The 130,147-nt window shown below is 30.8% G+C and overlaps 16 protein-coding genes across 18 annotated transcripts; 7 read left to right on the top strand and 9 right to left on the bottom strand.

Annotated features, from left to right (window-relative positions):
* Positions 1 to 15,578: 15,578 nt before the first annotated feature.
* LOC137809817 (subtilisin-like protease SBT2.5) lies at positions 15,579 to 16,477 on the top strand. Its single transcript, XM_068610888.1, has 3 exons — positions 15,579 to 15,735; positions 15,835 to 15,982; positions 16,121 to 16,477. The coding sequence occupies exons 1-3, from the start codon at positions 15,659 to 15,661 to the stop codon at positions 16,181 to 16,183; spliced, it is 288 nt and encodes a 95-aa protein (XP_068466989.1). The 5' UTR covers positions 15,579 to 15,658; the 3' UTR covers positions 16,184 to 16,477.
* A 7,106-nt stretch (positions 16,478 to 23,583) lies between these two features.
* LOC137812725 (uncharacterized) lies at positions 23,584 to 26,319 on the top strand. Its single transcript, XM_068614900.1, has 6 exons — positions 23,584 to 23,782; positions 23,867 to 23,928; positions 24,152 to 24,284; positions 24,673 to 24,745; positions 25,348 to 25,413; positions 25,868 to 26,319. The coding sequence occupies exons 1-6, from the start codon at positions 23,652 to 23,654 to the stop codon at positions 26,078 to 26,080; spliced, it is 678 nt and encodes a 225-aa protein (XP_068471001.1). The 5' UTR covers positions 23,584 to 23,651; the 3' UTR covers positions 26,081 to 26,319.
* Positions 26,320 to 27,050: 731 nt separating this feature from the next.
* LOC137812724 (uncharacterized) lies at positions 27,051 to 28,559 on the bottom strand. Its single transcript, XM_068614899.1, has 2 exons — positions 27,541 to 28,559; positions 27,051 to 27,374 (listed from the first exon to the last, which is right to left on the bottom strand). The coding sequence occupies exons 1-2, from the start codon at positions 28,396 to 28,398 to the stop codon at positions 27,369 to 27,371; spliced, it is 864 nt and encodes a 287-aa protein (XP_068471000.1). The 5' UTR covers positions 28,399 to 28,559; the 3' UTR covers positions 27,051 to 27,368.
* Positions 28,560 to 37,160: 8,601 nt separating this feature from the next.
* On the top strand, positions 37,161 to 38,941 carry LOC137812716 (probable WRKY transcription factor 41). Its single transcript, XM_068614888.1, has 3 exons — positions 37,161 to 37,753; positions 37,866 to 37,994; positions 38,108 to 38,941. The coding sequence occupies exons 1-3, from the start codon at positions 37,425 to 37,427 to the stop codon at positions 38,733 to 38,735; spliced, it is 1,086 nt and encodes a 361-aa protein (XP_068470989.1). The 5' UTR covers positions 37,161 to 37,424; the 3' UTR covers positions 38,736 to 38,941.
* LOC137812717 (uncharacterized) lies at positions 38,882 to 39,861 on the bottom strand. The gene is made up of 3 exons (XM_068614889.1): positions 39,434 to 39,861; positions 39,312 to 39,329; positions 38,882 to 39,232 (listed from the first exon to the last, which is right to left on the bottom strand). Exons 1-3 carry the CDS (start codon positions 39,777 to 39,779, stop codon positions 39,054 to 39,056), a joined length of 543 nt encoding a protein of 180 aa, XP_068470990.1. The 5' UTR covers positions 39,780 to 39,861; the 3' UTR covers positions 38,882 to 39,053.
* Positions 39,862 to 44,106: 4,245 nt separating this feature from the next.
* LOC137812715 (uncharacterized) lies at positions 44,107 to 45,023 on the bottom strand. Its single transcript, XM_068614887.1, has one exon. The coding sequence runs from the start codon at positions 44,762 to 44,764 to the stop codon at positions 44,216 to 44,218; it is 549 nt and encodes a 182-aa protein (XP_068470988.1). The 5' UTR covers positions 44,765 to 45,023; the 3' UTR covers positions 44,107 to 44,215.
* A 3,698-nt stretch (positions 45,024 to 48,721) lies between these two features.
* LOC137812719 (probable GABA transporter 2) lies at positions 48,722 to 53,725 on the bottom strand. Its single transcript, XM_068614891.1, has 7 exons — positions 53,551 to 53,725; positions 53,181 to 53,411; positions 51,605 to 51,702; positions 50,585 to 50,771; positions 50,018 to 50,148; positions 49,707 to 49,943; positions 48,722 to 49,300 (listed from the first exon to the last, which is right to left on the bottom strand). Exons 1-7 carry the CDS (start codon positions 53,633 to 53,635, stop codon positions 48,911 to 48,913), a joined length of 1,359 nt encoding a protein of 452 aa, XP_068470992.1. The 5' UTR covers positions 53,636 to 53,725; the 3' UTR covers positions 48,722 to 48,910.
* Positions 53,726 to 56,383: 2,658 nt separating this feature from the next.
* Positions 56,384 to 59,096, bottom strand: LOC137812718 (high mobility group B protein 6). Its single transcript, XM_068614890.1, has 9 exons — positions 58,631 to 59,096; positions 58,292 to 58,408; positions 57,905 to 58,176; positions 57,693 to 57,798; positions 57,549 to 57,614; positions 57,263 to 57,433; positions 57,050 to 57,150; positions 56,881 to 56,965; positions 56,384 to 56,785 (listed from the first exon to the last, which is right to left on the bottom strand). Exons 1-9 carry the CDS (start codon positions 59,000 to 59,002, stop codon positions 56,660 to 56,662), a joined length of 1,416 nt encoding a protein of 471 aa, XP_068470991.1. The 5' UTR covers positions 59,003 to 59,096; the 3' UTR covers positions 56,384 to 56,659.
* Positions 59,097 to 59,664: 568 nt separating this feature from the next.
* On the bottom strand, positions 59,665 to 64,188 carry LOC137812714 (argininosuccinate lyase, chloroplastic-like). Its single transcript, XM_068614885.1, has 6 exons — positions 63,852 to 64,188; positions 63,404 to 63,784; positions 62,642 to 62,790; positions 62,217 to 62,508; positions 61,925 to 62,089; positions 59,665 to 60,231 (listed from the first exon to the last, which is right to left on the bottom strand). The coding sequence occupies exons 1-6, from the start codon at positions 64,155 to 64,157 to the stop codon at positions 59,983 to 59,985; spliced, it is 1,542 nt and encodes a 513-aa protein (XP_068470986.1). The 5' UTR covers positions 64,158 to 64,188; the 3' UTR covers positions 59,665 to 59,982.
* Positions 64,189 to 68,172: 3,984 nt separating this feature from the next.
* On the top strand, positions 68,173 to 81,787 carry LOC137812713 (kinesin-like protein KIN-4C). Its single transcript, XM_068614884.1, has 27 exons — positions 68,173 to 68,591; positions 68,718 to 68,864; positions 68,998 to 69,150; positions 69,243 to 69,490; positions 69,612 to 69,751; positions 69,929 to 70,053; positions 70,428 to 70,464; positions 70,551 to 70,642; positions 70,739 to 70,855; positions 70,938 to 71,051; positions 71,178 to 71,261; positions 71,347 to 71,506; positions 72,194 to 72,294; positions 73,392 to 73,490; positions 73,589 to 73,702; positions 73,775 to 73,891; positions 73,989 to 74,069; positions 74,302 to 74,373; positions 74,453 to 74,546; positions 74,629 to 74,660; positions 74,836 to 74,921; positions 75,606 to 75,677; positions 75,780 to 76,007; positions 76,101 to 76,245; positions 76,372 to 76,458; positions 76,549 to 77,070; positions 81,202 to 81,787. Exons 1-27 carry the CDS (start codon positions 68,481 to 68,483, stop codon positions 81,646 to 81,648), a joined length of 3,825 nt encoding a protein of 1,274 aa, XP_068470985.1. The 5' UTR covers positions 68,173 to 68,480; the 3' UTR covers positions 81,649 to 81,787.
* A 748-nt stretch (positions 81,788 to 82,535) lies between these two features.
* On the bottom strand, positions 82,536 to 85,852 carry LOC137812712 (protein trichome birefringence-like 23). The gene is made up of 3 exons (XM_068614883.1): positions 85,225 to 85,852; positions 84,568 to 84,845; positions 82,536 to 83,508 (listed from the first exon to the last, which is right to left on the bottom strand). The coding sequence occupies exons 1-3, from the start codon at positions 85,571 to 85,573 to the stop codon at positions 82,732 to 82,734; spliced, it is 1,404 nt and encodes a 467-aa protein (XP_068470984.1). The 5' UTR covers positions 85,574 to 85,852; the 3' UTR covers positions 82,536 to 82,731.
* Positions 85,853 to 88,897: 3,045 nt separating this feature from the next.
* On the bottom strand, positions 88,898 to 96,090 carry LOC137812711 (COP1-interactive protein 1-like). Of its 2 annotated transcripts, XM_068614882.1 has the most exons (5): positions 95,854 to 96,070; positions 95,670 to 95,766; positions 95,311 to 95,386; positions 93,383 to 93,579; positions 88,898 to 93,220 (listed from the first exon to the last, which is right to left on the bottom strand). In XM_068614882.1, exons 4-5 carry the CDS (start codon positions 93,474 to 93,476, stop codon positions 89,118 to 89,120), a joined length of 4,197 nt encoding a protein of 1,398 aa, XP_068470983.1. In that variant the 5' UTR covers positions 93,477 to 93,579; positions 95,311 to 95,386; positions 95,670 to 95,766; positions 95,854 to 96,070; the 3' UTR covers positions 88,898 to 89,117. The 2 variants fall into 2 exon arrangements, with proteins under 2 accessions (XP_068470983.1, XP_068470982.1); XM_068614881.1 differs by having other exon boundaries at positions 95,670 to 96,090.
* A 7,318-nt stretch (positions 96,091 to 103,408) lies between these two features.
* Positions 103,409 to 108,921, bottom strand: LOC137809816 (COP1-interactive protein 1-like). Its single transcript, XM_068610887.1, has 3 exons — positions 108,776 to 108,921; positions 108,118 to 108,298; positions 103,409 to 105,576 (listed from the first exon to the last, which is right to left on the bottom strand). The coding sequence occupies exons 2-3, from the start codon at positions 108,206 to 108,208 to the stop codon at positions 103,499 to 103,501; spliced, it is 2,169 nt and encodes a 722-aa protein (XP_068466988.1). The 5' UTR covers positions 108,209 to 108,298; positions 108,776 to 108,921; the 3' UTR covers positions 103,409 to 103,498.
* A 2,255-nt stretch (positions 108,922 to 111,176) lies between these two features.
* On the top strand, positions 111,177 to 118,525 carry LOC137812710 (protein SPA1-RELATED 2-like). 2 transcript variants are annotated; one of them, XM_068614880.1, is made up of 8 exons: positions 111,177 to 111,503; positions 111,595 to 113,061; positions 114,291 to 114,448; positions 115,014 to 115,845; positions 116,458 to 116,604; positions 116,843 to 117,160; positions 117,446 to 117,505; positions 117,729 to 118,525. In XM_068614880.1, the coding sequence occupies exons 2-8, from the start codon at positions 111,733 to 111,735 to the stop codon at positions 117,918 to 117,920; spliced, it is 3,036 nt and encodes a 1,011-aa protein (XP_068470981.1). In that variant the 5' UTR covers positions 111,177 to 111,503; positions 111,595 to 111,732; the 3' UTR covers positions 117,921 to 118,525. The 2 variants fall into 2 exon arrangements, with proteins under 2 accessions (XP_068470981.1, XP_068470980.1); XM_068614879.1 differs by having other exon boundaries at positions 111,198 to 111,499; positions 111,661 to 113,061.
* A 1,338-nt stretch (positions 118,526 to 119,863) lies between these two features.
* On the top strand, positions 119,864 to 121,022 carry LOC137812709 (arabinogalactan protein 41-like). Its single transcript, XM_068614878.1, has 2 exons — positions 119,864 to 120,222; positions 120,695 to 121,022. The coding sequence occupies exons 1-2, from the start codon at positions 120,096 to 120,098 to the stop codon at positions 120,790 to 120,792; spliced, it is 225 nt and encodes a 74-aa protein (XP_068470979.1). The 5' UTR covers positions 119,864 to 120,095; the 3' UTR covers positions 120,793 to 121,022.
* Positions 121,023 to 126,345: 5,323 nt separating this feature from the next.
* On the top strand, positions 126,346 to 126,826 carry LOC137809540 (stellacyanin-like). The gene is made up of 2 exons (XM_068610648.1): positions 126,346 to 126,517; positions 126,603 to 126,826. Exons 1-2 carry the CDS (start codon positions 126,346 to 126,348, stop codon positions 126,824 to 126,826), a joined length of 396 nt encoding a protein of 131 aa, XP_068466749.1.
* The last annotated feature ends 3,321 nt before the right edge of the window (positions 126,827 to 130,147 follow it).

Below are 130,147 nucleotides of genomic sequence, written 5' to 3'. Positions count from 1 at the left end.
TTTTGAATCCAACCAAACAAATTATGTGTTGGCAGAAAATACAACCACTGTTTTAAAAGGGGAGATGGAAAAATAACTGTATCATCAATAAAATCTTCAGTAGCTACATTCTTTCATTCATAAATTTTATAGCAAGTTAAACCAGAATGAACTTTTAAAAACAGGTCCTTCTTGGTTATAAAATTTAGGGTTAGACCACACCTATTTTCCAGATCATTAGAGCATTTCAATTTCCAAATCCTTTAACATTTGGGAATAGGGTTGAAGTTATGGTGAATAACACAAAGCTTTGTTTGACATGGTCCACAGGAAGAGCACATGACCTAGACCTTACGTGGGGGTTGGACATTGGTTTAGTTACTGCAAAAGTTTCAACAACGTTTGACTGGTAATGATTTCCATTTCCCAGCGTTATTAACTTCTGGTTTGGTTTCAATGGAACTCCCATGTTATTTCCATTTCATTGTTCCTTCTTCCATGCGTGGAAAAACAACACTTCCGTAATTTACGTGTCGTACCCCACACCCTTTAATTATTCATTAATTATACTCCCTTTCTTAATTGTTTCTTCCCTCACTAATCTATTACTAAACCAACAAAAAAAAACTCTTCTTCCTAATTCTTAATTTAAATCCCTTATCTTGTGCATATGGGTTGAGAGGGAGGAGCATCATAGCTAAGTCCTGACACATGCATATCATAATTAATTTCCATAATCCCTCATATTGCATTTGAAAAAAAAAAACGTGGTTGCATTGAGAGTCAAAATACATGACAATGTGTGTGGAGAAACGAGGGTAAGATGTAGAATTAATGAGAGAGTTGAGGCACATGTAAAGTACTTGCAGAGCATACCAACTAACAACGAAATTGAAGTAGTTGTTGTGGTGTAGTACAACCGAACCAACTGTGAAGAAAATTATTGAGACGCAACTCAATGGTGAAGAAGCTTCATCATGTTCATATGGTTTTTCATTGCAAAGTGTACCCAGGATTCAGATGCCCGACAACCCGACAATCCACACTTATGGCTATTTATTTTTCGTATCTCAACTTTCCACCGACAGTATCCCAAGTTAACATACGCTAACAAAATCAACCATAATTATGTTCCACACGAGTAACATCGTCTCATTTTTCTTGTTACTATATATATTCAGTAAAACTCATACTATATTTTATAAAACTGCGAATAATTTACAACCATGCTATGTCAGATGTTCCAAACGGGGTATTGCAATGTTTTATAAACTTAGAAGTTAAATAATAACTTAATAGACAGAGAGGATGGCTTCACGATCACGGTCAATTCAAAATTTTACGGTTCAACTTTTTCTCTTTGGAAATACTTGATTTGATCATAAATTAAGAAAAAAAATGCTTTGTCCCAGTGGTTTGAAGGAGAAATGCACTACTTCAAACTTTGGCAAACATACAAAATGGATTTTCTATCAAATCAATATCAGTTTAAAAGATTAATTTACTTTAAACTCACTTTATCGTCTTGAGATGAGCTGAATGAATCAGTAGGCACTGAGGTTGCTTTTCTTGATAAATGCATATTATGATATTTGAAATGTGGTTAGTAGTAATTTGATTCGTAAATAAAAAAAACATGGAGAGGAAAAGTGTTAGTGGTCAAAACAAAACAAAACAAAAACAAAAGTGTTGTCCCAATGTCAGAGCGCTTTATTCCCAACCGCAATCAACGGCCTCCGCCGAAAATGATATAAAATCTCTCTTTCACACTCTCTCTAACCTTTTTCCTCGCTCTTTTTTATTTTATTTTATTTTCTTACCACTTTTAAAAAAGTTTGAATTAATATAATAGAAAAAAATTCGACACGTCACAGGTAAGTCAAAGAGGCAAGTTTCCGGAATGACTGAGCATGGACACTTCCCACCACCTAGTGGCCGTTGTTCAAGGCAACAAGTAAGACCATGCTGTTTCGTCTGGATTTCATTTTATATTTTTTATTACTTTTTATAATTATTAAAAAAAAACTATAATAATTGATAAAGACAGATTATGTAAAAAATAATTTCATACATGGTGTTACTGTTAGTTGAGAGTGAAAGATCGTGCAATTACTTTTCATTCCGTACAACTAACTAGCTTTTCCAATCATGTTATCATTCAACTGGTTTAGAGAATCATCATAATCACTTACTTTTGTTACCTTGTTATCCATCTAAAGTAACCTTACCAAACAAGGATTTACATTTGATCTTTATGTGGCTGCACGTTGCTCCCATTCTTATGGTGAGTAAAATAAAAAACAAAAAACCAAGAAAAATTACTTGAAACAGCTTTAAACTTTAAAGGGTTCATACATAGTACTCCATGAGTTCGTGAACCGAAGGAAGATATTCTTCCTTCTTTTGATTGTAGAAAAATCATTTTGTGTCCCCCAAATTAAAGCTCAGAGTATTTCATTCTTTTCCTTTTGTTTAGTGCGTTAGGTTACCTTTTGGAATTTTTGGCACTTGACTTTGTACAAGACGAGACCAAACATTATTTTTTCCTTTTAATTATAGCTGCATTCCACAAACCCAAGGTGTTTTACATTGACTTCTTCTATATTGGGATCTTACAGAAATTATAGAGATCATCAAAATTCAAAATAGCTTGGTGAAAAGCCTGGGTTAGCTACTGGCCAAACAAATGCGTTAACATTGCACTTCTTGGACCAATTTGCTTTGGAATTCCTTTCAAAGTAAAATTGGATTTTGCACACGGATCAATTTCAAAGTTTAAATGACCATTGTCTTGTATTCGTAAGAGATCATAGTTTTTAGGAGAACACCTAGATATTAGAAAATTAACAAAATTTATTGTTTCCGTGATGTGTATGAACTTATAATGGAGACTAGCCATAATTTTCTATGTTGTTGACATATTAGTAACATGAGCTAGAATTTTATGCAACATATAACTAAATTGTTTGAATCAAGATCCGCTGAATCATGTCATTGTAATGTTGTAGCTTTTAACTTGAAAATAACATTAACAGACATGACGAGGGTTGGCAAGTGCAAAGGAAAATATGGTGCAAAACAGAGTATATTTCTTGTTTTCTTCATTGTTTCAGATAATAGATAAGCATACAAAGCTCGAACTCGGAGTTCATAAAAAGTACTTGCATCTACATTTATAGGTGAAAAGGGAAAGCTCCATCTATAGAAAACTATTTTTACCTACCCAAAATCACTTGAAAAAAAGACAATTAATAATCCTTTTTTTTAAAAAAAAAAGGTTAAATTATTTTGAAGGTTCACGAATTATTGTCAATTGCTTTTTTTTTTTTTACTTATTCAATGATGTCAAAAAAAAAATTAAGATAGATAAATAAAAAGAGAAAGAGTGACAAGATGTTGTGCTAACACCATTGAGGATGTATCGACGAATGGGCATTAAATTGGCGAGTATGTATACATGTATTTAAATAAATATAATATTTTTATCCTTGGTATAAAAAAAAATACTCGAACCAAATTGTGTAGTCATTGCTAATCTGTCTTAGCTGTTTTTTGGAAGGAAAAGTATTATGATTAATGTTTTAAAACTTATTTGTAATAGGCTCGTGAAAGATGTTACTCATTGATTCATTGGTCGGTGCAATAGATCAAATTACATAAATTCATACAATAAAAACAACAATAATATATACGTATATATTAAATTTGTTCCTCAAATTATGTATTAGTAATACAACTTTTACTTTATAGAGAATAGTAAGACTAGATGAATTAACTTTAATGGTGGTTGTACATTGGGTTGGAACATGAAAATCGGAAGCAATAGACATTACAGTAATGTGGACTAGCTTTTAGATGTTAGTCGACCATACATCACACCTATTTTTAGTATGGATTAAACACATTTTACAATGAACCTAGAGTTTTATGAAATTAAAAATAATGAAAGATTATTTGCATTGACTTGAAAGACACTAAAATAGATTATAAGATTATATTTTAAATTAAATAATTATATTGTAGTCTAGATTAACCGATGCAAAGTTAAAAGTAAAAAAAGATGTGAATAGTTGTATGGACTTAGTCGATGCTAACAAAATATTTTTTATTATCATTAACAATGACATAATTAATACTTAATCAAACATGATGTTATTAGTTTTTTTGAAGGTGCATTATCAAATAACTGGTAAGGAATCTCAAACTATTTGCGAGTTTGCTTGGTGATTAATATCCATTGAGAAGGCCTGGTATTTGTTGTACTTCTTTTAAATCAGGTTCTCATTACGCTTACTAAGAATCTTCAAGTGGAATCTTATTGGAATGGAAGCTAATCACATAATATTATTGAGTGGAGCTGAAACCCTTGAGGTATCATCATTTTCCTTAAAACTATAATGAGTTTTATATTTTGATGCGTCTTTTGTTTAAACTCAATTGATGTGGTGATCAGGTAAAGGCTTCTGGTGTGGAGGTGAAACCATTGTTCGCATTGGTTTAAAGGTGAATTTTATGTAGAATTTTTTTGTTTCTAGGTTGTCATCGAATGTCAAGAAGGTCTTGTATGCTACAACTTTTTTTTTACATTATCATCAAATCTGACAACGTTAAGTTATGGCTAATTTTCCAAGGTAGAGCTTAAACTTGTGGTAATTATGATTGAAAGATAATTATTAGTTACTATATTATGTAAATTATTCTTAATCGTGGTTCTTATTTGCTAATTTGAACTATGAAAAGAAAATTAAGATTTAATTATAAATTTGAACTTATTGTTATTGAACATGGAAAACATTATTTTTAATGGTATAATTATTATCACTAAATATGGTTGAGCTATCAAACTCGGTTTATAAGAAAATAGTAAGGAAAAGAATTTTTTTTTTTATTTACATATAAGAAATATATAAAGTGTAGGGAGACAACTTGTATTGTAGTGTTGCCCAGTATTTTTATAAAAATATATGCGAATTGATATTGTGTCGGTACCTCATTTAATTTGGTGTTTTATAATGGATTTCATTAGATGTTTTTGTTATAATATATGAATTTTTGTAGACTTATTTTATAATTTTATAATTCCCGTGACTTGTAACAGTTTTTTTTTTTTTAATTATCACATCCGTCAAACAAACACAAGAAATGATGTTCTTACAACAAATAAATATTAAACTTAGTTCTTTCTATATTAGTTAAATGGACGCTAAATGCAAATAATATTTTAATTATTCCGTTATCGACTAAGTTCATACTAGCACACACAAAAATCATATTTTCTTAATATCTAATCTGTAATTAATATTATATAATTTTTTTATCACGTGTAACGTCTCTTTATTTTAACTTTAACTGATTAGCATTAATGCTTTTAAAATTGCCATACGTTAAATTGCAAAATCGACGTTAATTTGATGTTACTGTCGGTATGTGTGAGCTTTTAACGGATATTAATATACTCTCTTGATATAGTGAAAACATGCGAAAGAGACCTTCAGCATAAAGGTTAAAGTGCATGGACAAACAACTTTTTCAAATATAAAAACTACCATTATAATTATTATCTTATTTTCAGCAACTAATTGATTACATCAATTTCCATCATAAATTAATATAATTTCATTAAAATATTTTTATTTCATAAATTACACCGGATGATAATGCTGGTTAGTTCGTCCCTGTCTCGCACTTAATTCGTCTCGCATAAAATATGTGAGTTGATTTTTTTAGTCTAATTCACATAAGGATTGACCTATGGTCTATATGGGTCTATGGATGAAACTGCATAACAAATATTTAAAAAAAAATCAAATTTTAAAAAAATTTATTTTTTATTTAAATATATTAGATAAATTGTCTCGTAATATTATTTTTATCAAAACATACGTAGTAAAATGTTATTAAAAATTTCGGAATATGAAATATGAAGTTGTATGAAGAAAATATGTGAGTGAAAAAAAAAATCTACATTTTTAAGTTATGCAACAGGCTTTAACGAATTTGTGGATAGAAATACAACAGGCCACAAACCAGCCTACACGGCCTATCCCACTTTGTTATCCTTAACACCACACTCTTATAACTATATATTTATCAATAATACCTTTATTTGTTGTACTAATAATCAAGACATTAACAAATAAATCAATTAAAAAAAATCAAATAGTAAGAAAAAAAACCTATAACAAAATATAATAAAAAAAATTATATAAAAAAATGTAAAGAAGAAGGGTCCAAGAAGATATAAAATCGATATGGAGACAATGACGATAGAAGTTGGGACCCAATTATCCTCTCACAACCTTACTTATGGATCTCCCCACACATTTAAAAAACTTCTATCATTGAATCCAAACTCTTCTTATTTTTCCTACAATTCTAATTATTTTCTTTAATTTTTTATCGTATAAAATCCCTCTTTTTTTCTACATTAATACAATCTATTTAAAGCTTATTATTTTTTGTTAGAAATTGTTAAAAGAGTTTTTAGACTGAGTCTTGTTTGTAGTGAAGTTGACACTAATTTAATAAAAAATTTAATTACATAAATAATCCCTATAATTTTAAAGTTAATTCGACAGTTTCTATAATATTTAAGGTTTACGTAAAATACTAAAATGACGTTTTAAAAAAATAAAATATAAATTCTATACAATACTAATATTGTAAGGTGTATTTGGTCCATAATAATGCCCCTTGAGTAAGTGTTTAATATATGGTTTATTCTTTAAAAGTTCGAGTACATGAAAGAGCGTTTATTAAAAACCGTTTCGATGAATTTTAGTATCTTATAAAATTAATTTCTAATAAAATTCAAATGAGAAAGAGTATTATTATTAGATAGATAATATTTCTTAATGTGTTATTTTAAGAACTTCGGATTCATATATTTTAAAATATATGAATTCATATGTAATATCAAAATTTATATTTTGAAAAAATATTGTAAATGATTTGTATATTAAAAATTGCGAGTAGCATACTCTATAATATATATTTTTAAATAGTTAATTGTGTTCTTCGATATGAGACGTTGCTAGTTAAATTCTTAAAAAATTATAAAAGAAATATTTGATTTAGTCTCCAAGTATATAAAAAATAAGATTATTTAATCATTAAATATTATAAGTAAATAATAAAATGTTCACTGATTTAGTATCAAATTGATCTTCAAAATTGAAGTTTTAGATAAAATTTGCTCACTATTTTCTTTCACACTATCGGTTATAATTTATCTAAAATTATAAGTGGAACGAGTTAAATAAGGAGCGAAATCAATAGGATTTTGAAAATTTAAATATATTTCAACTAAAAAAACGTTTAAAAGAGAAGATTAAGAATACGTGCTAAAAACTAAATGCACTCTGAAATAGTAAGTTTAAAGTTTTTTTTACACTTACATCAAGTTCAATTAATTCAAGTTTTGTTTTTATTTTAAAGTTTTCAATAAATTTCAACTGATCATAAAATGCCTGTTAAGTATCGTTAACATTTTTTCCTACTAAATTCATAAATAATTATGTAGATGGGTAGTTTCCTATTCTGTTAACTAAATCATAGATTGTTTGTAAAATTAAGTAGGTAGAATCTTTTTAATACTTGTTTATGAGGAACATTGTGTCTTCAATACATAAAAATAAAAAAAAATAAAAAACAGATTTTATAGTTTGATTGTATTGCTAACACTATTATCATGTTAATTGAAAAATACTACGGTTAATATATTATGATTGATGTGATAACGGATAATCACGTAAGTTTTTTTTGAACTTATATCATATTAAAAAGTAAACATAAGTTTAACTCAATTTTACACAACTAACTTATAAAAAGAGTTTTCAAAAAACAATTAAATTATAAAATAGTTTTCACTCAATTATATATGCTATAAACTATCTATTATTATCTCTATGGATCTCTAAAATGTACGTATAAAAAAACAATTTTGTATACTTCTGTCCTTTGAAAGAAACTAAAATGATAGGGGACATATAGTTGAGTTGACTATTTTCTCCCAATGGAATAATCAAACATGCCCATTTATGGAGTTACAGATTTTCTCTTGTACAAATTTCTATTTTGATTGTGAATACAATAACATAGAAAGTATATATATAGTCGATGTATAAATGTTATACTTCCAGAAAAAAAAAAGTAGAACAGTGCGTATATAAAATTAATAAAGTTATTAAATATATATAATAAATTATTTTTTAATTTCTATTTAAGTAAAAAGTTGTATCTAGGGTAACGCTTTCCGAGTGAAATAAATTTAAATTTTTGTCTTTTTGGATCATAGGGTAATCACATAAAATAAAATTGAATGCGTCTATGGTTCCACCTCTTAGATTAAATGGAATTTAGTTTTATTGTATATATTATTATTTTTTGGGTCTGAATACTGGACCAGTTACGTGCATAATGTTCCCTCCATTATTGTAAGTGATGATAAGTGCTCTGTCGTTTCTTAATTTGTTTATTACTATGATTATGATTTATGATTATTAACTTAATGATAGTACTTTTGTTGAAACATGCACGCCAAATTATCAACTAATATACATATTTTTTAAGACAAAATTGATCATAATTTTTTTAATATATATTTAAAAATGCGTGAAAAAAGTAAGAGATAAAAATTAATTATATATAGTAAAAAATGTAATGTTGTAATGAAACTGATTCAGAACCAATATCACACGTTATTTTGAAATTCAAAATTGTGAAAAAAATAAAAAAATTATCATGAGTGTGATTTAAAAGGAAATGCAATCTTATAATTAATGGAAGTGAATCAAAGAGACGTGAAAGCAAAATCCACTTTGGAAAAGATGATGAAACAAATTAGCTGAGTGAATTCTAAATTTTGTAGTTTTGTTAGCAATAAATTGAGTGCATGCTTAGTAGATTTCTTAATTTAAATACGACTTTTCGCCTTCAGTAAATTATTCATTATCATTACTCGTGTTTAATAACTTTTTAAAATATATGATATATAATAAATTGAACATAATAATAAGAGTAAAATACCCAAATATGCTTTTAATTTTGTTTAAATTATACAATTTATCTTACATTATTTGAAATAATACTGAAACTCTTCCTGTGGATATAGTTTAGTTGTTGTTAAGTAAATAAAATGTTTAAAATGTAAATAGAAATTAGACAATATTTAAAGACTTCTATATTATATATCAAATAACAAAATAGAAGATCATATAACTCCTTTAAATCTCAGGCGAAGTTTATATAATTTACTCTAATAATAATAATACAAATGAAAATTATAAGTATTTTGTTATTCTATTCCTTCTTGCATTCCTTCAAGTGAAATCTCATTCTCTTTTCATAACCTTGTTATTTAAACTGTTGAATGATATTTTATTCCAATTTTAAATTTTTCACTACAAGAAATACTCACAATATATACACTCAAAAGACTCAATGATGTTAGTCATTACTTATAATAATGAATAACTCAATTCACTACACAAAATTAAGTTGTTTCTTCATTTTCTATCATTGTTTGTGTTTCCTTTTGTATTTTAATAATTGGCACGTAAATCTAAACTCTTATTCTAATATAAAGTTAACCCTTGATTGGAGGCGTTTCATTACTTTTCCTTCATTTTCTAAATTTGGATATTTATGTTTTTAGTGTTATGTTGAATTAGCCAAAAATCATCTATTTAATTTATGGGATTCTATAAGATTAATTGGATTTATGTAAGATCACTTAATTGTTTATTAGTTTTAGAGTACATGGTTTGACTTCATTTAGGATTGTGTACAGGTGAAGAAATTAAACAACACTAGGATTCTCTTGGATATTGGCTATTGAGAAAGAAACAAAGAGGTTAAGTATGAACAATTAATAAAATTTTCAAATGTTCTTAGAATAACGAATATCGATAATAATTTTAAGCGATGTAATGTAAGACTAATGGAACAACAAAGTAGAAAGAATTGATTTATAAAGTATTATAAAAGTATATGAATTTTGGTATAAGGAAAAGTAATTTGTAGGGAAATAAAGAAATGGATAAAAAGAATGGAATGAGGGAAAAAGTGTTTGTAGTAGGAAAAGTGAATCTGCAAAAGCCGACACGAAAATCCTAACGTCTAAAGGTCCCCCACCAACCCTAATCAAAATTTGGCTCCATCTTCTTCTCTTTTCTCACCTATGCCCTCATCAATTTCTACTACCATTTCTCTTCTGCAACTATGCCCATTGCCCAATCAGGCCTAATTTATATTTTATATTCTTGCCAATTAAATACTCTTACAAAATCAAATTAATAATAACACTTATTTTAGATATTAATACAATCTCAATCGAATCAAAGTTAACACTAAAAAAAATCATTATTTATAAATTAATTTTAGAAACTAAAAATAATTAGTTAATATAGTGATCAAATAAAAGACAATTTTAGAGACTAAAAAAAACTTTTGGTTTCTAAATCAGTTTCTATAATTGTTAAATGGTTTCTAAATTGATATCTAATTAGCTACCAAAGTTTTTGCTACCAAATTTAGAATCTAAATAGTTGGTAGTTAAATCTTTGGTAGCTAATTAGGTTGCCAATTTAGAAACCATTTAACAATAATATAAACTAATTTAAAAACCAAAAAAAAATTTATAATTAATTTCTATTTAATGATTTTCTGGTAGTGTAATGACAGTTGTTTATATATTTTGTTCTTTTTTTTAATCTATTAAGACATCTTTTAAAGATAAAATATTATAGAACATTAACTTCCAAAACAACAATACTTTAAATGTGTTTATTGACTTTAACAATAATAAATATATATTAGTTTTTTTTTAAGTTATAGATGATTTGTTAATTAATATAATTAAAAATATATTAATGTTCAGAAAATATATATGTAACTTTTATATTTATTTCTATTTTTGATTAAAATATAATTATTGATGTTCATTGATTCTTACTTCTCATAATACATCTCCCTCCTTACTAAATAAAGATATTGCATCAATAAATTCAAGACATATATCAAACAGTATATGTAGTTTTAGAGAAAACATATACTAAATAAAAAGATCAATAATTTTGACCATTCCATTAAGAGACCGCAATTTTTTTTACTAAATTCTTAGATACGTTGATGACATTATCCTTATAGCCAATTCCATTTTCCCTTTTCCCTTTCTAATATGAATTGGGTTACCAAGAACATGTTCAAAGAAGGAATTCCTTTCTCCCTCTCTTCATTTACCTTCTTTTTCTTTGATATTTTGATTGTGTTCATGATCAAAATCCAATATAATTGATGAAAAACAGAGTTAGCTAACAATAAAACTCAACAAACTAATTATATGACCATGTGCAAACTCTAGATAAACACTGCAGAAGCTATGAATCCATAAAGAAGGTGAATGAAACATGTAATTCATCATAATAAAAGCAGAATCAAAACTAAAATAAGAATGCCTAGAAAACCAAAACTTCTCAAACCTAACGTTATTCCCTTCCATCATGTGCCAAATCATACCCAAACACCTAAAACAAAGTAAGTATATATGCCTTAAATAGAGAATCATACAACCCACGTTTTAAAGGAAGGTATTTCACCTACAATCATTTTACTCAATTTATTAGCATCACAATTTGGGCGTTGTCCTACTTAAATATAGGAATTTTAATTACACATTTTTTAATGCTTTTGTATTTATATATTTTTTTCTATCAATAATTCCGTTGATTAATGAACTAAACAACTACCACTTAGTTTTTCTGAGTGAAATATAAATAAATAATGAAACAATTTATTCTGACCTTAAATCCGAAAAATAATATCATTAGATAATAATTACAATTTAAAATATTGTTTGTTTTAGAAATGAATATTGGTTAAGGTTAAAATGGTGATTAGATTGTAAGACAAAATAAACTAGAGGAGGAAACTAGAATACGATAAGAATGTCTCATATGTACATTTTGTTGGGAAATCGTGGCCGTCCGCTGATCCGCAATTAACGTCAAAAGGGTGGGGCTGATGGAGACGAGTGTGATCGCGATCAACGGTGATTTGGTGGCCGCGATTTGAGGGGACATGATAATCGTGGCCCAATCATGTGAGTGCTCGTGCGTTCCTTCCAATGTGGGGTGGGACCCACCATGTGATGGTTGGGTTCCATGCGACCTCACTTCCTTGCCGTGCACGTGCTCCGTGTTTCTGTTTAAATATCATTAATGTTATATCTTCTACATCAGAATAATTATTTCAATTTTTAATATATTTTAAAATATCTAAATATAGGATATTTTTTAATCAAAATCAGATATATCGGGAATGTAGCCTAAGTGAGGAAATGACGTTCTTATAAAATGGGCCTGAAACGAGTGTAAAATGTAAAGACCCAAGTTGGTTATTTCTTCCTGCACCCCTACAATTTTTGCAATACCAGAATTATCCTTAATAATTTTGGATGATTCCAGAATAACGGTCTCATAAACAAAAGATGTTTCTGAAATAGGGATTCTGTAAACAAAGTGTGTTTCCAGAATAGAAAATTCAAAAGAAAAAAAATATTCTGGAATATCTTTTTCATAACATATTTTTTAATTTGCAGAATGGTAAATCTGGATTTCATAAAATTTGTTAAGAAAAATATGTTACAGAAATATTATGAAAAGAGTATTTCAGAAGTCATTTTTCAAAAGGGGTAAAATGGTCTTTTACAATAATGATGGGGGTGCAGGGAGAAACACACTATAAAGATTATGGACTTGGACTGGCCCAGGGAAGATAGAAGACCAACACTTGGGCTTCAAATTCTGATTCTTGTAGTTCCAACTTTACAAACCTTACTTCATGGATTGAATTAACATAAATATATACTAAAATTGTTTTTGATTTTTTTTTATATAATATGGCATATCAAGGTAATATATATCATTATACTAAAAGTAAAATTGATAAATAGGCTACTGAAAACATAATAATTGTGTAAATTATATCGATATTACATTATATTATGTCATATACTTATTCTTCAAATTATAATTACCGAAACTTTTATAAATGAATTAATTTTTCAGTACTTTAAGCTTGACCACCATCAATTACTTTTATTGATGATTTTAATAAACATGTAATCAATAAATTAAGGTCCTGATAATAACAAAGTTAATTTTTGAAAAATTGTTAAATTTAGAATTTGAATAAAATAATTTTATAATCACATAAGCAAACTTAAATTTTTGATACCAACTTTAAAAAGAAAACTAATTCATATTGATCGAATACAGAAGTGAAATTATTTTATTATATAATTTTAAAAATTAAATTGACCGATAATATTAATTTTAAAAACAAGTTTCTATTTAACCAATTAACTTCAATTTCTTATACATTCATTTTAGTATATTATAATTAGAAATAATGTTAATATATGTAACTCCATCACATTTACGGATTTAACATTATATGAAATAATAACATTTCACCTAATCATATCATACTTGAATTTGATACTCTTTGTTAAATTAAAATGTCTTTACGTTAAGAGAGGGAATACAGATAAATATTGAGCATCTAACATACAAAAAAATTGTGAGTTACAAACTTTATTTAATATAACATTTAAAAAAGTAACGATATTTAATATGAAGTATATTTATATCAAACCCATATATTCAGGTATCATTCATTAAAATAAATATTTAAAAATATACGCTTTATATATTTTTTAAATAATTAAATTTAATAATTATTATTATCTTCAAGATAAAAAATACGCTATATATAATTTAAGTATTGTATTCACTTTCCACATAATATCACAGTGTTGCATGCTTTTAGTTTTGATTATAATTTTTATATTTTATTTTTCCAACTCTTAATAAGTGTATACCACTTTTAAAAGAAAAAAAATTAAATCTATAGATTAATTAGTTCAGCTCAACTAAAAATATTTTAATATTTATAACAAATACATATATTATTTTTATATTCATTTATACTAAAATATTTAATTAATGTGTTTTGGCTCTTTCTTTTTGAAGTTAAACTCTTAAATAATATATCATTTACTTTACTCTAATTAGAAAGTGACATGCATTTATCTTCAAGACTCTTACTAAGCTGGTAGCCTACACTGAATCAAACTCTACAAAAAAATACCAAATATTTAAAATTGATTAGTTTTTTAAATTATTAATTAATTTCACATTTGAATAAATATGGAAGATTTCAACATATTTTTATTCTAATTTTATTAAAAATAATTCTAAACTATTTTGAATTTTAAATTGATTTTAAAATAGCTATGAAACGGACTTTCAAACTATTTTTTTTAAATGTACATTTAAATTTTAAATATAATGCAATAATTTATTTTTTATCTGTAAAATTTCAAACCGTTTTTGAAAAATAAATATAAATTTATATTTATTTTCAATCTTTTTTTAGGAAGATTTTTTTTTTCAATCTAATAATTTTAATTTCGATTGTCTTTTTCCTGTCCATATGTCCACACTAATTTTAGGTCAGGAGTTCTATGCATATTTTTAGTTCTAATTACGGTAATCATTCATTTTATTTTTTTTATTGACAAGTAGTAGAGTTAACATAATTAAAAATGAATATAATGAAAAGAACTATTTTGCATTAGGAAAAATTATAGAAAAAAAAGTACATTTTGTATCGAAAAACTATTCTGTAAGTAATATCACCTATATGGATTGATTATAGTAAAGTGGCATCATCTAAAGGAACTAAATTATTAATTATATAATTATTGGCACAAACATGCTGATATACAAGAAGAAAGAAGTAATCTCAAGTTATGTTAGTTCATCAGAAACTATTTTAATTTCCCCAGTTTGATTAATGCACCAAAATCTATTTCTTTTTAATTCTCTCACGATTTTACTTTAGAGGTAGTCTCTATCAGATCCAACTTTATATTGTAAAAAGAGAAATTAACCTTTGAAACTCTTATTTTTCTCTCACTTCTACTTTATAACTCTATTTAATAATAAAATATTATATTTAACTAATAAAATAAAATAATTTATTTTGAAATAAAATAACAATATATGTAGTTATCTTGGAAAAAAGACATCATTACGGTTATAAAAATGGAATAAGAGCACCATCGTACTTAGTAATAACGTGTCTGGTTGAAAGAAGAATGTGAATGAAAATTTTATGATAAGAAAAATAAAGATTATTACCCTTTTTATTCTCACTATAATAAATTAGAAGAGATATTGTCTCCACCAAATGAAAAGAATGGTAAATAATGGTTAGACGTAGCTGCTCTCAATAAAATAAAGACTAAAGTTCTGAGTTTTCATGCAGAAACCCGTGAGAGTTTTTTTTGTTTGACTTTTAGTAATACCCTGAACATGTAGAAGATTATTAGGACCCAAGTGTGAACGATGGTGCTTCGTAGCAATTAAGAAGTAACTTGATTGCTATTGGGCACAGCACCCAAATCAGAATCTTCGGTTTTTCTATTACAAATCAAACTATAAATTTCAAATTACATAGGAAAATGTTTCTTTACAATGTCTTTTTTTTTTTTTCTCTTTGTGGTTGGAAAGTGAACTCACCCTTTTGTTGTATAAATAGGTAGCTATAGTGCAGCATGAAAGTGGCACTGCTATAATAATCTTCCAAGGAAGGAAAAAAAGAGATATTCTTAATGGGGAGCACAAAAATGGAATCCTACTTTGTCTTCATGAGCTATGATCCTGAATACGAGAGACTTCGAGCTGATCGGTCTCTTCTCTTCTCACTACTTCACTACTTCTCCTTTCTTTCATTATAGCAGTAACAATACTTATCTCACTTTATGCTTTTTTTTCTTGCTGCTGCTAGAACCAAGAGAGGGACACATGAGCTTGATTTGTATCTTAGTACAAAACATGATGAGCTCTTAGCAACTACTCTAGAGCCAGGAAGCTACAACAAGACATCTTCTTTGGTCATTGTTGATGGTTTTGCTGTGGAGATTACCCAGGATCAGGTAATATATACATACATGTATATAAATATATACTTGTTTGAAAAATTCCCTTCAAATGTATTGTTCTCTTCTTTTGATAATGTTTCTGGCATCTAATGTTGGTCCTTGGTGTGTTAATTTGCAATCATTTCCAATCAGGCCAATGAGCTCAGATCTGCAAAAGGAGTGAGGGTTGTGGAGAAAAATGAAGAATTAGTCTAGTGTATACATATATATATCAGTGTTTTGAGGATAGACAAAACTCCATGATTTTGATTTTGTGATATAGAGTTGTTCACTACAAGAAATATTATGTTAGTCTTTCTGCAGGTTTTTTTGGAGAGTCACTAATCACGATCAGTCATTTTGACTCTCACTGCTATCAATATTTCTTATAGTGCTTGAAAGTTTCTCATTTGTGTAATTTGCAAAGAAGATGTGAACTCTGTACGCATGTTAGATGTAATGTGTTATGGAAAATTAACCAAGATATAGTAGTGTTGATTATTGTGTGCATGTTTTCTGTTTTTGAAATAGATTTTGGATTTTACTTGTAGCATTTACTTAATGATTAAAGAAACATGCCATGTGTTTGTTTAATTATGAACAAAAAATGAGGCCTTTTTTTCCTTCCATGTAAGGTGTTGATGTGAGTTAAAGGATAATTTTTTTCATTCCATTCATTTTTGTCCGAAGAAATCACAGACTTTTCTTTTTGCATAAGAATGTGTGCCACGACCATTACAAACAAGGAAGGAAAATTATCATTTTACATCCATCTTTTTCTTTTATATTTACTTTATAACCCCATTTAATAATAAAATGTTATATTTAACTAATAAAAGTAAATATAAAAAAATTTGAAATAAAATAATAATATTTAAGGTTATCAAACTATATCCTACATACAACTAGCTTCATGTTATTTTATTTTTATTGTTAAGAATGAATGCAAATAACAGAGATTTTAAACTCGTGGTACTTCAACCGAGTTTGATTTTTTTTATTACTTTATGTTTATTACAAAAACTTATTTAATTATAAACATTGTTTAATATATATATATATATATATGATCAATTTAGTAATTTTTATCGAAAATATTTTAAATATAGCAAATGATTTTCTTAACCATAATTTAGCGCAAAACTATTAATTAAACTCTACATCTTATTACCATTGTGTTTTAAAAAAAACACTAAACATCTATTATTTTGAAAAATTATATATATGACACTAAGAAGTTTAGTTAAATTTAAAATTCACTTTATAATATCAAAGTTATTTACAATACATAACGATAATGTATTAACTACATGTTAGTTTAAACTACATGTTAAACAATTTAATTAATTTCTTAATAGATATGTCTGGAGATAACTTGCTATCTTTAGTTATTTTAAATGACTTTCATAAGATTAAAATATATATTTAGAGTGCCTGGCTACCACGATTTGAGAAATTTGAATTCAATTTTCTTTAGCAAATCATATATTTAGATAAATTTTCCATGAGTTTGCTGCAAAATATTTTTATATAATTTGTTCCCCACCTTCCTTGTTCATCTTTTATAATTTCATCACATCACTTATTTTAGTTATATCAAACAAATTGTTAATTCGAGTGGTACTCACCTTGAAATCATTAAATAAAATTTTGACTTTTTAATGTTGGGAATAAAATAGTATAAAATAAAAAATTTAGAAATTGATGGATAATTTCATTAAAATGAAAAGTTAAAGTTGATTGTAAAGAATTGATGAATTTAATCGAGAGGAAGTGATTCCTCGAAATTAGAAATGTGAGAGAGCTTCCACTTTATAGGAGTTGTTTGACCATTTAGCATATTTGAAATAAAGAAGGATGAGAACTGTACGAACTGGAAAAACAAAAGTACAAATGCAAATTTCCAAGTCTCGACTAATATTGCTAATGGTAACCACTTTTGGCAAGAAAATAAAAGTACCACCTATTGTCATAATTTGCTTCGTATTTTCAGCAAACTTCGTAACAAAAGCTGCTCACATGCACGCATCACAACCTACACAATTTTTATTTTCTTTCTTCTAAAAAATTTCCTCTTTAATAATAATTCATTATTTTTAAATAAAATAAAACACTTTAAAAATGTCTCTACTCTTATATAGAAAAATTTTAACTCAATTTTAATAGATACTACTGTGTTAAGTGAAAGTTATGACCAATTGGACTGGACTGACTAGACACCATGTGTTTTAGTGGGTGAACTTAATTATTGTGTCTTCTGTATAATCTCTATTTAAGAGATATTTGTGTTGGTAATAAAATTATAACAAACAAAATGAAAACCTAATTAGTTGTCCGTAAATATAAGAAAATGATAAAAAATTGTAAGAAGAATAAATGATACCAACATCTCTTCTTCTTACCATTTTTTATCATTTTCTTGTATAGTATCAGAGTCATTTTGAACCTATCCTAACAAATATTTGTTGGGTTTAGCAGGTCACCCGCTATCGGGCTGTTATCAGACCACCCATAACATATATCTCCACGCACGAGTTGGTAGCTTCGGCGTGAGGGGTGTGTTCGAGATCCCACATCGACTATAGATTAGGACATTTCATTGTATATAAGTGGCGTGCAAACCTCACCTCATGAGCCGGTTTTATAATATTGAATTAGACTTAAAGTCACTTCGTAACAATAAATATAAATTGGCAACCGAACTATGATGGATTTGATTATTTTCTTAATTAATTCGTAATTATGTGTTGATTCTACGTAATTTTTTTCAGTACTTAGAGTACCTCCTCCAATAACCGAATACGATATTTACTAATAATAGAAATAACTCAAACACTAAAAAATCATAAATATGAAACCAAATCTGCCAGAAACCTGCAGTGAAAGACACCGAAACTTACTAAGAATTAATTCTTAAAAAAGGTGATTGCAGTTCTTTATAGAAAGATGCAGAAATGAGTGTTGGTAGGGGTCACTTACATGAATAATGAGAGAATGACCCATGTAACACATTTCTACCAAAAAGGAACCTATTTTCTCCATCAATCTTGTATTTGCACAGCATTAGGAAGTACAACCCACAGGGGGACAAGGCCTGCACCTACCACCACCCTCTCACTTTATTGTGTTTCAACATTAAAATATTCTTCAAGAAAAAATCATCAATAAAATAGTGACATGTTACTGTTTTAAATTTTTAGAAAAATATACTATAAAGCCCTAAATCTTTAATGCTATGGGATAATTTTAGAAGTTTTCTTTTTATTGAAATGGAATAATTTTAAAAAAAATTATTAAAATAGGTAAGTTGTACAAATGTCACACAACTTAATTTAAAGAAGTTATATGACTTTAATAAAAAAAATTCAGATTGCATCAAAATATATTTAAAGAGAATCATTAAATAACAATTAAATTAAAAATAAAAAATAATTAATCACTGTATTAATTAAATTAGATATTATTTTTAAAAAAAATAATAATTATATCTAATTATAAAGTGGTTTTTAAATTAATATCTAACCATTAATTATTAAGATTTTATTTACTAATTACTTATATTTTAAATTAGTCTTTATTAATATTTTAGAGACAAATTAACAAGTTAAAACCTTGATTTAAGATTTAGGATTTAAATACCAATTGTAATCGTGCTGCTTTTTTAGAAGCAGTAGACCCCACCCCCACCATTCCTTTCTTTCTTCTTCTTTATTCCAAATCACTTTCTCTCTCTACCAACTTCTCTCCTCTCCCTTCTCTCTTAATTTCTCACTTCATACCTCATCTATTTTAGAATCTGATCATACCACGCTGTAGCAGAGGAGTTAAGGAACATTTCTACCCGGTCAGATTTTCAAACAGTAAGTTCATTTTTACTCTAAATATCCTTTGTTCTATGTTTTTCCTTAAGATTTAGTCATCAATCTTTGTGGGTCAGTTGAGAAGTTTAATCCTCTCAACTTATTCTATTATATATTGAATTTTTATTCTGTTTGGATAACTTGCATTAGGCCCGTAAATCTTGAGTCTTATCCATACTATGAATAAAATTTTAGAAGTTGCTTGGAAAGCAAGCAATTGAGGTAAGGGAAGCTAATTTTTTTTTATAGCACCCTAGGAGATCTGAATGCGAATGGGTCGTGGTCCCAATATTAAATTTCTCTTGTAGGGGTGTTATTTGTTTATATATTGTGTGTTTGTTTATATATTATTTAAAATTTATAAATATTATATTTTGATAGTTTGAGAGTTAAATATTGTTTTTGACGTTGGAAAAGTTATGGAATGATATGCATTTTTAAATGTTATGTGATTGAATGATATATATTATATACGAATGATGTAAATTGTATGAAATTGATGTCATACATTTGGGATAATGTATGAGTTGTTGTTTGATGGTACGTTAAGTATGAAAAGCCTATGTTTAACGGATATCCTATGGCTTCACTAATGATCTAAGTCATGTAGACTAAGATATTAGGTGGTGAGAAGCTAAGAGAGAGTTCGTACACACCGGGTCCCACTGTTGACACTCAGTATTGGATGTTTAAACTTACCCTGATTCTTTCTATTGGATTTGCTGGTAATCTTTGGGTTATGTGTTAGTATTTGGTAGGGGCATACTTAATGAGTCTTCTGAAAGACGAAGTGGGATTGAAATGAAATCCAATGATTGTGATTGAAAATAGATCCATGTGTGGTCTATATGAATGATGAAATTAGTATTGAAATTTTACATGAAATTACTAAAGAAATGTTTATAAATTATTAGTCTAAATTGGTTCTATTTCCATGAATTGTTATGGATTTTCTTTGCATTAGCTTACCCTTGCTTTTCATGCTGTGTTTGAACTGCGATGACGAGCAGATGATCTTACAGGTGTTGGAGGGTCTGAAGAGCTTTAGGGTGTTGATTTTGAAACCTGTATTGTAAATATTTATATTTCTATAAATCCTAATCATGTATTAGAAATGTTTTGAAAAACTCCAAGTTTGTATAGAAACTGGGAGAACTTTTATTGTAATAGTTATATGTAAATTATGGGGTGTTACACCAATTTAAAAGCTATATTATAAATTTTTATTACTAATAAAAACTAGTTTAAATTTCAATAATTTTCTTTTAATTTATAAGATGATTTTTTAATTTACTCAATATAATAACTAATTTTTTAATATTTAAAATTAATTTTTATTTCACAATTTGTTTACAATAATAATATAACTTTAATGTTAAAGATAAATATAAATAATACAAGAATAACACAAGTATAATGGTTTGAACGGAATTCATAATACGTTAGTTACATGTTAGCGTTTTGAATGATCAAAATATTTTTCATCACTTAAACGAAGAAAAATTGATAAAGAAAATTACATGCTAATGTTTAAATTTTTTAGAAAAATATAGTATGAAGGCCTGAAATCTTGAACTGATAAATCCAGAAAATAATTAACTCTGCCTTTATTTTATGTTGCCCCATGAATTAAAAAAAAAATCGTATTTGGAAAAGGATGAAAAAAGAAGATTGTTTTTCCCTAAAAGGGAGGGTCATGGTCAGCAAAATCCCTCCCACGATTACAATTTCTGTGCCAAAGAACATTGACCGATAAAAAGTAATTTATGATGGGTAAAAGTTAAAAATACTTTACATGCATTAGGTGGACTTAGAAAAAATTTGATAGGACCATAAAATAAGAAACAGATATAAAAAATAAATCTATTATTTTAAAATTAAAATTAAATAATTACAATCTCTAAAAATTCAAAAATTATTTAGCTCTTGTTCAGAAATTATAGAAAAAAAGCTGAAAAGTGATGGAGGCATTGTATAAACATGTCTTAGGCATGGTGAGAGAAAAGACGAACAAGAACACGTGAAGAAATTAAAAACCATAACTGCGAAAAGAGAGAGGAAATATCTTAGCACAGCAAAAGGTTTTGAAAACACTTTATGGTGTGTCTAAGTATTTTTACTAGAATTACGAAGAGAACTTTTTTTTTTCAAAGCAAGTTGAGATTTATTGATGATATTATTTCTAAGTTAAGTAAGAATATTCCTACTTTTAAAATTTGGAAAATATTTTAGGATTTAATTTAAGGTATATTAATTGTTAAGAATGTTGTGTATATTAATGTTGTTAAAATTTTCCGGGAAGATTTATTTTTTTTTCAAAAAATCTTTGAATCTTAGATTCACTTCAAGAAGTTACAGAAGAAAGTAATATTACACAATTTTTAAAAAATTTCTTTTAGCAAGAACTCGAGTTTTTAAGACCTATATCTATAATATTCCTTGCAGTTGTCTTCTGTTAATATTTTTTTAATTAATTTACTCAAAAGTATTAATTAATCAGTTAAAAATATTAATATTATAGATTAAAAAAATTAGCGGGCAACCCATTCTTTGATTAGATGGGTTAGAATTTTCAGCCCATTAAAGTGTGACAAACTAAGGTATATTTTTCTGCACCCCAACACTTTTCTTCTTGCACCCCTATATTTTGTGTAATACAGAATTATCCTTTATAATTTTGGATGTTTCCAGAATAAAGATTCTGTAAGCAAAAGGTATTTCCGAAATAGGGGTTCCGTAAATAAAATATGTTTTTGAAAATAATTTCAGAAGACAAAAAATAATTTCAAAATATTTTTTCCGAAATATATTTTTTTAATTTCTGAAATGATAAATTCACAATTCATAAAATATGTTGTAAAAAGTATGTTCCAAAAATATTTTGGAAAAAATAATCCAGAAGTCATTGTTAAAAGGGATAAAATGGTCGTTTTGGAGAATGATGGGGGTACAGGAAGTCATTTGTTGGGGTGCAGGAGAAATAGCCCAAACTAATTCATCTGGCCTCCTTTTTTATAGATTGGGTCAAATCAAAGTGAACTCCACCTCTTTCTTGTCTCTGAATAAATCTTAATTTAATTCCTTTAATCATTCAATGCTGGTTAGGTTTAAAAAGCTTTATTTTTATTAAAGAAATAAATATTATAAGGACAATTTAATTTAGAGTGTGTGACTTTTGTAACACATAAAATTAATCTTTAAAATTAGAAACACTTCATTAATTAATTTAGTACATAAAATAAGCATTAACTAATCAACCTTATTTCTAACATCATAAAATTATTTAATTTCAGACTCTGAATATCACATCCATGATTTATTTTCCAAAACAAGATAATCCGATGACAAAACAATTCCGAAATTAATTCTGAAAAATGAAGTGTCATAAAGAGTAATTTCTCTATCTACAAAATTTTTCTATACTTGAATACTGATATATTAAACCCCAACATATACTTAAAAGTGTAAATTATTATTCACTTGTAATTAACTTAGTTCTTGAATTTGGTAACTTCAAATCCTTTTGGTTATAATGGTTGGCCCAAACTGATTTACAAATAATAAAATTAATGGCATTGAAGTTGGAAATTAAACTGATAAACACTCTATGAATCAAATAGTTAAATAAAACTATTAAGCATGGTTTATTTTTTATATTTTTTGAAAAACATTTTAAATAAAACTTTCTAAAACACCGAAGGTTTACAGTGCAATCTACGCGCGAAAATTAGTATTTAATTAGGCAGTGAAATTTCGCGGGTTTTGGTTACGCTTACAGAACACAACTGGTTTTGATTCATTGGGGATTTCTCTGTTCCCAAGGCATGGATTTGTCACGTCCTGCAAAACGCCGTTGTCAGAGTAAAGACGTTGAGAGTGAAGCATCAACGTTGTCACCGGTGGTGATCTTCGCTCACGGTGCTGGTGCTCCTTCCTCTTCTGATTGGATGCAAAGGTTACTCTTTTAATAAAATCGAAAAAGGGGTTCATTCTTATTATTGGTTTCATTGTTAAAGATGTATCTCTATTTTTGTGATAGATGGAAGAACATGTTAAAAGAGGCACTGCATGCTGTTGATGTTGTCACCTTTGACTATCCTTGTGAGTTTTTTCTTCTGTATTCCATTTTTTTTTTGTTGGCATTAAAAGGCGCTTAAACCTAAATCATAAAATTTACTAGTAAATATTATCACTGCTCACAACGTTATTGACAATTTTTTTTATGTATAAGTTGTGACCTGTGAGTGATCTCTTGTGGAATGAACCCCCTGATTATTGTGTTGTGTGAACTCTGAAGTTAATTTAATGGGTTTGCCATTGCTAGACATGTCTGGAAAAAAGAGAGCTCCTCCTAAGGCTGAAAAATTGGTGGAGTTTCACTCAAATATTGTGAAGGAAACTGCAACTACGTACCCTGGTCATCCCGTGGTACTTGCAGGCAAATCAATGGGTTCAAGGTTGGTTCTACTATATAGATGTGTGTGTTGTGTATTTAAAGTGGACAGGTTGGAATTGTCGGTTTTAGGAATTAAGGAAGACGAAAAAGATAATGGAGACTTTGATAACATTTTCTTTAGTGTTATAATGTGCTAAAATGTGACAATGTTGTTCATAAGATGTATCTCTAAGCCTAACAAAATAATAACTAAATAGTGATCTATATCATGATATATTAGGAAATATGGGAACTAGAAAAACGAAGAAATCACAAGAGATCATCAAAAGATACATTAAAAATATTCGTTATCTTTTAGATATTGGACATATGGCTTAGGATGTCCCAATTAGGGGGCTTGGTGTCAAGTTATTTACGATGTCATGGATCTTGTGTTTTCTTGGTTGTAGAGTTGGTTGCATGGTGGCAAGCATGGAAGACATTAATGTTTCTGCTGTAGTATGCTTGGGCTACCCATTAAAGGTTTGTTGTTCCTTTTTATGACTTCATGTCAATGTTATCACTACAGTATAAACTGATTGCATATGTTTTTTTGCTCCTTTTGCCTTGGGGTTAGTAATAGTACCGAAGAAGGTTCCCAGCTATTTGTCTATCTTAGGGTATTCTCCTTGCCTCATTTTTTATTTTCTAGATAATTCAAAATCCACTTATCTATTTATTGTTGTTTACTCATGAATCTCTTATTTTTTTTAATATGCCCCAGCATTTTGCTTCTCGTGTCATTTTGGTCTTTCGCTAGCCATCAAATTAATTTGACCAATTTAGTTGATGAAATTGTCCTCCATGGAGCATGTGAGATGATAATCTGAATCCAATAATCTCTACTCTGCTTTTTTTTTTTGAATATTTTCCTTTTTCTTTTGTTGCTGCCATGCTGTATCATTTGCACTTTTGATACTCAGTTTTCTTTTTGAGCAATTGTTGGCATGCCACATCTGCAACATTATAGCTGGTGCATTGGTTTTCTGTGGGTGTTTTGGTAAAACAGTGATTCCATTAGAACTAAAGTACGGATTTAAAATAACATAACTAAGAATGACATTGTTTAGTTGCTAATAATGCAGGGAATCAATGGTGCAGTTAGAGATGAAACATTGTTACAGCTATCAATTCCTACAATGTTTGTACAGGTAGTTTTTTCTTTTCTAGTTTGTCATTAACCATTGTTGTATGGTATAGTCTTATAGTCAACATTCTCGAATTCCATTCTTTTAGGTATGTTTGGATAGGTTTCTCTATAAGTATTTATAGGACGGAAAAATAAGAAGAAAAATGAAACGAGGTTCTCATAAGTTAAAATTAACTTTGTGTATAGGTTAAAAATAAAAATTTAGATATGAGAGAGTTTCTATAAATTAAGTCATGCATAAATTAATGTTAATTTATGAAGAACTTGATTTCATGTTCTTTTCTTATTTTTCTTTCTGTAGGTATTTATTGAGAAACTTGTCCTGATATAGACCCTTAATATATTGTCAAAATTTTCATATTCTATCAGTATGGGTAATCTGTACGGTGCGCAGAAATTGTTGATGTTATCCTAATTAACCTTGTGTGTGTTTATGGTTTATGTGTCTTGTGCAGGGCAGCAAGGATGGTCTCTGTCCACTTGAGAAGTTAGAAGCCACTCGGAAGAAAATGAAAGCACCCAATGACCTGCATGTCATCGATGGTGGTGACCACTCTTTCAAAATTGGTAAGAAGCACCTGCAAGCAAGCAATTCCTCCCAAGATGAAGCTGAAAATGCTGCTGTGCAGGCCATTGCTGCTTTCATTTCCAGGTCTCTTGAAGGATGAAGAATGTCCCTACAATTTGTTACTTTTTAGGATATCAAGGTTTGTATGTTCGGATTGTTGTATCTTGTATGGTAGTAATATAGGTCTTGTTCTTGTAGGTGGGCGGTAGTTATACTTTGTGGAATTCGGTTTTTTTTTTTTTTCCATGTTAGCAGAATACACATCAATTATTGGTCGCTGGAATTGATTAACCTATTATGACTGTTAGTTTTATATGTATCTATGTTTTTGCGTGTTTATATGGGCGTTATCATCTTGGAAAATCACGTTTCTTGCCATGACTTTTCTTTGGATTTTTGTACCAATATAAGCGTGTTTGGTATCCCATCGTGATGTGCATTAAATGTAATATTCGCGTCAAAATTAGTTTAAAGAAGCAGAAGCTGTATATATTTTCTTTTACAGACTGCATCAATTTTGACCCAATGAAATATCAAACATGCACTTGGAGTAATTCCCTGGTGGGAATCATAAGAATTGATTGACTCCAATGAAACATGATTTTATTAAAACATAGATGTTTAAGTATTGTTGGGTATTTATTTTTGCCTCAACCTTGGTTCGACAGTTGGACTTTTAAGTGATTAAAAGTAGCTTTTGCATTAGGATGAAAACTGCAAACTAAATTTATAACCAGCTTGTTCTCAGGATGAAAATATTCGAACGTAAATTACTAAATAAATTTCATTCAAAATTGATTTTGAAAATTCTCATCCAAACCATTTGGAGCAATATTGATTTTGCTTGAAAAAATTTAAACCATTATTCTGTTGTCTAACTGATGCTTTTGCAATGAAGAAAAAATCCAGCTGATCTATGCGCCACTGATAAAAATATCAAAGATATTTATGTACCCATATTCAAGACCACGTATAGAAGTGATTTTTATCTGCATTATAAGCATTCATGGTATAAAAGTCAATTGTAACGTAAATGTTTTTGAAACATAAACTAGTTCACTTAAATACGCTTTTATCTAAAGGAAAATTTGCAAAATTAAATTAAGTTTGCTTACAATTTTCCAAACATTAATCCAAATACAAACTAGGTAACGAAGGGACTGCTAGGTTCTGTGCTGAACAGACCAGTAGTAACTTCAGCTTATATTATTTATCATTTATCACAAGACACACACAACCAAGTGACCTTGGAATTTATTTCTCCCAACTATTTGGGCACGAAAACAGTATCATCAAACCATAAACACACTTATTATTTGTAAAGATGTTATTTCCTTTCGTTGAACAAGCTTTGTTTAGTTGCTTCCTGTTTGCAGCTTCTCGTTTCATCATTTCTGCATGCGCAATAAAAGAACAGAGAAGTCAAGAGTCATCAATGAAATCAACAAAATCTTGTTCTAACCAACATGTACGCATTCAATGTAAAATATTTTCATTTCCATGTGATGATTTTTTAGGATAGACTAGAGTACTCTTCTGCATTTAAGTGCATATAATCACCTTCGTCTGTGGGCACTTTTTACACTTCTCATCATCACTTTCACTATCACTGCTGCTGCTGCTGTTGCTGCTGTTTTTGCCTCCTTCATTGTTGTTATGGCGGGACATGCCATTCTTAATCCTCCGGAACAAGTTCATATCCTTGTTATTGTTGTTGCTGCTGAGCTCTCCATTCTTCTTGCCAAGAGGCCCAAAGCATGAGGTAGTGGTACCATAAGGATAAGAGTCCTCGTCCGTATGGGTGATTTGTGTTTGAACCATGGTAACTGTGATATGGGTTTTGGAGACCCCATGTTTTTTGCCTTGTTGGATCTGAGTTTGGCCATAGTGGTGAGTGTCTGTTTTGGTGCCATTGTGGAGAGTGTCTATTTTGGTGCCATAGTGGTGAGTGTCTGTTTTGGTGCCATTGTGAGTGTCTGTTTTGGTGCCATAGTGGAGAGTGTCTGCTTTGGTGCCATTGTGGTGAGTGTCTGTTTTGGTGCCATTGTGGCATTGCGACTCAACCTGAGTTTGGCTGTAGCATTGAAGTTGAGTTTGGTTGCTTCCATGACGGGCATGCTGCCCTTTGAAAGCCTTGCTTGTTATCTCAGATAACTTTTGGCCAAACGAACTGTGTTGGCTTTTGGGTTGGTAAACTTCAATTGCAGTATTATTGGGTTTGGGTTGGCAAGCTTCACATGCAATATTATTGGTTTTGAGTGGGTATTTTGGTTGGTTAACTTCAGTTGCAGCATTATTGGATTTGTGTGGGCATTTTGGTTGGCTAACTCCAGCTGCAGTATTATTTGGTTTGTGTGGGCATTTTGGTTGGCTAGCTTCAACTGTGGCACTGGGTTTCACACACTGAGCAGAGGCCATTGCAATGGTTTGTGTTGCTCAAATGTGATTTGTTTGTTTTCTTGCAGTTGCATGGTGGCGTCTTAAGGGCCTTTTATTGGCATGGGGAGGGAGGGTGAGGCTCTTCCCTTCCCTCTGGTGGAGAAATAAAATAACAATTCATTTCTGCTTTCTTCAAATATGCTCTCAGGTAAAGCAGGGTTATCATTTTATCATCCAACAAAAATGGAACATATTCTCCACAACATACAAAAAAAATAAACTAAGTGAAAGAACCTAATTTCATGGCATTGGCAGCACCACAGATCTCACAGGCATTTTGATTAAGTTCCCACTCAATTTGTGGACCAAGAATTCAAGAAAATAAAAGCTAGCATGGCATAGCATAGCAAAAGTAGTTTATGAATTCATTGAGAATCGTAAACTTCGCAATCGGAGCTTTAAGCAAGTTTCCTTCAAATTTTTGAGTTAAAAACGATTCGATAAGTTTTATATTTGTATTGTCAGAATCAGAATCTCAATTATTGATTCAAAGCACACAAATTGTTTTAAGCAGCACCTCAACACACTTTGATTTAAGTCTTAAGAGCTAAAAAGTTAAACTACACTAAATTTAAGAGAGAAAAATAAAAATAGAAACCGAAATTAAATTCTTTATAAATTAAAACCAGTTTATACATGAAGAAACTAATTAAAAATAGATTAAAAATAAATTAAAATCAGTTTATAAATTAAAAATAGATTTTGAAAAAACTAATAGAAAATAAGTTCTACAAATTAGTTTATAAATTAATTTTAGTTTATGAAGAATCTGATTTCCTTTTTTGTTTTTTAATTTAATTTTTTTTTCTAATAGAAGTTTTTATAAAATAGTCGTTTAAACATATCCAAAAAAGCTAAAGAACATTTTACCTTTTCGTATGTTTTTAATATATGTCGAATAGAAGTTTTTCCTATTAATAGAAACATTTTAAGATTTCTAATTGTTGCTTATTTATACTTTTGTGTAAGTCCTATTCTTCGTAACTTGATCATTGATAAAATTTATTGGAACAAGGTGTTCATGTGTTGTTTGTTAATATTGAAATCTAGAGTTTGATAGTATTGAATATGCTTGTTTTTCTACAACTTTTAGGTTTCATAAAATCCAGCTTAAAAATTTCTTATCTCGTTAAACTTAGTTTAACTTAGTGTTTATGGATCATAGTGTTATTGAAACTGTGAGCAATGCAAGTAATAAAATAATAATAATAATAATAATATGTCAGATAATTATTTTTTAAATTAAAAACTAAGTATACACATTTTTTCTTGGTTTTTAAAATGAATGTAAACCGTATTAAAATTGAGTGAACAATAATTTTATATCCATCTTATTCCAACACGTTTTATTTAAAATATCGTAAACAAAAATATAAAACTTAATGCATACAAATCATTGCCTTAGTTTTCTATTTTTTTTTTAAATAATAAGAGTTCCTTTATATTTTTTTTAAGTAATAAATTATTATTAATATTTTTTTTTCGTCTTTTTCTCATTTATGAGATGATTCATTATTTACACAGAAAAACCTCAATAATTATTACGTAACTATCACCACTTTACACTAGTGCACATGTAATAGTAATTTTCCTTTCTGACCAATAGGCACACACATTTCAAGTTCATACTTTCTTTTTTATATTTTAAAATAAATTAATTTACTTTAATTTGGTGACATGTTGTTTCAATTAATTAATATCAAAACATATACAAATAAATAAAATAAAATATGAACATATGATTATGATTGAGTAATTGTTTGAATTTTTTTTATCATGTTCTTCATATTTTAATTAAAAACACATAAAAATGATATTATTCTATTATATCAAAATATATTTGAAAATAACATAAAATCAATTATCCAATTATCAAGATCATTTTCTCCTGTACTAATTTAAATATACATATATGATTTTATTTAACTAAAAATACATATAAATATATAAAATACTATAATAAAGAACATATGGATGATCAAACATGATAGAGGCTGGTATACCTGAACCAAACTTAAATTTAAGCCTTAATGAAAAAAAGTTATCATCCAAATAATATTGAATTTATCAGGTAAATCATCAAAACTAAAAATAAAAACATTTCTGAATTCATAATAATTTCTCTATCTCTTATTAGTAATAAAATATGAGAAGAGTATAATTCATAATAATCACCACACATTTAGGCACCTAAATGATTTATTGAGGGATTAGATTCTTCTTTGTTATTTTTATTTATCTATTACAAAGTATAAGTACTTTTTAATCACCACACATTAAAGATCTATAACCTTTCAGATGCATAATTATTAAGATACTTGAATACCATTTTATGACTTTTAAATTCGTATAAAATGATTCTAATAGTATCTGTAATATATAATTATTTATATACAAGAAAACATCTAGAACATGAACCTGGATGCTGCTTTGCACACTAAGGACCACTACCAATAAAAAGGGAGAACGTTAACATAAACAATTTTTCTCCTGTTAAATATATTATTTAATTATAAATTTATATTTTATTATATTTCTTTTTGTTAAAGCGGAAAGAGTTATATACTTGATGTGACTATTTTAATAAAATATTTATATACGGGTGGTGTACGTTGAGACCAAACAGAGTAACCAACATTTACTTGATAATCTAATAAATTAATATTTTAAATTATTCAATTTATTTTTTAATTTAAATATTATTACATTATTAATATTGTAGGCGTTGTTGTTGAATTAAAATTAAATTTTAGTTTCGGTAATATGTTATACTAACATATTAAGAGAAATTTCTAGAGTTTTGTTGTTGTTGAGAATAACACAATAAGATTTGTACTGGTTTAAGTTTTGTCTTTTCTGTGTTGTGTTGGCTTATTCAATCAGACACTATAAAGAATTTAACAACAAAGAGTTTTATTCATAATGGGAAGGTCGATCATATCACACTTACATGCATTTATTTTTAACATATCTCAATCTCAGACTTGCACCATAACCAAGGTACAAGCTTTATTTTCATCAAATACATTATTGATGTTTATTTTTAAGTACTTTTATCTATAAAGTTTTTTGGTTTTCTTCAATGATCACACACATTGACCCTCCGAGACTGAGTTCTGATCCTCATCATCCAACTCCACTTATTATTATTACTAGAACATGCTCAATTTCAGTCCTGCATAAAGTATCAGAAATCAAGTTAACTCACTGCATCACACTACAACACAACCAATATAATATTTGATATAAAAGTTACTTGCCTTCCTCTTGCGGCAGTTTTCATTGTCACTCTCACTGTCACTCTCACTCTCACTGCTACTGCTGCTGCTACCGTCGCGTTCTGAAAAGCGATTCTTGATATTCTGCACCAGACCTTTCTTCTGTCCCTTCTTATTTGTGGTGTCTTGGATTTTTGTGTTGGTCAGTGTTTTGTTGCAACTGCATTGTGTTGCAGTTTTGGTGGTTGGGTGCCCTGAATGGGAATGCAGTTTGGCTTGGGAAGAGCATTGGGTGGTGTGTTTGACCTCATTGGGGTGGTTATGGTGCCCTTTGAAGAGCTCAGAAACCTTCTGACCAAAGGAGGGGTGCTGGTTTTTCTGTTGGTAGTTCTGTTGGTAGGTTTGTTGGGTGGTTCTGTTGCACTGTGCGGAGGCCATTGGTGGTAAAGTGTGGTGTTTCTTAGTAAGTTGTTTTGTTTGGTAGTTGGTGATGATTTGCAAGGTTTGAGAGTAAGTAGTTCTTATATAGAAGAAGACATGCATTGATTTTCGTTGAGTTCCATCACTGAACAAACATGGAATCTCCTTTTTCTTGGTGGGATTAAGAATACTGCAATGTTTTCGTATCATATTATATTCTATCATGTCACTACCTTTTTTTTCGCATTTTTTTCTCCACCGAATATGTACCAAATTAATTTCGTGCAGAGGATCAACAAAATAGAGCAGAGGCATAGCATCTAATATATATATTATTTAAATTAGAAAATTTATACTCACACTTTTTTTTTTCTTTTTATTATCTTTCATTTCATCCTAAAATAAAATAATAAAATAAAAACCAATTTTAAAAACAAAAATAATTAATTGTTAATTTAAAAAAAAAACTTTTAATTTTAAAATTAGTTTCTATTATTATTTTAAAAGTGGTATCTAATTAGCTATCAAACAATTTTGCTACTAAATTTAGAATATAAATAATTGGTAGTTAAAACCTTATTAGCTAATTAAATATCAATTTAAAAATTACTTAACAATAATAAAAATTAATTTAAATTTTCTTTTTTAATTTTTAAAATTGTGTCTAATTTAGTCATAGCAACTAATTATTCTTAGTATTTTTCTATTTTATGATTTTCTTGTAGTGTTTGTATAATAAATTTAATATTGTATTTTTTAATTTTAGTATTACAAGTAAAATATAATTAGATATCGTATTATGAATTTCATTTGAGTTTCTCAATGATTTATTTTTGTCAAAAAAGATATTAATTATTTTACTACATTTTTTTTTTCATTTACGAAATTCAGGATCAAATTTATTTAAAATATTCGAAATCCATTTCACTCGTACAAAGAATGCATTACTATGAATTTCTCTCAGTTGTTATATTATATGAATTGAGAATAATAGAACGTAAAGCAAAAACTTAAAAGACACGGGCAATTAATATGATCGGTCAATATAATTTGTCATATTTTATGCATTTTTATTACTTAAATACACAAATTCTAGAATATACTATGCCTAACATATATAATCGCTTTTAGAAAATTTCTATTTAATTTTTTTTATCTTTTTTGTATTTATATGCATCTCAGAAATACTTTTAAAAAATCACCACAAGTTTGTGTTAAAAAGAAAGTTTCCTTTTAGTATCATCTTTGCACTATTTTACGTTTTGTGGGTGAAAAAATCACAAAAATAGATAAATAGTATGTAAAACATGATTTTGTTTTTATTTTTTAATTAAAATAATCGAAGTTGTGTTTTAAAATTTAATTTTAGATTTTCTTTTATTTAAAAAAAATATCGAAATAGTGTTTTGAAAAATATTTTAATATTTAAACATAAGTTTCAAAATACGATTTTTATTTTCTTAAAATTATATTTTTATGAATTTGTTAACAAATTTACCATGAAACCTGAAAAAAAAAAACACCACCGTATATTTGGTAGTGATCACTTTTGAGTCACCCTTCATACGCAATCCTAAATTAGCCTTCAAATTTTTTTAAAAAAAAAACTACATCTGCTCCTTAATACAAGACACTTCTAAGTTTTTTTTTTCCAAAAAGTTTATATATGTTGTAACAATAAAAATAAGTAATTTAGTTGAATTTAATTTTTTTTACTAATGTATTAAATTAACTTTTATTATTTATGAGTTTTAAAATTCTTTTCTCATTATTCATTAATACAAAGTACAAAAACTCATATTATTTAGTAAAAATAAAGATAAAATTATAAAATATTTTAGCAAAAGGATCACTAATTTTTTTCTAAATTTGTAAAATTAACAAATATTTCTTTTGCGTGATTGGAGGCGAATGGAAGCATCTTGATTCATACCAATTATTGGAGCTGCTGAAAGGCATATTAATATGGGTGAGATGATGCATAAAACAACAGTTTATTCATACTAAAATTTATGACAAATTTTCATAGAAAACCTATGATAAATAAATATTTCATTTTATGGTGTAATCAAAACCATTTTTCAGATTAATGATAAATGATCTACCTTTTGACTTCTATTTGTGAAAAGTTTTGAACACTTAAAAGAGTTTAACTTTCAATTATGAACATTCTAATTATAATAAAGCCAAAGTGGAAAACTGTGAATAATTTGGCAGCTAGAATGTGTAGACCCTTTTATTCAAAGTCTATAATAATGAAACATTCAAATGTTGACTTTAAGAAACACAATGCAAACAAATTCTATGGAAAGCATGCATCATTTCCATTTAAACCTTAAAAAATAATAGAAAGCAAATGCTAACAAATAGATAATGATGTTTGGGTTTGAATTCAGAAGTTACTCATGTAAGTATGTGAGAAAGAAAGCTTTTAGTTTCGAACAAATTTATCAAGCTTTTGGTTTTGGACATATTTATAATTACAGTTTTTTTCTAGTTTAGTCTATTTAATTCAAAAGCTAATGAAACAAAATTATTATTAATAAAATAAAATATAAAAAATTCTAAATATATAAATTCAATGATATTATTTATTATAAATCATAAATAAAACCTAAAAAGTTCGAGAAGTGCAACTCGATGAAAACTCCGTAATGTGCACTTACAAAAGACTTTCTGATATGTTTAAGTCAATAGGATTACAAAATATAAATTTTTAACTTTAAATCTAAGCTATATGAGACTCTATTTACAACACCACCGGAACAATATATTAATATATGACACAATAAAATAGATTTAGAAGATTCTATTAAATTTTAAACTTGAATATTGACATTTTTTATATTTAAAATATCATAATATCGATGAATTTTATTGTTTTATATAAGAAAGCAGAACCATCTCAAACTTCCATAAGCACGTATTTTTCTCCTAAAACCCCATATGCAACCAAGAAAGTTGCATATCAACCCCTTAAACCTTATATACAACCCAAAAGAAGCTTTCACCAATTGATCTAAGTAACCAATTAATAATTTAAAAAATTAATAAACTAAAATTTAGTTTTCTATTTCATAATATTTAAAATATAACTTTAAATACAATTGCCACCATTTATGAACTTCAAAACCTTTTGTCTAAAATTCATAGAAACACGTCTTATATTTTAAACTTATAAAAAACAGGAACTAGCCGCAATCTATTAGTTTTTAAAGTTATTTTCTTAATTTCTAAAAAAAAAATCAAATATTTTCTTATCATACTTATGATGCGTTTTAGTAGAAAAATTGAGGAACCATCGTCATTAAGAATGATGATCTGGCGTTATGTTATTTAATATTAATATTTTCTATTTTTGTTGTGTTAAGTGTATTTCAAAAAAATTGTACTTAATTATTTAGACTTATACGTAAGTTAAGATGTTTGAAATCTAAGTATTAATTAGTAATTTAAAATATATAATATACTAATTTGAATTAATAATTAAAATGTAACATTAAATCAAATGTAACTTCAAGAATATATAACCTTAAGTGCGTAAAAATATTTTTAAAATAATTTACTAATACAATCATTTTATAATTTAAATTATAAAAATAATTATTTGCATAGATAAATTATTATATTTTGTATAATAAATTTAATATGTATTGATATAGTAAAAAAAATATTTACTCGACAGTTACTGATATTTATTTTAGATGTATGTAGAATTCGAGTATATTTTGTCATCTCTACTCACTTTTTTCTTTCTTTCTACAAACACACCCTAAAATATCTCTCAGTAAATTAAGATAAAAAAGGGGTTTTTCAGCTTCATTCATAAGTAATATAAACTTGTTTTACCAGAATAGTATTAAACTTCATTAATATACTCTAAAGGTATCATAGTTGCTGTTAAATATGTGTGTAGAAAACTTAATAATTTTAAAACTATTTTTTAAATCCAATTTAATTTATTCTAACGTGTAATATAGTTTTTAAAATATAAGTATGGTTACAATATTACATAATCTAAAGTATCAATTTATCAATAATTTAGCATGCCTTATTATCATAACGTTTCAATGGATACACTTACAAAATTTATGTTCTAAACAAATTATTCAGAAAAATAAGTGTTCAGTACTTTGCTATATTACTATTTTAACAAACTAAAATGATGAGTTAAATTTATTAGAATTCATATTTTTTTACGTAATGAGCCTGTCATACCCCTATGCTTATAATTATATTAAAATTTATTAATCTAACCATTCATTTAAGAATTTTCATTGATAAATCAAATATAAAAAATTTCTAATAATTTAAACAGTATTTAACCCTTCATTGTCTGATTTTAATAATACATCTTTAAAAATTGCATTATTATTATTAGATTCAACAAATTCCCTTTTTAAAAAAAGTTATTAGGAAAGTTTGCAAAATATATAATTCTCATGTGAATCCTTTTCTTTTTCTTTATATGTACATACAGAAGTTTTTTGCTATCATGTGTGAAGTGTGAAATATCTATCCATGTCGGAAACCTGATTATTTATGATTGGCAAAGAATCACATTTTTCTCCTTCACAAAATTAGCCCTGGTTACTCAAGATATCGAAACTTGTTTACACTTAAAGAAACCTAATAGATGGAGAAAAATGTTTTGAAGTAATTAACATAAAAAAAAAATAAAAAAATTGAATAATAAGATATTTGATGATTGAGAGCATTTGGCATGAAGGCAAGAAGCAAAGAGTATGAAAGTGTGTATGTATTTTATGTTGACTTAGGCGAATGGTGAGAGAAAATGAAGCAAGAAATTGAGTTGATGAGGTTTGAAAATTCTGTGTTCTGGTCCCTCTCTTCACTAAAATTCTTCAATAATTAAATCATACCTCGCAGGAACATCAAAATATCATTAACCAATAATAACTTAACCAGATGAGGTGGACTCGGTCAGATTTCCTATTCTCCACACTTTCCACTGACCAAATATCGGTCTCAGCTGAAAAACTCGCTTTTCTCAGTCAAACTTGGACTTTCAACTCTCCAACCTTTTGCTCCTTTTTTCCAACTCAAACCACCCTTTATATACAAGGACTTCATTCACCCCAAAAAAACCATACCTTAACCTCATTTGGATTTCCTCCTCCACGTCAAACCACAAATCCTAATTCTGGCTACGTCCATGGTCATTGTTTACTATAATACTTCACCACTTCACAAATTTCTTCAGCTTCAAACTCTACTGCAGAAAAAGAAACTATTGGTTCTAGATCCAAGTGCCTTTCCAGAGTAGAAGTGAGACTGTTGGGCATGAGATAAACATCAAGCACTGTCATCTCCTATCATTGTCACTATTATTATAAACAACACAAAATGGAGAGTGAATGGAGCTGGGAGCAGAACACACTCATCAATGAGTTAATTCAGGGGATGGAGCTAGCAAGGAAGTTGAAGGAAGACTTGAGGATGCCGTATTCAGTTGACTCGAGAGATATGCTGGTGCAGAGGATAGTATCTTCTTATGAAAAGGCTCTACTCATTCTAAGGTGCAATGCACCAATTTCTGAGTTGCAGGCCACGAGTCAAGCGACTGCAACTTTGTTACCAGAGTCCCCAATATCTGTCCATGGAAGTCCTCTGAGTGAGGATGTTGATGGGGCCATCAAGGATCACAAAGAAATTCAACATGATGCAAAGAAAAGGTGAATATTACTAGACAGCCTTGGTAGCAGTTTTCTGCCACATAAAACATAAACTATGTCTGATTATTATACTTAAAATCCTAACAAATTATTTATTTTTTATTGACTTCAGAAAGATAACGCCCAAATGGATGGATCATGTAAGAGTGAGCTGTGATAGTGGCCTTGAAGGGCCACAAGAAGATGGCTACAACTGGAGAAAATATGGTCAAAAAGACATCCTCGGAGCCAAATATCCCAGGTGAGGGGATTTCCAGTAATCATGCTTTAGAAGATAATGATAAATATAATTAAGGATAAAATTGACTTGACCAAGGGCACCTTCTAATTCACAACCCATTGTATCACTTGCAGAAGTTACTATAGGTGCACCTTCCGCAACACACAGGGCTGTTGGGCCACGAAGCAAGTGCAGAGATCAGATGAAGATCCCACAATATTCGACATAACCTACAGAGGAAAGCATACCTGTTCTCAAGGAAACAACACTGTTTTGCCACCTAAGTCACCAGACAAACAAGAGAAGACACACATTCATAACATTGACATTCACCATGCACAGGCATCACAAGAAAGCCTTCCGAAGTTCAGAAACATCATGTCTGTCAACACAGAAAAACTAGACAATGGAGATACGGCATATCCTTTCACTTTCCCTTCGACTTCATCTGGATGCATGAAACAATACAACCACAGCTTTATTCCTTTGACCCTTGAGAATGAGTACTTCTTGAGCGATCAATACCAAACGTACCTGTTATCTCCAACAACACCAGAATCGAACTATTTACCATCTCCAACTTTCCAGATTAATGAGTTTGATGGAATCTACAACAAGCGTTATTCAGAATCAGATATTAACGAGATCATTTCCACCAACACATCAGCAACCAATTCTCCAATTCCCGATTTCAATTTCTCACTTGATCCAGCGGAAATTGACCCGAATTTCCCTTTCAACACCCCAGGATTTTTCTCCTGAATGGAACACTATAAGCATATAGTCTTCCTAAAATAGGACAATTCCAGACAGATGTAGAATTTTATAATAAATCAGCAACTGCAGCACTTATAAATGTCATTGCTTTTAGTCAATATTAGAATTACAATTTTGGCACAGTTTAGCAATTAGTAGAATGTACTTTCAAGTTAATAGGAGCTCCAAATTTGCATTGCTATTTGGTACAACCCAAAGCCCCGTCTTTAATGTTCCATTCCATTCCAATTAACGATTTAATTACAGACTGATCTAACAATATTAACAACAAATTACTTCAAATATAAACCGGTGTTCCTTCTTTTACTCCTCCAAGCTTGAATTAGGAGTAGATGAAGTTTCATCGTCTCGTGAATTTCCAATTTTTCTGAGACCCTCTCTGAGGCCCAACACAATGAACAAGTTAGTGAGAGTTAGAAGCGACTCAGCCCCGCCATGTAACCAGTCGACATTGGACAAAGAAGTTCCATAATGCACCTTGGCTGTAGTAAGGAACACAAATCACACACCCATCTTCTTTAAATTTAGCATCATTTTTGAAGAAATTAACTTAAAACTCACCGTAAATTCCAGCTGGTACTGTTCAATTTCGCGGAGCCATGACAAAAAAGATTGAAAACATATGAAATCAGATAGGGTAGTAGAATTGAAGCAACGAAAGAGACACGGAGAGAGAAACTGACTTGTAGCGCCGACAAAGGCGAGCAGGAAGTAGAAGCCAAAAAGGGTGAGGTTTGGAGCGGTCTTGGACTTGGTAATGAAGTATAAGAATCCGATGTAGGGAAACAAAGAGAACGCGAAAAGCTGAGAAGCTATGCTCTGTGAATCAATGGTGGGTGCCCATGGATCAACCGGCAACGGCAACCCGCACACGATCCCTGCTCTTCTTCCGTTACAAGGGTTCCATTTGGTGCTTCCTCTGAGGCTGTTTAGGTGGCCCTTTTGCAGAAAGCTGGTTGGAGGGTTCAAAAAGCTGGGGGCTTTACAGAGGGACGCCAGGGGCAGGGACAACGACAACGACAACTTCATGGTACCTGCAATTTCACTACTCTCTCTCTGCTCTATCTCATCTCTTCCTTCATGCAACACCACCGCCACAGTTCAATTCCGCAAGCTGTTTCCCAAATGGGCTGGGCTCCTTCTCAGTACCATCAAACGCCTCTATTGGGCTCGTCTTTCTTTAACACAATTATCCTTTTCTTCCTGTCACCTCTATAAATCACACCAAACGATTTTGTTCTTAAAGAATACATTATTTATTCTACGATAAAAAAAATTGTATTTTTTCTATTTATATCTTTCGAATTAAATTTTACATAGATGAAGTTATTCAATTGTTGAAAGTCAATGGAGATTCATATGACTTTGTTTATGGTTTGAAATATAATATGGTATTTCGGGTCATATGAATTTACCCTGTCATACTAGATGATGAGATATTGAGATGTTTATGCGCATGGTTGTGTGGATTCACAACTAGTAGTATGACAGGTGCATGTCTCAGAATTCTAATTTCAATATACAAGTCTTAAAAATAGCTAGCTTACCCTGTGTTTTGATTTGTGTTTGTTTTTCATTAATCTGTGATGATAGTGTTAATTTACATGGGAGCACATAAAATTGGATGAAGTTGCAGGTAAGAGAGGTCCTCAATGAGCAGCTAGAGAAACATATGTTTTTATGTTAAATGTTTGTAAACTTTTGTTTATATATTAAATCCTTATGAAGATGAATATCTTTTTAGATAAAATATGATAAATATGATAAAGTAGTATATGTTTATTTATTAGTTAGATATTTTTTATTTTACTGTTGTCTATTATATATGGATAAATATAAGATGTTACATTTTCAAAATCTTTAGATTAAAAAATCTGGAAAACACTTTCATATTCAAAATTATTTTTCAAAATTCATAATTGGGAATGTATTTTTCTTTTAAAAAAATATTCTGAATTATAGTGAAGATATTTCTAATATGGAAATCACCTAAACCCAAAATTATATAAATTACAGTTTTTTCAGATGAACCATTCTAAAATAAGAAAACATTAATAAAATAAAAATTATTTTTATTTTTAAAAAAGTATAGGGTGCAAGAAAAAACTATAAAGGTGCAAGAAGAAAAAACCCAAGTCACATATCATTTCTTTTTTCACCTCATTGTTTCCTTTACATATTCAAGGGGTGTCTAAAAGATAAAAGGAAAATAAAAATAAAAGGAAAATAATAGTTTGACATTGTATATAATTTTTTATGTAATAGATTTAAAAATAAATATATATATAATAAAGTATAAGTTTATAATTAAATAATATAAAAAAAATATTTAAATAATAATATTGAGAGTTATAATGTGATTGTATAAAAATGTGGGTTTTAATATATCATTATCCAACCTAAAATATTCTCATGTTTCCCCTTCTTAAATCGGTCTCTCTTTACCCTCTTTATAAGATCCTTCTTTATGAGTTATGTAGTTATGGAAAAGAAATTAAGGAGGTAAAAAAAATGACATGAGGCACAGCCTTGTCCAACAGATTTTTGTGAAAATAAAGAAATTGAGTTGTGAATGGGAATTAACATAGCAACAAACAGGAACCGAATTTTAGTTTGATTTGGGAGGTTGTATATTAATTCACATTAGAATCAACCTAAAATATGATTGAAGATGATTAGCACACCTAATCTTTGTTCATAAATTCGGCATGTGCTATTGCTTTTTCTTTCTAAGTCCACTTTTTATTAATTCATAGGTCCCATCAACAATGTTTTTTTTTTTTTTTTTATGTTATGATTGTTTAAAATGTATGAATGTATTATTAATATATAAACACTTCTACGATTTTGCGTTATTTTAAAAATTAAAAGTAACTAAATAATCAATATATTAAAATTATATTGCAAAAATATTAAAAATAACAAATCATTAATCTATATTTAGTTTATAAAAATAAGTTAAAAATACTTTATAGAATAGTTAGCCTCGTAGTTTTTTTTAACATAAATCAGTTTAACGAAATCATTTATTAACTCATCCAAACAAGAGGTTTAATTAAAGTTATGAGCTGATTGAAACAAATTAAATTAAGGATAAACACGCTTTCTAAAGAATGTATTTAATGTGATATTTAGTTTAAATGGTTATTAATTACCTCCACCATAATATTTTGCCATGATTTAACATCATTTCATACGTATGAGACAAACTGGTATTGATCAGTAATTTTAAGGAGTTAAAATAATATATTTAAAAATTATATATTATCATTTATACAAGTACATAATTCAATATAAATATAATTATATAAAAAAACCATTCAATTTTTTGAATTAATTAATAATCGAATCATAACGAAAATTGTGAAAGAAGTAATTACTAGAAGATAAATTTAAAATAAATAAATTATAGTTAAAAATTATTTATTAAAAACATGTTACATAAGATTCTATTTTATGTTATTAAAAAAAATATAGCTATTTAAATACTCATATTCAAAGCATTATCTGGATATAAAAAAATTGTATGAGAAAGAATAAAAACTCCAGTATGTCTTGAATTATGTCTTGTTTTGGATTGCGTTTACAGCTATGATTCATGTTTCAGGTTTAAGATTATTCATATTTTTCGTGAAGGAAATGCATATGCGGATAAGTTGGTTAATTTATAATTTATTCATAGAGAATTATTTCATTGGTATAATAGGCTTTCATATCTAGTCTGCTCTTAGAATTCATTATGAATAAGTTATTAGAATTCATTATGAATAAGTTATTAGAATTCATTATGAATAAGTGTGGTATACTTATGTATTGTTACCACGTATGTTTTAGTTTAGTTCCATATATTTTGTATTTTTTTTAATAATTTTATGTTAATTCCTAATTTTATGTTGAGATATATATTGGAAAAATTGATAAAGATCCATAATTAATAAGAAAGAGAAAATTGAGAGTTTCACACATAACTTTATCATTCATTATAAAAGCTTTTAACGTATTAGTCTATTACAAGTTTTTGCTTTCATCTTTACTTTTCAAAAGAAATTCATTCATAACTTTATCTACCACTTGTTTGCCATTACTCCATCCAACTTTACTTATCTTTTTACATGTTTTCTCAAAATTTATTTTAAATAGCTTTTGAAATCATTTAACTTGATGGATTATTCATATAACGAAAACTTCATATTTGATATCATTGTGTGCAAATATTCGTCGGACCAAACCATCAAAGAAACTTAAAAAAACTTAAAAAAAACTATCAAAGAATAATATAATTGTATATGTGCATTTGTTTCTTATATCACAATTTTTTTTTTTCATTCTCATTTTTATTTTTCTTACTTTTTCTATATATATAAATTTTTGAATGAATCACTAAAGTAATAACACAATGAATGTTAAAGATCTCATATCAACTAAAATTAAAATCAATTTACCGTATACAAGTGAAGAGAATCCTCACCTTATAAGTTAGTTTTGTAAAAATAAATTATATTTTGATTCACTTTTTAATATAATATTAAAGTTTATCATAACGAAATTGTATGAATTTATCATGTCACATGCTACCAATGATGTTTTATAATCTAAAAATTCATTTAATCTTTCTTGAAACTCTACTCAATTCATATAATAGAAAACTAATAAGTTGTTAAAGATAAAAAAAAAGCCATAGAATTTTTCAAAGAATGCAAAAGAAAAACAAAATTCTATTAGCCAAGATTGTCAAAACTACAAATTATATCTTCGTTTATCATCTAATCACCGATATAAACTATTATGAAAGAAAATCAATGGCCTAAATTGAATCGAATTGTTTTTTTTTCAAAGTCAAATCATATATACATTTCTAATAGATTTATAATACATTTGCCCATGCTTAGTTTATTTGTTTTATTTTTTTGACGAAATAACGTATTTGTTACACATCTACCTCTTCTCTAATTCCATCACGATGAAATTGTCGTTTTGTACAAATAGTTCAAACTTGCAGTTGAATAATTGATTAACCATTCAGTAGTGCCCACCACCCATTCATCTAAAATCCAAATCAAAACCAAACGTATAAAATCATCTACACATAAAATCAACCATATTTTTTATACAACCACATTATAACATCAATATTGTTATTTTAATATTTTTTATATAATTTAATTATAAATTTATCTTTTATTATATACGTTTATATAGATTAAGAAATATACAACTTCTAAATTTTTTGGCCGGTTGGAGCATTATTTTATTAACAATAATGACAAGTAGCTTAAACAACCAAGTTAAACATTCCTACGCGATCCCATAATTCAACGTTGCCTCGTAAAATAAAATTAAACAATTGCATAGCGAATTATCAAAACTTATAATATAATTAGCAGAAACCCAATATACACACGTTAATCGCTACGTTATTATGATGACATGAAATAACAATAACAATAATAACTACGATCATCATCTTAAGCACACGAAATACCGATGGCGGTGGTGGCCATGAACCTCTCCGAAGCTGTCTTTCTCACAAACGAAGCGATCTCCGGCGAAAGCACACCCACCTCAAATTCCGGCAGTTCGGGAATCGTGGAGAGAACGGGTTCGGATTTGTCGTAAACAACGTAGAAACGGTCTTTATTGGAATATCTTTCCGCCACTTGGAAAGTAGTATTGTTAGGGGTGGTGGCCCTGGAACAAGAACTAGAAGTCCTTAATTTGTTGCTGGACTTGAAAACAAACCGAAGGAGTCTGTGGAAGGTTCGAGAGATCTTGAAAGGCTTGTTGTTGGACATGATGGGAGGTTGAGGATGAAGTTGAAGCGAGAGACAACGTTCGGGTAAATGAGACATCGAAAGGGTTCTTCTGTTTTTCGGGGAATTCGCTATTGCCGTGTTCAGTTGCCGTTTCAAGGAGTTGAGCTCGAAGGAATCGTAGAGGCTGCTGCCACAATCCCAAACGTTTCCCTTCGAAACTTGGTTAGGGTTAAGCTTTTCTTCTCTCGATTTCTTCTCCATATGCTACAATTTTCTTAATTTTGGTGAGTGTTGGAACTATGTATATAGAAGGTTGTTATGTACGAGATATGGATGAGAAAATGGAGAGAGAGAGTGACGTTTGACCACTTTTATGTGATGTTTGGTGAAGGATGAAACCTTTAGTTATGACTTTGTGACCTACAAAGTAAGGGTTTTTGTTTTTGTAATAATCAAGGTTTCACTTCCCAAGGATGTTGACCACCGTTACCATTAAATCCGTGATGATACTATTCTTTTTTTCAATTTCTGTGCCAGAGTTGCTACATGCTTCATCTGCATTGGCCAAATAACTAAATCAATTAATTAAAAACAATTAAAAAACAAATAAATGTGTACACACGATGATAAGTGGGCAAATATGGACACTGGGACGTGGAATAAAAGTGGCCCCTTGAAATCTTGAATCATGTGTGTGTCATGTCACATTCACACGCACATTATGGGATTGTGCACAACCATGGATTGATTAATTAATGGAACGAGTTTAGTTTCTTAATAGAAAATTTCATTGAATTAATTAATGATCATGTGGGTGCATGTGGTGGCATTGCTCAACCATATGAAAAATCAACAATAAAGTATTTGGTTTTTTCATTGTTGGAGTGCTTCTCCATGAAGACAGGGATTATGATGATCCCTAGAAGCATCATTTTTTTAATCAACAAATTCATATCGTGAGTTTTAATGTTTAATAGTGTTGTTCGTTGTTTTGAAACACAAACTGTCCTACACCTGTTTGTGTGATAATGCATTTTCATCATAATTGGTTTCAAGTTTTCTGGAATTAGTTTGTCCCTAAAGGCATTAAATTAATAGTTTAGTTTCTTTATTATCGTTTTTGGTTTTCTTAGAATATGCATATATATGTATATTATCTTTAGTGGAATAATTTAGTTTTGATACACTATAAATGCATAAAGTTAATATGGAAGCTTGACCTAACAATGCTCTCACTTACTTTTAATTTGACGTATGAAAAAAAACTAATAGCTTTCTACCTATTTTGTTAATTAAGAGAGTACCAAGTTCAGGTATTTTTGTGGAGTTGAACTCTGAAATGCACAAGTTATTGAGTTAAGAAGGTTGAATACGCAATAACCAAAAACCATACGTGGAAAGATGCAAAACGCAGTTATGAGTTTCCAGGTGTATACAATAGATTCAGATTTTTGAGATAGAGAGTTGAAAGGAGATGATGAATTCGTAATAAATGTGGCATGGAAAGTAATAGTTATAATCTCAACAACTGTGTATGTGAATCAAGAACTTTATTAATTGGAAGTTTGACTATTATCGGATAAATTCTGACAGGAAGTGCACTTGGCTAATTCTGAGTAAAAAAACTAAATACGTTGTGTACAGGTAGTAACAGGACGAAACCCATAGATTTTTTGGTATACGCAAGTATATTAAGTAATATATTTTTAATTATTATCCAAACTTTAATTTAATTTAATAATAATAAATTTTCAAACTTTAATTTAATTTAATAATAATAAATTTACACTACAATAAAATCATAAAATAAAAATCAATTTTTAGATATTAAAAGTAATTAATTATTATAAAGACTAAATTGAAGATTTAGAAATTAAAATTTTTAATTTCTAAATTAGTTATTTTTATTATTATTAAATGATTTTTAAATTTGTATCTAATTAGCAACTAAGATTTTTACTATCAAATTTAAAAACTAAATACTTAGTAGTTAAAACATTGGTAACTAATTAAATACCAATTTAAAAATTATTTAATAATAATAGAAACTAATTTAAAAATATATTTTTTTAATTTCTAAAATATTTATAATTTAGTTACTAATTTTTTTCTAAAACTGAATTCTATTTCATGTTTTTATGATAAATATATAAATAATTATAATTTAAAAAAAATATTATTATGGTGTATTAATTATATTAAATATTTATTTGAACATTGAAATACTTTTTCCAGATGTCATAGCTTGACTGAGATAAAAAAAAAAAACTTGACTGAGATAAATAAAAATAAAAATCTAACCAATAGTAGATAAAAGTTCTTTCATTATCTTTTTATACGAGAACAATCATATTTATGGAAATTTATTATAGTAGAAGTTTTTTTTTTTAAAAAATATTCAGTGTTCCTTCTCATCATTTCCGTTTACCTTTGTGACCCTCTTTTTAAATTGACTGTTATTTTGTGGAGGATAAAGTGGGATTTAAGCTTGGAGAGGAAATTCTAAAACTTAATGATAGTGATCTTAGTTAGTGGCGTTGATCTTGGTTAGTATATTGACTTTCTTAAGTCTCCCTTACTATCTTCAACATATGTAATTCCATTCATTTGACTCTCAATACCTTCCTGCCATACCTATATACTTATATTTCAATTACTTAAATAATTTAAAATACACAAAGAATAAAAAATTACCAGGGATATTTTTTTATGTATGATGATGATTATTATTGAAAACCGTAACTAACATTGGCCGTAACATTAAATATTCAACTACTTAATTAAATAGCATAAATAGTTATTACTTCTGTCAACCAACAATGGTATTTAATTTGTGAGGAACTAATTTTTTTACTAAACTTTTAACTCATGTTTAAACAATCTAACTTCAAAATTAAGGTTTGACCTAATTCAAATATGAAACTTAAAGTTACTAATTAATATTAGGTTATATATATATAAATAAATATGTACCCTTTTTTTTACCAGAGTGTTTTACATTAATCTCCTTGTCTTGCTCTTCTCAAATCTTGGTTTGAATAAGAGATATTTGTAAAAAGTTATAAACTTTTAAGCGGTTAAAATATTTAATATTATCGAAAAACTATCTTTTATTGAATAACTTTAACCTATTTATAAAAAACAAGTTGTAAGGTCATCGGTCTGGTTAAATAGTTGATAATTTATGGATCTTTTTTAGATATATGCATCTAAATATCTAACGTAATATTATAACATAAATCAAAAGATCTCAATCAATTAGTTTTAATCGTTCAATTAAAATAAAATTGTGATTGAAGACAAAAAGGTTAGAATTCGGTCCATATATAATATACTATATTACATTATATAGAAGTGATCATCTAATACACACGGATGAAGTATATACTTATCTTTGACCACCTTGAATGTTTTAGATCGAAAATCGTCTATACTCTTATCTAATCTAAAACACAAGTGATGATATTATTCAAAACTTATTTGTATTATTATTACGACTTTTTATATTAATCTCGTTTGATCTATTTTACTTATTTATCGTTTTAGTTTCCAAGACTATATCGCTCCATACATAACCTTGGTCGGTTTTCTGGGCCAGCTACATATGCAATACACGCAAAGATATATACATGAATTATTTGCAAGTTATTAAAGTAGACACACTAACATGGGTTATTTAGAAGCTATTAAAGTACGCACATGTACACGAATTATTTATCGTCTATTAATGTTTAACTCATTCGCAAATACTTGAGTTTTTATTAAGCTTACACCCATACATTTTGATAAATAAATAAAAAATCAAATCTAGCGTTTCACGAGTCAATTTTACATAATTTATGAATATAACTCAATCAATACTTACACCTCTATATCTCAAATTAAGATTCTGAGTATTTTTTTTCTAAAACATGTTTGAATTAGATATTTTATAAAAAAAAAGTAGTACTTATTTATTTTTCATAAATCCTTAGGAAATTTAAAAAAGTTAAAACAAAAAATGTAATGCAATAACTCTAATACTGATCAAAGTTTGAAATTAGCTATACCTTCTCAAAGATTTATTAGATTACATAATTGACAGTGTAAAGGCTTTTTACTTAAGATGATTTACAAGTTATTAACTTATAATGTGTCAATATTAAGCATTTTTCATTCAAGTTTTAAACATCATTTTTTTAGTTTTTATGTGATAGATGAACTTGGAGACTGTATAAATAGATGCAACCTAACTCTGATTTCACTGGACTTGATACTATTTAAAACTGAGGTTTGGGCTTTAAACCACTACCCGGAATGGATTCTCTACAATCTATCTTCTTAAATTTCTGTTTGTTACTTTGAAATTTACAAGCTCTAATGAGATTAGTCTATATTACCTGTTTCACAAAAGGAAATAACATTTGGTCAATCCACAACATCACTGCTGAACAGCTTAAATTGATTTGCATCAAGAACCAATTTCCTTATGGAAGAGAATGCACCCATGATTCCAGCACCCGTGAACACCACTATAATTGAGACGTTGACCCAGTAAGTTAAGGATGATTTTGGAGGCTTGAATGTCATGTTGTACATAACCATTGGCAGAATGAAATCCAAAGGGATGAAACCAATGGCACCAACCACCCCGTTGATATCTCCAAAAAACGGCAACATGGCTGCCAAAACCCCACAGCATATCATGTAAATTGTTCGGAGAATAATGCGAGGAATCAGGTTTCTTTTGGAAAACATCCCCTGCCTCACATCAGCTGATTTCTTCTCCATTATCTCATAAGCAACTTGAGAATAAACCTGACATGTTGGGACAGACATTAAACCTTTGCTCGAGACAGTTTTGTTCATAGAATTTGATTAGAACACCCTAGAAGGATAAGTTCTCTGACTTTTGTAATAACTACTTCAAATGCTTAACATGCTCCTTGACCACTATGTTTCCACCATGTAGTCAACCTCCACATGACAGCCAATTTTTACAATATACAAAGAAAAGTTGACCGTGATATTAGTGATTTGACACTATGTAATAATTTCTCTATATTTAAAGTGGATTTTAACTAGTTGACGGTGGATAATATATCAAGATTAAACTCTTTGTAGCCCCTAAAATAATCCTTCAGAAGAAGGAAAAAAATCAAATAGAATTTTTCTCGTGATTACTTAATCCTTTCCATTTAGAGAGAAGTGTGTGTGAGCTTACCAGGCAAATGGCAAAGAGCTGAAGAAGAACAAAGACGATTGCAAGTCCAAGAACCCAAGTTGGGGCCAAAGAAGGTCCACTATCTGGTAGCAGACTCTTTAAAATGTTTGAGTTGGATTTGTTTCCAAATACCCAATATCCAGAAACTGCAGCAGAGTAGAAAGTCACAAAAATTGCTGTATAACACATAAGAAGGCCTTTTACCATCTTCCCAGTTGCAGGGGGCGCCAGAGTTGCCTGTATTCATAATGACATGGTCAATAAAACATCCAAACAAATTATTTAAACTTAGGAAGAAGAATATTAGGTACTTGTATCTCGGGTAATATGCCATTCCCAAATATTGCTGCAAGTATGGAGAGGGACGTGAAGGCACTGAAAACCCTTGCAGACTTCTTAGGTTCTAAAGAATAGTCCCTTGGAGGGGCATGTTCAGACGTACCTGCAACATGGTTGGAGTTTGTTAAATCATTGCAACATTTCATATATTCAGTAGAACTCCAGGTACCAAATTATGTCATTCATTCTATTTCAACATAGAATTGTCGACTTCATTACCCTTGAGCTTGTGAGAAATTATACATTCAGCAATGTTTTAGTTAAAATCTCTATTAGTAATTCCAATGCAGAGGGTCTGTATGTACAATTACATTGTAATTTATACCAAAAAGACATTGAGTTCATATTTGTAAACAACATAATTACATACACCGGATGAGAATTTATTGTATGCTTAACTGAGATCACAGTTGGAAAAAAACAAGAGGGCTCCAAGTGAATTGAGTGAGAAGTATTTAGCACTAGTATTAATCCAACTGCAGAATTATGATTTGAAATGTTTGCACTTTGTAGTAAAAATGTAATCAAGGGAAAAATACCTGCATGAATACAGGCAACAACCACGAGAATGGTATAGCCAAGGGCGAAAAGTAGTGAACAAAAGTTGATGTGTCGCAGGGAATGGAAAGAAGGAAGTTGAGATAAAACTATCATCACCACTGTCACCATTGCTATAAAGTGGTACAATTTGAGGGATCCATGAACTGAAATATTGGAGTACATGATCTTCCATGACAAAAGACAAAGCAGTCAATTACTTTTTCAAAGTTAAAAATTAGAAAATAAAATAGTTTAATAGTTGACACAGATATTTAAGACTCCAAATCATTATATTCTCTTAAAGCAATACGCAGCAAAAGTAAAACATAATGCACAAAATAATTATCCTAGAGTTACCAGTCCAGGCCAAAATGCATATCATCATGACGTGTGAACAAAATTGCCTCCATGAACCAAAATTTCAATGTTTGAATGAGCAGAATGCGTGACTCAACAAATCACAATTATCTTCCTGTAGCATTTGCGCCACACCAACCTCCTTGTGTGAAAAAAGCAGTTCAATTATTTGCTATTATTGAGTTTGTATCTTTCATTTTCTCTCTCTCTTCCTTCAATGAAACTTTGTTATTTTCACACTGACTACCCTCTTGGCCATTTTCAGTTTGTCCCTATTCACTATAACTCAATACTTCGGCTAGAACAAACCATAGTTACGTTACGTTACGTAGAGTTTAAGTTCTGAGTGGAAATTTCCATGAGTACTCATCCTCTTAACACTCTCTATGGTACATTTTTTATATTGGAAGTGTGGATTAGTTCAACAACTTACGTATAAGTTAAGAACGCTCCCAAAAAACTCCAAAATAGTTCACGGCTTAAACGTTGTAACATCTAATCAATAAGTGAAAACTTCTTGAAAGGTTAGGCGTGAAAAAAGAGAGAATAAAAGAGCAATGAGATGGGAGGAAACTAAATTCACATGTACTATATAATTATAACCAGTTGCTTTCACTGGTGTAGTCTTTATAGTTTCTTTTATATAATAATAAATAAATAACCTGAAGGCATTCACCCGCAAGCAAGATTGCCCCAACGCCAACGCCAGTGTTGATTGCCGTTTGAATAAAGATTACAAAATAAAACATCCATCCTGACCCTGTAACAAGTTAATGCATGCTTTATAATCTTACCAAAAACAATAACAAAATACATAAATATAAACCTTCAATACACCTATCATGTAACCTAAGAAAAGATAACAAAAACTCGTCATACATTATTTTATTTTGATAAAAAAGAAAGCAATTAAGTCGAGTAATAAAAAGATACATGTGTGTAACTTACATATACATATATATGAATTTAAAAAGTCTTCCTACTTAAAGTACAAAAAATAATATACACGAGAAATAGAATCAGAGTAGAATTTCATGTAAAAAAGTTGTACGACACTATTATCTTTAATTTTCTGCTTTAATTTTATAGAGAAAATTCATTTTGATCAAAACGATAAATATCTCACTAAACTAAATCTAGGATTGGGAACAAATTTGGGCCACATGTATCTTGTGAGCACAACAAATTTGTGTAAATTAGCCAGATAAAGCCCGAAATTTGGCAGCCGAATAAAAAATAAATAAACGAAAGGCATTGGAAAATACTAAAATAAGAAGAAAAAAAAACATTTGATTGAAAACTCTCAAACTAAATGTGTGTTTAATAATAAATATTTCAACTTATGCATCGCCGCGGTCAAATAACGTGTAAAAGTTATAATTATAATTGCTTATCATGTAAAATAACAATTATCTATATCATACCGTTAAATTAAATATATATTAATTATTTCAAAAAATAATTAATTAATTCTGTTAGAAAATATTAAATACATTGAAGGTAATAATTGGCAACATAATAAATTAAAATCAATGATAATTCTCTTTTTTAATGTCTTAAAATTCAATAAGAAATAAAAAAAAAATTAAATGAATGTAAGTGAAAAGAGATGGACAAATTGATTCAAATTAAGGAAAGAGCAGAAAGAATCAAGAAAATAAATAAATATATATTCATATATATATAGAGAGAGATAAAGCATAATTTAGAGAAATGAATAAACAAATTAATTAAAATAGTATATAGTTATTTTGAAAAGAAAAATGATAATTTGACAACTTTTTTAAAAATAAATATATATAATAAAAATAAATTTATAATTAAATGATATAAAAAGTATTAGAATAATAATATTAAAAAAATGGAGTTGTATCATTACTCTTTTAAAATTGTTTTACCTACAAAACTTCATCCTCATAATGTCTCCTAAAATCCTTCAAACTTTTATCTTTTAACATCATTTTAAATTCGAAAACGTTTCTTTGACACTGATTTTTGAAAAGCAAATTTGTGACAAACCTCTCTGTCTATGAAGAAGAGTTTAGAAAAGAGAGTTACACTAGAAAAGCGTTTCTTTAAAAATTGATTGTGAAAAAGTCAACAAAGAGAATTATTAAGAAAGGAGAAAAAGCTCTGCAAGCAAGGAAAATGACTGAAGAACAATGAAGAGTTGGCCTCGACAAGATTGAACAAAACGAAGTAGACAAAAAAAAAAAAAAGAGTAGATAAACTAATCACCTAAAACATCAGCAGCTAGTTCTCGGAAACGAATGTGTCGGCGACCAGATTTTTCGCAGTAATCGAGAACTTTGGACATGAGGAAGTAGGAGTAGAAGGTAACCAGCCCCACCGTCGTAAGGCACAGGAATCCAAGTCCCCACCCTAATCCTCGGAACGCATAAGGCAGAGTCAGAATCGTTGGTCCAACGATAGCCGTCGTTAGGTGGAACCCCGCGTGCCACCACTCACCTGTCAATTGTTAAGTTCTCGGAGACTTTATAAGTCATGCATGAATATGAATGTGGCGGCTACTTTCGTTTAACAGAAACCAAAACCATTTAAATTCATGAATTCTGATGTGAATGGTAGGTGAATCGGAGTTATTTACCTTTGGATTGGAGAACGAAAGCAGCTCCGCCGTCTTCATCCTTGTCGTGGCGGCTATGGATATCGGCTTTCGGTGGTTCCGCCATGGATGAACTGGCGCTGAGCTGTTAACTAAGGAAGAAGGAGAATGAGAGTGAGTCGACCGGGCGTATATATATATATATATATATATATATATATATATATATATATATATATTAGTTTAATTTTGTTTTGGGTACGCATTAAATAGTTTTCATTGTTAACAAAATTAGAAGAAGAACGATTATTTAAATATGTACTAATGTGCTGTTCACGATTTCTTAGTTTTTTTTTTATGATTTTTAATACTCCTAATTAGGGAAAAAAATATTGGCTAAGAAAATAAAAGGAGAAAGTTTTATAAAAAAAATTAGAACAATGACTATACTTTATAGCTATGAAGTTTGGACACTCTTCTTAAATAGCGTGTCGGTGTCCGATGATACTCGTATGACATCTGACTTCTATAGTATATGTATCCGTGAAGTGTCTAATTCAAAAAATATTTGTTAGATTTCTGACAATTCTAGTATGGTTCTAACATAATTTTAAAAAAAAAAAATACATTAATTTTCTCAAAATTCTGTCATTATGATTATAAAAATAAAAAATAAATCCTGTTATGACAAACATGTGTTCCATAAAATAATCTGAAACATACTTGTGCACATAAATTTTTATTGTTAATTTATATAATTCATAATTATATAATATATAATCCTACATTTTAGAGATTTTACGTATTTTTTTCGTGTTTGTGTTGTATAATGCCTGTGTTTGTGTTTGTGCTCCATGCCAAACAAAGTCTTTGATGTCTAATTGCATAAAGTATTTAGAGTTTTTATTTTCTTTTGAAAGCTAAAAATAGTTTTGTTCCGTAATTAAAAATGTAATTATCATTTCAAATTTTATATTAATTAGATTCTATCCAATGTTTCTTTAATTTAATAACTCTACAACTAATAAGTAAAGTATTTAATGCTTAATTAATTGATATTAATTGATACTATAATGAAAACAAAAGAAAACCTTTGCTTTTTGCGAGTACATGGAAGTACGAAAGGGGTGAAATGAAGAGTTTATTTTTGTTAATAAAAGAATATATTTTTAGAATTATGGGTCCGGTCCCTCTTTAGCATGAATAATATGTCTTTTAAAATATTTATTATAAAATTTATCATTCTATCGTGTATAAAATTATATCAACATGTTAACAATTTTTACATTACTAATGTATTTAAATATAATTCTAGCAAAGAATCTTAAATATTTAAAAAAAGAAGGAATAAAGTTTAATATAAGTGGTATTTTCAATGATTGAGGCGTATGAAAACTAGGTTCCACGCCTTCTTTCGTTTGCACTCTCATAAAGCATATTTGGACTTGTATTCTTGTGTACACACGGCATTCCACTTTTTAAGTGTTCAAGTGTGTCTTTTCATATAAAAAAAATGTTAAATAAACAAAATATATTTTTATTTTGTACAAATTTTATATATTTTGAAAATTTATAATAAAAAATTTATTAGAATAATTTATTGTTAATTTTTATGCAATAAATAAATTTTTAATATAAATTAAGATATTAAAATATTTTGATGACTTTATAAATTTTAAGTAATAACAAAATACTGATTTCACATTAATACAATGAAACGGAAAAACATATTTTATCCAAAATAAACTATTTTCATTCCAACATCAAGCATCAAGCCACCATCTCAGTCTATCCAAATTTGAACATTTTTTTTCTTATTTCCTCATTTCAACTACTAATCAAACAATTACATGGAGAAAATTTGTGAGATTAAAAATGATGTTTAGGTTATTTGTATTAAAAGACGATATTAAAAGATGATATACTGAATTTGTGAGGATGATTTATTAAAATTGGTGAGTGATGAGATAGTTGTGAGAAAATTTATAAATTATTTTAGAGATGTGAAATGTAAATTTACAAATTTATTGAAAAATATTTAAATAATAAATTATGATATTTTTTAAGATTTGAATTAATTAATTTTTTTAATATATAATATTCATAATTTTTCTAATATATTTATTATTTATTATAACTATATATATATGTTCTTATATTATAACTTATTTTATTATTTATAATTATTATATATATATAATATATATATATATATATATATATATATATATATATATATATATATACCACGTCAAAATATAAATATTACTGGTGGTCGTACTCATACCTAACTAATATGATTTTTTTTGAAAATCGAAACAAATAAATTTGTACAATACTTAGAAAAGCCGGTTCATTTATGAACCCGCGCACCCCAATAAAAAAAGCAATTAATTACATTTAAGAGGTACTACACTACCATAAAGTCAAAGGTGTTATTAGCATTTATTGCTAATGTTTGTTGTAAGGCTTCTTTACTCTTATAATAACTCTCCCAGTATATTCAATGTTAAAAGATAATCTCAAATAAAATGAGTTACTTTGCAAAAAATTATTCCACATGAGCAAATATAGAGTAGCTCGTTAATATATTATTTATGTTAAAAACTGCAAATACATTTTCATTTGCATTAAAAAATCCTCTAACTTTTGATACATTTCTCAAAAAACTTCAAGACTACCCTTACTTGTAGTATCATAGCACGTATTTTTTTATATTAATTAAAAAATATTAAATTAACTTTGGGTGATTGTTCTAAGTAGGCATCACATATAACATCAGAATGCATTAGTGACACTCAATTATACAATTTTATAATACACTACGTGGTTTATGCATCAAAACATGGTTTTGTTAACAAATATAAAACAAGCATGACAACAACAAGAAGTATTAAATGGATAAATTCAAGACATCTTAAAATGACAGTAATACTTATAAAATCATGTAAACTTTCATGAAGAAAAACTGGCAGTAATACTTATAAAATCATCTTAAAGTGAACCAGACAGCTAAAAATCATTAGATTTTCTACACAACTTAATGTAAAGAAAATTACAGCTAAAAACAAAATGGACGACTAAACTTTCAAGATAAGCATATTCAATACAATTTTTTTGAACATGCACAAGTTTTTTGTTTCTCCATTTACTATTCGGTTTCCTGGTTTGCAATTGCAGAAAGAGACTTGTTGTATTCCTCCATTTCCTTCTTGTACGCCTCCATTGCATCAGCTGCTTGGCCATTCCAGACTTGCCTCTCTTCCTCACTCAGTTCCTAATCAATGATAATAAAAACAAATTGAATGATTGTTCTGTTCTATGCAGAAGAAAAATTAATTGTGGAAGAAGCTATGGTTCAATAATACATACCTTCCACTTCAACGAGACAAGTGCATTGAGGGTTGAGGTGTTGAGTCCTGGTCTTTCATCCTGTAAAGTTTTCCTTGCTTCTTTGCTGAACAGAATCAAATTTTAACTTTTCACAATACCATAAAAATAATACTTTCTCAGTTTAGTTTAGCTTGCAAGTTGAAGTTACCAGAATACGATGAACGATGATGGAGGCCTCTTTGGCCTGTTTGGATCAGAATTCTTGTCTTCCTTGTTTTGTTTCTTCTTCTGACGATTCTGTTTTGTTTTCTGCACCATGATAGGGTGGCTAAGCATCAGTAAAACTACAAGGTGTATAATAAAAATAAAATAAAGGAAGGACTACGGTTTAAAACTGAAAGAGAACAGAAGAAAAAAAAACCTTGATTATATTATCAGTTTTCTCCTTCTTCTTCAGCATTTGCAAGGCTTCTTGTTTCTGAAGTTTCAAATGCTCCTCCTCCTCCTTCATGATGTGGGCAGCTTCCTCATCTTTCTTCTGCTTGTAAGCCTCCATTTCTAAAGCATATTTCTCCTTGTTCTTCTTTGCCATCTGAGGTTACAAGACAGATTATTTGTAAGAAATCGATGCCTCTGAAATGACTAAGAGAAGGGTATATAATAATAATAAGTAATCATATGAGAGTTGAGAGACTAAATGAACAAACCTCTTCATAGGGTCTCCTTTGTTTCTCTGTCATGCTTTTCCACTCTTCGGCTGTGATCTTTGGAACCTGATAAAAGAAGCAACAATTTATATTTGATTTCTTAAAAGTCATGGTTAAAGAACAAAAAATGGAACAAGAAATTACCTCCAAGAAATTCTTGTTCTCGGCAACAAGAGCTGCTCGCCTATCGTTAGTGAACAAGAAATAAGCAGACATGGGGTGCTTTGGTTTCAATGGATCCTTCTCTTTCCTGTGAAGATGCAATACGAACATCACTAAGCAGAAAAATTATGAAGAGAAGTAAATGATTTACACACAATATTGTAAAAGGTCCAAGGAGAGTATTTATAATTTACTTGTTCTTCTTGGTCTCTTTTTCTGCCTCTTGTTTGAATTGCATGTACTGTTCAAGCAATTCCATGGCAGTCCTGTGTTTCTGCTCCTCGTCAAACAATCTCATTGCCTCACTCTCACGTTTTTCCTTTGCAATCACTTGCAAATAAGCTTCTTTCTCAGTATGATATTTCTCTTCATAAGGCTTCTTCTCCTCTGCACTGACAGTCTTCCATTTAGCCCCCAACATGTTAGAAGTTTCCTTAAATTCTGCCTCTGGGTTCGTTTTCTTGATCTGCACCAGACGCCAAGCCAACAATATATTAAACCATTGAAATTTTAAACATAAACAACAAAAGAAAGGAGAAAATAAAAAAATAAAATTATTCCAAATGATCCCTTGATTTCACCTCATTCCATTGGTCTTTCATCCACAAAATGTAAGGTGGAGAAGGCCTTTTCTTCTCAGAGACCCCCTTCTTCTTCTTGTCCTTTTTTGTCTCATTATCTTTCATCACAGGCAAATTCTACACAAATAGGAAAAGACACACCCACATAAATAAATAAAAACACAAGGAATTGATAAAAATCAAACCTTTAAAAAACGATCAGCAATCACCCAAATAGAATACAATGGACCCCAATTGTCTACAATTTTCCACAATATCAGCGATCTTGGCGAAACACTGAACATATTTGAAGACCATGATAAAATAAAAACATCCATATGAAATATCAACTGAACTTACCATGGTAGGTTTAAACTCCTTCAACTTCTGCAGTTTTTTCAGCTCAACTTGAAGCTTCTCTTGTTCACGGCCACGGTTTTCGAGCTCTTCGTCCTTCTGCTTGAGGGCATCGTCTCTGGCCTTCAAGAGCTCTTCGGTCTTCTCCTTCTCGAGGCGCATCTGCTGCAGCATTTCCTGCATCTCGAGCAATTCTTTCTCGAAAGATTGCTGCTTCTTGGAATCTTGTTTCGACGACGGTGAAATTGGTGTCGTTGAGGACTCAGAAACCTTCCCAGCGATGATGTTGGCCTCGTTCGTTGATGGGATTTTCTCCTTCAGGGCCTTTCTGCCCCTTCCCCTCTTTTTGGGTACCTCAACAACTGTGTCACCCATCGATGAAACAAAGGAGAGAGTGAAAGAGTTGTTTCTGAAAAAATGTTCTACACAGAAAGTTTGTTTGTTTGGAACAAAGAACGAGGTCTTATGTAGGATAATTGGAGCAACGGTCGGAATTTTCAAATTTGAAAGAGGGGGTGCCAATCTTGGTTTCTCTTTTATTATTTGACCGTTTTTACCATGTTCGGGAAATTTTGAATTTTTGACGATCCACTGAATTAAGAACCATTATCAGGTGATTTTGAAACCCTAGGATAAAACAACAATAATAATAATAATAATAATAATAACCCATAAATAGAAAGTTTGAAATATATATAATTAATGTATTAGATAAATTTTTTTAAAAATAATTTGATATAATTTTTTTTAAATATAAATTAGAGTTGAAATAAATTCTTAAGAAATAAACTTAAAATCTCTACCCTACGTTTCTAACATATCCAAATGTCATGCAATTGACTATATATTTATAAGTTATTGAATATATTTATAAGTTATTGAATAGTGGGGTAACGAGTAATACAAGCCTAAAAATTTTGGGTAAGATAAACCTATCAATGAATTTTAAAACTAATTCAACCTTACAATAAAAATAATAAAAACAAATAATTTTAATATGATAATAATAATTTTTTTATAATAAAAATAATAATTGCTAAATTCTAAAAATTCATGTGTATTGATAATAATGCGATTCATGTGAATACCTAGCCCGTCTAGTGGCTAAAGATGGCTTTATTTCATTAAAAGTCACAACATTTCATATGTCATGCTTAAATTACAATCGAACAGGTAATGTATGTTACCTATTCAGAAACCCCGACTAATTTGCATATAACACAAATGCTCTTACACAATTCAAATACTCAAAGGTATCATCTTGGTGTATTCCAGAATTACGCGTTGCAGGATCTTTGGCATGCGTAATTACTCCCAAGTTTTCGGGATTTGCTTTCCATGGCAAGATGAGAAATTCACTTCATTTCAAGTTTTTTCATCCAATAGTCAATTTGGCTGGCAACACATGCTGACCCGGTGGAGCCGTAAGAGACAAATTTCTGGATCGCATTTTCTACTCCAAGAAAATCATACACGTCCTCTTCAAAGACTGGATTTATACTTCTCAGCTCATCAAGACTTAGATCCAGCAGTTGGCAGTTCTTTGATGTACATAAAGCAACAGATTTTCCAGCGATATCATGAGACGTTCTAAATGGCACACCCTGAAACGTGAATGAAAAAGAAAGAATGAGGCTTGCACAAGTAATAGAGGAGAAAAGATAAGTCTTAATTTAAAAATTTGAAGTTCTTAGTAGAAGAGAAAAAATGATACAGGTTGAACATTAAAGCAAGCAGCCATGGCACAGATGCACGATTACTTACAACAGAACCCTGCATATATATATATATATATATATATATATATATATATATATATATATATATATATATATCCACACATACACACAACACAAAAATAGCCCTCGGTTTTTAAACATCTAATCCTGAAAACTGCATAGACTGGGAACAGGGGAGCATGTAACAAAGACAAGAAAAGCATTTCACAAAATAGTTTATTGAATTAGTATATGAAACATGATAAGATGTAAAATTTGTGAACATTTATTTCCTTCGTTGAATTGGATTTTGGGATGGGGGAGTGTGCTTGATTCTGTTTTCTGTTGAAGCACAGGACCCTGGGATGGGAATAGAGATGACTTCAAACCCAAACTTTGACAGTGACATGCACATTGCTTTTAATATATATGGACCAGATGTATTATCTTGTTTTCGGTCACAAACTTTTTTACAGCAGACAGATAGTTAATTCAGAAGGCAAACCAATAAGTGGGACTGATGAGTATATATTTATACACACAAAAGCCTTAATCATAGATTATTGGACTATAATAATAAATAAATCTATTGTTTTAATTAATATTCATATAATTGGGTTTATTCGGACCTTAACTATTATCTTTGGTAATTTTGTGTTTTTAGGGTAAATTATTTGAAGCATCTACCTTTGTGAATGAGCCAAACATGCAAAAGTCCAAGTTGAATCAAAAGTCCAAGTTGAATCAAAACAGAAACAAATTATGAGGAGAAGAAAGAGGAAATAAAAGGTACAAGATTCCAGAAATAGAATTGGAAGCAAATTTTCTGCAAAATAAAAAGAATTATGGAAAGTGGAAAATGTTTACAAAATCTAAACTACAATATTTTCCCAATATAGCAAAAAAGCCTATAAAAGGACACAAGCATCAAGGAAAAAAGGGAGAGCTTCATAGGGTTTTCTTAGTTTATTTTCTTCTTAGTAATTTTTTGTTTTGCCTCCGCATGGAAGGCTAAACCTTTTTGGTTGATTCTTTTGTAATTCTCCATTGAGTTCTGAGGATTTGTTCAATAAAAGTTTCGATTTTTAATTCTCTATAGCAATTGTTTTTATTGTCTAATATCCTGGAAAACTGGTTTTTGTGAGAGGTTGTACTTGACCGCATGATTGAGAGTCTTCTTTATCTTAAACTTTGGTTTCTTAGTTAGTTCGCATGGTTCTAATTAATTTCTTGGGCGCATGATTCGAGGGAGAGGAGGTAAGCATTCCCATGGAGTATACGCATGGAAAGAATTCAATTGTGGAAGAACTTGGGATCAACTGCTTTTTATTTACTATTTTAATCTCTTTTATATTATTTTGCACAACTATCTCAAACCCCCTTTTCATCTTTATTGTTATTGCTAACTTTTATTGCTTGCAGATAGATTTTAAACCCTGATCAACTGATTTTACTATTGGATTCATTTGGAGACGACTTGGGGACATTTGTCCACAATTATACTATCATCTCTCTAGTGTTAGACAAGTATACGCTAGAATCATATTAATTTGACAGCAAACCAATAAGTGGGACTGACCTTATTAACAAGATAATCGGCAAGTGTGGTTGCATCAAGATGACCAGCAGGTAATGCTTTTTGTATTCTTTCTCGATTGAAGGTAATATTCAGAGCAAATTCTGCTGATACCTCAAGCATCCCCAAAATAGTTTTAACGCTGTCAAATACAGGTTCTTTGTCTTCCTACTTCCACAAAGGAACTTTGTTTAGTGTATCTCAGACAAAACAATGCAGAAATAAAATAAATGAACTCAGGAACACACTACGAAAGAAAACATGCAATTCAAGAAAAGTTACACTTTGTTTTTACCTGCAAATCACGGTTGTAAGCATGAGGAAGACCTTTGCACAATGTGAGAAGAGTAACCAGGTCCCCAATGACTCTGGCAGACTTCCCGCGAACAAGTTCCATTGGACCAGGATTCTTTTTCTGAGGCATAATACTACTTCCAGTTGAAACAGAGTCGCTTGGTGTGATAAATCCAAATTCCTCCGAAGCCCACAGTACCCACTCCTCACCAAGCCGAGAAAGATGCACAGCTGTGATGGCATTAGCAGAAAGAAACTCCAGTACAAAATCTCGGTCCGAAACTGCATCGATACTATTTAACATAACAATATAAAATCAGTTAGCATAGCACGTAAAGAGATGTATATAAAACTTGACACCAATCATATACTAAGCATAATTAAATAGATTGAATTCACAAAAAAAATAAAATGAAGTGAAAATACCTATTCTTCAAGGGAGCCGTAAATCCTAAAGCTTCTGAAGTCGTGAATCGATCTATGGGAAGCCCTGTACCAGCCAAGGCACAGGCCCCCAAGGGACAGAAATTCATCCTAGCTCTACAATCTACCAGACGACCAGCATCACGCTCAATCTGCATAATAAATAGTAGTTCTAAAACTATATCCAAATCCACATCGCCTCCTTAATTAAGTGAATGAGTAAATTGGATAGAACATACATTTACAAAACAATTACAATGTTAAACGCATTTTCCATTGGAGTTTAACCAGAAAATAAAAGCCTGATGGCTGGTAATCCAAGTTTTAAAAATTCAAAGAACGGCACACTTCATATAAGACAGTGCTGACATAAATATAAGAACAATACCATTCAGTTGTTAAACCCCTCTCCTCTCCTATTATTAAAATGAGATATTTTAAAGTTGGCGAGACACATCCATTTGATCAACAACACTGTTTTCTAAAGCAACTTCACACTACTCAACATCAATTTCTCATCTAAAATCTATCAAGTCATGAAAATCATTTCTGAAACAAACAAGTACTAAAATATAAAAATAAAAGAACAGAAAAAGCCAGGAGATTTTTCCCATCCTCTTCTTCCTCTATTTCATCTAATCCTAAGTGCTCAGGATACAAACACCTTCAGATGTTCAAATATGCTCAGTGGATAAACAAATATTAAAGAATAGAAACCCGCTTTTCCAAAGCAGTAAACAAACAAGGCCTAAACTATGATCAAACCTCCTCAACATAAGCCAAGAGAAGATGCTGCAGCAAAACGGGCTGCGCGCGCTGCAAGTGAGTGTAACCAGGAACAATGAGACCCTCGTTCCTCAAAGCCAGGGTCAGCAGCGACACCTGAAGCTGCTTCATGCTCACGAGGATCCCGTCGATGGCGTCGCGGCACCAGAGGCGAAAGTCAGTCAAAACCTGATCGTTTCTACTCCGAGCGGTGTGGAGCTTCTTCGCAGGCTCACCGATCATGTCGGTGAGCGCAGCCTCGATGTTCATGTGCACGTCCTCTCTGTCAGCTCTCCAATTGAACTCTCCATTCTCAATGCGCCTCTCTATTTCCTCCAAACCTTCAATAATGGAGTCTCTGTCGCTCTCGCTTATCAAACCCTGAACAAATAACAGTGAGTGTTTTGTTGAGTGTTGAATTGGAACAGTGAAAGATTTTGTAACTGACCTGGTGAGCGAGCATTGATGCATGCGCTCTGCTCCCCTTTATGTCTTGCTTGTAGAGCTGCTTGTCGAAAGAGATCGACTCCGTGAACCTCTCCACGGCGTCTGTTACGCCCTCCTTGAACCTCCCGCCCCAGAGCTTGGCCTCCTTAGCCTGGGCCTGGGCTTGGAACTGAGACGTTCCCATTCTTGGCGTGGCGATTCTGCGTGGTGGAAATGTGCAGTAGGATGGAGTTGCTGAGAGCGCGTATCGAGAGGAGGAAGAAGATGTTGCAGTGAAGCTTGAATACAATGCAGCTGTGAAAACCATGGCCGAACGTGTGAGCTTCTTCGAATCTATTTCTTTACCTGTTTTTTATTTTATTTTATTAGTCACAACAAAAACCACTTCACACTTCTAAAAATTATATTTTTATTTTTTAAAATTCTATTTTAAATCTTTAGTTCTTCAAAATTATTTCAAGTTTTTTTTTCTCTCCAACATTTTCAACCAGATTATTAAATGCTTAATAAAACATTACTATTTGAAAATGTTGGGTTGATTATTTATGTGCAGCTACCTAACTTCTTTACGGTCTTTTAAACTAAAATACTTTTTTAATATAAAATAGTATTATAATTAATCAATCAAATTATGTAAAAAAATTCATTTTTTTCTAATTTAAAACCATTAAAGTCCTTTTATATTGAACCAATGATGTATATTCACAAAAATATGTTTAGTCAGCAATTTTGAGTTTCAAAATGTTCTTTTAAAATTGAATTAATTGTAATGATACTTTATATTTAATATTTTGAGAAAAAAGTATAATTTTTTTTCAACAATATAAAAAGGTATAAAAATAGTTTATAGACCATGGAAAATAAATAAATAAAAAGTTTAGAACACATAATAGTAATGCTTTATAAGCTGATTGGTGTCTTGCTTCTTTATCGTGTTTGAAATCGATTTAATTGGCATGACCCAGTTTGGGATAAGTATCTCTATTTCGATGGTTGTTGGTTTTTGTGGGCTGTTGAATTGGTGTCTAAGTTGGTGGATAAGGATTGTTGTTCATTTTGCCTCTTGTTTTGGTTGCAGTGAGTTTGTATTGGATTTGTTTTGAGTTTGTAGGAGTTTGTTTTGAGTATTGTATGGGATTATACGGATTTGTACGGATTTTTTAGTGGTAGAATTTTTTGTCTCTCATTTTGTTGGTTTGGCAGAAACTTGACACCAATCAATAATTAAATAGATTGAATTCACAAAAAAAAAAATGAAGTGAAAATACCTAAGGAAGCCGTAAATCCTAAAGCATCTGAACTCATGAATTGATCTATGGGAAGCCTGTTTTTCTTTATCTGTTTTTCATTTTATTTTATTATTCACAACAAAAATCACTTCACACCTCTAAAAATATATATTAAATTATATTTTTATTTTCTAAAATTGTATTTTAAATCTTTAGTTCTTCAAAATTATTTCAAGGTTTTTTTTTTCTCCAACATTTTCAACCAGATTATTAAATGCTTAATAAACATTACTATTGAAAATGTTGGGTTGATTATCTATGTGCAGGACTTCTTTACCGTCTTTTAAACTAAAATATTTTTTTAATATAAAATAGTATTATAATTAATCAATCAAATTATGTAAAAATTCATTTTTTTCTAATTTAAAACCATTAAAGTCCTTCTATGTTGAATCAAATTTCAATCATACTAAATTGGAGAAGGAAGTAAATGGATGTACAATCTTTTAAATGATGTATATTCACAAAAATATGTTTAGTCAGCAATTTTGAGTTTCAAAATGTTCTTTTAAAATTGAATTAATTGTAATGATACTCTATATTTAATATTTTGAGAAAAAAAGTATAATTTTTTTTCAACAATATAAAAAGGTATAAAAATAGTTTATAGAACATGGAAAATAAAATAAAAAAAAGTTTAGAACACATAATAGTAATGCTTTATAAGCTGACTGGTGTCTTGCTCCTTTATCGTGTTTGAAATCGATTTAATTGGCATGACCCAGTTTAGGAATAAGTATCTCTATTTCGATAGTTGTTGGTTTTTGTGGGTTGTTGGATTGGTGTCTGGGTGTGTGGGTAAGGGTTGTTGTTCATTTTGCCCCTTGTTTTGGTTGCAGTGGGTTTGTATTGGGTTTGTTTTGAGTATTGTACGGGATTGTACGAGTTTGTATGGGATTTTTAGTGGTACAATTTTTTGTCTCTCCCTTTTATTGGTTTGGTTTGATTTATTCAATCCTTATTGTTGATAAAAAAATGTTTTATAAGCTGTGAAAAATTATATAAATATTTTAAAACAGTTGAAAAAAAATAAGTAAATAGTTTATCAAGTATTAAAATATATATATAATTTTAAAAAATATGAAAAGATGTATAAATAGATTTTAATAATAAAGTAGTTTATTCAATGGGTTTTGAGATGTTAACATAATTAGCTTTTAGCTACTACTTTACAGGTTATTTTATTATTATCTCTCAGTGTTTCTCACAATTAAAAGGAGATGTGTATATTCTTTTCGATACTTTTTGAAACTGAAGTTACATATTTTCTATTATAGCATAAATTCGTCCTTTTTATACTTGTATATGACACTTCCATTGAATTCAGGATGAAATAGGATTATTTAATCCTCTGTTATCAAATTAGTGTTAATAATTTAGTATATTTCATCATTACTTGTTTTAATACTGTTTAGTAGTTAATAATTTAGTATAATTATTATTCACCAGCATTGGTCTATTTATTAGTAAAGGAAAAATGTAATTAAGAGAAAATAAATTATTAAATGGTTTACATGTAATTTTAAAAAATATATTTTGCTCCATGAGAGACTAATGTAAAATATATATTGTAACAAAGCCCTCCAAACATTTTGCTCTCCAATACATTACACACCAATGATTGTGGAGGAGCATCCTCCTCTTCATGTCTTGTTTCTTTCTTATCTAAATTTCTTTAACCACCAACATCATTAATAAAATTGCAGTTATTCAAATCAGACATTCGTGTTCCTTCCTTTCCACCTTATTGGTTTCATTCATCTTCATCACCAAGCTCTTACCTCAATGGTTAAATGTGTTTGATTGTTACACAAAATAAAACCAATGCATATTCATGGTGGTGGGCAAGCCACACCAGGACAAAACAATACAAATGGTTGGAACAAAGGCTTGAAGGTATTCATCTCTGTTACTATTATATAGCTTCATGCTTTTCTCTCTTAGTTTTCAGCTATCTATCATTAATTCCATCAAAACATATCATCTTTTTGTTTATCTATGCATTCATAAATATAATATTCACATTTTCATTTCTCTGGATTTCACAAACTCTTAGTCATTTAGAAATGATGCAGATTTCTCGATTTCTCCTAAATGCCAAGGTTTTCTGCTTGCTTAAACATGATGCATTTCCTTCAACATATAACCACTTGCCCCTTTTCATATGTTCATCCACATATAAGAAGCTTAGAAAATGTAAAATGTGAAATGTGAAAATTTCTTCCAAACATGTAAGTATACTTTAAATTGCATAAGTTTTTTGATAAAAGAATTTCAAATATTATAATCTAGAGTATAATATTAATTTTGAATTATATAATTTAGACATTAAAATAAACTTGGATTACATAATTTGGTATAATTTTTAAATTTTAGATTTGAGAATCCAAAAAAACTTTAGAACGAAAAAAAAAGTTAAATATTTACATGGGTGCAGAAGAAAATCATGATGTTGCAAAAGGAAATTTCTGAAAAAGAAATAAAAATAAACAGCCTAGTTGGCTTTGGATAAAAACCAACCCATTATTAACGATTTTTGGCGAGCTTTATTTTCACTTCAGCCAACATAAACTACCCAACCGTTAGTTTCCCGTTTACGCGCGCGTGATCACATTCCGTATTTGAATGAAAAATATTTATTTGATACTCTTTAAAAAAATCAAATTCGTTTAACAACTCACTTTATATTAAAAACTAAAACAAATATTATTATTTAAGGATGTTAAGTGAGTGTTTTTTTATTGAAAAATGTTACTTTCATAACTGCACAGTGGAAAAAATACCAATTTATAATTGTGATATTGTGTAATTTCAAAATTATTCTATTTTAATAAAAAATTATTTATCTTAACTTTTTTTCGCCATTTCTGATTAAGAAAAAGATTTATTCATGCCCACACTAACCTACTTTCATTTAACAATATTTTATAATAGTATAATCATTATTTTAAATTAATTAAAAAATAAAATAAATATAATTAAAATATTAATTTAATGAAGTATGAATTGAGTATTTTTGTATGGTGTAAAGTGTCATTGTTTTTCTGTTTAATGCAGACACAAGAACAATACGTCCTCTTTCAAATGTCCAAACGAAACATAAACCCCTTTCGTTTAGTTTCGTTCCTTCTTCTCCAAGAAGACGAAGAAATCCTCTCTTCTGTTGATTCTCCCTTCTCTTCTCTCTGACACTCTTGCTCACAGGAAATCACGCGAAACGTTTCTTTTATGCTTCAGAGTTTCACCTGTTCCGACGCTTCGTGTTTTTCACATTGATCACGATATTGATTTTTGCGCTAAATCACGATTATAGAGTTTCCAAACGGTTGAGTTAAACAGAGATGATGGAGACCGAATGTGTACGAGTCGCGGTGAATATCCGTCCATTGATTACGTCGGAGCTTCTTCACGGTTGCACAGATTGTATTTCGGTGGTCCCCGGTGAACCTCAGGTGCTATATCGTTTCTGATTCTTTGATTGTTCCTTGATAAGGTTTATCGTCTAGAGTATTTATTTGGCAATTTTGGAGTTTTTTTTATCGTCAAACCAATGAAATTGATATTGGCGTCTTCGGTAGGTGCAAATAGGATCACATTGTTTCACGTATGATTATGTGTATGGTAGCACGGGGTCTCCTTCCTCTTCAATTTACGACGATTGTGTGGCACCGCTTGTTGATGCACTCTTCCATGGATATAATGCTACAGTTCTTGCGTACGGTCAGGTATAATTTCAAATGTTGTTGGTTATGTTGCATTCTTGATGATTATGAAATGTTTGTTTCAGAAACTTGTGCTTTGTTATCTATATCCTACTATTGTTGTTTAGTTTTCTTTAATCCTTTCTCGTTTTGTAAGACGGGCTCCGGGAAAACATACACCATGGGCACCAATTATAGTGGAGAGGTGAGTAGTGGTGGAATTATACCCAGGGTATTGGATACCATATTCGACAGGGTTAATGCTACAAAAGATTCCACGGAATTCTTGATCAGAGTATCATTTATTGAGGTAAACAAAATGTTATATTGTTGGTTGGTAAAGATGAATTTTTCTGATATAGTCAATTAAGATCAAACTTCTGATTTGCTAAAAATTGACAGATATTCAAAGAAGAGGTTTTTGATTTGCTTGATTCTAGTTCATCTAAAGGAGAGGCAGCATCTACGACGAAGGTTGTTGCACACCCCACCAGAGTTCCCATACAAATCAGAGAAACATTGAGCGGAGGAATAACACTTACTGGGGTGACCGAAGCTGATGTTAAGACAAAAGATGAAATGACATCGTATCTCTCAATTGGTTCATTGTCACGTGCCACTGGGAGTACCAATATGAATAGTCAATCAAGGTAAAATGTCGTAAAAAATGTTTTCAGATTCTTTTACTTTGACAATAATAATAATACGCATGAAATTTACATTGAAAAATTAACTTATGTTAACTGTTGGTTAACATCATGTTTCGCCTAGTCGGTCACATGCTATCTTCACAATCTCAATGGAGCAAAGGAATGGTGACGACATCTTATGCGCCAAGCTCCATTTGGTGGACCTAGCTGGTTCTGAACGAGTGAAACGAACTGGTGCCGATGGCTCGCGTTTAAAAGAAGGTCTTTGTCATTGTTAATGATACAATGCAACCAAAATATAGCTTTAGGAATAATAAGTATTTCTGCATAATTGTTGAACTATATTTCAAAATAGAGTTAATTGAAACCCATTCGGCTAGCTGAGTTCTTTGTAAGGTGTATGCCTTTTAATATTTAATTGTTGTTTTCATGGATTAGGAATTCATATCAACAAGGGTTTATTAGCTCTTGGAAATGTAATAAGTGCACTTGGAGATGAAAAAAAGCGAAAAGAAGGAGGACATGTGCCATATCGGGATAGCAAATTAACGCGCCTACTTCAGGTTAAGCAATAAAAGTAGTAATTCTTATACTCGGTGCATCTGCTTTGTCCATTGTATCATTTGCATAAACGATTCTTTCTACTATGTGAAATAATAAATAGGACATAAAAAAGAACTTTTACATGAATGTTAACGGATGAGTTATTGCATTGTTGATACTGCACCTTGTCATTTGTTTATGTATGAAAACTATTAAACTATAGTGTCACGTGGATAGAATGTATTGCCAATCCAATCTCGGAACTTGCTTCAGAAAACCCCTTACATAAAATACGTGATAAAAAGCTTTGTTTGCAGTGATTACTGAACATATATATATGGAATGGATTTAAATCATTTCTATCATGACATGCAATTGAATGATGAATATGTAGGATTCTCTGGGAGGAAACAGCAAAACTGTGATGATAGGTACAAACTTGATGCATGACGGAATTTTTAAAATTTTGTGTTTTATATAGTCACATTCATCATCTAACCTGGCGAGAATGTTACAGCATGTGTTAGTCCAGCTGATACAAATGCTGAAGAGACATTGAACACTTTAAAATATGCAAATCGTGCTCGTAACATTCAGAACAAGGCAACTGTAAGTGCCCTGTATTAATATTTTCCTTCCCTTTCTCATTTATTACTCTAGGCAGGTTTATTTTGTTTTTAATAATTTTGAATTTTATTGTTCCAGATTAATCGAGATCCAGTGGCAGCTCAGGTGCAGACAATGCGGAATCAGATTGAGCAATTGCAAGCTGAGCTTCTATTTTATAGAGGTGATACCAGTGGACCAATCGAGGAGGTTCAGGTACATCATTTTTAGATTGAGTTAGATTTTTTGAATGTTTGTTATGTCATTTGATAATATTTTTCCTTTTAAAAATTTTCAGATTCTTAAACGCAAAATATCCTTACTTGAAGCAAGTAATGCGGACCTACAACATGAGCTTAAAAGACGCCAAGTTACTTCTGAGAATTTAGCACAACGTGCTCTTGAAGCCCAGGTTTTCTTTTGATCCTTACTCCCTTCTCAGTCATAATCAATTTTGTGAGGTCCTTACGATATCTCTTTAGTGGTTTTTTTTTTACATCATGTGTTGTTTCACTCACAGTACTGAAAATGGTTTTAGGTTGAAAAGGACCAACTGGTTTTGACAATAGAATCAATTCGAAATGGTAAATCATGGGATGAGATTGACTCAAATTTGAATCAGGTTTGAACGTGTTATGTCTTAAGGGGTGGTTATGGTTTTCAGAAGTAGGATCCATCACTGAAGTATGCTCTGAACTTATTTATAGGATTATGCCCTACTGAAATCTTATGTTTCAAAGATCCAAGATCTGGAAGGAGAATTGCTTCGATTGAAAACTTCGAATGCAACGAATTCAAGTCGTTTTCTTGATTGTTTTGATTCCGATGATGATGGATATGGATCAAAGCATGCTTTATTCGCACCTGGTGTGTTACTCTGACTGTGATGTCCAAGCTGTGATTATATCAGGATATAGTGCGATGTGAATTTCCTTTTGTAGTATTTTGGTGCAGTGCATCTGACAGGCATTAAATGATTGAAAATAAAATTATATTTCCGTCAATGCGAAATTACTGTCAAAAGAAGAAACTTGTTAGTGTTACAAAAGAACTAGCTCTTTAGACAAGACCACCAAAAAGCTCCTCTCGTTCCATCGCCTTCTCTCTCTCATTACTTGATTTCAGCATCTGCATCCTACACTCTCTCCATGCCACCTGCCAATGCGGTTATTTCCCTTCCCACTCCTTTTTTCTTCTCCTACCTCCTTTGGCAGCTGTTTCTTTCTTCGTTCATATGCCTGCTTGCCTTGTGGCGACATTTCTTGCTCTATTCCGTAATTTATTTGTTTTCCCTCTCCTTTTGTACTCATATCAACATGTTTTATTGAGTCTCAATGATTGTAGCTGACGCTAAAGTATTGATGACTAATTTTTCTTAGTTGAGACAAGACCATCCATTAATTTTAAGATTACGTTATTGATTCCGGAAGATAGTGCAACATCATTTGAACAACTTAATTTCTGACTGTTCTTTTAGTTTTTATATTTCTTTCTCTGCCATTGTCATTTGATCTAAAATATTTCATTTTTTAAACATTTGTACCTTGTTTGTAGATGAATTGGAAGATGATGAAAAGGAGCTAGAACACTCGTCTATCCAAGAAAAGTTGGATAAAGAGCTCAAAGAATTGGATAAAACACTTGAACAAAAGGAGGTAAAATTTGCATTGACTAGCTGTTAAGTCATTTACATTTTGACCGTTGTTTTTGTAGTTTTTCGAGTTTTGAATTGCTAAACAACTGTTCCTTTTCGCATTTAAAGCAGTATTATGAAGCTACGTTTCCATATAAAAAAATTCTTTTCGTGTGAGCACTAATTTCACCTCATTTTTTCCTTTTTGATGACCTGAGTTGTTGTAGCTAGCTTAAGCAGGTTCAAAGGCATAGTTTCTTTGAATTTTCCTTTCTTTTAACATTCTTTCTAGTGTTGAAATATAAGTCTGTTGGTCTGTTTTCATTACATTCTTTTATCTAAGGTCGTGGCTAACTAAAACTGTTTCATTTGAAGTTAATGGAAATGTCAAATGTATTCATTCATCCTGTTACTATTTTATCTCTAGCCTCTCTGTTGTTGCCTATCATGCAATAAAAAGAATGTTAGTACTATTTCATAGTATTTGGGTTTCGGCCTAACCCAAACTCTAACTCGACAAAACTGGATTGTGTGATGAGGATTTCCCAAGCTTTATAAGTTATATATGAGCCATAACTCCGTAACTAAACAATAGGTTATAAGTTATGACACCTCAAAAATTGATCTTATAATTTAATTCAACTTTATAAAGGTAGCTTAGAATATGAGGATTGCCCAAACCTTATGCAAGTCACATGTCTAGGTGATGTGGAACTAAATGCAACACTGCAAATAAGACAGCCCAAGTTACTGCAAATAAGGCAGACTAGGCGTGACTACAATTAGGGTAGTTTTCCATCACTGTTATTATGCTATACTCAACCAAGTCATTGATTTTAAATGGTTGAGAAGCGCTCTTGTTTTGTCCCTTCAAATCAGCGTCGGAGAATAACATTTGTTTATTATGTTATATAAAATGTTTGTAGATTTTTTATCCTGTATATTCCGGTGGGAGAAATTCGACCACGGAACGAGTAACACATTTTATATATCAGTTGCATATATAAACAAAATGTTATTTACCAATGAAGATTTGAAGAGGGGTAAATCTATTGTATTACATGGTAGGGATATAACTTTTTTAACAAGTTTCTACCTTTTATTTTTTTCTGGTTGAAGGCTGAAATGAAGCTGTACAGTAATTCTGATGCTTCAGTTCTCAGGCATCATTATGAAAAGAAACTTCTTGAGATGGAACAAGAGAAGAAAGTTTTGCTGGTAATTTATTGTTCTGTGCTAAGACGTCTAATATGCTTCTTGGGATTTTTTTTATATTTAAAAATAGTGTGACAAGCCCTTCGATATATTATGGATAGAAAGAAATTGAGGAACTCAAGTGCAATCTTGCGGATATTTCATCCACCTCTGATGACGGTTCTCAATTGTTGAAGCAAGATTATCTTCAAAAGTTGAATGCTCTTGAGGCACAGGTGGGTTTTTATTTCAAATGTGTCAATGTTCAATGCATAAGTGAATGCCATAAACTGATTATTTTCTTATAGGTATCAGAGTTGAAAAAGAAGCAAGAGGCTCAAGCTCAACTCCTAAAACAAAAACAGAAGAGTGACGAATTTGCAAAAGGACTTCAGGATGAGATCCATAGAATTAAAGCACAAAAGGTGCAATGACCCAGTGAGACATTGTATTTGTAGTTATTAACAGAATTTTTGTCTCTCCTCTTTGGCACTCTTGATAGTTTCTTTCCCTTCCCTCTAGGTTCATCTTCAAAATAAGATTAAGCAGGAATCAGAACAATTTAGGTTATGGAAAGCTTCACGCGAAAAAGAAGTTCTCCAGGTAAATGCAATTGGGAACATTTATTATTCCATTCTACAATCATGTAGACTACAAGATTTTCCCAACTTCTAGGAGTCCTTTTTAATTCGATATTGGTATTGTCTATACTTCAGGTAACTCTTTTAACCTTTAATGCAAGCACAATAACATCTCTCACGAATCTGTTTCAACAAATATATTAGTTACAAATAACAATAGCAAATCTTCTAATACGTATTTTGATTAATACCAGCTTAAGAAAGAGGGAAGAAGGAATGAATATGAGATGCATAAGTTGTTAGCGTTGAACCGGAGACAAAAGATGGTGAGTTGATGTTCATATCGCCTGTTGTTATGGTCTTATTTGAATGCCATTTATCCCACTATTTAAGTGTTCATTGTAGGTATTGCAAAGGAAGACAGAAGAAGCTTCCTTGGCCACGAAAAGGCTGAAAGAACTACTGGAATCTCGAAAAGTTTCCCCACGTGAAACTATTGGTTAGGATTCTTTATGTAGCATGTGGCTCTTTTTCCTATTTCGTCAGCTTACTTGATAACCAACAAATTGTTGTTTATACAGGTGTTGGAGGTGGGAATGGCCCAGGAGTTCAGGTACTACTAATGATGACTTTGTAAACTGCATACAAGAATGAAGTCAATTAAATGGTCCTAGATATGCTGGACAAATTAAAATTTGTGTACCTTCTCTTGGCACACACTGATAATTCCATGCATGCTAATAGATTGTTTGAATCTGCTACTTCACATGTATTTTTCTCTTTGAAAGGCTTTGATGAAGGCAACTGAGCATGAGATTGAAGTCAATGTCAGAGTGCATGAAGTTCGTTCGGAATGTGAACGTCAAAAGGAAGTGTATGTTCCCTTTTTGATCTTTAAGATTCATATCATTTGGTGGCATGCTTGATTAAATTTGAGTAAGATTTTTAAATTTGAAGCAAAATGTTGAATGGCCAACACGTCGGAAGCCCCATGCCTGTTATACGTGTAAGAATATTATAATTTGTGCAAGTTCAACCTTTATAAATAAGCCAAGTATGGTTAGCCAATCTGAGTCATTGCACATACCATTATTACTAAGTCATTGTATTGATTTTGTTGTGTGCCAAATTTGATTGCTATACTTTTCTATACAAGTCAATTGTAACATGTGAGAACACTCGGACTGATTATTTGCTAACTTTCATGGTATTCATGTGTCTAAGAGTATCTGCTGGTTAGTGAATGATATTAACACTGGCTTTTGAACGAATTTACAAAACGATCTGTAATTGTGATTATCGTGGGTCCTATAAACATTCAATCACAGATTATAAAGAGAGTAAAAACAATCAAAAGTTTTTTCTTTTGCGATGAAATCTATAACATTTGGTTTGAGTTTGTGCACCCAGTGATTTCAGGCTACAATGCTAGATAGTAAGACATTTATATGGGGAAGATTAAAAGTCTGTTACGTTTTACTGTATGTTACAGTTTTTCTGTTTCTATTTTATTAGAGCTCTTCTCACTAACTAATTTATTTGTTGCTTTTAATTTCAGGAGGGCTAAAATGGCTGAGGAGGTGATCAGGTTAAAGGAGGAAGCACAAACGTTGAATCAAAGCCGTACAAGGTGAAATTCCTGGCAGTTAACTATTTTAACTACAACTATAAAATCTGTTTTTTCTGGCATTCTATGTCTGACAAACTCTCCCTATTGTTGCTGATATGGTAGTGAGTGTTCCACAACAATGTCTCCTGGTGCTAGAAATTCTAGGATTTTTGCCCTTCAAAACATGCTTTCGACTTCTTCCGCAACTCTAGTGTCTATGTTATCCCAGTTATCGGAGGCAGAAGAGCAGGAACGAGTTTTCAGTGGTAAAGGACGTTGGAACCAAGTTCGGTCCCTTGCTGATACCAAGAATTTGATGAGTTATTTGTTCAATATTGCATCTTCGTCCAGGTATATTACGAAGTTAAACTAAGTGTTAAATCACAAGTAATCCAAAATTTTCTGTGTGCTTGACCTTTTCCTCCGGGTTTTTCTTGATCACAGGTGTTCATTACGAGATAAAGAGGTGATTTGCAGAGAGAAGGAAACGGAAATAAGAGATTTAAAAGAAAAAGTAGTGGGGCTAAGCTACTCACTTCGACAATCTGAAAAGATAAAAGCCGAATTGACTCACAAGTTGAAGTTGCAGGTTTAGCTGCATATTTTCCATCATTTAGATAAATCATTAATTATATAACTAGTCATCTTCCTTCTTTACAAGTTTGATTCTAACTATTAAATATTTTTTCCCGAATCATTTGACCCTGTATGGCAGAATGAATCTTTGAACTCGGAATATGTGGGAGATTCAGAATATTCTGACTCCAATGTTGGAGGTGATAAATATGACTTTCGCAAGTCGGTAGGTATCACATATCTCTTAAAACAACTGCATTTAATGGGAAATAGTTAATTAAATATTTAATTCGTTGCAAACTTATTTTAACTTCAGGAATACCGCCAGTCATTGGAGGATATGGACATATCTGAGACAGAGTCAGATGATTATGATTTTACAGATGATGAGTGGGAAGAATCAGGAAAATTAAGGGTTAGGAAAAGGAAATCTAAAACAGACATGGAAAATAATGAATCCAATATCAACAATTCAGAAGATTTCACAGAATATTCAAGAGATTTACTTGATACACCTGGAGAAAGTGCATCAGATATTTGCTGCTCTTGCAGCATAAACTCATCATGCAAGACAACAAAATGCATCTGCAAAGCAATGGGCAGCAGTTGTGGGAGTTCTTGTGGTTGCCAAGTAAATAAGTGTGAGAACAGATCATCGATATCAGATGAATCACAGGAATGGCCAGCACAATCTGCAAGTATTGAAGAAACAGATCAAGATCGTCTTCTTGTTACTCAAGGTGCAGAGTTACTTCAGGGGGCACTGGTTGATAGGCATCCCGAGACAAACAATGACCAAGCCCGCAGAAAACCTCTCTCTGACATAGGAAATACACAGGTGCGTGCGTGTCACTCATTCTTTACAACTTCAAGATATGTTTTTGATTAAAAAAATTATCTTCACTACTTCTTTCAACACATTTTATATAAAAAATTACTTATAAACTTTTGTATATTTTTAGAACTAATTTATTTTTTAAATGATTTTGACTCCACATTATTTTTTTAAACAATTAATACCCATAATGTACGTATTTACATTTTTATTATATTGAAATAATATAATTTGAATAAAAAAATTTAGTTTAGTAAAATTGATTTAGAAAAAAGTATATGGTATCATTTTAAAAGAATTATATAGTTACTTAAAAGAATTATGTAATGACGTATTTTTCATTAAATAAAAAAACCACTTTTAGTCATCAAAGAATAAAATTATTTAATAAAAAAATTAATATGAATATATAAGACGTAAAACAATCCAAATTACAAAAGTCAATCCATAATTATCCATATTCATATTAGTTTTAAACCATTTAAATGGATTTATTTCAAATCCAAATCCATATTTTTGGATTTTAAATCTAGTCCATTTAATTGGATATGGATTAGATATATTGGATACATTTTTTTATTATCCAAATTACATTTTGGGATGGATTTTGGCTTGGCCCTATCCAAGTTAAGCCAAGACAATCTAACCGATGTTGAGCCGAGCGAGTTCGGGCCGATGTCTAACCGAGCAATCCTAGGCCCATATCGAGCCAAGTAGGCTTGGGCCGATTTTGAGCCGAGCGCGCCCGGGTCGTTTTTAAGCTGAGCATTCTCAAGTCGATGATGAGCAGAGCTGGCTCGGGTCGAAATCAAGTCGAGCAAGCACGGGGGATGTCGAGTTGCCGGGCCTGCGCCAATGTCGAGTCGAACGAGCCAAGCCAATGTCGAGCTGAGTAAGCCCAGGACGATGTCAAGCCGAACAGGCCCGGGTTGATGTCGAGCCGAATGGGCCCGGGCCAATGTCGAGTCTCCCAGGCTCGGGTCAATGTCGAGTGGAGCGGGTCCGGTTCGATGTCGAGTTGATTGGGCCCAAGCCAATGTCGAGTCCCCCAGGCTCGAGCCGATGTCGAGCCCAACTGGCCCAGGCCAATGTCGAGCTGAGCAAGCTCGGGCTGAGGTCAAGTCAATTGGGCTCGAGTCAATGTTGAGTCTCTCGGGCCTGGGCCAATGTCGAGTCAACCGGGCCTGAGCCGATGTCGAGTCGATTGGGCTCGGGCCAATGTCGAGTCGATTGGGATTGGGCCAATATCGAGTTGATCGGGCCTGATCCGATGTTAAGCTGAACGGTCGATGTCGAGTGGAGCGGGCTTGAGTTGATGTCAAGTCGATTCGACCCAAGCCGATGTCGAGTGGAACGGGCCCAGCTCGATGTCGAGTCGAGCCGGCCCGAGTCAATGTTGAGTCTCCCGGGCCCAGGCCAATGTCGAGCCAAACGAGCCCAGGCCGATGTCGAGTGGAGCAGGCCTGGGTCTATGTCTATTCGATTGGGCCTGACCAATGCTGAGCCAACGAGCCTGGGTCGATGTCAAGTCGAGCGGTCCCGGACCGATGTCGAGTTGTCCATGCCCGAATCGTTGTCGATTCGTCCGGGTTCAAGTTGATGTCGAGTCGCTCGGGCTCGAGCCAATGTCGAGTGGACGGTCCTGGGTCGATGTCGAGTAGGCTCGGGCCGATGTTTAATCATCCAGGCTCAAGCCATTGTCGAGTCATCCGGATCGATGTTGAGTCGTCTGGGCTCGGGCCGATGTTGAGTCGTATCGGGCCCATGTTGAATCTTTTGGGCCTGGGTCGATGTCGAGTTGATTGGGCTCGAGCCAATGTTGAGCTGACCCGGATCGAGCCAATTTCGAGTCTACCGAGCCCGGGCCGATGTCGTGTGGAGCGGGCATGGGTCTATGTTGAGTGGAGCGGGCTTGGGTTGAGTCGATTGGGCACTAGCCATTGTCAAGCCAAGCGGGCCTGAGTCGATGTCAAGGCGAGCGATCCCGAGTCGATGTTGAGTTGTTCGGGCCCAGGCCATTGTCGAGTCGTCCGGGCTTGGACCGATGTCGAGTCGTCCGGGCTTGGACCGATGTCGAGTCGTCCGGGCTTGGACCGATGTCGAGTCGTCCGGGTTCGGACCGATGTCGAGTCATCCGTGTTCGGGCCGATGTCGAGTCGTCTGGGCTCGAGCTGATGTTGAGTGGAGCGGGCCTGGGTCAATGTCGAGTCGATTAGGCCCTGGCTAATGTTGACTCATCCAGGCTCAGGCCATTGTTGAGTCATTCGGGCCAATGTTGAGTTGATTGGGCTCGAGCCAATGTTGAGCTGAGCCGGTCCGAGCCAATGTCGAGTCTCCCTGGCCCGAGTCGATGTCAAGTTGTACGGGCCTCGGCCGATGTCGAGTGGAGCGGGCTTGGGTCTATGTCGATTCGATTGGGCCCTGGCCAGTGTCGAGCCAAGCGGCCCGAGCTGATGTCAAGGTGAGCGATCCCGAGTCGATGTTGAGTTGTTCGGGCCCAGATCGATGTCGAGTTGTCCGGGCCCAGGCCATTGTCGAGTTGTCTGGACTCGGACCGATGTTGAGTCGTCCGGGTTCGGGTCGATGTCGAGTCGTTCGGGTTCGAGCCGATGTCGAGTGGAGCAGGTCTGGGTCGATGTCGAGTTGATTGGCCGTGGCTAATGTTGAGCCGATCGGGCCCGGGTCGATATCGAGTGGAACGGGCTTAGAACGATGTCGAATCATCCAGGTCTGGGCCATTGTTGAGTCGTCCGGGCCTGGGTCGATGTCGAGTCGTCTGGTCCCGGCTGATGTCGAGTCGTCCAAGCCGAGGCTGATGTCAAAACCGAGTTGGTCCGTGTTCAGGTTGAGTCGACTTAAGCCGGTTCGAGCCAAGTTAGTTTGTGTCCATATTAAAATGGATTTAATATAATTTAATCTAATTAACAAAATGGATTGAATATAGATTTAATCCACTATAAATGAATTTAAAAAAATGGATTTAAAAAAGATCCATTTAAATTTGATATAGTTAAATTGATATGGATTTTAAATGTAATCCATTTATTTGGATTTGATATACTTAAAAATCTAATCCATGAATAAAAGAATAAATAATAGGTTTTCAGTATAACAAGTATTCATATTATTTTCTGTATATAATATAATAAAAAAAATATCTTTAGTAAAAAAATAATTACATCCTTTTTAAGAGTTGATGGTTAAAATAAAAATCTAACATTAATATATAATTAACTTTTTATTAAAATGTAGTCAAAATTTGTTAACAGAGTTGAAATAATTTCAAATTAATTGTATAATTAACTTTAATCTTTAACAAGAGTTTAAACAAACAAAATAATAAAATTAAAATTTTATACTAAAACTATTTTTCTATACTAAAATTAAAATTTTAATACTCGTTTATATTAATTCACTATTTACTCTAAACAAAATAACACTTGTAAACTCTCCAGATCATTTTTCTTCAGTCAAACATTATGACTGTTCCAATTCAAAATTGTTAATATATGTGACTTTTGGATTATGTGTATGGTATTCACAAACCATCTTATCCATTAGGTGTTTTCTTATTGTTGAAATCATTGTTTATTTTTATTTTAATACCATTTAAGAGTCCAGGTAATGACTAGAAATCACTACTAAAATCATTAGTCACCCATTTTTATTTTTTTTATTTTTTTTTGCTTAATATCAAATTCTCAGCCAAGTCATATTAGAAAGTGTTATCTATATGATAAACTATTTTTAAAAAAGATAAAATATGTTTCTTTATCTTCATAAAATATTTAAAGTTCATTTTAATCTCGTTAAAAAGTGATACTTTCAAAATTGAAGCAAATTTTAAAAATTATATTTTAGAGATTGACAACATATTTTCGGTTTAAAAAATGTTTATTCTAATATTTTTTCTATATGTATTAAATCAAACACTACATTAAATGAAGTGGTGAAAAGGTTATTTTTGAATACTGACGCTTTTACTTTTGAATAATAGTAACCCAACACTGATTAGTTACAGTAAAAATTATTCCTTCCCAAAAAAAGTAAGAGTAGAAATGATTATTAATTATTTTGATTATTTCCTTAATTTAATAATAATTATAGATTTTTGTTTATCATTTCTTATCACAGATCAAATCAAACGCCATGAACGATAATCCGAAGAAGAAATTGCCGACATCCACCGTAATTATTGTTCCTTGTCTACCACCTTCTTCGGAGCCAGAGAATTTGGAAGTCCAAGTTCCAAACAACAAGTTTAAATTCAGAAAAGAAATTAATAACACAGGTGAAGCCAATGTTGCTGCGAATAAAGATAAACAAGCACATAGAAGGTCCAAATCCAGGCCTGAAAATGCTGCCTCAGCTCCTAGGGCAGAGGGTAATTTTGTGGAGCAAGATGTACCCTTGAAAACACGAAGAACTGGTCGAAGGGCAGCATCATCCCATAGTAATAGTGCGCCACTGTGGGACAGGAATGCTGCTAGTAAGTCAGATGAACCTGAAGTTTTTGAAACAAGGAATGCAGTGCGATACAAAAGAACACTAGACGAGAAAGAGAACAACAATAAACGCTGATCAGATTTGGTTCTTACAATTTTGTTCATTCATGTTTATAAACAAAGAAACACTAGACTTTGGTGATGAAACCAAATATCGATTTTCTTGGTTCTTGTACTATTTACTATATAAGATGAAGGCCAGAAACAGGGACCATTAGAGGTCAAAATCTGTCGCCTTGAAAGCTCATTTGTAAATAGATTTTTACAAAATCTTTTCTGCTAAATGGTCACAGTATTGTAAATATATAATAAGATTATGTATGAGTATGGATCGAGAATTTCCTTTTTTAGTAAATTTAAAATGTTTAAAATCTGAATTGTTTGAACTGTTTAAAGTATACTGGTTGGTTAAATTAATGATAACTCCACTTCTTAAAAAAGCAAATAGCTTAAAATATTCCAAATAGCTAAATTGGAATATATGTATGTTCTGTCTAATGCTAGAAAAAACCAACAAGAGCTAAGGCATGTTGAAAATATTTGGAGAAAACTTATTAAAAAGACATCTACTATTTATTATTATTAACATTTTATTATTATTGTCATTATCATTATAAAAATAAAACTTAAAAATCAATTACAGTATAACCATAATTTAGTACAAAATTATGCAAGTTATTAAATTATAATATTAGAGACTAACTTAATTTATTTATGCATTTAAGAATTAGATTAAGTTTTGTATTCTTTCATGTCAAAATTAAGAGACCTCACATATTTAAAAATTCAGACTTTAATTAATACCACGATATTTCCACTTGTTGGAATGTGGAACTAATATATACTGAAGCCAAGACAAAAGAAAAATCTACACAAGCAATAAGCCAACCGACATAAATTTCAGCATCTGGAGGACAATTTAACATATTTATTGAATTAAGAATAAATAAATACTAATAAAAATGGAGACAGAAGAGAGATTTTCATATCAAATTAAGTGTAAACTAGTATTTAGAGTCCTTTTTGCTACATTCAATATATTTGCCTCCAATCTCCATGATCCTTCTGTATGAATATGAATATCAAGAATCACAGTATACAACAGAGAGTAACAATTCACTCAATATTCACAACTGTATGGGATTTTGTTTTTCTTTTCTTACCCCTTCTTCGCAACCATCTCCATTATTATATCATTCCAAGTGTCTATTGGCCCAGGTAAGCACCAATGCAGACAATCATTCTGAACTTGAGCTTTCTTGCCCTTTGCAAATGGTTGAAATTGTCTGTATGGACCAGGATGACCATCAGGTCTCAATTGTGAGAGTGCAGAAAAATCCACAAGCTTAAAGTTCACCCCTTTTCTTGAAGCTTCAGAAGCTGCCTTTCCAACCTCATCTAACTCTATGTCACGCAGCATCTGGTTCAAATATTTCATTTCCATCTCACCTTCTTTTATTGGTGCTGTTCTATTGCAAGTTCCCCCACTAAACCACTCCCCATTCTCAAAATGATCAGCCGTGAATGTCCTGAAAAAAATCATCCCTTTGTGATTTGAAGAAACTATGAAGTTCATCACAAATTTCAAGGCTTTGCGATATGCAAAATTAAACCCCAGCTCTGTCAGGTTCCTCCCAGAACAGGAGTGGCAGCCCAATATGGTGTCATTCTCATAGTAGATTGCGGATTTCAGAAACCATTTCCCGGTTGAAATAATGATGTAATCAAAGTCCAGGTACTGATCCGTCCATTTACTGTCCAGTTTGTCAAGGTGTAGCTCAACTTCAGAACTCGAAACTCCATTTATGTCTTCAAATATAGCAGCTTCCACAAGGAATGGCGCCCAAATCACTGATATACTGAAGTTGCTTGAGGGAAAATTCCAACTTTTGCTCTTGTATTCCTCATCATGGTAGACTAAGACAGGTTGTTCCACCTGAAGGACAAAATAGTTCGTGTGAATCACTCTTCTTCCAAGGGTTCCTCAGAGTAACAACACTATATATGTATATATAGGCCACAATAATTTCTAAAATACATTATGCTCTGGAACATTGTATTAGGATTTTGTAGTGGTAGACAGTTAAACTTTATAAGGAAACCAATGTTGTACCATAGATACAGAAAGTATTGGAGATCCATTGACTAGAGATAAGGCCAAATTATAGTAGATCAGTGACCTGCAAACCTTTATCTTGCAAACTAGTTTTGTGAAATTCAGTAGGCATAAACCTATTTTGTGAGATTGTATCATAGTCTGAGATTATAATTGCAACCGTGGGTGCATGGACTTCTTTACAAAAATCAATAATCATTCCAATGGAAGTTCAAATCAATCCTTGTAAACCAAAATGATGCTATTCTCAATGAATTCAGTGTGGAAGAACAACGTTTACAAATATTTGTATAGTATCCAAATCTCAGTGCCTCAAATCTATAAGCCACTAGATTCTGATGCAACATAAATGATGAAGTAAAAAAAACATCGATTTTACTTAACTCTCAAGAAGGCACTAAATGTTGGAAGTCCTACATCGAATACATATAAGACCAATTTACAGTATATAAAGTGGAGGTAATCCTCACCTTAAAATCCAATTTTGTGAGGATAGTTAGGCCTGAACTCCCTTTCTAATACTAAATCATAGGTAGATGCCTATAAGCAACTGATAAACATATAACTACCAAGTACTTAGGCCTACTCCATCATTTATTTATGCAAACAAGTGCAGCCAAACAAAAGCTTTCTCACAAAAAGAATCATTCTCTTGATTTTATTTTTCAAAGTAAATAAACCCAACCTCCAAGGTTTGACATTGGAACCAGAAACAAGATCTGGTCCAACAAAAACTTAAGTCCAAAAGGCAGTTGCCTGATCCTCATAGAAACAATCAAACATTCACAAGAATCGAACAAAAGGGAAAGCAACATTTGGACCTAACGATCAGCTTTTAAAGTCAGTTAGCAGAACCAGTAATGATTTGGCAATACATACCTTGGAGAGAATGCAAAGCAGGGATTGAACATGGTTGCGGGAAATGGAATCACCAATGAGTGCCCAGGCTTTGTTCCGCATCATGTTGAGAAACCTCTGTGGATCAAGCTGAGGCAAATCACACTGTCTAGGAGCCCACCTCCAATACAGAAACTCCCTATCAGGCCTTCCATTCTTCAAGCAATTTTGAGGAGGTTCAATAAGGTCGCAGCTTTCATTGGTATAAGCTGGTCCAAACGGGTTCCGGACCCAATCCCCATTAAAGTAATCACATTGTTCTGCATTCAATAAAGTTCAAGTCAGAACCACACATTCACACTCCTACCTCACAATCCAACAAACTTATGTAGAATTTAATATGAACAACAAACTATTCTCTTTAAATATTTAAAGCAGATGCATCACCGACTAAGTTAAAATAACCTATTCGTTGTTAGTTGACTCCCCGCATTGAAGTGTTCCTCTACACTCAAAGTACATAAAAATTAAGCTCATCTATGTAATGTAACATACATAACCATTCAACTTGGTATGGTGGTATAATAAGCTATGATGATGGAAAACAAATTCCCCAAGACCATAAGAGAATTGTAGATCTAAACGCACGTGAGTATATTTTTCTGACAAAGGGGTAAAAGAAAAGAACCCAACACTCACCTGATTCTGTGGGAGAGAGCTGATCTTCAGTTTCAGAAACATAGTCCAGAACAGGTGGGGGTTCGGGAACACGTTCCAGAAAAGGTGGAGGTTCGGGAACATGCTCCAGAACAAGTGGAGGGTCGGAAACAGGTTGTGAAAGAGACGACGGTTGAGGTGGGTTGTGGGGCTGTGACAAGGTGACTTTTTGAGGAAATGGGGATTCGAGAACAGGGGAAATCTGCGAGGAGAGTGAGTGAAAGAAGAGAATACGGAAAGCAAGGCCTATGAAGAAGAAGGTGAGGAGCAACTTGAGGAAGATGTTTCTGTGGGTGAAGGGAAAGTTCTGCTTCAAATAATCGGTCCTCATTCTGTGTTTGTTTGTTTGGAGAAACAGTGGTGGCAGAGCATGGAACAGAGGAAGTGAGTTCCTCTGTGTTGAGTCTTAACGAGAAATGAAAGTGACGAAGCTAAGGAGAAAGAGGAAGGAGAAGGTGTGGAATGGTTCGCAGATCCATGTCTGTGACCGACGAGTTTTGACGACAAAACAAGATTCTCTCCACCTGTTATTTCCCTTTTTAATTAACCATTTATCACCATTTTTCTCTTAGCTTCACTTCAGATCCATGAGTAAACAATGGTTAGAATCTATGAAGCTCGGAGACGGTGTCGGATATTCATATTGGACACCGATATTCGTATAACATGGTGTCGGATATTCATATTGGACACTGATATTCGTATAACACTTGTAGGACATGTATTCGTGAAGTGTCTAATTTAAAAAGTATTTGTTAAATTTCTGACAATTTTAGTACTATTCTAACACAATTTTAAAAATAAAAAATTCATTAATTTTCTAAAAACTCAAACTTGTTGTATAAATTTTTATTATGATTATAAAAATAAGAAACAAATTCTTCTGAACCAGTTATGAAAAACATCTTTCTGTTCAAACAAATAATATGGAACATACTTGTATAGATACATCTTTATTATCAATTTATATAATTCATAATTATATAATATATATATCCATATCTTCGTATCCTACATTTTAGAGATTATACGTATATTCATGTTTGTGTCTGTGTCGTGTCATATCAGTGTGTAGGTTAGAATGCATTAACACAACCCTATTTTTAGTATTCATTTTTTTCTTCTTCACATTAACAGAATCCATAATTCAACATGAATATTTATTTCTTATATTGTGAGAGAGATTCATCTCCTTCATTAGAATCATTTCAGTTCATAAAATAAATCAAAAAAAATCTCAAAGTTCTTCTAATGGGATTTAAACCCTTTCTCATCAAGTGAATTGTCAACATATTATTAATAATATCACAATTACGCTTTGAGTTAATACTTTATTTTTTTAATGGTGGATTTTTTTTCCATTTATCAATATTTTAAAATTCAAAACAATATTAAAAATAAAAATTTATTTGTTAGTTTTTTGCCCAAAATTATGAAAAAAAAATAATGTTTTGATTTTTATAATGTATGAAAGGTAGCGTAAGATAAAAGTAATTAACTACTTACTTTTTTTAACAAAAGAAAAAAAATAGTTACTAATAATTTCTTCAATTAAATAAATATTTATTTCTCATTTATTTAATAAATTTGTTAACTATATCTCTTTTACCCCAAAAGAAAAAAAAAGCAATGACTATATTCCTACTGTTACTACTATTATTGGCAATATCATCATTACCGCTTGCAATTAAGGTTATAACGTTGGCTTAACTTTTAAATTCCAATCCTATAAAAACCATTTAACTTCAATCAATTTTTTTAATGAAGTAGTATAATTTTTAGAATGAAAAATAGTCAAGAAAATTGAAATTAAATGTATTTTTTCAGTTTTTATCTCTCAATCACAATGTTTTAATAAGACTTATTTGGAAAATTAACATTCTTTTGTAATTGTTTTCATAATTATGCTTTTATACATTTATATATGATTTAATTATGTGTTAATCATGTTTAGTGCAAACATATTGTTATACTTTATTAACCTTAGATTGAATATACTTGTTCCAAGTTTAATAGATGCAATTTATATTCTAATATGAGAGAGAATGTTAAATTAAATTAGATTAAATAATCTTAAATAGAATTTATTTTATTTAAGATTCTCATCTCTTCCCTTCCCTCTCATACATTGTATCTAATAATAATAATAATAATAATAATAATAATAAATATACTAATTTAAAAAATATATATTATAAGAAGTAATACTCTTAAATAAATAAAATGATTAATTTTAAAAGTTATTCATAATAAATATATTGATATTTTTAAATTTTCAAGCTATTCATCACTCGTGAAACATTGCACACTTTAGACAAGGTGTTGATATACTCATCACTTAGTATAATGATTTTAGATTAAAAAAAAACTTACTTTAAATGAAATTTTAATTGGTCAGAAATACTTTTTTCTAGTTGGTGAAATCTATTTGTAAAAGGAACTAAAAATTACTTCAAAATTACAAAAAGAAAAATAGAAAAAGAGAGTTAAAAGTGACATATCGAAAATGAAAAAAAAAAAACAAAGAAAAAAAAGAAATGGGAAAAGTTGGCCTACATAACTTCCATCATGTTTTTTTAAATCAGTGGGAATGATTTCTTTAGAGCACCACTTTTTTCTAGGTATTTCTTTTAATTACCAGTTTTTATTTCAAACTTTAGTTGAAAAAAAGAAATAAACATTGGTAATTAAGAAAAAATAGAATATTGTAAAACAAGTTCAACCTTACCACATTGTAACAAAGTTGTTCCTTAAAGAATTGTTTGGATAGTTTTTTTATTAACTAATTCATCTTATATTAATTTCTTCAAATGCTAATTTTTATCTCATAATAAACTATTTTTTTTATCATACTCTCACACTATTAACAAAAACTTAATACCGTAACCTTTCACACTACTTGATAAGAATTTGTACAGAACAATAAATAGGACAAGGGATGAGAAAGTGGGTAAATATTAAGAGAAAAAAACAAGAGAAAAAACGACATATTCCAGCGTAAGTGAAACAGCTGTAAAGTATTAATTTATTATTTTAATTAATAGATTTCCAAAACGGAATAATCATTGTTACGGATGATGCCAAATCTCATGTTTATTTTCCTTTGGCATCGACAACTAGAGTGTATAAGTTTATGATATGATATTGAATATAATAAAACATGTTATGATCATTTAGGATTTTCACTCTACACATGTTTTTTTTTTTTCTTTATCTATTGTGTTGGGATTGGTTTTCCCAGAGGAAGGGAGGGTTTCTGTGTTGTTAATTCCTTTTCCCGCTGCCAACAAATTTTTTATTTTATTTCTCATCGTCACTTTCGATTTTGAAAGCATAAAAAATTACAATGATTACAATGATTTAAATTTTAAACATCAAAACATACTATTTTATAAGGATTTTAACATGTAAATTAATGGACTCAAATTAAAGTATATCATCAGATAGAGAGAGAAAATATATATATGTTAATATGAACCATCAAGACATAATCTAAAATATGATTCTAAATTATTTTGAATCATGTAACAAAATCATATCTGCATGGAGATGGCAAAACGAACACGAAACAGAAACAAGCGTTAGAGAAATGAAAGAATTAAAACAGGAATATGATACTGGGCACATTTTTTATGAAAATATTTACGTTGAACAATTAAGGAGAAAACTCTGTAACATTATTCAATTCAAAAAATTCAAGAGAAGAACAAAACTAGCTCTACACGATGCTCCTGATACTGGACAAATTGAATTACAGACACGCACATATTTGGATAGAAAAAGAAGAAAGAATGAATTCACATGAAAAAAAAATGAGCTAATGAAAAGTTGAACATACATACATAATTGAAGAAGGTGCATAGAAAAATGAGGGTTTATGCTGGTCTCTGGCCCCTGCGAGTATTTGATAGAACGTCCTTGAGATAGTCATAGCGACTGCGATGATAATCAATCCACAAACACAGCTGCCTTATGACCTCCCTCTTCTCCTCTCCCAAGTCCAACATACCATCCTCTTTCTCTTTCATCATTTTCTCCAACTCTCTAACTGTCTTCTTTAGTTGTACTACAGTTGTTGTCAGATTCATCTTCTCTGATTCCTCCTTCCTTGTCTTTGCCTCTAGCTTCTCAACTGTCTTCTTCAAAGCCACTTCCTCTTCATTTTTAACTTGCAGTTGCTTCAGCAACTGTCTTTTCTCTCTCTTTAGCTTCTCCTTTTCCTTGTTCATATCCCTAACTTGCCTCTTTACAACCTCAATATCGCCTGAGATGTTAGAGACACACTGCTCGTAATTTTTGCAGTCATCAGAAACTCGACAGCTTACAAATTCAATGCCAGTCCTGACACTGTCCACACACTCTCTGACATTAGAGACAATTCCATCCAAAGCTTCATTGTTAGCAGTTATTGTTGCTGATAAAATAGCAATTCTGTCTTCAAGTGCTTTCTGATCTTGCTGAAATTTTTCCTCTGTCTTCCTAAAGCTTTCTTCTTTCTCACTCAGCAATTGCTCTGTGACCCGCAGCTTCTGGTTTGACAGACGAAGCTTGACCTCAAGCATCCGAACATTCTCAAGCGAAGTACTGATTTCATCTCCTTTCTCTTCTAGGTCACTTTTTAGGTCTTCTACTGCATGTTCCAAAGCAGCTACCTTCTTATCTTTCAACGCAATGCCTTCACGAAACTCTCCTGCCATTTCTTCAATCTTCTTCTCTGCAACTTCAAGCTTGACCATGCATTCCTGAAACAAACCATCAATTTTTTTATATTCTTCATTTAAGCTCTGGTGTGAATTTTCTCGCTCTTCTAGTGTTCTCGTAAGATCCATAGTCCTGCTTGATATATCATTCTTTTCATTCTCTGCCATTACAAGGCTTTTTGCATGTTCTTCACTAATTTTTTCGTAGTCCAGCTCCAATTCTTCTTTTGTTCTTTGTAAGGAAAGTAAGTCTTTCTGCAGATTATCAATTTGGGCCGTGAAGGCAATTACTTGGGCGGAAGCCTCACTCTCTTTTTCGTCAAGTTTTTCCTGTAAAGTGGATAACTCTGACTCTTTCTCAGCTAATTTTTTCTCCAGTGCAGTAATCGTTGCCTGCAATCCTAAAATTTCCTCTCTCAGTTCAGTGTTCTCATGGTCTTTAGCTCTGATTTGCTCTTCAACTTCACCCTTCTGGTTTTGTGTGGAATCCACCTCCATCTTCAGCTTTTCACACTGCTGCTCTAATTCTTGGTTCTCATTCTCTAGGGACACCAAATCATGTTTCAGATTATCAATTTGGATTGTGAAGGCAGCTATTTGGCCAGAAGCCTCACTATCCTTTTGGTGAAGATTTTCCTTTAAAGTGGATAACTCTGACTCTTTCTCAGCTAATCTGTTCTCCAGTGCAGTAATTGTTCCCTGCAATCCCGAAATTTCCTCTTTCAGTTGGGTGTTCACATGGTCTTTAGCTCTTATCTGCTCTTCAACTTCACCCTTCTGGTTTTGAGAGGAATCCAGCTCCATCTTCAGCTTTTCACACTGCTGATCTACTTCCTCTTTCTCATTCTGCAAGGACGCCAGATCATGTTTCAGATTTTCAATCTGGACTGTGAAGGCAGTTATTTGGCCTGAAGCCTCGCTCTCTTTTTCATGAAGCTTTTCCTGTAAACTAGATAGCTCTGCCTCTACCTTGTCTAATGTTTTCTGCAGTGCAGTAATTGTTCCCTGCAATCCAAATTTTTCCTCTCTCAGTTCCGTGTTCTCTTGGTCTTTAGCTCTCAACTGCTCTTCAACTTGAACTTTCTGGTTTTGAGTGGAATCCAGCTCCATCTTCAGCTTTTCACATTGCTGTTCTACTTCCTCTTTCTCATTCTGCAAGGACGCCAAATCATGTTTCAGATTATCAATCTGGACTATGAAGCCAGTTCTTTGACCTGAAGCCTCGCTCTCTTTTTCATGAAGCTTTTCCTGTAAACTGGATAGCTCTGCCTCTTTCTCGGCTACTGTCTTCTCCAACACAGCTATCGTTCCCTGCAATCCCAAAATTTCTTCTCTTAGTCCACAGTTCTCATGGTCTTTAGTTCTCATTTGTTCTTCAACTTCGCTCTTTTGGTTCTGTATAGAATCCACCTCCAACTTCAGCTTTTCACACTGCTGTTCTAATTCGTGTTTCTCTTTCTGCAGTGATGCCAAATCATGTTCAAGATTCTTAATTTCAGCTGAAACTTCTTGCTCTGCGCTAATAAACTTATCCCGGAGAATCAAGAAATTTGATTCTCTCTCTGTTGATGACTTCTCTATTTCTGCTATTCTGTCATGTAGCTCCAACATTCCCTCTCTCATTTGACTGATCTCATGGTTTTTATATCTTATTTCCTCTTCAGCTTCACTGTTTTTGTTCTGAACGGTGCTCATCTCTGATTCCAATGTCCTTAGCTGCATGGCTAAATTTTCCGTGTCTTCCAGAAGTCTCTCTTGTTCCCGGATTTTTCTGTCAATTTCCTCTTTCAGATTTTGCATTTCAATCACATTCTTGGAGTTCTCGTGGACTTTTTCTACTAACTGAGCTTCCAAGTCAGACTTCTGGTGTTGGAGGGACGTCACTTCTTGCTGCAATGCATTCACCTCATTTGTAATGCTTTCCAGTTGAGTGGAAGCTTCGTTACTTTTAAAAATTATCTGCTCTTCCAGTTCACCTTTTTGAGTATGTAGTGTCTCAATATCAGTTAGCAGCTTGTTTATCTGAAATGTTAAATCTGACATTTTCAAAGATGACTCATTCTCATTATCTTCAAGTTTCTTCACCATAGCAGACAGCTCCTCTTCTCTTTCTCTGGACTTCAATTCAAGTTGCGATATTTGGTTTTGTAGGCCTGAATTGTGCTCTCCTAGTTCCCTTGCTTCAGTGGTGCTGCTCTTCATTTGCTCTTCCATATCTCTTTTCTGGTTTTTCAGTGATTCTAACTCCAACTCCAGGTTGGTGACCTGTGCCTCAAATTCCGTGATACGATTTGAGGATTCTTTCTGAAACCCTTCATGCATCTGAGTAAAGGCAGAAATTTCCCTTCCACTCTCATCAAGTTTTTCCTTTAACTGACTTGATTCAGCTACAAATTCTTGTATTCTACTATGAGCTTGCTGAACCTCATTTGAAGCCTGTGAAAGTTGCATTTTTAAAGATTCGTTTTCTTCCTCAGCAACTTTCAGATTGTGACTTATACCTGTCATTTTCTGTTCAGCGTGTTCCAACTGCTGTTTCAGAACGGAAAGTTCACCTGTAACTGCCTCTAACTCTTTGCTAAGAGCTAATTTCTCATCCTTCAGTTGATCAACAAGGGTTTTGAGGCCATCAGTAGTCTTCTTTTCCTCCTCAATCTGTTGGAGAGCTGTCTCCTTCTCCATGGTCAAACTATCTTTTTCTATCTTCAGCTCTTCCAATCTTTGACTCAGTTCAGCTTCTACTTTAGCAGCAATATCCACTTGTTTATTTAGTTCAGCATTCTCAACCAAAAGTTTAGATCTTTGAATGCCTGATGCTTCAGCGTCACTTTTCAAATCCATGTTAACTGTATCTGCTTCTTGTATCTTGTTCAGTGCTGCAAGATATTTGGAATTAAGATCCTCCTTCTCTTCATGTGAAATTGTCAACTTCCGATTTGATTCAGCCACTTCTGCATGCACCACTTCAAGTTCTTGCTTTAAGCCATCGATTGTCTTTTGAAATTCATTTTCCAATTGTCCGTTTTTTTTGCCTTTGTTCTTTGAAGAATAATCTGAATCTGAGTCTGAGCTGGATGAAGAACTCTCATTTTCTCGCTTGCCCTTGATCCTTTTCCTTAACTCACCTGTTAGATTATCATATTGTGCATACAGTAATTGGTATTGATTGTGGAAATCTTCAACCAGTTCAATAAGTGGTTCCCTCTTAGAAATACCATCCTCTTCAAGGTTGTCATTTTTAATAAGTTTCAATATTTCTTTCACTTTGTCTTCAATATCTGTACGAAAAGTAGAAAAACTACAAATCATTGGTTTGATCATCATGGAGTGATGCATCATACTTGTATATCATAGTAAACTATTCATCACTATTTTCAGTGATATGATATCATGCTGTCACAGTAGCAGCTGAATTTAACACCCTTCATAAAAAATTGTACCTGCTTTAGCTACCTGGAGCTGCTCTTCTTTATTAGAGTCAATATGACTTCCAAACAAAGATTTGATAGACTCTCTAAGGCGATGTTTCACCATCTTTCTTATAGATTTCAACTTCTTAGCAGGATCACATCAAGATAATATGTTCCCCACGTTGGTTCCTGGAAGTCAGGAGTGGAAAATTTTAACACAATTGGGCCTGCAATGTACACAAATTTGAAGATTTTTATTAGAAATATTCAGATACGTCGATAACGAGAATACAAATCTAGCTATTTTGAGCCATAAAAAATTTATTTATATCTATCAAACTTGATAAACAAATATAAATTATAGAAGAACAACTGAAACAGGTAGAACCAGTCCCTGAATAATTCAAATGGTAGAAATTACAATCTGTGATTCCTAAATTTGCACTTGGCCATTAATTTCAATCAATGAAGTCCCAAAATTGTATTGATCTTAAGCATAATTTTCAGTTTTTTATCATTAAAGGACTTGTATAACCAACATTGTATCTTTCATAGCCTAGTTTTTTTTCTTTGCTCGTTGTTTTAGTTATAGCAGTAAGAGTGCATGTGACATTCGTGGGCAGTCTTTCAACAGCGACACTTTGCCACAAATGATTTTGTTCAACAGCTTCTTTGCCCACCAAGATGATGGGATGCAATATTTGATGTGTGAACCAAAACATTTAAAGTAAAATATTTTTCTAAAAAGATATCACTATCAGAAAATGTTGCAGGAAATTTACGGTGGGTTATAAGAGAGAAAAGGGAAAGAAAAGAGAAGTGAGTAGTTTGGTAGCAAAAAAAATCATGTGGGACCCAAAAAAATGTTTTTCCATAAAATAGCAATGAATTACATGATTGATTATGTTAAAAACATAATCCGTTTATGTTGTGCATTACCAATTTTTAGTTAAAAAACACTTTCATAGATTTCGTGGCTCTCAATCGTTTGTGTGGGAAGCTTAGGTTTCTTTTTTTTCTGAAAACTTATTTTTGTTATAGAAAATAAATAAAGTAATATTAATGATAAAAATAAACAACAATGATAAAACAATATTAATAAAATAATAGTAAGCTATTTTAATAGTTTTATTTTTAATCAAATAATCTCAAAAAGTTCATTTCCACTGTATTTCTCTTTCTTTTCTTCACTTATTTTCTCTCTATTTATCTATTTTCTTTATCAAATGCTACAATATAGAGAAAGATGTAAAATTACAAAGGTTTTATTCAAAAGCAGAAACTACTATTATTTTCTAAACTCATCAATCCAATGTTAAAATGAGGCTTGATGATCTCATGCTTTAGCCGCTTTATTTCACTTTTTTATGGGGATAAACAATAGGGAATTTGGGTTCAGGCATGGATAATCTACGGGCAAAAAAATAATACAGAAAATAAAGAGGAAGAAGGGAAGAACGTGTAATTGTTTGGGCCCACCCTTCAGGGTCAGATTCTCAATAAATAGATGTTATGACTATCATCGCTGGACCAACTTTTTATTCCCTTACCTTCTCAGACTTCAAATTTTCAGAACCAGATATAAAAATAAAATAAATATATAAGTATATATATATATATATATATTTTTTATTTTTTTTTAAAAAGATAAAAATAAGAGAGATAGAAATAGAGCAACTAGTGTGAAACAACAGCAATAATCTGACACCACGTCAGCAACCTCTTGGAATCACCCCAGATACAGATTGGAAATCAAATGGCACAGCTCAACACAAAAACTAGTTTTTCTTTTAGTTATTGCAGGTTATTTAAAACAATCAATGAATCAACACGAGAAAAAGGAAAAAAATAAAACAATCTTTACGAGGGAAAAATAAAAGAAAACAGATAGCAATCACTAATCTTGATGTTCAAGATTCACACAATTGTCATTATTTTGCCAAATCCGATTTAAGTACCTGAGATACGGTTTCAGTTTCCCTTCTACTCTTCTCTTAAGAATCTGCGAAGCTCCAAAAGCAAAATTGCAGCTACCTGCAGAGAAAAATTACAGAAGTAAAAGCAAATTCAAGGTAAGAAGAAAGACGAGCGAGTTTCACGTTTAATCAATGCATCACCGATAATAAAATTACCAAAACAATAGCAGCAATAGTTTTCTTTCTCTGTCAACTGTCAGTAATATCTAAGCAGATTTATTAATTTCGTCCTTAAAATTCAGAGCATGGCAAAGAACACAGTGGTACAAGATCGACATACAAAATTAACAGTAAAAAATCATATTAAAGATTAAAGATCAGATAGAACTGCGAAAGCTTACCTTGTGCAACTGCAGAGAAAGAGAAAAAAGAATCAAAGAAGAAACCAGGAGACGCTGAATTACGAAGTAAACAAAGTTGATCCGATCCAATCCAAAGCTGAAACGATTCACGAAAACGTAAGAGCTTGAAATTGAAGTGATGGAAGATTATAAGGAAGACTGTGGATAGGAAATCGACGGTCACCAGTGAAACTTGGAAGGAAGATCGTAGGAGCGGGAGCAGAGGATCAGAGAAGAAATAAGGATTGAAGGAAAGGAAGTGACTAGAGAGGAGCTTGAAGAAAGACAGAGTTTGTTTTGCTTTGGTTTGGTTTGGTTTAAATTTGTAAAATTAAATAATAAATAAATAATGGTAATGATATCAAAAAGTGGCTTTGTTTTGTTTGGATTATAGCGCTCTCAAGAGACGCCAGCATTTTGCACCTTCAAATCTCAGGAATGGAATCTTTGGATTGTTTTTCAAATCTTTGCCCTTTTTTTCTCTCTTTATTACCACAATGCCACCATTACCTCTGTCTACTTATTTCTTTAGTTGATTGAGGGAAAGACACGTTATTTTCTTTTGAACTTCTGGACACTGTATTATTAGTGTTACTTATTTTATTTTATAAAATTCATACTATTATTTTCTTATTTTTCTTTCATTTTTGTACACTTTTCCTAAAATATATAATAATATATACAATTTTTTTATTAATACAAACTTCTTCTAGTTTATTACGTAATTATACAAGTAAAAGATAGTCGAATAAGGCGAAAATAGGACTGAGATGTTGTCAACTGAATTTTCAGTAAACTTTTTGGACATGAAAATGATAAACTGTTATCTATTTTACTTTAACTATAATAACTAGGGTGTGTTTATAAAAATGAAATAGGAATTTTAAAAGTTAAAAATAAAAAATTAAAGTAGTGATCATTTTTTCAAATCAGTTTCTATATAAAGAAGCTATTTTCTTCTGTTTTTTAAGTTTTCTCTCCTGTATGAAAAAACTATTCAAACATTCTTATTCGTTAAGTTCCTTTTTTATATTTTAATAATTGTTTGTTTTAAAATTGTTGAACTGAAACGTAATTAAGAAATATATGTGTGGTCCTAAATTTAATTAAATCTTTTTTTCTTTCAAGGGTGGAAACTAATAAGTTTAGCAAGTATATATTATTCAAGGGTGGAAAGGAGGTTCAGCCAATCAACCATCTTTATTTAAATGGGATGAAAGGTGAATTTGAATTGGTTTAATCCGTTTAATTCATCCATTAAATCTATTTAGAAATTTCTAAAGAGGATGTTTTAGAATTAAATTTGGTAGTTAATAATATTTTATACAAATATTTATTTATCTTGATTTTTATATTATTTAATTTATTAAAATATTGTTCATCTTTATTTTATTTTATTAGATATTGATTTTTTTATTATAATATTAAAGTTAATTTTATTTTATTTTATTTTTTAAAAAAAAAAATTATTGTGTAACAAACTTTACAACCAAATAAATAGGTTTAAGAAAAATTAAAAATGTCGATTCAACCCGTCAATTCTTAACTCATCTTACATCAAGATGTATTATAAATTCAACTCGACTCAATTTTTTTTTAACGAACTTAATCTATCACACTTTTAACTAGTCACAAACGGACTAATCCATATTATTAATAAAAAGAATCTACATCATCAAATAATTAAAAATTATGTTTGGAATGAATTTTAAAATAATAAATATTAAAATCACAAAAAATTATTATAGAATTGTAACTTTAGTTCCTAAATTTTATAAGGCTTGCAATGTTCTTCCTAAAACTTTAATTCTTGATGGTTTTATTTTTGAACTTTTATACGCAAATGGTCCCTTAATTTTTAATTATTCGTAACTTTGCCCATTTTATTTTTAATTATGCACTTTTTTTTGGTCATGGTCATAACCGAATAAGATTGAGAGAAAATGTATACTATTTACTTTTCTCACAAAATTAAAAAGAGTAATACCTACGTAAACTTGTTATAATATAATTCAATAATATTTAATATTTTGAAAATTAAAAATCATAAAAAATTGTGTATCATAACATAAAATTAAAGTTATAAAAAATTTATAAAATTATATATACTTAAAAACTAAGGGATTAAAATTATATAAATCTAATTAATTATTAAAGCAATTTTTGTAAAATGTAGGATCAAAATTAAAATTAAATCTATTATATATACTATTTCTTATCGATTCACATTGTAAAAAAAAACTCACTCTAAATTCTGGTTTGTATTTTATTAAATACAAGAAAGTGATATGTGAATTATGTGTAATGAGTATATAAAATTAAAACTATTTATATTGTAAATAAAGTTATATTAAATTTAAAAGTAATTGAAATTTACTGATCTATACTGTTATTCAATTATAAATTTATACATATGACAAATTTATTGCACCTTTTTCAATATATATATATATTAAAAAAATTAGGTTAAGTTGAATTCAGTAAAAGTTGCAAATAATATTTATTGTGACTTTTAAATTATTTAAAACTTAATATTAATTTTACTTTTAACTGGTCTAAAAAAAGGGTAAGTTGATACAATTTATTAATAATATTAAATTAAAATAATGTATATGTAACCATGTTTGAATATCAAATTATCTTTTGTAAAAAATATGTGATGTATAAGAATGTTATGAGTCATTTTCCTTTAATTTTGTATGTGTTTTTCCGTGGACCACACGTTACATCCGTTTATGTTTTTGGATTTTGACGTTTTAAAAGAGAAAGACTGTTTTTCGTTTTTCTTTAGTATACTTTTAAGACTAGAAAACATATAAGGTTTTTATTTGACACACAATTATTTATTTTTCTACCAAGTCTATTCAATAAATAAAAAAAGGAGTAATTATATTATATAATATTGACATTACCTTCTAATTTTAAAATATATACTTATATCAATTATATTTTTAGTAAAATAAAACTTATATTTTTAATGTTTTTTTTTGCATTCATCTACATCGCATTTTTAATAAATGATACATATTTCTTAATTTGGTTATAATTTTTAAAAAACTATGTTAATAATAGTTTTTAAAATAATAACATTTGAAAACTTTGTTTTTAATTTTTATAATTTTTTTCTAACTTTTAGTTGATACAATACTTTTAAATAAAATAAAATAAGTGGTTCCCAATTTATTAAAAATATAAGATAAATAAATAGGATTAAATATTATAAATTTTTATTTTAAAACTAAAAGAACAGAAGTGTCAATTAATATATAAAAAATATTCAAATCAATAAAAAAATTAGTTATGGTTGAATTGGCAAGTCAAACATTGACTCTTCTAAAACAATAAACATAAATAAATAACCACTTGTTTAACAAGAGTCTATATTATTTTAGCAGTTGCTTAAAAAAATTGTTATTTGAGACAACTCTTTTACTAGGGCATTAAGATATGAAACTTAAAATTTAGTTGAGTTTGCTTCTAAAAGGTAAATGAATGTCCCTTTAAGAATAAAAATTATATTTTCCCAATTTCACAGTAGGCATGATACATTAATTCAACCTCATACATAAAAAAAAACATTAAGTATAGAGTTAATTTTATGTACTTTTTATATTTAATTACATTTATACATGACTTATTGTTGCATTAATGGTTTAAAATGAATGCATTCTCCACTTCTTCACATAATCTTCAATAAAAAAAACTGTTCAAACGAGTTGATTCAAGAAAACAATTGTCTTATTTTTCGGTCGATTTATCTCACCTTTCCTTTTCTTCAAACTATCTTTGTGCTCTTCTTTTATTTTTTATTTTTTGTTTTCATAAACTTCAAACTTTGATGTATTTGCAGAAAACATTCCAACACTCAAGTGAATTTTCGATATTTGACATTTAGTTACTGAATAATGATGTATCTGTTTCTTGAAATCTGTGCTTATTTATATGATTATCTTAGAGTATTTATGATTGGACTGAATTAGAGTTTTAAATAACAATTAAAAGTGTATTACACCACTAATTAATTTTATTAATCTTCTGCTTAAATGTAATGAACTTGGTTATATAGATTGACCTTAATTGGATACTTAATTTCCAGCTTCTCATACGGACGACGAATAAAAAAAACATAGATACCAAATTAGATGAGTTTTTTTTTACGAATAAATATAGTACGTGTGTGTGATAATTTTGTTTGGTATATATAAATTGAATGGTGTGACGTTAGACATTATTTAAAATGGACTCTTTATTAAATTACATATATAGTCGTAAATTGAGAATGTTTCTTGCCTCTCATAAAATAAACCTTCCTTTGCTAGGAACTGACAAAAACATCATAATTTAGAAAAGAAAGAAAAAAAAAAAGATAATTAAATTAGAAAAAAAACTGTGATTGAATACTGAAATGCCAGAAAGGAGCACGATACGATGCCACGCTTCGTTCTTTCAATTTCATGTTTGTGTTTGTGGCTGTTTCCTCCACATGCCTGCAATTACAAGTCACACGTCACATTATTGTAAGCTTTTATAATTTTATTTATTATTTTTTAAATATTTTGTATAATGTATTTCACCGTTTGGTGGATTCTCGCATGTTCCTTCATTTCTTTGTTTCTTCTTTTTGAGTCCTCAATAATGTACCCAATTTTATTTTTAATTTAATCATATTGTACCTGAATGGATGTAAGGAGCTGAGTAATATTGATCTACGTCGATACATAATGGTTGTCGTGTCTCCCGCTGTCCAATTCTTCAAGTCTTTCTTCCTTTTCGTGTGCGTTCGTCTGGTCGGCGGGTATTTGCGATTGCACTCCGACGCTCAAGTCAGTGCTAGTGTTTAATTAGATTTCTTTGATCTTATAAAAACGTACCTTTCCCCCTTTCATAAGTTTTTTTAGTAGGTTGACTTGGACCTTGGTTGTGTGGGCCAAGTAACCGATTGTTAGAGACATGCTTAGTGGTCTATGGGTCGTGTCTGGTGACTTCTTGATATTAAGAAAGTGTTTTACCAAAGGTCTTTGACTCATTCAATGAAAGTTACAACTATTTATTTTCCACGTGTAACCATATTTATTTAATGTGCACACCTCGATTATCCGGTGTCGACCGGTACACATATAAATGTCATAGGTAATGGAATGCTTAACTTAATTTTTATTTTAGTAGGAAAGAAGGAGAATTTTTTTTTTAATTTTAAATATTAAAATAAATAGGAGATAAAAAATTGTCTTTTTTAAAAAAAAAAAAACTTTTTATCTTCTTTTTCGTTTATTTAAAACAATCAAGTTTCTAAAAATCATTTTAGTGCACTATTTTTTGTCAATACGATTCCCCGCTCTTATAATAATCGTTTCAGATTTATCTTTTATTCAAAATAAAAAAAAATATTTAATTTTTTATTTTGAATATAATTTGTAGTTTGTTCTTATGATATTTTTCAGCTTTCTTTTTGGGGTGTATATTTATGCGTTATTACATTTTTTTCTGATCATAAATAATTGTTCTCTTTAAATTAATTAAATTAAGTGTATAATTGGTTACACAATTATATTATATCAAAATGTAAAATTGACATTATCAAATTGACAATTAAAAAAAAGAAATATAATTCACTTCATGAAGTATTATGATAAAATACAATGTTATTCAGTTCGTCAAATAAACTATAAAATTATACCTCATTTTTAGGACATAAGAATTATAATTACAGAATTATGTGTTATTGTATAGCATTAATAATGTATTAAGTAACATTTACGGAAATATTTTAGACATTTTATATAAGGACGTATATTTTTTGGAATGTGTTTGAATTAAGTTATATGTGTTAATTAAATTTGAATTATGTTAAACTATAATTTATTTAATAAGATGTTTAATGCTGCGCACGTGTTTTGAATGGTGGTGTAATAGTAAACAGTTGTTGGATTTTTCTTACGGGTCGAGTATAAAGAGAGTATTAAAACCAAATAAATAGGGAGTGAACTTATAAAGAAAAGAAGTGTCTTTAGAACTTTGAATATATCCTTTCTTGTTTCTCCAAGTCAATAAATCCTCGATGCTTAATCCTCATAGTCTCTTATCTTTCTTAAATATCTCTCATTGACTAGAGAGAAGATCAATTAATAGTATATAAGAAAGAACAAACATTACTTTATAAGTTAGTTTTATAAGGTTGAATCACACTTAAAATTTACTTTTTAAGATGATATCAGAGTTATTTAAAGTTTATCCTAACGAAAGTTTATTAAGGATGTCTTACAAATATTTACTTCCACACATGAGTCAACAACCTCGACGTGAGGGAAATATTTTGAAAATCTCACATATAAGGTTAATTCATAGTATATAAATATTTTGAAAATCTCACATATAAGGTTAATTTCATAGTATATAAGTGAATGTAAACCTCATCTTACAAGTCAATTTTATAAGATTGAGTTAGACTTAAAGTTCACTTTTTAAAGTTTCCTTTTTGAAATTATATATATATATATATATATATATATATATATATGGAGTCATTACCTTTTAAATGAACATTTAATAAACTTTATTTTTTATTTTTTTCATAACATTATATTATTATAATATAAATTAAATATATTTTTAATAGTTACATGGTGAATATTTTTTATTTTCTAAAATTTTAAATATTTTATTATAATTTTATAAACTAAGTAAATTTTGATTTTAGTTCCTAAAAAAGTTGTTTGATCTGTATTTCTACAAAATTTCAAATTATTGTTTTTGTACTTTGTATTTATGAAAATAACTTATTGTAAAGTGTTTTTTAGCTTATGATCTAAATCAAATCACTCGATGGTGTAGAATCCATGTAACATATTCTAAGCTATTGATTATGAAAATTCTGGATTTCAATATAATGATTTTAATTTTGTTATGAATGGATTAATCATTAATTATTTTGAAATGAAATATGTAATTTAGAAGTTGGATGATTGAGTTTATATACGTATGTGTAATTTAAAGGTTGCAACATTGTTAACAAATGAAATTCAATCTAAATAGGTATTCTTATTAATATATTTCTTTGTTTGTGAATGCTGGCTTAATTGTTTTTATTTTGAAATATTTGATGCATTTGAGAGCATGGTGTTTTCACCTTAACAGGTATAAAACTTTTATCTTTATACGGTCTGGTTTATTTCTAAAATTTAAAAACTATAAATTATAAAAAATCAAATTATACAAAGCTAAAAACATTTTTTCTTTAATTGGTGTGAAAGCTACACATAGAGAAATTGTTTTGTTTTATGACATATAAACAAATAATTAATTAAATTATTTTTTACATTAATATATATATATATAGTTTTCTTAAACCAATGCATACATTTATTTTTACTTCCTCGCTAAATATAATACTCTAGTTTTTGTTCATCTAAATAAATATTCTTCTGCTTTGTTTTTCTTTTAGATTAGTGAATTTTATCCTCATATTTATTATTTCATTTATTATCTAAAAAAAATTAATAAAATTATCCATTTTTCTATGTTCAAGTTCTTATCCAACAAACAAAATCATAGCATTTTCTCTTACTTATCCTATTATTTTTAATGATACGTATTAAGAAAAAAAAAACCACTGTCTACTAAACAGTTATATAATTTGTAATTGTTCTTGAATAAAAGAATATTACAAATTATAGATATAATTTTATATTATCAATTTATAGTTAAATTTGTATGAAACAAGAAAAGTTATAAAATTCAATATGCAAGTCATGTTAATTTGTTTATTAGTGTGAATGATCAATGTGTTCCATACACCATATACAATATAAGTTCATGTCATGTTATTGATCCTATTTTTTTGTGCTCATATCCCTTAGATAGTTACAACGATCTCTATGAAACTCAATCATAAAACAAAGTTGTCTTATTGCTTCCCGTTTTTTCTCTCCAAGGTTAAGTAGCTCTTCATCTTTCTTTGTCACACTCTTTTCCAATTTTCCCACTTTCTTCTCAAGTTGGCTCACTTCTTTCCTTAGGTTCAATTTATCCCCTCCTTCCTTGCTCACCTCTGCCTCCAATTTCCACAAATTTTCCCTTAATAATAATTCTTCTTCCTCCTTTTTATTCAACAACTCCTTTAGGTAATCCACATTGTCTCTAAGGTCTTTCACCTCCTCATTCTTTTCCCTCATCCAATCCTTCACAAACTGAACCTCACACATCATCTTAGTCACACGACTTGCATAATCTTTCACATTTTCAATAGCCAAATCTAATCCATTTACTGCAATAAATTCAAACCCATTTGGAATACATGTAGTTGATTTCTCTTTATAACTAGCAATTTTCTTTCCCATACTTTTGTTCTCTTCCTCGTACCTTTGTTTTGTTATCTTGCAACTGTACTTATTTTCGTTGTTTAGTTGTTCTGCGACGTGGATCCTCTGATGCAACAACTTGATATTATCTTCCATTTTTCTTCGAAACTCTTCTGCCAATTCATTAATTTTCCTTTCCACAATTATCTGAACAGACTTCAATTTACTGAACACAATTTTAGCTTGTTTGTTCTCCTCACTAAGTTGTTCAATTGTTTTCTCTTGATCACTTATTTGGGTTGTTAACTTGGCATTCAAATTTTCCATCTTTGTTAGGCCTTCAACATATTCATTTTGGCTTCGTTCATTCTGTTGCTCCAACTTGTTTTTTTGTTCGTGCATAGTGTCCAACTCAAGTCTCATTTTGTTAAGTGTTGCTTTTAAAGACATAACTTCCATGGAAGCTCCATTTTTATGGTTTTCATGTTCTCTCACAAAATTAGAGATCTCTTCCCCTTTTTGTGTCATTGTTGTTCTCAGTTCATGGTTCCTTTCTTTAAAAACCTTATTTTCTTCTGTAAGTTCTTTAATCTCATAACTCTTCTCTCGTAACTTTTCTTCTAATTCATTTTTCTGGCTCATTTGACTTTCCAAATTTAGTTCTAGATCCTTTAGCCTATAAAGAAACCTTTTTTTCTCTTGTTCCATATGTTTCTCAACCAATCTCATATTAGCTAAATCGTCCTTTAGATTGTTTATCTCAAAAAAATCTTGAGAAATTTGTTCCCTTTGGTTTTCCATCTTGGCTTCAAGTTCTTTGTTTAAACTTTCTATGAAATCCAACCTCTGTTGCACCACGTTAAGTTGATCCATCAAATTTTCTCTTTGACTTGATGCTTCATTTTGGTCACATTTTATTTTTTCTTCCATTTCATTTTTCTGTGTCTGCAAGGACTTGGTCTCCTGTTCCAACTCACTAATCTTTGTCATCAAATCTGTAATATTGGGTTTTTCTTCATTCTCATTGTTATTGAATTGAGCCTGCAAATCAAACATCTTACCATTTTCCTCTTTCAACAACTCAAGTTTTAATATTTCATCATTCAACTCAATGCTCTTCGAGGTTAGATGTTTAGCTTCATGTGTTTGCTTTTCAACCTCCAATTCAAGATCCCTTTTCTGCTTGTCCAAACTCTCAACCTCTTTCATTAGCAAAGTTAATTGTTCCTCAAACTTTGTTGCTTCAGCATGAGTAACCTCGTTTGTACCATCACCTCTATCAAATTCCTCCCTAGGGGTGTTAAAATCAGATACATAATATGCTTCTTTCCCTGACCTTCTTCTATTACCATCTACTTCTTCTGAGGAAAAGTATTCAGATTCAGAGTCAGAGGACACTAAGTTTTTTTTGTTTCTTTTGTGAGAAACAGATTTCTCAAACTCTTCGGTAATATTATCATATAATGCATACATTGATTGATGATTCTTGTATAAGTTCTCTATCAACCCCATAAATTCTGTCCAGTTTGTAGAATGTTTGAGGTTTCCATCTTCTATACGACTTTCATTCTTAACAAATTTCAATATCTCGGAAATATTATTCTCAATATCTGCAAAAAAAGAAGAAGAAGAGAGAAACAAATATATATTTCAATTAAGAAATTCAAATATGTTAACATTAAACTACAAACACAATTAAACAAAAAGATTTTATAGTAATTCTATTTATACAATTTTTTACTTTAAATTTTTCAAATGTTTTTCTCCTTTTCTTTCTATCACATCAATTTTGATATATGATAATTTACTATTTTTTTTCTTCTTAACTTACTTTTAACAAGTCTTGTTATCATATTAGATCTAATAATTTGAGTAACTTTTTTATTTTAGAGGTGATAAAATTTCAAATTTTGAATGTTATATTTGAAAAGAATAATTAATAATACATTTAGCTTATAAGTTTTGAAATACTCCATTACTTTGGAGTTTTCAAAAAGAAAATAGATTGAACCTTTACAATTGTAATCATTAAAAGAGCACAAGAGATGCTTCTTTTCACTATGTGTTATAAGCTCCATTGGTCCGTAAATGTTTGCATGTACGAGTTCCAATATCTAACTAGCACGTCATTCACTCTTATTAGGAATAAGATATAGTGTTGCTCACCGAAAAAACAATTCTCACAATAAACATTTGACATTTCTAGTTTAGGTAGTCTGCTTACCATTTTCATTATTTGTTGTGTCTTCAATTTCTTGTAGCTTATGTGTCCATACCTTTGATGCCAAATGTATGATAGATACGACGAAACACGTAAACATTCTTCAATAAGGACATTGATGTTAGATCTTCCATTAAGAAGAATAAATATAAGATTGATACTCATCTTCCTATGTGCAATCAATCCTTTGTTTGGATGATATATATTGCAAATCCCATTTTTTATGAGAATGATAAGACCTTTTCCCTACGACTACCTCCATACCCAACAAGTTGTTTTGAAGCTCAAGCACATGATATACATCTTAAATAAGAAAAGTAGTATCATTAATCACCAATCTTACATTATCTTTTTCAACTACAAACATTCGAGATTTATTTCCATACTTAACATAATGATTATGTTCTTTTACCACATTAGAGAACATTTCTTTGTCTCCATGAATATAATTAGAACATCTTGAGTTCAAGAACCATGCATCATTCCTTTTGATTTTATTTTCTTCTACCAAATCCATCAAAAGAAGCTCTTCTTCTTCACCCAATTTTATGTAATTTGACTCTTTGTTCCATTTAGAACATTCATATTGGAAATTTCTTAAACTGTGACACTTAAAACACTCCATAGTGACCTTTGAGAAAGATTGTCTCCCTTATTTCCATCCTTGACCCCACTATGTTCTTCCCCTTTCTCTATTATTTTCCACCTTAAGTGTTTGCGTAGACTCTCTACTACTTCTTTTAAAATTTTGTTTTTAAAGCACCAAAGAACTTTGAAGGTCTTCAATAAAAAGTTTCTTTTGTGTCCTTTAACTCCTCAATCGAAACTATAACATAGGTTAATCTCTTTGTCAATGTTTAAAGAAATTTCTCCACCACCTTCAAGTCATATATACCCTCTCCATTGTTCTTCATTTTGTTGGTCAATACCCTTTATCTAGTAAAATATGTAGTAATGGTTTCAAATTTTTCATATGATTAGTGTCCCCAAATTTTCCTTTTAGGGAATCCTAAACAATCTTATATGTAATCTAATAATTGTTTAAAAATTGATATGTTAATGACCCAAAATAAAGAATATTTGGTCTTATTATCATTTGTTTTAGTATTTTCCAATTGTTGCATCTCTCCATTAATCGATACAACATCTTCTTGATAGATCCCTTGAAACTAGTTTCAATCAAGTTTGATAAACCCTTCACACGAGAAGACTTCCACTAAATCACTCTAATGATCATAATAAAAACGATAAAAAATAAGATATTTTGAGTTGAAATCATTTCATCACTCAATTTTGTATTGCACTTTCTTCTCTTAAGTCTAATGAGAACTTTGATACTACTTGAAATGAATAATAAAAAATATATATAACTCACAATCTATTTGATAATTTTATTGAATCAATTATATAACCTTTAAAAACATGTTACAACTACTACCTCTTCGTCTCTTGATTTATAACAACATTAAAAAACAAGTTATTTTTATATTGTATCATTGAAATACTTTTTCATCTTCTAATTTATTGTAATAATAATAATTTATTCTTTATGTTATAATAGCAAACACCTCTTCTATATTATTCTGCATATTAAAAATCTAATATTCAAAAAGGAAAACTAATTCTCATACAATAATTAACTTTATGTCACTACTTGTATTTAATCTTCCATAAATGTGAACTTGAGCTAAAATCCTATAAGAACTACTAATGGTTATGTTTTTATATATCTCTTTTCACTAATGGTTATGTTTTTTCATCACTCATATTTTAAAAGTTTTGGTGCTATAGGGTGCAACAATATTAGTAACAATCTTGTTGGTAGATATAAAACTAAGTTTTTGTAAGAAATTGTTTTGTTTATTTTCTAATGAGGATGATTCGATATTTTCTAATCTTATTCCAATTTTCATAACGAGTATGTGCAAACCTGATTTGGTTCTTTGGAGGTCCTCAACATTTTCAGCACCGATTAGACGTCCAAAAAGCTTGATTGATTTTCTTGAGTGACGATTTGCCATCTTTTCTATGGAACCATGAGCAAATATTATATCTTCAAATAAATGGCTATCAAAGGAACTTTTCTTTGCCTTCACAAATCACTAGGAACCCTGAAATAAAGAAATGAAGATAGATATGATGATGACAATTCGAAATTGTGTATGCATATCACAAGTGTAAGAAAAGCTTAGGTTATAATTATCCAATTTATGCTAGCTAAAACATTCTTTGGATTATTTTAGGTGATTAACATATGTTGTTATCCTTCGATATAAATGCCACAAAAACATATATTATATCACTAGCAGGTCAAGTTGTGGAGATGGAATATGCTAACACCTTTTGAAACCAAAAATGTGTTTATCATGGATCCATGTATGACAAATTCCCATAATCGTTCGAATCCCTTCATAATTTATATGATATAATCAGATTTATGTTAAAATGAGAACCAGAATCATTCTGAGGGAAAGATTGTGCCACAAATCAAAGACACATTTTGTTGAACAAATGTGAATGAAGGAAATGAACAAGAGCAGATCTAATAAGATTTATGTTTATGCGCGATAGAGATTTGAGAAAAATACCTGGGATTTGAAGTTGACATGCAGAGATGGAATTGGTTAAGAGAAAAGCAGAAGATAAAAAGTAAAAGAGTATAAGGAAGAACAGAAAAAGAAGAAATTTGAAGGAATACTTTTGGCATTTCTTTGATGAGTCGAAATGAATAAGCAGCTGTTATTGTGTTGTCTGGTGAGGGTGATAAAGTAATATTGGGTTTTGTTTGGAATAAAATGCCCTTTAAGGATTCAAATTATTACGATTCAAAATCCCTTGAATGTTTCACGCATGATTAACAAGATCTAAAAAAAGGTGCAATACGAAATTGTCTTATTGGTGCCTTTGAAAGGAGGTAAGAGGGAGGAACGTGGAAGAAAGAGAAAATTCAGAAAGAAAAACGAGTACTGCAATTGTTAAGCATTTTAAAGTTTTTTCCTTCCACTAATTTAAAGAAAATTTGTTAATTATTGTTCCAAAAACACTAGCTAAGAAGTTAATGTTTTCAGTGAAATGCATAAAAAAAATGGCCTATTTACAAAATGTTAATTCACTTTCATATTAAGTTACTTTCAAATATACCGAACACAATTGCTTTCAAATATTTTATTGACATTTTTCTTAATTTTTTTATTGATAACATATTAGTATTCTGTAGCTTTTATATTTTATTGATTTGTAATAGAAAATTACTTCAACTAAAATGTAGACAATAGTGATTAATTATCGTGTTACGGGCAAGTTCGGATGAATCTAAATGAATACGAGAGAAAAAAATCAAACGACATTAGTGTTTAATTACCTAGTTTGTCTGTGAGAAGTGATTTTTAAATGAAGACATTTGAGTAGGTTGTTATCTTTTTTATGGAGAGTAATGTTTTTATGCTTCTTTCATGATTTCTTCTTGTACTATTTGTTTTCATCACTCAAATTATGAGACATAGTTTACAAAATGATGCTTTTTAATTCACAAAGGCACTAAGGTGGGAGGAGAGAAGAGAAGAAATTGCGGTGGAAGAGAAGGAATCATTCCACTACTACTCAAAACATTATTATGAAACATTTGTAGTACTTTTTTTTCTTTCTATTTATTTATAGGTTTAAACATTATTATAGCTAATCACGGTAAATTATTTATATTATCTCTTATTTTTTAAGTTTTGATTATAATACTTCTTTTATTATGATATATTTTAGATTATTTTGATATCATTTTAATAAATAAATTTTAAGTTTTAAGTCTTATTTATAAGTGAAGTTTGTAGTTATTTATATATTATAAAAATATTTTTATTTATTTCTAATTATGTGAGATTCGAATTGAGTTCCAAGCGTTGAATTAAACTATTTTTAAGGGTTTATATTAATAAATTCATTAATTTAAAAGAACCACAAATGAAATTTAAAGGGGAAGAAGTTGAAAAACTTTGAAGCAAATGTATTAGAAACTTTTTAAAATGCACAAAGTGTATTATTTATCAAATAAAAAATTATAATAATTAATCATCTACTTTAGAAATGAAATATTTTTCTTTTTTATACACAACCACGAGATGGTGGGTTAATGAATGCCTTAAAAACTGAAACATTTTGTTGCCTATCATGTTTCGGTCATCCATATTTTTTAGTTTTAATTTTAATAAATAACTCAATGAAAAATTAATTTTTTTTGAAAGCATATTTACAATTTTGTTAAAAGATTGTATAGTTTAAACGAAACAAAATATTAGTTAATGGATTTGAAATATTTTGTTTTATGAGATTGCATAAAAAAGAAAAAAAAATCAACTGCGGCGCATAGCAGGTTTAATGGGGCCCAGTTGGGACGTGGCAGTGCGAGAACCACAGACAAAGAGTAAACAACGATCGAGTACGAATAATTTTGTTTTGACCAAAATAGGAAATAAAGAAGCAAATATCAGGAATTAGTGGACGTGAAACGATAATTGTGCCCTCCAATTTTGCATGTGCACTGTTCCATACCACATCAACGTGGATCATTCACTGCCAGTTCTTAATATAAAACAATTCAAATTGCCTTAAAAAAATCAAATTATATTTTTAATATAAACACATAATTTAACTATTTGTTTTATTTTCGAATAATTCTTTATACCCTTAAACTTTTCGTGTCCCTCACCGTTATATTTGGGCAAAAGTGTTAAAATGACGTGTTTCGATCAGATAATATTATTATATCTTAAGGGAAGAAATTAATTTGGTAAATAAAAGAAAGAAAAGGTAAGCAGAAAAGACGGTTTTTGTGTGGGTTATTTACTTATTTTTATTACAGTAAATAGTTTCATTTTCATAAATGGTCATAGTAAATTGGTTTAAAACTCAATTAAAAATAATGCTAGGTAATTTTAGAGGTAACTGTTATAAAGTTAACAAACTTAAGAAGCTGAAAGTTCGGTTTAAAACGTGTTTGGGGGGTAAGAAGCAAAAGTTGACTTGGAATGGAGCATCATGTGAATCACGACGATTTGTACGAAAGAAAGAAGCCTTAAATTTGAGCGTAACGTCTTCTAATTCTACCAACTTCTGAAGGGCCAAACAAAGCCTTTATTATCAGGTGAGCGGTGGAAGAAAAACCCACTCACAATAATAAAACCCTTTTCAGCGTTTGGTTTCCGTAGTTTCATAACCGGCTCAGAAAATCGCATTTCTTCCCAAACAAGTATTTCTGATTCTGCAATGAGCTTTTCGGGTTCCGCTTCTCCTGCTTCCGTTTCGTTCTTTCCCTCCCTCGGGTTAGTGAATTGCTCGAATTGTTATTGAATTTTGATTAGTTGACATATCTCGTGTGTGTTCTTTGATTTTGTTACTGGCATTTTCGTTTCGGAAGCATTCGAGAAGCATGTTTGTGTAACGGTGTGTCTGCAATTGCTAATTATTTAAGTACCTTTGGCAGAACTTGAATCGGTCCGAAAGATAATTTCATGTCACGTGGTGAGGGGCGTGTGGAGTGATAATTTTTGACAGCATGGACGAAGAATTGGAGATTGGTGAGGGTGTGCAAGTGCAACATCAAAACAAAGATGCTGGCTACTCACTGAACCCTGAACTCCCCGAAATATTAAAACCCCAAGAATATGATGAAATTTCACAAGATAAGAATGTGGTTGAAGCAAGGGAACATTTGCATCCAGATCTATTTTCTGATGGTGGTGGTGTCACGGTTGAAGAATTAATGGTGAAAAGTTGCAATGGTTCTACCCTAGATATCGGTACTTTGAACAATCCAGGGTCTTTGCATAATAACCGCAGTCCATGGCGGCATATTTATCAGCCGTTTGCTGATTCGCGTGCGGGAAGGGACTGTGTTATAGCTAGAAAGAGTGTTCAAGCTACATCTAGTGCTTGGGAGGATTTTGGGTCCATGTCTTCCCGAGAGATATTAGCTAGAAAATCAGTCAATTATGATCATGGCAATGTCGTGCAGCACTTGTCCGCTGATGAGCATACAGCTGAACAAAAAGAGGATGAAGGTGATGCTCGCGAAGGAATGCAAACAAAAACTGTACACAAATCAGGATTTGCAGAGTATTTTCGTAGAAGTACATTGAAGGGAAAGGGTATTGTATGTAAAGGTCCATCTTCTAATGGTTTATATGTCGAGCCCAGAGATCAGAACCTGATGAAGTCTGGCATTGATATTCAGATGGATTCTAATGCATTTCTGAGCTCCGGTTTAAAGATTGCAGATTCTCCTTATAATGCTACAGTGCCAGGATTTGGTGGGTCTGACACTGATGGTGTGACTTTGAGAGAATGGTTGAAATCTAGGCACCACAAAGGAAGCAAAACAGAGCATTTAAGTATATTTAGAAAAATTGTAGACTTGGTTGGTGGTTCTCACTCTCAGGGAGTTGCAATGCAGAATCTGCACCCTTCTTATATTAAATTGCTACCATCCAACCATGTTATGTACCTTGGGTTGCCAACTCAGAAACAGAAATTAGACTGTGTTGTGAATTCTGAAGTTCTTCAGCTAGAGAATTCTCTTAATAGAAAAAGACTGTGGGAGAAGGTAAAATCTCCCTCTCTTAATTTGCGGATGAAGAAACAGAAATTCATTGATATTAAAGTCAATGCAGTGGCATCACAAGATTATTGCAATGAATACAAGGAAGATATCCAATTTTCTAATCATAATATTCAAAGAATATCTCGCATCCCTCACATATCTAATGCAGGTCAATTGCAATCGACTTCTTTAAATGAAAGATTGGAAGAAGAATGGTATACAAGTCCTGAGGGTGGTTGCACAATATTATCAAATATCTACTGTCTGGGAGTCCTTTTCTTTGAGGTGCATAGTCTACATGGTGGATGCCCTCTTTATTAAGTTAATTCAATGTTCACTTTCTCTGTTATATTCTTCACTTCTTAAATTGACGGGTTTTTCAAAGTACACGTAGGAAACATGTTTTGTCTGTATTTGGGGGGCAGGTGGGGGGTATATCTTCCTTCTTTTGAAGTTTTGCTTGCAAACATTGTTGCTACTGGACATTGGTACTCTATACCCTTTATAAGAACCTAGATACAATTCTAGCTTAAATAACTTACTGAAGAGATTACTTATGCTTGTTCAGTGCCACCTGTAAATATATTTGAATTCATTGACATTAAATGAATAATGAGACAATCGACCTGTAATTTACTGTTTGTTTGGTGCTAATTTCGTGCGAATGCTGCTTGTTTGCACTTCAAGCAACTGAAATATGAGGTCTTTATTTTGATGCCTTTTTATTCCTTATTTATACTGTTCATTTCTCAGTCATACATTAGTCTTGCTCTCTCGTTTGCATCAGTTATCTTTATAATGTTTTATTATGATTTGAACTGGACGCTGAATCTTAGCTAGATAGGATGTTACTGCCTCTTTAGAAGAAGTTATGCCGTAAAATTTACTGTGTACATTTTATTGTTATTGTTTATAATTATTTCCTTATTATTAGTCCTGATTATCAGCTGATTTATTGTATTAGTTTTCCTAGTTACTTTAGGACAGTGATTTGATCCCAAAATTATTGGATGAATTGTTTTTTTTTTTTACTTTTTGATCGGTTGATGTCATAATGAAAAAACACGGTCTTCGTACTTTCATCAGGTCCAGAAAACAAAGATGGCACGATGTACACCCAAAGGAACGTCATTTAATGACATCTTAAGCCATATTTATCTTTCCATTCTGTTAATGGTTGTCTTGAAGACCATGATTATTTCTTGCTTACTATTTATCAAATCATCCCGATATATTTGTCGCATTTGCCTGGTTATCATTAATTGATTTTTGTTTGTATATTGTTGTCTGCTTTGAGCATTGCTATCTCATTCTTGATTGATGAAAATGATAGTGCCGGTGTTTACCTCAAACCTTTGCAATCAATTATTTCTTGTAATAAATTTAATCCGTAAATAGTTTTGACAGGCCTTTTTTTTTATTAAATACTAATTCTTAGTCAATTTTTACTGAAACAGTGCAACAGGAGTTCACATAAAGTTAAGGACTGATTATATTTTCGGTCTTTCTTTCAGTTATTTAATCATTTTGATTCAGAAAGAGCACATACTTCTGCAATGTCTGCTCTTCGTGGTAGGATTCTTCCTTCAGCTTTCCTATCAGAGTATCCTAAGGAAGCTGGATTTTGCCATTGGATGCTGCATCCTGAACCATCATCACGTCCAACAATAAGGTAAGGCTGAAATCTTGTGTATTAAGTTATCTGAAATCTTGTGTGTCATAGTTATCAGAATTCAGAGGTCTTGCCAAAAGAACAGGCAGTTAAGGAGGGAAGGGGAAGAAATGAATTGGTCTGTTGGGAAGCCTGAGAGTGGAGAGGCAGGTAAGAAGATCCCGAACGCATGCAAGTAGTAGGTGATGTAGATAAAAGGTTTATGAATATTGTATGTCAAAGATATAGTAGAGACATGTGCGTTATTTTCAGTAAGACATTTGGGTACAGTCATAAATACTAAAGCAAATCAAGGAAATCCCAAATTTAAATTCATAGCTAGCATACAAATGTTGGCACGTGTTACATTTGTAAAACATGCTATTTAACGGGATAGAATGTGCGGAGAGAGAATGGAGGACTAATAGAAGGTTTACCTTGGGCTCAATTTTCTGAGAGGGCTTCTTTTCTGATCTTGTTCTAGATCAATTTATGGGTTTCGTATGAAGGTTCCATTTTCTTTAAGTTCTATATCTACCAAAGACAACTATGATATCCTGAAGTAATAACTAATTTTGCATAACAGGGAGATCTTACAATCTGAAGTGATAAATGGAACACGAGAGGTGGACTGTGAAGAATTATTATCAAGTCTTAACCAATATGATGCAGAATCAGAATTGCTATTGCATTTCCTTATCTCACTGAAAGAGCAGAAACACGTGGATGCCCACAAATTGGCTGAAGAAATCAGATGCATGGAATCAGATATAGAAGAGGTGGAGAGGAGACATGATTTGAGACTATCCTTGTCTCCCACTAGCTTGGAGAACAACTCATCTTGTCGAATAGAGAATGTATCTCTTCTCAAAGAATCTAAAAGTGCAGAAATATTACCACCAGTATACACAATTTCTAAAGCAAATGAACTGAGACTGAAGAAAAATATGTGCCTACTTGAAAATGCTTACTTTTCTAAGAGATCTACAATTAAGCTTCCTGGAACAGAAACAGCAACCCGCCCAGATAAAGATGTACTGAGAAATTCTGACAATTTATGTGTAGCTCAAAAAGACATGGAAAAGCATACAGATACTTTAGGAGCTTTCTTTGACGGTTTGTGCAAGTATGCGCGTTATCACGATTTTGAAGTGCGGGGCATACTAAGAACTGCTGACTTTAAAAATCCTGTAAATGTAATATGTTCTCTGAGTTTTGATAGAGATGGAGAGTACTTTGCTGCTGCTGGGATATCAAAGAAAATAAAAATTTTCCAGTTCGATGCAATTTTCAATAACTCTGTCGACATCCATTATCCTGTAGTTGAGATGGTAAACAGATCAAGGCTCAGTTGTGTTTGCTGGAATAGCTACGTCCAGAACTATCTTGCCTCCACAGACTATGATGGTGTAGTTCAGGTTTGTTCGGCTTGCTCATTAGATTTGATACCATTTGAATTTTTGCTAACATCATTGGCGTACATTCTTTGCTGTATCCATGAGTTACATTTTGGCATATGCAGTCTCGAACCAACATGTAATGATACCTTTAAAGATGGGACCCAAACCTTGTGGATGAAATTTAAGTGAAAAATTGTATGGAAAATTCATCATTTAATTTTCCATTCCCATTTTTAAGGTATGTCGAACTAACCCTAAAGGGGTGAGTGGAGAACAAAAATATAATTTTCTCCAGAATGGCATCCAAGTTTTAATTAGATGATTATTAAATTGGCCTGTAAGATTACTTATTGACCTCAAGTTTTAAAAATGATCATGTCCAATGGCTGGCTTTATTTTAATTCAAAGATGAATTGCTTTTTAACTTCTTTAATGTAGTATCTTAGAGTGCAGGTTACGCAAAGTTTGTCTGATAAACTAGAATGACATCAATACTTCCTCCCCCATCAGAATAAAACAAAAGTTGGATTATTTTTCATGCAGTATGAAAAATGTTACCATTTCTTGATGAGTGATATGTTCTTATTTTCAGCACTACTAATTGCATTGCCTAAATGGATGCATTTTCAGCTATGGGATGCCAATACAGGTCAAGGGTTTTCACGATTCACCGAACATGAAAAGAGGGCCTGGTCTGTTGACTTCTCTCTGGTATGCCCTACTAAATTTGCCAGTGGGAGTGATGACTGTTCTTTGAAGCTGTGGAGCATCAATGAGGTACGCATAATCTCTTTAACAGGCATACACAGGTAAAGTCAAATCTGCTTAAAGTGTGAGAATTTGCTTGACTGAAAAACGGTAATTAGGGAAACTGGGGTCAGTATTGATTGTTGTTTTATTTCAAGTTGTTATGGCATTTATGAATCTGAACTTAGTTAAAGCCACAACAACAAATAACTTGATAATTCTCCCTACAATTGATCCGGAGCTAATAAAATGTAAAATTATTTTGCAGAAAAACAGTTTAGGCACAATAAGGAATGTTGCTAATGTCTGTTGTGTTCAGTTTTCTGCTCATTCATCCCATATGCTGGCCTTTGGATCCGCGGATAATTCGGTTTATTGCTATGATCTTCGCTTTCTTAGAACCCCTTGGTGTGTGTTGGGTGGCCATCGTAAATCTGTAAGTTTTGTCAAATTCTTGGACGCTGAAACACTAGTTTCTGCATCAACCGATAACACCTTGAAGATCTGGGATCTCAACAAAACCTCTCCTGTGGGTCGATCAACTAGTGCTTGCAGCTTAACTCTGACAGGACATACTAATGAGAAGGTTTGATTTTATATTTTGTAGCACTGATTGTAAATTATCTCCGTGGCCAAGGGTCTGTTTGTCACGCCCCTCCAAAATTTGATTTAGAAAAAGAAAATCACTTTTTTAGGGTGTTAGATGAAGCATTGCGATGATGTGACTGAGTAGTTAAAAACAAATTTACAATATTCAAATTTACCTTCCAAAATATTATTTTGTTAACTACTCTGGTGAGCCACTCTGGTTAACTACTCCTATGGATTCACGTCAGAACGACTGAGTTAAGTACACCATTTGCTATTACAGAATTTTGTGGGCTTATCAGTTGCTGATGGATATATAACATGTGGTTCAGAAACAAATGAGGTATGTATTATTTTTCATTATAAATTTGTAATACAGCCTTTTAAGTTGCCTAATACAAAAAAAAATGTTATACTATTATTATCCATTTAGGATTTTTAATCATTTAAGTTGTATATCAACTATTCAACATTCACTAATCTCTCTGAAATGAGAGTACACACATCCTATTCCGTAACTTGTATATGCACAAATTTTGCAGTGATACCTATGTATGATCTTGCAGGTCTATGCCTACTATAAATCTTTTCCCATGCCAGTCATTTCACACAAGTTTGGGTCCATTGATCCTCTTTCTGGTAAAGAGATTGATGATAACAATGGTCAATTTGTTTCAAGTGTCTGCTGGAGAGGGAAATCGGACATGCTTATTGCAGCCAATACAAGTGGATCTATAAAAGTTCTACAGATGATTTGAGGGGAAACTTGCCCTTGATAAGGGCACCCTTACTGTCTGTACAGTTCTACATATAGTTTTAGTGTTTCAACCTGGTCACTCAAGTCAATCCCATCAACTTTCTCGTAGTTCATCTAAAATTCTTTTGACATCACGATTTCTCGTAGTTCAGGCATAATTATGAAGAGAAGCAGTCACAATATTAGGCAGATGTTTTAATTTGAAGGTTGGGCTTTAACCAAGATTTCAGTCTGGCATTTGTGGAAAAGGCTTGTTATACAAAAAGACTCAAGGAGGATCAATCTAAAAACAGGATGCAGATTCATTGTGTATAAGATTAACAGTTCAGAGTGGACATGGCAGGAGTTTCTACCAACTTTTAGGTTCAAGCTTAAACTCAGTATCTCTGCATGAAGTGTGAAGTGTATGTTTGAACTACTAATTGCACTCATGTCATGAAATGTCTGTAGCTTAAAAACAGCTTTAGCAACACTGACAGTTTTCAAAGGAAAAACATCCTTCAATTTCCCCGGTATTTTGTTAGGGATGTAAGACTGTTTGGATCTATTGCGGCCAAATTCATCACTTAATCCAACAAAATGAAGCTTGGGTCGTGTTGTTCCATATATTTTTACTAGAATTTATGTAGTCTAATCCTTTTTTTTATTAATTATGTTAGATTAGGTTGAGTTCCAAGTTTTTATTTATTTATTTGCTAAAATGTATAATTTCAAAATATTTTCATTATAATTTTTTTAAAATAGATTATATTAACATTTAAAGGATTTAATAATTTAATACTTTATAAATATACATTTTGAGTTTAAAAAAATAGAATAAATTAAATAATACTTATATTATTATTATTATTATTATTATTATTAACTAGTGAAAACATGAGCGTCTATATGCTTGTGTATTGACTCTTTTTATGATAATCGAGGGTAAGATTATCTAGACACTAAAAAGAGTTAAAAATATTGTGAAGTTTTTTAATAATATAATGTTATAGATAAAAGCAGTTAAATGATATAGATAATGACATTTGGTTTCTTTAATTTTGTAATTTTGCATTTGGTAAAGTTTTGAGGCTAACACCTAAAATTTATTACGAGATGGATATAAATCTAAGTAAATATATTTTACGGCTGCCTTTTAAAATTTATTTTCAGTTTTCACTAGTTTAGTATCTAAATTACATATATATGTATTTAAAGTAAAATTAAAAAGTATTGGTTTTCATGTATTTTAGGAAAAAAAAATTAATAAATTTTTAAATTATGTAAGCCTATTTCAATGACACTCCTTCCATAAAGATGCTCTCATAAGATAACTCAAGTACTATGTAAAGTTAGTAACATAATTGGATCCATAAAATCTAAATGTTATAACTTAGAGTTTCTATTACTAAAACTCCAATTTTTTATATAACACAAACTCCAATTTTTTATATAACACGTTATAACTTCCAATATTATTATTTTAATATTTTTTTCATATTATTTAATTTTTATTTTTAAACCTATCACATCAAAGATACTCCATATAAAACTATCATTTTTCAATTTTCAATACAATAATTAAGCGTCATGTGATATTTTAGAATGTCAAGGCATTGATATCAGAGCATGACATGTTTGAATGTTTCTTCAAAGGCGTATGTAAAGTGAGCACTTAATGTAGAGAAATGGTAAATATTTTTCTTTTGTGTAAGTTTCAACTTGTATGGATACTTGTCATGGTGTGGTATTGAGATGAATCATCCTATGATCCTTGAAATTGTTGTAGGTATGTAATTTTTGTAAAAGTTAACAGAAATTGTTTTAATTTTTGTAAAGTTAAAACAGTGGAATAGATTCGTAAGAAATAAGAAGGTTAAAATAATAATAGTATTTTGGCACAGAATGAGAGATTGGAATCGGCAAACATAAGATGGGTGGTTTCCGAAACATACGGCCCACAAGAGAGTGGTTTTTTCCTGTTTTGTCTCTCCCCCACAAACCAACTCTAACCACCTTTTTAAACGCAACACCCTCTTCCCACACATTCCACATTACCTTAACCCAACGCATATCTCACCCTCTTCCTCTTGCTCTCTCACCTTCCTCCTTCTTTTCTTTTCTTTTCTTTTCTTTTCTCTCTCTTCCGCACCAAATAGTGGAGAGAGAGAGAAAGAGAAGCAACTGTAATCTGGAGATGGCAGGTGTTAGCAAGAATTCGATGGGAGTTGTGGCCATGGTTGCCGTTCTCATTCTTGCTCTTTCCATGCCTGCTGCTGTTCAGGCTCAAACTGAAGCCCCTGCACTCGCCCCTACCAGCGACGGTGCTTTTCTTATTTATTATTAGCTTTTCATGTCTTTTCTTCCCAGATCTCCACCAGTTTCCTTCTACCACATCCTAAATCCTCCTCCATCTTAATACTATTATGACAGCTAAATTATTATTATTATTATTCAAAATGCTTTTAGCAATCTGTTTTTCAAGTTATTTAGCAGAATTAATCCAATGTCTAAAAGCAAGGTATTACTCTCAAACATTGAAACAAAGAATTATTGTATTCACCATGAAAAATATGATGACTGAAAAATATCAGCGACAACGTATTTTGCTATATTTTCTAATCTGTTACTCGAAATCTATGCTGTTACATTTAAAAATTATGTCAGAACACATTCTAATTAAGAACAGTGCATAGGATTTGAATTGTTTTATTTTTAATTTCTGAATTAATTGACCATATCTATTATAATATACTAAAAAGTAAGTTTAATCTAATGATTCTTTATGTAATTCAGGGTCGTCTCTTGATCAAGGGATAGCATATACGTTGATGTTGCTGGCTCTGGTACTCACATACATCATCCACTCGGCCCAAATTTCCTCCAACTTCTGAATTAGGAGCAGAAAGCTGTGTTGTGTTCGTTATGATTAACAAGTTTGTAAGTTGTAAGGAAAGAAGTGGGAAATGTAATACTGGTGTGGATTAGAAGAGTAGGTGTTTTGTTTATTCCTGTTGGGCCATTTAGTGCCTAGTGGTTGTGGTCGGTACCAGGTTTCAGACTTGGCTATTCTTGTCAATGCTTTTCTCTTGGTAATATAATGGCTATCTTGCTATTAGCATAATGAGAATTGATTAATAACAATAATCAGCAATGGATTTACAATTCTGTAATTCTGGAAATAAAAAATGACTAAAAACAATCAACCAGATACACATCATCGATCAAATACAAAATATTTTTCTTTTCATATAAGGATCACAGTTCTCTTATAAAGCCAGAAAACCCATCCATTAAAATGCTATATTTGTATTCGCAGTTAAACTAGAAACACATACATTCCATCCCATCTTGCAAAAGGGTTCAGTGTTTAGCTATATTAACCCCGGGCCACAATTACGATTAAGGTGGTCAGTTTGGGAAAAACTTGCAGAACATCCGATGATGAGAGATGCAATGCAAGCAACTTACTTCACCTCCCATTCAACTTACACTTGAAACCAAAAAACTGTCTAACTCAAAATTATTTGTGGATATTTGAAATTCAAATTTGAAACTAAATGGCTTCTGGTACATGAATATATGAATTAGAAAACACATGTGAAGCAATGATATGATGATACCAATGTATAATCAAGCCTTCTTGCTACTGGGTTCCGTTTTCTGTTTTTCTTGTCCAGCTAGGGAAAAGTTCTTCACTTTCTGTGGAGGCAGAAAACAAAAACCATTTAAAAAGCAGAATTATATTTAAACGTCTGCAAACATAAATTCAAATATATCCAGCAATCGAGTTTGGAACATAAAGGCAGTGCCATAAAGAGACAACTCCGAAGAGAGTAATTATGCTGAATCCACAGAATACATATTCTCATCAAGTGCAACTCCAATAAAAATGTCATAAGAACTTACTTCACATTCTAATGGAAGAGTAAAATAAGTAGTTTCAGTTATTAATAAGAAAATCATTAGTTGATATTTCATCACATGCATGATTGGTGATGTATGTGTACCAAACAAACATTAACTCTTAATTTTTCCACTAATGAAAAAATAAAACCCGCAAATTGACAATTACAAGGTTTATCAAAGAAGAAGAATTAAAATTCAAACGAGAAAGGAAGAAATAGAAAAAAGGAATGATTAAAAAACACAAATTCAGCAAATCCTTGAAAAAGTGTTGTCTACATGCCAAACGAGTACAATTTACTTCATGGCCATAATCAATAATCCGTTCAGATATCATCGAAAGAATGGATATAAAAGAACGATTAGAGGAAATTGGATTCATTAGTTAAACAGTTAGCTATTTGATTGAGAAAGAGTACCTTGGCGAGGACGCAGTCGCGCAAGGAATGCAAAAGGCGAAGGCATTTGGTTTCATCGTAGGGAGATTGAGTGACGCAATTGAGAAGAGAGAGAGCTTCCTCTGCACACACCGCTTTCGCTCCGCTTTCTTCCATCTTCGGTTTTCAATTAGGGTTTTAGGGAAAAGTGAATGTGAAAGTAAAACCCTAGTTCTTGTTCGCGAGAAATGTTGTTTTCTTGGTAATGGAAAAGGCAACGTTTTTCTAAGGCGGCAATTGGTATTTTTAACAAACCACGGCTATGTGAATAATGCTCCTCTGTGCTCCGGCGGTTTCTTACCACTCTTAGTTTCTGAAAATAATGTTCTTTCTATTTCTGTTTTCAAAGGTTTTTAATAAAATAAAAACAATTTGTTTTTGTTTTTTTATAGGTACAAAATTTTGAAATAAAACGTGGAAAGAAAGTAGAATCTGTAATTAAGAAGAAAGTATTGCTTTACAATTTTAATTAAAAATTTAATTACACAGTACATTTTTCCTTCCTAGATAATAATATGCTGAAATTACTTTTAGCCTCTCTTATATCAAAATAATCTAACTACGGTTATTCTCATCATGATTGGTGACTACTTTTAAATATTTATTATTTAATATGTGATCTTTGAAGATTGAAACAGTCATTTTAAGTAAAACTTGAATGATGAAATATTAAAAATTAGGTGTATATGGTATAAAAAGTTGAAGAGATTGGAATAACTTTAGTAGTTATTCAATGTTATTAAGAAATATATTTTAAAATGAATTAAAATATGACATATTTTAAGGGAAAAAAAAAGTATATATCCCTTTAAATAAGTTATAAGAAAATGATAAAAAATGTTAAGAAAAAGAGATGAGTGTATATTACATCACTCATGTATAGGAAATATATAGGAGTTTCTCTCCCACATTACAATCTAATTAGGTAGGATACTAATCACGAGATTCTATAATTATTAAATTAATTGCATATAATTGGTTAGTCAAATATTGCATACAATAATGGTATATAATTTTATAATTATTTATTATTTCCTTAATACTCCCTCAACCCAACGTAGCGTCAAAAATCGTTATTTGCTCAATGCCTTAGTAAAAATATCTGCGAGCTGATACTGTGTCGGTACATATAAAGACTGATTATCCCAGCTTGTAATTTTTCTCGCACAATGTGGCAGTCTATCTCAATGTGTTTTGTGCGTTCATGAAATAAATAATGGGTTTGCTGCTATATGTAATGCCGCTTGATTGTCACAGAAAAGTTGAGCTGGCAAGTACATGACACCTTTAAATCCTGCAACAGATATCGCAACCAAATTATCTCCAAACAAGTATTGGTCATTGCGCGGTATTCTGCTTACGCTCATGATCTGTTTGTCTGTTTTTTTGACTTCCATGAAATAATAGAGGAACCAGAAAAATGCAATATCCAGATACTGATCTCCGAGTTTTCGGATGACAATAGCAATCATTGTCCTGGTGATACTTTAGGACTCGAATTGCGGCTTCCGTGGATCCTGTATATATTGACTTAAGGTCTGAACTGAAAATGCTATGTCAGGCCGAGTAACCGTGAAGTATATCAGTCGTCCCACGAGTCGCCTGTATTTAACTAGATCATTTAATAACTCTCCATCGTCTGGTGTGAGTTTTAGGTATTGTTCCATTGGAAATTTGTCTGGACGAGCACCTGTGGGTCCCGTATCCTGCAAAATATCAAGCGCATATTTTCTTTGGGACATGTAAATACCAGCTTTGGAACGGAAAAATTCAATCCCTAGAAAATATTTTAGGTCTCCAAAGATCTTTAATGCGAAATTGTTGTAATAAACAATCTTTAACACGCTGAATTTCTTTCTGTCAAATCATTTCCTGTCAGAAGAATATCATCCACATAAATCAAAAGGGTCGGTCGATATTTGAGATGTGTGGGCTTGGTTTGGAAGAGGGGACATGTAGTATAAGCCTGCGTGTTGTTTACCCGAGCCAATCATCCTCCCCGTAGCCAAGTCCTGTAAAACGCAACCATGTGGAGTAAAAACGACACAACAATTTAGTGAACTGGTTATCTTACTAATGGACATGAGATTTAATTGTGCCTGTAGATGAAATGGGCGCAGTTGAGCCTGTGGACAGATTAACATTTGAAATAAATGATGATGAAGTGTGTGTGAAAAATTGTGAATCAGATGCAATGTGATGGGTTGCTCCGCTATCCAAAATCCATGGTTTCGTAAAAGCAGAATTAGAAGAGGAGTTATGGGCAAGCAGACCTGCAGAGCTAACCAACGTGTCACTTTTACCGTTATTGTTGAGCGAGTAAATAGCCCTTGCCAATTGCTGAATTTGCTCGGCACTGAAGCGTTGTACGAGGTTTCTATCGGACTCGTTATTGTGCCTTCTTTGCCATACATGATTTTTTGTGTAGAGAATAAAAATGGAGAGGCTGTCAGGACACCAAGATCGGTGCTCTCTGATACATATAAGAAAATGATAAAAATTGGTAAGAAAAATAGATGTTTCTTATTCTCTTATGTGTATATTACATCATTCATGTATAGGAAATATATAGGGATATTTTCTCTCCCAAATTACAATCTAATTAGGTAGGATACTAATCATGAGATTCTATAATTATTAAATTAATTGCATATAATTGGGTACAATATCGTCAAATATTGCATACAATAATTGATAATTGCATATAATTTTATAATTATTATTTCCTTAATATAAGTTATACAGCAGAGTGTATAATACAATCGAATAGCTAAATTATAATTGAAAAAAATAATAATATTTTGTTAAAATAGAATAAATTTAAAATTGTATTGTACCGACGAGTCAGTTATGTCATTTGGTTTTGGTGACTGACCGAATGGTTGAATAGACATTTAAAGCAACTATATTAAATAGCACCCATTGAAGAGACTTTCTGAGGAGTATATCCCACCAAATTTGAGTAACATTCTAAGAAATCAGAGAACCTCCATAGAAATAAGTTAACGGTGAAATTTAATAGATTCAATCCATCATCATAACGCGCATGATTAAACACTATAAATAATTTTTTTACAAAGTGTTAGGTACACTTTGAATCAGTTCTTAATATACACTTTGAATACTTAAGACTTACTTGATGGTCGGAATACCTTTTACAAGTCAACTCTAACTAAATGCCAACAAATCAATAAAATAGTCTTAGAATATTAAAGAACAAAGAAGTAATCAAACAGTCGACACCTCAACAATTATACAACCAATTTCATGTACTATTAAGTCCATTTTATCTATAAAAGTACGTATATTTATTACGAAGTAAACTTTAAACCTAACTCAACCTCATAAAACCGGTTCATGGGTGAAGTTTGCATCCATTTATATACAATGAAAGGCTCTAGTTGATGTGAGATTCCAACAATATTAACCAAATTACAATTGTAAATTGTTGTATTTTAATATGCAATTTGTGAAACTTTTAAGTATAAAAATGATAGAATTCATCAATCCAAAAAATGTTAAAATAAGTTACGATACTCTTTTGTAAAATAACCTTTAAATTTCATATAAAAAAAAATCAACTTTAACTCTACTTCATATTATAATTTGATATCTCTAATCCATTTATAATAAAACGTAGATTCGTTATCTGACGGCCAAAAACATTAAAATAAATTATTACACTAAATATTTACATAAACGAAAAATAAAACGTGAGTGTGGTTCACCCGGTTAAACTATTGCAAATAATTATAAATTTATATAAGCATTGCAATTTCGCTCACTTTATTTAAATGATTGAATTTATTTTCTGAACTAAAATTAGTAAAAAATGGAAGTGATTTATAAATAACAAAAAGTGTGGTGAAAATATCTGATAATATAATATAGCGGTTGTTGTGTGTTTGGGTAACACTGAAAACACTCCCATCCCTTTAATTGGAGGGTAGCACCCTTGTTTGTAGAGTAGAAAAAACGAGTCGTTATTTTTTTTCAATAATTTTGACTTGGTCAAGAAAAAAGAGCTCCATAATAAGTTGAGGAGGTGGAGAATTTGATAAAATATCATCATCACAGAAATTGGAAAAGAAAATGAGCGTGAAAATGCAGCTTGGTTTGTTGATGTTTGGGACCATTGGGTCGATGCTATTGGTATCTGTGAGCTGCAAAAATGTTTATGTTGTTGGAGACAAATTGGGTTGGAACATCCCCAGCCAAACAGGCTTCTTCGATGATTGGGCCAAGAACAAAACCTTCGTCGTTGGTGATGAACTTCGTAAGTAAAGTATTTATCTGTGAAAGTTAGTTATAACAGAAAAAAGTTAGTTATAACTGAAAATTGAAAATATTATGAAATGCAGTTTTCCAGTACCATCCAGGTTTGAACACGGTGGTTATGGTAGATAAGGAAGATTACGAGAATTGCGCAACCATGAGAATTATCCGCTCCTTCATCAACGGCAATTCCCCTGTTGTTCTGGATAAGCCTGGTGACAATTATTTCTTCTCTTCTATTGGCAAGCATTGCGAAAATGGTGTAAAGCTTCATATCGTTGTTGCTGATCAACCCAAATCCTCTAATTAACTTCATTCATCGCTTTCACTATAAGTTACTTCAAACTTAGTTAATTCATTCATATTACTGTTACCATTTCTTTATGTATATCTCCTTCGATGCTACTTTTTTCACCTTCTGCATATTATTCATGTAAAGGATTTATTACTTTAGATTATTTTAAGCTTTAACCCTGCTTATGTACTGGGACGTTAGTAAAAGCTCCCATTCTACACTACACAGCTCTTCAAAATCTGAATATGCTTCAATTAAAAACTTTTTACCTGGCTTCATTTAACTCACAACTTAAACAACTTTTATTTGTATATTCGATTTTTATAATTTGATGAAAAAATGTTGCGTTGATGATAAATAATGTGTGTAATTTTAATATTTATTTATGGTTTGTCGTTGAATGGTACTACTATATTCTTTTGAATTATAAATTGAAAAGTAAAGCATGGGTTTAAGATACAAGTAATATCACTTTGAAATGATTATTTTCAACTTTTATTTTTATTAAAAGATTATTTTAATACATGATGAATGCCGAATAAAAGATTTTTTTTTTCATTATTTGAGGATGTTAGATTGAATTTGTGTTTGTATATAATGTGACTATTTAAAAAAAAAATTAAAAATTATTTTAAAAATGTAAAATATAAGTTTATAAATTTATTTTTATTATTAAAATATATTTAAATAATTAATTGTGATATTTTTTTAAAAGAAATTGAGTTAATTAAAATTTAGTAATATACAATACCTATAATTGTCAATATTTTTTAATGAAAAGTTAAAAAATATAATATAAAATAATTTTGTATTAAATTTAAATAATATTATTAAATATATTAAATTTATGAAATTAATTATTTATTATATAAATTTGTTATTTTATATAACTATGTTTTATTCATATTATAATTTTATTTTATTGTTTTTATTATTTATAATATGTTATTGATAATAGTATAATTAAATATTTTTGTTACATAAATTTATGTAGTATTTAATATATTAATTTTGTATATTGTATGTAGTAATAAAAATAATTAATAGTATGAGTCATTAATATATTTTAAAAATAATATAATATTTAAACATAGTTGTAAAATCGATTTGATAAATATGAGAATTGATTTTCATAACCAACTACTAAACAATAATCGATTATTTCGATTATCCCTTGAATACAAAGTTTTTAAAATTGATTTTCATGACCAACAGCTAAACAATAATCAATTATTCCTTTAGTACAAAATCTCTAAAGAAAATTCTAAACATTTTATGTATGACAAAATCGATTTTCCTATACATCTTTCCAAATTAGAACAATGGAGAGAATAAGCAAAAACAATGTCTAACGCTCATCCATCCACACCCGCCTTCAAATGATGTAATAAAAACATGTAACTTACTCGCTCGCAAATCGCTTAAATAAAATATCCAAAACTAAAATATAAAACTCTACAAATTTACATTAATTTTTTTTTTATTAAAAATGTTCTTTTACTTTTAATTAAATTCATGAGCAAAGGGTCTATTTTTTCACTTTTTTTTAGATGAATCTCCAAAAAATTTAAAATGATTATGGAATTTACTCATGATATACTCACATCTATTATCTCCTTAAAGTTCGTTAGATTTACTTTTCCAAAATATTCCATCAAATAAAATGTTGGTTTAAAAATGTAACAACATATATTAAATCAAAGTCAAAAGGATTGCATGTTTAAAAATGAAAGCAATTTTGCTTTGAATTTCCTTGGTCATACTTCCGTTTTGTTGTAGTTATGATGAAACAGAAAAGTATTTTTTTGTTTAAATTGAATTAGTATGAAAAAGTGTTAGGTGGAAGATATTTTGGCATTTTCCGAAAGGCAAATAAATGAAGTTTTGTGGTTTGGGTGTGTTAAAGGAAGTATGGTTGGAAAGAGTATAGCATTAATGGTAGGTGTATGATACGATGATGGTGATAAATGCAAACATGCAGAACGCCAAGGCACATACCTAATTGCTACGGCTATAAATGTACACACTACTGTGACCCAAAACCCTACTGGGCTTCCCTAATATCCCACTCTCTGCCAGATTGTGGGCCAGTGGGCCAGGCCCTTTTCAAATCTCCAATGCAACTCTTCATCTACCCGACACTCACTTTTCTATGCCCTATAAACCAACTCCTTCACGCAATACACGCATGCATTGCAATTCCACATCCTTCAATCTCATCTTTATTTCTCATTACCCCACTCTTACCATACACACACTCACTCACATAACCAAAAATCATTTTCTATATCTCACTTCTTGAAACCGCATTCAAAACTAGCAAGCTTTATGATCATGAGTAATATTATGAACAAATATAAATGTTTTTTTGACCATTTATTTTAAAAAAAAAGTAAAAGCTAAAAACAGAGGAAAGGGAAAGGCTAATAGGACCGACATGTCTCGATTGGAGTGAAACAGAGCTGGGTTTTATGCTGTAAAAGTATAATTTTGTGTAGAAAGAAAACAATTTGAAAAGTGAAGATTATCTACAATTTTGTCCACGACCAGGCTTAGCTTATATCCCTTTCTGCTTTTCATGCGGTTAATAGCACTGCCATCAAAAAAAAGTATTCAGCATCTTCCCACTTGCTCCTCTCTGTTTCTGTCAGAATTTAAAAAAAAAAAAAAAACACACAACTGCACCTGATCGGTTTCCTTACTCAGACCCCAAACCGCATTTCCATGTCCACGAAACTCTTTCAAAAACTCTAAATATTTCTTTAATTTCACACTAGGATTAAATTTTAGTTCACAACATTTCAAATTTATAAAGTGTATAAAATTATCAAGATAGAAGAAATGATTTTCTACCTTTTCATCTTCCCATTTCACATGTAATCTTGAAGATACCATCTGATTTTATTTTCTTTTCTTTTGCTTTTCTTGGGAAGCTGGGTAACGAGCCTTCTTAATTCGGCAAAACCGGAAAATAAAACGGAAAAGAAGTTGAACAGTGTGTTTGATTTGGCTTTTTAGTTAGAGAGTGGCAAAAGAACCGGTCTTTTTCTTTTGATTGCTTTTAGCATGGGAAGAACAAAAAAAATAAAGAGTTCACTTTCAGAATTTGAGAAACTACAATGTAGAAAAAAAAATGTAATATATGAAATCATATGTTCTAATCCTCTGCTGCTATGTGGATGGTCCATATCTGCACAAAATAACCAAAAATACGTAGCCTTGATTTCTGAAGTTATGAATGAAAATATCCGTAGCAAATTTGTCTGGTAAGAAAGTGGTTTGCAGGGTTTGAATTTCCGGTGAAGTGTGTAGGTGATGGCATTAATTTCACTCAGG

Source organism: Phaseolus vulgaris, chromosome 2 (assembly GCF_000499845.2).
Source record: "Phaseolus vulgaris cultivar G19833 chromosome 2, P. vulgaris v2.0, whole genome shotgun sequence".
NCBI lineage: Eukaryota > Viridiplantae > Streptophyta > Magnoliopsida > Fabales > Fabaceae > Phaseolus > Phaseolus vulgaris.
Note: the sequence above shows the minus strand (reverse complement) of the source record. Positions and strands in the feature narration are given on the sequence as shown.

Coding starts and splice junctions, on each gene's coding strand:
- LOC137812716 (XM_068614888.1), top strand. CDS start 37,425: ATGGAGAGTGAATGGAGCTGGGAGCAGAACACACTCATCAATGAGTTA. Junction 37,754..37,865: donor CAACATGATGCAAAGAAAAG/GTGAATATTACT, acceptor TATTGACTTCAG/AAAGATAACGCCCAAATGGA. Junction 37,995..38,107: donor CTCGGAGCCAAATATCCCAG/GTGAGGGGATTT, acceptor TATCACTTGCAG/AAGTTACTATAGGTGCACCT.
- LOC137812711 (XM_068614881.1), bottom strand. CDS start 93,476: ATGGTGAAACATCGCCTTAGAGAGTCTATCAAATCTTTGTTTGGAAGT. Junction 93,221..93,382: donor GCTCCAGGTAGCTAAAGCAG/GTACAATTTTTT, acceptor CTTTTCGTACAG/ATATTGAAGACAAAGTGAAA.
- LOC137812724 (XM_068614899.1), bottom strand. CDS start 28,398: ATGGCCTCTGCTCAGTGTGTGAAACCCAGTGCCACAGTTGAAGCTAGC.
- LOC137809817 (XM_068610888.1), top strand. CDS start 15,659: ATGGGGAGCACAAAAATGGAATCCTACTTTGTCTTCATGAGCTATGAT. Junction 15,736..15,834: donor GAGAGACTTCGAGCTGATCG/GTCTCTTCTCTT, acceptor TGCTGCTGCTAG/AACCAAGAGAGGGACACATG. Junction 15,983..16,120: donor TGGAGATTACCCAGGATCAG/GTAATATATACA, acceptor ATTTCCAATCAG/GCCAATGAGCTCAGATCTGC.
- LOC137812719 (XM_068614891.1), bottom strand. CDS start 53,635: ATGGCGGAACCACCGAAAGCCGATATCCATAGCCGCCACGACAAGGAT. Junction 53,412..53,550: donor TTTCGTTCTCCAATCCAAAG/GTAAATAACTCC, acceptor AACAATTGACAG/GTGAGTGGTGGCACGCGGGG. Junction 49,301..49,706: donor AGCTCTTTGCCATTTGCCTG/GTAAGCTCACAC, acceptor CCAACATGTCAG/GTTTATTCTCAAGTTGCTTA.
- LOC137812710 (XM_068614880.1), top strand. CDS start 111,733: ATGGACGAAGAATTGGAGATTGGTGAGGGTGTGCAAGTGCAACATCAA. Junction 115,846..116,457: donor ACTATGATGGTGTAGTTCAG/GTTTGTTCGGCT, acceptor ATGCATTTTCAG/CTATGGGATGCCAATACAGG. Junction 116,605..116,842: donor AGCTGTGGAGCATCAATGAG/GTACGCATAATC, acceptor ATTATTTTGCAG/AAAAACAGTTTAGGCACAAT.
- LOC137812718 (XM_068614890.1), bottom strand. CDS start 59,002: ATGGGTGACACAGTTGTTGAGGTACCCAAAAAGAGGGGAAGGGGCAGA. Junction 58,177..58,291: donor TGAAAGACCAATGGAATGAG/GTGAAATCAAGG, acceptor CGTCTGGTGCAG/ATCAAGAAAACGAACCCAGA. Junction 57,151..57,262: donor AAACTGATAATATAATCAAG/GTTTTTTTTTCT, acceptor ATCATGGTGCAG/AAAACAAAACAGAATCGTCA.
- LOC137812714 (XM_068614885.1), bottom strand. CDS start 64,157: ATGGTTTTCACAGCTGCATTGTATTCAAGCTTCACTGCAACATCTTCT. Junction 63,785..63,851: donor CATCAATGCTCGCTCACCAG/GTCAGTTACAAA, acceptor TTATTTGTTCAG/GGTTTGATAAGCGAGAGCGA. Junction 60,232..61,924: donor CCGATTATCTTGTTAATAAG/GTCAGTCCCACT, acceptor TTCACGTTTCAG/GGTGTGCCATTTAGAACGTC.
- LOC137812725 (XM_068614900.1), top strand. CDS start 23,652: ATGGATTTGTCACGTCCTGCAAAACGCCGTTGTCAGAGTAAAGACGTT. Junction 23,783..23,866: donor TCTTCTGATTGGATGCAAAG/GTTACTCTTTTA, acceptor TTTTTGTGATAG/ATGGAAGAACATGTTAAAAG. Junction 23,929..24,151: donor TGTCACCTTTGACTATCCTT/GTGAGTTTTTTC, acceptor TGCCATTGCTAG/ACATGTCTGGAAAAAAGAGA.
- LOC137812717 (XM_068614889.1), bottom strand. CDS start 39,779: ATGAAGTTGTCGTTGTCGTTGTCCCTGCCCCTGGCGTCCCTCTGTAAA.
- LOC137812713 (XM_068614884.1), top strand. CDS start 68,481: ATGATGGAGACCGAATGTGTACGAGTCGCGGTGAATATCCGTCCATTG. Junction 73,703..73,774: donor TGAATGCTCTTGAGGCACAG/GTGGGTTTTTAT, acceptor ATTTTCTTATAG/GTATCAGAGTTGAAAAAGAA. Junction 74,661..74,835: donor GGAATGGCCCAGGAGTTCAG/GTACTACTAATG, acceptor TCTCTTTGAAAG/GCTTTGATGAAGGCAACTGA.
- LOC137812712 (XM_068614883.1), bottom strand. CDS start 85,573: ATGAGGACCGATTATTTGAAGCAGAACTTTCCCTTCACCCACAGAAAC. Junction 84,846..85,224: donor GCTCTCTCCCACAGAATCAG/GTGAGTGTTGGG, acceptor TATTGAATGCAG/AACAATGTGATTACTTTAAT. Junction 83,509..84,567: donor TGCTTTGCATTCTCTCCAAG/GTATGTATTGCC, acceptor TTTGTCCTTCAG/GTGGAACAACCTGTCTTAGT.
- LOC137812709 (XM_068614878.1), top strand. CDS start 120,096: ATGGCAGGTGTTAGCAAGAATTCGATGGGAGTTGTGGCCATGGTTGCC. Junction 120,223..120,694: donor ACTCGCCCCTACCAGCGACG/GTGCTTTTCTTA, acceptor TATGTAATTCAG/GGTCGTCTCTTGATCAAGGG.
- LOC137809540 (XM_068610648.1), top strand. CDS start 126,346: ATGCAGCTTGGTTTGTTGATGTTTGGGACCATTGGGTCGATGCTATTG. Junction 126,518..126,602: donor CGTCGTTGGTGATGAACTTC/GTAAGTAAAGTA, acceptor TATGAAATGCAG/TTTTCCAGTACCATCCAGGT.
- LOC137812715 (XM_068614887.1), bottom strand. CDS start 44,764: ATGGAGAAGAAATCGAGAGAAGAAAAGCTTAACCCTAACCAAGTTTCG.
- LOC137809816 (XM_068610887.1), bottom strand. CDS start 108,208: ATGGCAAATCGTCACTCAAGAAAATCAATCAAGCTTTTTGGACGTCTA. Junction 105,577..108,117: donor CCTCCAAAGAACCAAATCAG/GTTTGCACATAC, acceptor CTTTTTTTGCAG/ATATTGAGAATAATATTTCC.